Source organism: Lytechinus variegatus, chromosome 1 (genome assembly GCF_018143015.1).
Source record: "Lytechinus variegatus isolate NC3 chromosome 1, Lvar_3.0, whole genome shotgun sequence".
Lineage (NCBI taxonomy): Eukaryota > Metazoa > Echinodermata > Echinoidea > Temnopleuroida > Toxopneustidae > Lytechinus > Lytechinus variegatus.
This window is the reverse complement of record NC_054740.1, coordinates 63,386,500-63,499,586: the sequence shown is the minus strand read 5'-3', so window position 1 is coordinate 63,499,586 and position 113,087 is coordinate 63,386,500. Positions and strand designations below refer to the sequence as shown.

General features: G+C 36.4%; 4 protein-coding genes across 7 annotated transcripts; 1 reads left to right on the top strand and 3 right to left on the bottom strand.

Moving 5' to 3' along the window:
• Positions 1-4,222: 4,222 nt before the first annotated feature.
• On the bottom strand, positions 4,223-22,415 carry LOC121419510 (dolichyl-diphosphooligosaccharide--protein glycosyltransferase subunit STT3A-like). Its single transcript, XM_041613967.1, has 16 exons — positions 22,315-22,415; positions 19,509-19,647; positions 18,698-18,880; positions 17,173-17,318; positions 16,352-16,549; positions 15,215-15,406; positions 14,515-14,671; positions 13,433-13,585; positions 12,967-13,049; positions 12,229-12,399; positions 11,224-11,412; positions 9,944-10,060; positions 9,078-9,180; positions 8,702-8,767; positions 6,720-6,842; positions 4,223-5,599 (listed from the first exon to the last, which is right to left on the bottom strand). Exons 2-16 carry the CDS (start codon positions 19,612-19,614, stop codon positions 5,454-5,456), a joined length of 2,133 nt encoding a protein of 710 aa, XP_041469901.1. The 5' UTR covers positions 19,615-19,647; positions 22,315-22,415; the 3' UTR covers positions 4,223-5,453.
• A 12,676-nt stretch (positions 22,416-35,091) lies between these two features.
• LOC121419476 (solute carrier family 12 member 8-like) lies at positions 35,092-93,671 on the top strand. Of its 3 annotated transcripts, none has more exons than XM_041613937.1 (11): positions 35,092-35,339; positions 37,943-38,229; positions 57,998-58,150; positions 70,071-70,262; positions 72,210-72,441; positions 74,602-74,891; positions 75,640-75,786; positions 77,181-77,655; positions 78,453-78,541; positions 78,968-79,143; positions 81,954-82,688. In XM_041613937.1, the coding sequence occupies exons 2-11, from the start codon at positions 37,993-37,995 to the stop codon at positions 82,282-82,284; spliced, it is 2,322 nt and encodes a 773-aa protein (XP_041469871.1). In that variant the 5' UTR covers positions 35,092-35,339; positions 37,943-37,992; the 3' UTR covers positions 82,285-82,688. The 3 variants fall into 3 exon arrangements, with proteins under 3 accessions (XP_041469871.1, XP_041469877.1, XP_041469882.1); XM_041613943.1 differs by lacking the exon at positions 81,954-82,688 and adding an exon at positions 92,514-93,671 and having other exon boundaries at positions 35,094-35,339; XM_041613948.1 differs by lacking the exons at positions 35,092-35,339; positions 37,943-38,229; positions 57,998-58,150 and adding an exon at positions 61,219-61,301.
• LOC121419504 lies at positions 50,252-55,632 on the bottom strand. Its single transcript, XM_041613957.1, has 8 exons — positions 54,341-55,632; positions 53,299-54,009; positions 52,946-53,080; positions 52,444-52,601; positions 52,147-52,255; positions 51,665-51,908; positions 51,289-51,419; positions 50,252-50,962 (listed from the first exon to the last, which is right to left on the bottom strand). Exons 2-8 carry the CDS (start codon positions 53,357-53,359, stop codon positions 50,634-50,636), a joined length of 1,167 nt encoding a protein of 388 aa, XP_041469891.1. The 5' UTR covers positions 53,360-54,009; positions 54,341-55,632; the 3' UTR covers positions 50,252-50,633.
• A 9,224-nt stretch (positions 93,672-102,895) lies between the features above and the next one.
• LOC121419452 (very-long-chain (3R)-3-hydroxyacyl-CoA dehydratase 2-like) lies at positions 102,896-111,431 on the bottom strand. 2 transcript variants are annotated; one of them, XM_041613936.1, is made up of 6 exons: positions 111,367-111,431; positions 109,592-109,709; positions 108,699-108,806; positions 107,119-107,280; positions 106,090-106,228; positions 102,896-104,562 (listed from the first exon to the last, which is right to left on the bottom strand). In XM_041613936.1, the coding sequence occupies exons 2-6, from the start codon at positions 109,688-109,690 to the stop codon at positions 104,483-104,485; spliced, it is 588 nt and encodes a 195-aa protein (XP_041469870.1). In that variant the 5' UTR covers positions 109,691-109,709; positions 111,367-111,431; the 3' UTR covers positions 102,896-104,482. The 2 variants fall into 2 exon arrangements, with proteins under 2 accessions (XP_041469870.1, XP_041469868.1); XM_041613934.1 differs by having other exon boundaries at positions 111,264-111,412.
• Positions 111,432-113,087: the final 1,656 nt, after the last annotated feature.

The window sequence follows — 113,087 nt, the reverse complement described above, 5'->3', positions numbered from 1 at the left end:
TAATATTTGATACAAAATATAACTGAATGTCAATGTTTCGCTCCCAATTAAAAAAAGTTGTTTCAATTATGTAACTATGTTCATCGTGTTTTTTAAAGAAATATCACCTTTAAAGGTAAATGCCAGTTTTGGTAACGATATCAAAATGAGTTTGTACAGAATCCAATGAAATGACCACAAAGTGTCTGTTTGCATATATAAAGAATATGTGCCAAAGGATTCTGGAAGAAATTGTGTAATTGCTGAGAAATTAGCAAATAAACACAGGATTCGGATTCGGGTCAAACGTTGGGCACGACATTCAAAGCAATAATAATGCACTGTCCCTCGTGCGCTTACCTGTGTTGGTGATCTTCAGTGTGAATATTTTTCAGCGTAGATTTCACAAAGTTCAGTTTATGTGATTGTACCAGATCTAGATCCTCGATATACTGACAATTAAGCCTGGTTTTACAGACTTTCTCATGAAATCAGTGTTTACTGCAACTACTGGCATCTCTCTTTGAGGAGCGGGGGGGGGGGGGAGCGTTAGAATTATGGTGGCTTTATAAGCAAACTTAGCGGGCGCTGATTAAAAGTTTTTCTATTATTACAGTAAACTGCTTTTCCATTTTAAAAGTATTTGGTTTGTTACAATATTAAAAATAACATCTACGTCTGGAAGGATGAATAGTGTCAACCACTCAAGATATGACCAAGCCGTAGCATCCTTCATCTTTATTCATTCCATGTTATTTGATTTTCTGGCATTCTTTTCAATTATTATGAAATTCTTGACACAAAACTTTTCAAATAAATCAATATCTGTGTTATTTTCCATGGTATATTTTGCATTCTTTCATTGCCCTCTCAATACTTTTTCATTTGATCTACTAAACTTTTTCTGTGGGTCATTTTACATATGCAAATATTTTGCATCTACCATTAATGATTATGTTGGATAGTTTTTATTTTGTTAACTATTACAATTGCAGTATTTTCCGAACTCGAATATGGGTCATAATAGTATCAAATCTAAAAAGATGCTTTATATAAGGGCCGTCACCAGCTTTTTTCTAGGGGGGGTGCTTTTTATGAAAAAAAAACACAAAAACCAACGTATTAACTCAATTTCATGCAGTTATATAGCCCGCCGGCCAGATCTTTTTCAAAAGAGCCCTCAAGTATCCCTACCCCCCCCTCCGTTTTTTTTTTTTTTTTAGTTTTTTTTTTTTTGGTTCTGAAGGGGGGTGCATCCGCACCCTCCGCACCCCCCCCCCTGGCGACGGCCCTGTATATTCATAGCTTTCATAGATATTGTTTTTAAATGGCAATGTATTTCAATTCATAATGGTGGGTAATATGCTTGTTTCCCCTTTATCATCTGGATAATGATGATTTCTTATCACTATATCATCAAGATAAAAGCAATATTATCTCAAATCATCATACTCCATTTGATAGAATTTCTACTGATATTCTTATGAATACTTTTGTACAACTGAAAAGCTTTTTTTGATTACCGGTATCCTTGTTATCCAGGATGAGATCTCTGTGGTATATTGTGTACGAGTTTTGTACAGAAGTTGCAGTGTCACATTTTGAACCGACTTATATTTGTCCCAATAATTAGCAGCCCTAGTCCTTACCCAACGCTTTTCTCCTCTTACTTTTTTCTATCCTCACACCGTTAGTATACCACGGGACTTGAGGGCGTACAGCTACCTGTTTTGTAACAACAGGAGCATGTTTCTCTAAAATATTACTAAGTGTGACATCATATAACGATACTTATTCAGTTAGATCACCAGGTGTGTGCTTACAAAGCTCATTATTAGCTGTCTGCCTTGTTACAAATTAGGAAAAACAAAATTGGTGGTGGACTAGCATTATACAATGCTTCCCACAAAAAGACAAAACCAAGATTTGTTGATGATTTATCATAACTAAATCACAAATACAATAGACAAGTGACCTACCATTGTAAAGCTTAGAATCTCATCTTTCATCTGAAATTACATAAATTATTTCTCATTCACGCATGAGTGAGCAAAAACAATTTGAAGAAAGGATACCAAAAACTCATTTGGCGGGGGGTATCTGAATTTCAAAAAGAAAATCACATGCCTAAATATGTCAATATCTGCTCTTTTGATACCTTAATCACAGAAAATGGTCAAGAGGTAAAAAAGTTCTGTCCCCCTCGAAACAATGCTTGTATTTCCATAATTTCATTAAATATATGTGTTTTCGGTGTTTTCAACGGTTTCCTATCGTACGGTTAACAAGACTTAATGCATGGCTAATCGTCAACAAAATGGAGTGTCGAGTGACTCGGAACGCTAGCCTGTAAAACCTCATCATTTTATGAAATTATTGAAATTCAAGCTTTATTTTAAATGACCAGAACTTTATCATTTCTTGACCACTTTCTGTAATTGAGGTATCAAATTAAAGAGCAGATATTGAACTTTCTAAAAACGTATTCTTTTTGAAACCCAGATACGGCCCGCCAAATGACTTTTTGGTATCCCCCTTTTAAATTGTTTTTGCTCACTCATGCGTGAATGAGAAATAATCTAAGTAATTTCAGATGAAAGATGAGATTCTAAGCTTTACAATGGTAGGTCATTTGTCTATTGTATTTGTGATTAAGTCATCTGGGACGCACTGTATATTCTGTCTTCAATCGATTATGCAATTAGAAATGAATTTGAAAATAGAAATGATATCATTGAATCCATGTTTGAAGAAGTAAATATGTAAAAAGATGAGAAATTTCTAATAGGTGTCATCTACAGACATCGGCAAAGTTCTTGTATAGAGAAGTTTTTACTTGCTACAAATGAACTTTTGCAAAACGGTGAATTGACAAATTGTATCATCACTGATGATTTCAACATTTATCATTTGACTAGTAATCATCCTTTAACAAATGACTTCCTTGAATTAATGTTATCCTCTACTTTTTGCCTGTTATTTCAAGACCAACTCGTATTACTGATCATTCTGCTACGCTTATAGATTACATATTCTGTAAATCTCAGCCTCTTCCGAAAGCTGGTATTGTTACGACAGACGTATCTGATCATTTTCTTATTTTTACCCACATCCAAACAATGCAGTCACACATAAAAATGGAAAAGAAATGTAGAATCTGTCGGAACTTTAGTAATGAAAATATTGAACGCCTCCAAGGAAGTTTAAGCTCTACTGATTGGTCTGATGCTTATAACTCAAAAGAAAATGTCAATGACTCATTTGAAACATTTTTGAATTCCATCAATGACTGCTTAGATTCCTGTGTTCCTTTTAGAAATATCAAAATTACGACTATAAAAGTGTTCCAAAACATGGGTTTCAAAATTGATATCAAGGTCTGTCAATCAGAAAAATAATCTGTATGGTTCTTATATATTAAATCCAAATACATGGAAAACTATAAATAGGGCTCTAAACAAAATTAGCATAACTAGTGCTGTTAATAAACTATGTGTAGATGGAACTATGGTTGAAGATACTCATACTACATCCAGTGAATTTAATCATATTTCTCTCATATTGGCTGGAAATATTATGAAATTTTTAAAGGACTTTTTGGATGAACAAAATGAGAATTTAATATTTCTTACTCCAGTTCATAGACAAGAATAACTTGAAATTGTATCTAATTTGAAGGCAGACAAAAATACTGGTTATGATGGCATTACAAATAGAGTTGTGAAAAAGTTTGTACTTTCTCTTCCTGTTCCTCTGCTTCGTATATCTAATATGTTGTTGCAGCTTAGCCAGGTCCCAAAGAAAATGAAAATAGCTAAAATTATACCCATTTAAAACAAGGCATAAGCGATTTTGTGTCTCGCCCACTTATGAAAATAACCAGAAATATTGTGATTTGCGAGGGCACGCAACTTCATTGTATTGAAACATTATTGTGAAATGACTGGGATGGAATAACGCTTGTCATAAACTTTGATGTTGACAAAGTGAACTTTGACCATACCATGTGACCTCTGAACACAATAACATGTAGGTCTCCTAAGTACACCTACAACCAAAGTTTGGTATAAGCTGTCCCGCTACATGAGTAGTATTAAATACAGCATGAATTAAATGTTTTCTTCTTTAAAATAATAACTTTGTAATGTTAACCTATGCCTATAAATGCAGCTTAGCCGATGAAAGAAATTAGCCAATGGAAAGTGACAAATACAAGAAATTGCTCATTGACAAGTCATTCATCTATAGTATTAATGATTTTAATCATGATAAAAGGAGACGAACAAGGAGTACAACAGCATTCAATTTACATGACTGATGTTTTTCTGGAGGGTGATATCATTATATCCCAATAACCATTAAATCCAAATATCCTCACAGATCACATAGAATCAGGTTCAATGCTGGTTCTGAACTTCCAAAGAAAAGAAATATAAAAACTGATTATGCCATTACCATAGTAATGTAGTTTCCAACACATTTAGAAAATGAAATTTGCCTGTCTTTACCACCAGATTAATATTTGTTCCAAATTTCATGAGCACTGGCTAAAAACTGGGGAAGTAGTTTGGTCCATAATGAGTCTCCCTGGATTTTTTGCCATGAATTACTATCATGGCAACACTTAATCCAACACACGGAAAAAAATGTCTGGCATATCTTTACTTACAATACCAATGTGTGTGCCAAATTTCATGAGAACTGGCTAAGAACTAAGTTCGAACCAGAGATTTTTACCTCCTTTTTGTCATACATTTACCGTGGAGACACAATTGCAGACATGTGCGAAAAATGGACCTTGCACATTTGAAATTTGGAACATATATTTGTTTCAGTGTAAACCAGAACTGGTTAGAGAAATAGAGGAAGTAGTTTTGCAACGGACCGACAAATCGCCCGATCACCCAACCTATCATTTGCCGATTCCTACATTCCCCCTTCAAAATTGTTTGGCGGAAGTATAGAAAACAAAACAAATGAAAAACCCAAAATATAGACAAATTGTACAGCTATGGAATGATGCCCAAGGGGCCATTTCATAAAGCTGTTCAGAAGTTAAGAGCGACTTTAAGAACGACTGATGATCCTTTCTTACGCACTAAACCATTGCCAATGAACATTTTGCATGTTCTGGAGTGTATCATTTACCACAAGAAAGGATCACCAGTCGTTCTTAAAGTTGCTCTTAACTTACAAGCAGCTTTATGAAACACCCACCAAGACTGTTTTTGATGACCTCTACTTTATAATGCTATTTCTAAAAAAAAAAATCAGACTTCAGATGTATCATCCTCAACAAATTTCTGCACCTTTTTTCCATCTTTGAATTGATAGAACAGTGACTATTGTTATTTTCTCAAAATATGATTTCTTCATGATATACATGTCCAAATGGGAAGTTGAAATCACTGAAAAATGATTATTTCGGAATTGGTAACTATGATGTACTATTCTACTATTTGACCTATACCAAACTATAACCCCCTATTCTCTAAATCTTTTACTTTGTAGATTCTGACAAGCCAATGCTCAGTGGTATATGCTTCCTCCAGTACATCCAGCTCAAAATCTTTGTTTCCAATCTCTGTGTTGCGCACCCTGTCGTATCCGGTGGGCTTGCCTTGATGGTGGAAGAAAAGAAAGCATCATCATATTGTGGGGTTTTCAATTTGTATTTATTGGCTCCTTGGGCCCGTTTCACAAAGGATTTGCAACTGTTGTAACTTTGCCATAATGGCAATCACCATGGTAACAGGGCTCAACAGAATCAAGGTTTCCATGGTAGTTGCCACAATGGCAAAGTTACAACAGTTGCAAGTCCTTCAGATAGCATGGGAGTGGTTTAGAGTTTACCATATTGTTAGTCATGAAAGGGACTGTTGGTTGAAAAAAAAAGAAAGATGAATGTGAGAAGTACTTTTTGTGGTGTGTTTCACAAAAAGTTAAGTAAGACTTAAGTCATGCTTTAATGCCAACACATAAAGTGAAGACTACAAACCAGGTGTGTGTTTCAGAAATAGTTAAGTGTGACTAATACCCCTTTCATAAACCCAATTAAAATGAATTAGGCGGCTAATAGCAGCATACTTTGGTCGTAAAATTGGAGGAGGACAAGAGTTATCCGCATTACTCTGATGCTGCTATTATCCGCATAATAGCGGCATCGGGATAAGATTTTGAGTTTATGAACGCATTTCCAAATAATGCGGATAATTGCCATGGTGCGGTCACAAGGTCACCCTTTTCCAACACAACCGCATCGGAGGGGGCGTGTCCAGTTGTCATGGCGATTATCCGCCTTTTTCAGGACGGGCGCTCGTAAAAATAATGCGGCTTATTTTCGGAGTTTATGAATGCAATTTTTATTGAATTATCCGCATTACTCTTAGGCGGCTAATTGGAGGATAGGTTTATGAGATGGGTATCAAGTCATGCTTAAACACCAACACATAAAGTACAGGGATGTATCCCAATTATTGTAGTAAATCACATTTTTATTTTATATCATTCACACATACATTTTGGGGGCACTAGCATAATACCATCTAGTAAAGATTTTGAATTTTTGGTGATTTACCAAGCTAGTAAGGCTTGAAATTAACTATTCAATACTAGGATAAAACTTTCCTGATACTAAGAAACACTCCTTAAAATGGCCATTTTCTTTTCCCCAAAGTAGGAATGTTGGAATTAAATGTGAAGACTTGGCAGATGTGAATTCATGGGTTATCAGATCCTACCTGCTTCCGTGTAGACTCTACCAAAGCGATAGTAACACATCTTATACATGAGACAGTTGAGCAGAGTTGGTGAACCATCTCTATCAATACGGAACTCTCCATGTGGTGTATAATAGTCAGATTCTAGTGCATAAAAACAAAGACAAGAGAGTGATGGTGTAACATTATGCCATTTTTCATTATGGAAATATCAACGAGAAACAGATCTACCAGCCTTACATGAGGAACAAACAACAGGATGCCAGTGGCAAATGCCTCTAAGGCTTGAATTTCTGTTTGAAAGTAAATCACTAACAAAAGAACAAAGTTTGTTTGTTTGTATTTATTTCCATATGAAACAAAATATATACATGATCAAATTAAAAAAGAAAAATCGTCAAATAAAATATGGAGGATTGCCCATTTCAGCGGTATAACCAAAGATATTACATGGGGAAGGTCGGACACTTTGGCGATTTTATGAAACGCTCCCAAACGCCCGAATAATGCTCCTGGGGAAGGGAGCCAAACAGCATTGAGTAAGTAAACCATGGCACATCAGCATGCAGAATGTATAATACATATGGGGGAAATGAGAGAGGGGACTTTGGAGAGGGCTCAAGGGTGGTGCGTGGGAATAATTCCACCTTTTATTACCCAGAAACCTCTGAAATATATTCATCTTTAAATTATCTTTAAATTAAGAAAAAAATTGAATGAAAAAAATTCTAAAATGTGAAAATCGTCTACTCCTTCAACCCTTCGCCATTTCTCTCATATGTTTTGTACACAAACATCTCGTAGTATGCAAAGGTTAAAGGTTAAGAAAAGGCTTCATTTACTCAATGCTGTGGGGTGCTCTTCCCGAGCGTTTCATTACGCGGTCTATGTACCGTCCGATCTTCCCCTTGTAGTATCTTTGTATCAACACAATACCACTGTTCTTCCATGGGGTCCTTTGACAGGATCCCCGGAAGCTCTTGGGTTCTAAATGCTCTCTGATGCAATCTTAGAATATCTGTGGAATGAGGGGTCTTTTTTCATATATTTAACAAAGGGAAAATAAGTGAAACTAGGAGAATTCAAATAAACTGAAGTTATATGAATTTTTTAAAATACGCATAAATTAGCATTAAAAAATTCCTAATCGAAATTTCAAAATTCTGTGTAGAAGTTAGGCAACCCTCATGAATCAAAATTCAAATCAGTCAACAAATAAAGGAGAAGCAATTTTCTAAGACCAATATGTGAGTGACAAGTCTCTTAATCATCACCAGAAAAGTGAGTATACTCATGTAGTACGATCAGAAGATATTCAAGGGACCGTTTCAATAAAGGCCCATTGGTCTGTATTCTGCAGTCCATAATAACTTAGACCAAAATCTATATCCATGATCACATCATGAAAAGTAAAAAACTGTTAATAATTTGTTTACATTATACACATAATAATTAGATGTAGGTTTTCTGATTCACAACAAAGTGCACAGTATATCAAGCACATTATCCACTAGAGCCAGAAATACCTTTTATTTAGCGAGATGAAAAAAGGCCTGACCTACTAACACTAGGTTGGCCAGAGTGTTACTCGCATGAAAAAAAAAACTACATTGGAAAAATCATAACCACATAATGCTTCATCTAAAAGAGAAATCATGTGATTTTTGGCAAGAAGGCGTCGTAATCGGGCGGACACGATGCCTATTTTATCCGATACGTCCGGGCGTAATACAAAAGCCATACAACGAGCTTCTCCTCTGGCCAGAAGCAATCGCAATCAAGAGACCGTCTTGAAAGGAAGAATTATGAAGGAACATGCTTGACATAGGCTTAATTGTAGAGGTAACCAAGGCATCAAATATATATGGGGATCTATTATCTCGATTTCACACACAAAAAAAAAAGAGATCGTTACTTCAAGAATGTGGCCCACAAAGCATTTAAACGGTGAATATCAAACTTATTCTCAAAATGGCTATCTGGAAAACACTACATTTTCTCACCTTTTATATGCTTGCCTTCTTCTGTACTGCCACCAATTCGGACCATCCACAAAAATTTGTTGATATCTGAAAATGGAAAGAAGTTGATTACAAAAGAAGGAAAGAATAGAAATTTGCCTTTTATTTTACATAACCTATGCATATTTATGACGTCACAAATCCAAAACTTAAAATTCTAATAACTTTCTTAATCTTTGAGTGCAGATTTTCCTCAGGCCTTTGAACACTAATATTTTGTATCATTTTTCCTTCTGTTTTAACTATACATTTTTCTTCAAGGCGAACTTCCCCTTTAAGATTTCAATGTTGACAATTAATGCTGCCGCTATCCAAAAGTGGCGCCTATAGTCTGGCTCCGTATGTATTCAAATCTTACCATCTGAAGAGTATCCAATAAGACCACCGAAAATCACAAGAACATAGTCTACATCCAGCTCTCTCATAATGCCATAAGCATGGTCTTCAGGTGATGCCATGGCCTACAGATGGAATAAAGCAAGAACATATTCACACGTGAAATAACATACCATAACAAAATTGCATGTTTAGGGGACTAATTGTAGAGACAGGCAGCATTTTGAAAGAACATCACAACATCACAAAGAATGCTAGGAAATGAAAGGAAAGGGAGGAGATAGAACATTGAAGCAGAGAGAGGGGTTATAGAAAGAAGAAAAAATAACAGGAAGAGAAAGAGGGAGACGGCAAGAAAGAGAGAGATCAAGTGCTATCAATCGATCTTACAAATGATGTTTCAGAGCAATTTTTAATTGACATGTACTTGCGGACTCAATAAAATGACGGCGAGAAAGAGAGAGAGAGATCAAGTGCTATTAATTGCTCTCACAAATGATGTTTCAGAGTAATTTTTAATTTGAAATGTACTTGTGGTCTAAAAAAAATGACGAGAAATGAACGGGAGGAGATAGTACATAGAAGCAGAGAGAGAGGGGTTATAGAAAGAAGAAAAAATATACAGAAAGAGAAAGGAGACGAGAAAGAGAGAGAGAGATCAAGTGCTATTTATCGCTCTTACAAATGATGTTTCAAAAAATTGTGCGAGACTTGAAAATAAAGTCAGCTACGGGGCAGAAGAAAAATTTATGTAATAAAACAGTCACAAAAAAATGAGGGGGGGGGGGAATGATGCAACCCCTCCTCCTGTCCATTACAGAGTTTAAATAGAGTGGAGGCATTTTGTATGCAAAATATTCTCCATTGAGAAAATGTCAACACACTCACCTGGCCCACACGTGATATGTGAGTATTATTCCACGTATTATTGTCCACTAATATTGTCCGATTCGCCATCGCTGTTATCTGATACCCATAATCCCACCATGACATTACCTTGGAATTCTAGAAATGATATGAAACAAAAGAAATTAGTGCATTACAACATGATTACAAGGCTGCTTAATCTTTCAGCCACATAATAATTGTCCTTATTTTCTTCCTACTTTTTCCCTACTCATTCTTCCAAAATCAATACTTTTCTACTTGTATGAAGCAATTTTAAAGTGATAACAGGTCACTTTCAACTCATCAGGGTCAATCCATGTCAAATCAACCTATGCTTGTCACCTGACCCCCTCCGATTTACTTTAAACTTGCACCAAATGTGCCCCGAAATGTATGACGGAGAATTCTTAAATATTTTGCCCCAATGTCAAAATTTTAAATAAATTAAGCTATTTTTAATTAACTGCTGTAGCCATTTTTGATGAAGTATTGTACTCATTTTATGTAAATTGGAAGAACCTTATAGTCTTAACATGGGTAGTATATTTTGGTGAGTGGATTGACCCATATTCATCTTGTATTCAACTTGCTTCCAATATACCTTTTCAACCTAAATTCCAATAAATATTTAACCTGCGGGCAATTCCATGAAATATGCACGTCCAACCCCGTGTATGTGGCACCTTGAAGGAATTTTCTGTGTCTGATTTCAGGGTCCTTATGACAGTCAGTGATGCTCCCAAATGACCATTACTTGGTCAGTTTATGAAGTAAAGTAAGAATTGAAATTAAAATTGGGATTTGGGCATACAAAAAGGTTGATTTTTTTAAAAATAGAATCGTCCACATAGTTCCCTGTATTCAACATACCGTTAATTCAATTTCAAACAACCTATTTCTCCCATTTTATCAAACCTATAATTCAACATCATCATTATTTAACATGTTATAAATTATATTGTTGTAGGGGGCGAATGACATCAAAAGGAGAAATCACTTTGACACTAAGCTCGTGATGGTAAATACATGTAGGTCGCATATCTAGAGCTGCCAACTTGAACAAGAGCATTTCAGTATTTTAAAAGTAGAAAATCAGTGTTTTGGTGAGGAAATCAGTATTTCCGAAGAAATACCATAGAACACATAAAACTGAAACTAAGAAATCAGTATTTTGCTTGAAACCATCAGTATTCTTCTCATTTTTTCAGTACTACATACTGAAAATCAGTACTAGTTGGCACCTCTGCATATCCCATACCAATATGACGCATCTCTTTTACCTCATGCGTGTTTTGTCTTAGCCAATAGTAAGCTTCACGGAAGTCGTCAAAGATGATCCTACCACCGTCTCCGGCCCTTGCCGACAAGACAATGGAAGGAGAAGAATAGGCCTCAGACGTGACCCAGGTGCAGTGGAAGGTGTATGTGATGAGGAAGAAAGTCATTAGGAGAATGACTGCTGTTGCAACCTGTCAACATGAAATAACATAACAGTAAGATTCTACTAAGTGCTTACTCCGTATTTTATAAAGGAGATATTACTGAGGAGGGAAAATAGGTTTTTTAAACAGCTTGTTTTTTTAATAATGAGGAACGAACATGAACAGATGATGCTAGGGAAACTATTCCAGATATTTCTGGGAACCAGTGAAACTTATACATTGCTGACCTTCCTTGGAGTTCATTTTAGGAATTTGTAAATGAAAAGGATCTGATCTAGAATATAATGAATAGTGAGATTGATTGTGGTGTCAGGTTGTTCAAGTACATGTACACAGACCAAGCAAGTTTATAAGTTTATATTAGCAATTTTTCTTCAGACCAATAACCAGTGAACGATGAAGGTCTACACATACTAATATTTTCTGGCCAATGAAATGCTGCATAATTCTGAACATGTCTGTTTGTGTCCAAATGTTTTTAATATTAGACAAATGAGAATTAAAGTTGTCTAGACGACTTGACACCAGTGAACAAAGAGTATGTATGAAATAATATAATTTGAAGTAAAACTCTTGAAAAATGTTATTTTAGCCATTTTATTGGATTAAATGGAAGAGCAGTCCTTGCCTTACATCAGCACGACATCATCAAAGCGACCAATTTGAAGTTTCCATGAGCGTAGCTATTACCAGTTTTATAACTTTATAAAATTCATTGCTTTCTTGTTGATATTGTTCCAAAATTGCCTAACTGCTAATCTGAATTTTTTTTTCAATCTAAAAACAAATTTTTATATGGGTTGGATTATCTTTTAACAGCTTAACATGGTAATGTCCACTAACCTCATTCTTAATTGGGTAGGTATTGTCACTGTACTCTTTCTTTGAAGATTTCTTCTCCTGTTTAGTGATGTCAAGGTTTTTCATGTAGGTGGTGAGGACAGATGAGATACCGATTCCAGACAGGATGCACATGACAGGTGCAAGAACCAACATGAGACGTACCATCACACCCTGTAACAACATGAAAGGAGAATCTCACTGATTATTGCCTGAATGATCACCTTAGAGAACCAATATTCAAACATATTGTCTGTCTAACTGATTACCTCAAGTCCTCAGCACAAAATACATCGCAATGACCTAGCAAGGCTTCAGGTGTCTGACTAGGTCCATCATGAAAGTTCCATCGTAAGTAATTGCAGGAGTTTCAAAATTTGCTTAAAAGATAGTATAGGAGAAAGCGGAAGGGAAGGATTTGTGATGTAAATGACATAAGAAAGTTACGTCAATTGAAAACTTAATCTTCGGTTAAGATTTGATGTTTATGCTGTCAGAAAAGCGGTGCATATATAGTCTCGCTCTACTTTGCAGGTGAGACAAAAACACATACTTGGGGGATATTTTTTGGAAGGGTAGATTACGCAAGTACATTTTTTTTGCCTATTGGGATAGTTGTCCTTGGTGAACATTAGCCAGATATATGTAATTCTTTAATTTTGAAATGCAATGGTTAAAGCAGCTTACAATAAGAATAGTTTTCTTTTCTATATTGCTATATCTGTGATAACTCATACTCACCGAGAAATAGAGACTAGTGATACCATAGAGGATAACAAAGATGTTAGCATCGGTGAGCTTCATGAAGCAGTAATACATGCCAACTGTGTAAAAAGATAAACATATTTTGGTCAATGCAACATAAAGGTACTGGTAACAAAACTTGAACAGGAGATTTATCAACAACCTTCCTAAGACTGTTAGGTTGAATAGTGCATTATTTGCGAATGTCCCATTTATCTCTTGTCCGATCTATGGCCCTGCAGATCAAGAGATTCTGCAAGATGACGTCAATGTCCTATGTCCTATATGAGCCTAGGTTAAGTCAAACTGAAGTTATCGCGTTTACAAGGTAAAGTTAACGGACAGACGGACGGACACCAAGCGTGATACCATAATTCGACCCGTCTAGGACGGGCTTACAATCATGATCACCCTCATCATCCATCAAAATAATCTTCATAACCACCATCATCATCATCATTACCTGGGAACATGAATACATGCATCTGCAAGTCAAAGTAGAAAGAGCTCCACGTGGTAGGCTGATGTTCAGAGACGGAGGCAATGATGGGGATGTTATTCTTAGCGTAAGATGGATCCAGGAGGGAGTAGAAACGTCCAGTCCAGGGAGAGATCTCTATATTCATCAGGCTCAGGAAACATACTCAATTCTTATTTGGTAGGCAGTGAACCTGTGTAGTTTCTACGGATAGTTCAAACAAGTATAGAGTACTCAAAGTTTCTTTTTTTTCAGACCTATTTGAAATAATTTTGAAAATATAAGTGGATCAGCTAAAACGATTTTTTATACTTTGGATGGCAAGATTTGTTAATGCTTGCTAATGCTTGGCATCCAAGCCATAATACTGATTAAAAATGTACGGCCGAATGCCAAAATAAAAATGATCGCATATCAAAGGTAATAAAAAATATATTCCGTCAAACTATCAAAATGTGTGATTTTTTACAACCTTTTACATTTCACGCTGAAAATGACACTTTCATTGAAATGTGTGCATGGCACCCAGCCGTACACTATTCCTCAATACTTCAACAAGACTTTTAGCTGCGATACCAAGCATTAAACAAATTTTGCCGTCAAATCCTTATCTAGAGCCCTTTTTTGACGTTTGGCCGGTCTACAATATTCAATTCGTATTTGTTAGACAGTGAACCTGAGGTAAGGAAAGTGATCTTGACAGACATTGCATCTGTAGGGATTCATTACATCAATAAGAGTATGACCAAAGTATTTAATAGTGTGTATCTTTTTAAGGAAACAAAAAGTGAATTGAACGGAAAAGAGCTGCATATTCTAAATCTTTTTATATCAGGTCAGTGCCTTTTCTTTTTGTACAAATGTGACAAACGTATCAGTATTTTTCAGATTTACAAAATTAGAGTGAGGTGGAAACGACAAATTTTTAAAAATTACTACTTAAAATGCATTTTCAAGTCATTTGAAATTTGTCTAGAAACACATTTCAATAATGAATGTCCCAGCAGACTTGATTTGGAAAATCTCAGAAACTTAGAATTAGCTTTGTAGCCAAAATAAAAGGATACTGCCTGTTGCTGAGAGATAAGCTGTTACGGCTGCTAGGGCGGCACCGAATACTAGCACAGCACTTCGGATGAGAACGTTGAAGTACTGTGTGCTCAGACGTGACCTTACATACTCTACAAAGCAGTAGATCTGACACAGTCCAAACACACCCAGAGCCTGTAAAAATCAAAGGCAGTTGGATGATTAATCTGTGGTCACAAGTTTTAAAAAGTATTGAAATCGCACTTCCCATTAGAATCTTTATTAGATTACATTACAATATATCTTGTGGTATAACATTGTTCACTGACTTGTTTCACTCGTAGATGGGAATACCCATTAAGCTCACCAAACCTGAAACCTCTACAGATTTATAAAAGTTCCTCTTCTATCCAGGTACTGTAAGAATTGATATGTGTACTGTAAGAATAAATAAATTAAAATATATTATATCTGTCATAATAATAATCTGAACAGGCAATGGTCTAAACACAATCACATGACCAAAGATAGTTCCCAAATTGAGAAAAATGCCATGAATCCTGACATCTGATGTCACAAGAAGGGAATAATACCCTGAGCTGTGAATAGTTTTTTAAACTATTTATGGCTTAAATTATGACACTGATAGATTTCCATAGAGTTACGATTGATCAGATCGATCGTAACTCTTTGTAAGACGGGCCCCTGGACTACTGACTAACTAGCATTCATACTCACAGCCATGTGTTCGGAGGACTGGACTGGTTGGAATCCAACGAAGGGGATCTGCATGGAGAGGATGGTACCAAGACAGTAGACCGTGCAGTACACCACATAGATCCTGTGGGTGAAGCGTCCAGTGGCCATCAGGGCTAGGGTGTGCATGGGGATCAGGTTGATGAGGAAAACGTAACCTCCCCAAGAGGAAACCTAGCAAATAATAATAATGTATAGCGTATATCACATTATGAAGAATGTCTCCATGCGCTTCCAAAGGATTACCCCAGCTGTAGCTTGGCAGCCGTAATTACTCAGATTACAGCGCACACGCATTTCAAGGAACAAATTCCTGCCAGGTACCCATTCACCTCACCTTAAAAGAATCTTGATATCAGATTGGTCAAAAGTCGGTCAAGAGATGAAGCTTGGTTTCGCCATCAACCACCACTCGTGGTGAAACTTTCGTGTTTTGCTGATCACTTCAGGCCACAGGGTCATGGCTAATTATTTTGGGTATGTGAGAAATAGTAGGTCAATACCACTCAATGTTTTTTGTTCCATCTTTCTCCATCACATGCAGCAACTATCTTACATGGTGTAGATATGTGCACAATGATACCCACTATCAAGTGCACTCCCCTCAGTTGTTTCAATGCGAGCGTAAAATTCCTTTGTGAGCTCACAATCATCTTGCTTGAGCAGATCTAAAAGCTTGCACACAGTTCACATACATTGAAACAAGCATCGACTCAAGATTTTTTTTTTCATGGAAACCTCAATTTTCTTAAAGATCAAGATTCCTTCTGGTAGAGAAATATGTATATTGCTCACTCCTTTTAATGGTGGTATGAGATGTGAAAGAAAAATGCAGATAATTACCTCTTGATTTCAGGAGACTGGGCAAACTATCATTTAATCAGCAAGCTAGATGTATTAGCAATCTCTCCTCAGCTTCACTTTGACAAGATAGCTACATCCAGTTTACTTAAGAAGTGATAATTGCCCATCACCTTCTCCGAAAGTGATTATTTGCTTACCAGATGAAAGGTTCATTCTTTAATCCTGAGGGATCAACCTGAAAACAATGGCATCATGCCCCCCCCCCAAAAAAAAAAAAAGAGGAAAAAATCATCAGAAATAATCAGGAAATATTACCATATAAAAGTAGGCCAGTGAGCAAAGAGCAGCCCAGAAGACAGATCCAGTTTTCACAGACTTGATCCAGAGTGCATATGTGAGCAGCATACAAAAGATTGCAATGCCCTCATTATCATAGGATCCAGCCACAGAACGGGATATGTAACCAGGAACAATGGAGATCATGGCTGCTGCTACTAGACCAGCACCGGTATCCTAGAAATAAACAAACCAAAATTGAAAAATATATTGCTTGGTATTAAAAAGGGCCTAGATGTTTATTTCAAGACATGTTTGGGTAACATAACAATAAAGTAATTACTTTTTAAATGGGGAGCACACTGACAAACACTTAGTGTGGACTCTTATTAACTGTGTGTTATAAATAACTAGTCTAAAAAATAGTATGGTACTTCTTAACCCGTTGTTTCATTGCTGCTTTAAAGCAAATGGCATTCCCAAATTGAATTTAATGGAGATATAAAAAAATTTATCAAATTTGGGGTCTTAAAAAGAAAATTATTTCAAGGAGTGCCTCGCTATGTAACATAAAACTCAGCGATTGATTGTGGGGCTAATTTCCATTTTGATTGCATAGATTATTGCGTATCATCATCGTAAAAATAAGCCTTATGACCAAAGACCACGTTCACAGCCTTGGTGAGTATTTCATCAACTTTTTCGTCCAACGAATTGCCTGGTCAGACAACTTCCCTTGAATTTGATTGGCCGAGAAGCACCGTGACAACGGTAACTGTCAGATAAAACGGGACGATTCAGATAGAAGGTCTAACATTTCCTCTGATAATAGCATTCTGCTGGTTTGATATGATTCTTACCTTGAGCTCTTTGGTGAGATGGTAGGTGGCCAGAGTGGTGAGGGAGGAGAAGAGGGGAGCTAGGAATACACACACATTCCTCACATCAATACTGATGTGCAAGAAGTTGAGTACATGGTAGATGATAGCAGAGGTCAACATCAAACCTGCATCAAAGACACAGAAAAATCTCCTAAGTTCAGGTTGTACAGTATGACAATAATACTAAATATGTGATATACGCCTCTTTCGGTCATGCATGCATGAAGCAATTCAATGTCGCAGCAGTGCTGACTTTGAAAACAACCAAGGTGAAGAACTATTCACAAAAAACATAATTTTTACGAAAATAAAATACTAGGTTCATTGACCCTAAATGACCATTAACTTTAATCATGTGATCTGAAATTCATGAAGGATGATCAATGATACTTCAGTTACCCTAATGTCAAAGTTTCATGGACAAGATACATTTAGCCTGCACTCTACTTTCAAAATCATAAACAAGTGGAGCGCCTCTGGCAGTCTCACCTGCATCACGCGATTCAATATAGCAGCAGTGCTGACTTTGAAAAACAACCTTTAAATAATTATTCACAAGAAACACCATTCATATAATGATACAATACTACATTCATTGACCCTAATCTACAACTGACCATGACCATGTGACCTACATGTAAGACTTGTAAAATTCTCTTAGCATTGTATAGAAAGAGAATTGATATCTCATTTGAGGGGGAATATTGTGATTACGCAACATGCTATTGTTGCTATGTTAGGTGGAAGGGAGATTTCGGGTTAGCTTTCATTCGCGGTCATCACACCATACAGGGCAGTAGCATATTTTCCGCTCTCAACTACATAATGGATACAAATGCGCAACCCGAGTGCAGTAACTCCAAATGAATCGTTGGTGAATCTGGACTTTGTTGCTACAGTCCTAGATTCTAAATTGGAAAAGCTGAAAAGCGAATTATCTGAAGAATCCAGCATGCAGCTCGACGCTGCAGTGAAGGGTGCTAAGACAACCTCTAAAACATTTAAGAAAATGGGCTGCCAGCGCCAATACGATCATAACGAAGACGGGTGTGGAAAAATCAAAGAAGTCACCAAATTTATCGATAACGGAAAGTTCCAGTGTTCTCAGAGAAGCGGACAAAAAAAAAAACAAACTTTGAAATTATTTGATGTAGACACCGCAGCCGTCGTAAAAGCGAAGCCTATAGTCTCACTCTGCAATGCAGGTGAGACAAAAACTCAATCTTAGATTCGATGTTGATTTCCCTTACATGGTCTGAGTTCATTAAAATATATTTTGTTTGTTACAAAGGCAATATGATTCCTGACACACACAAAAAAGGGGTCATGGGCATCTATATTTTAAGACCAATATGTGCCAAATTTCATGAGGATTGGTTAAAAACTTAGGAAGTAGTTCTAACCACATAAGACAAAAACTCTCTTACAGTCCGAGACAAATCTTGTTTTTCAAAGTGTTCTAATTGTAACAATTTAAATCTAAACTGAAACAATTTCAACTAACCTGGGTATATGGTTCCCCCAATGATACGACCAAGAGGATACCAGGCACGATCATCAAACCAATTGTGGAACCGGTAGAAGCCCTCCTCAGCCAAAAATCGGGTGGTACGGTAGTTGAAGTAAGGATCGAACTCGTGAATAACGCTCTCAAACCGCAAAACAGAGAACAGTCGTGTAGAGAAGGCTGAAAAGAATTACAAATAATACACATCATTTTTCTGAAAATTTCTATTTCCCTACTTATCCTAGTTCATAAATTCAATCAAACATTTTGTACTAACTACTAAATCATCAAGTAAAATCCCAAACTGCCAGTTTCAGTTCTGAATACACACTGCCCTACAATTCTTACTGAAAATGCATTGGGTGAAAATAAAATACTATGAAGTTTGTTGGGTCTTGAACATTTATTTCACTTCAGGCTGAAATTTCTGAGCTGTAATATTTATTTCAGTTTGCTTCTTTCTTTTACTAAGTCAAACTGTAGCACTTCTCAGAAGTGCTCTGCAATCGCAACAGCAACAAAAATAAAGATTTCTATGAGCTAAAATTTAAATTTAAAGCCTCAGAGTGGGTACTTTCACAATGCCGTCAAAATTTGGTCATGCCCAGAGCAATTGGTCGCTTTAAGTTTGTGCGCATCATGATAAGCACATATTTTACGCAATGCAAATGAACGTCACAAAGGATGAATGGGACATTTTGATTGGTCACTGAGTACGTTGTGCTTTCACATCAAGCTCGCATCGGTCGCTGAAGTACCTCTGCCATCGTACTCAGCGACCAGTACATTCCATAATATTTGAACTTACAGAGGATCATACAGAAGACGAGGATAGATAGCTTTAAAAGAATCTCCTTCTTCTCATACGACATTCTTCCCAGAAACTGGGGCACGTAAGATGACCCAGTCTTCATGATGACCAGGGTGTGGTGTGTAGACAGGATGACCTGAAAAAGTAAGAAAAGAAAAGAGAAAAAATAGATATGTACAATAACAGGTCAAACAAGTGGAACACCTCTAGCAGTCTCGCCTGCATCACGCCATTATCTTTATGATGCATATCCATGTACATATACCTAAGCTGAGCCACACCCGGACAAGTCGCTTCATCTGAACAAAGACAAGTCTTTGCCTAAAACAAGACTCCTAGCATTCAAATCATTGAGGTGAGGTGTTGATCTGCAATGGAATGACATCATCATCTTGTTATTTAGCTATCATCATAACATGAGCAAGTATTGTCTGTCAGGTCTTTCCGAGTCCAGCTCATGATTGGTACACTGTAGTTTAGTTAAGCAGCTTTTTGAAAACTTAACTACCAAAGGAACACCGAACTAAAATTTTGAAATCGCCCGTTGAGATTAGAGGTGGCGGTCTGAAAAAGTAGAAAGCTACGTCTTACGTCTACCAGTATGTCTCTATTTCTATCATCTACACATTCAACATGATGCGCTGCACCACACGTTTTATGAAGGGAGATATTTATCTGGGGGTTGTTTCATCAGCATTTTGGTCCGACAAATGTCAGCGCTGACTTTTTTAGTCAGTAATGACTAAAATTCCATTTCATGAAGCCCTCCGACAAGCTCTAACAACTGTTAGGAAGGCTTTCATTTTTTAAATCGTGTTGAACGAGGTTCTCTGACTAATTAGGCCATGTCCACTCCCAAAGTTCAGGTTTTCGCTGTTATTCGAAATGTAAAGATGAAATGAGTGAAAGTGAAAGTCCCAGGAGAAATGAAGGAGGTTGTCACTGAAAGTGAAACCCTTAAAGGACAAGTCCACCCCAACAAAAACTTGATTTGAATAAAAGAGAAAAATTCAACAAGCATAACACTGAAAATTTCATCAAAATCGGATGTAAAATAAGAAAGTTATGATATTTAAAAGTTTCGCTCATTTCACAAAACAGTTATATGCACATCTCGGTCGGTATGCAAATGAGGGAACTGATGACATCACTCACTCACTATTCCTTTTGAATTTTATTGTATGAAATATTTTAATTTTCTCGTCATTGTCATGTGAAATGAAGTTTCATCCCACTCTGAGCATGTGGAATTCCATTATTCTTACATTTTGTGCTTTAGACAAGGAGGTCCTAATCGTCAAATTCGTAAAAATTGAAATATTGTATAATTCAAACAATAAAAACTAAAGAAATAGTGACATCATCGACTCTCTCATTTGGATGTAACTGGCTCGTTCATATAACTAGTTTGTTAAAAATAAGCGAAACTTTGAAATGTCATAACTTTTTTTATTTTACATCCGATTTTGATGAAATTTTCAGCATTGTGCTCAGCTGATTTTCTCTACTGATTCAAATCTACATTTTTCTCAGGTGGACTTGACCTTTAAAAATTGTAGGTAAGATGTTTTAATTATATTTGGCATGTAATGGAAATAGAGGATGTGGGAGTTGTGAAGGGTTTTGCGAAACAAGGAGCTTGACTGATATATCACATGATGTACCGTAGTACGATATGATCGATAAACTTGAGAATACATAACTCAGTCTAGTCCCATACCCGTGTTTCTGTGTCTGTAGCCCTATCTCAGCTGCTCTAGACTAGTCCGTCCGAATGCGATGTTTTAATAAATTTTGCAAAGATAATTCCTAAAAGTGCTGTATTCATTCTCTTACTTTCCTCCTTTTTTAAATTTCCTTTTTCATTTTCTTCATTCTTTCTTTCCTTAAATTTTTCTTTGCTTCTTTCTCCCTTCCTCTGCTTTTTCTTTTTGTTCTTTCTCTCTTTTCTTTTTTCATTCTCTCCATTCTTTCATCCTTTTTACAAATTTTCCTTCTAATTATTTTCCATTATTCTATCTTTCTCTTCCTTCCCACCTTCCTTCTTTCTTTCTTTAAAGAATGAAGTAAACATATTTCCTTCATTTCCTCCTTTTTTCTTACTTTCTTTTTACCTTTCTCTCGAGCTCTCCTTTATTTTTCTTTCACACATTTATTCATCTTCTCTTCCTTTCTTTCTATTCATTTCAAAGAATGATAGAGGCCTTTTTTCTCATTTATTCTTTCTTGTTTATCCTTCTTTTAGTTTTATTCTGAACTTCTTTTATTTTTTCCTCTCTTTCCCATTTAGTTTTTTTTTCTTTTCTTTTCTTTCTCTCCTTCACTCTTTTGTTCACCCTTCCTTTTGGGCTCAAAACCTAGTAAAGAAAAAAAGAGTATACTATTTTGAACTTGAACTTGAAGCAACGTTATTGTTATTTGTTGCCAAAATACCCATGTAGAGCAATGCCTGGCATCCCATCCCTTCCCCCGCGCATCCCTCCCATATCCATCGCCAACCCATCCCTTCGCATAGGCCTAACGAGTAACGTTGGGTGATAAGCTTAGGTCCAAGTGCGAGAAGACGGGCTCAGCTGCTAGCTGCCTTAGCTTAGGCCGTCGGCTTGCCTACGTGGCGGAAAACGGGTAAATGTTATGAACTTCTGAAGTTCTGCCTTCTTAGCAACATACGTCAGATATACACCTCAAACTCACACACTCGTTTATATCAACAAAGTCTCAATATATACTTTCGAAAGTGAATGGAAAAAGTGCGGTACCAGATAAGAAAGTAGAATTTTAGTAGTAAAGTGACTCCACGTACCAAAATTTACAGACAAGCTCTAGCTATCTACGGATGGGAAAAGGCAATTTACAACGAACGTAGAGGGCAGCAACATACGATTGACGATTTGCCTTGGCCGAGTGGTTTAAGCATAAAGCGCCTGGCTATACATGGAAGTCCGGGGTTCGATCCCCGGCCGCGGCACCTATGCCCATGAGCAGAGCATTTAATCTACAAAGCTCTTTTATCTTGCTTTCAAATAAATGGAAATGCTATATGCATTATTGGTAACTAGGTGTGCACTTGTTTGTTTGTTTTTTAAAGACGACTTGCCAGTTCATTTTTTTAAACAAGTGCACACTTTAACATCTAAGCTTCGAATCAGTTCAAATCATAATCAGTCATTCCTCAGACATGCCACTTCATAGTTTTCACTCAACTGAATAACTCAGTTCTAGACTTGAAATATAAGGTTCATTACTTTACTTGTGTGTTTGCAAGTAGGCTACCTACGTCACTGTTACACAATCGTGGCTATTATTATGCAGTTCTTTGTGATAGTCTTTGCATTTGCAGAATTTTCATTACTTTCTATAGTCAGGGATATCACACACACCAGACTAGTTACTAGTAATAAATCATTTACATTTTTTTTTGAAAGCAGGATAATAGAGCATTGCAGATTAAATGCCTTGCTCATAGGTGTTGCGGCCGAAGGTCGAACCCCGGACTTTCCATATATAGCCAGTCGCCCGTTAGACCACTCGGCCACGGCACCTCCAGTTAATGCCTTGACGATATTGCAACGTGTTCTGGGCAAGCCCCGTCCACAGATATCTCCCATAGAGATATCATCTATATGGCTATATATGGAAAGTCCGGGGTTCGATCTACGGGGGCCATAGACTCTAGAGATATCCATAGAGATGATATCTCTATGGATATCTTTAGAGTCTATGCATGGCCCCATCTGAGTGACGATTGGTCCAGTCAATCACAACTGTGGATAGCCAACAACGTCAACGTTTAAGATAAAAGTTTCTTCAAAATGTTTTCTAGATATGATGCATATTCATACACTCACTGTTTTGTTGACAATTCTGTATGCTTCTTTTCAAAGGGCATTGTGCAAATTTCCTGAAGAAATAAAATTCATGACAGTGATGGATTTCCATATACTTGAGATTGATTGAATCAACTCTTTGTAAGACGGGGCCCTGCATAGGTATCACAGTATAACATTTCCCATAGACTCGTGTGTTTAAGTGGCACTTTTAAAAAGAAATCATCAAAAATACAGTATCAGTTTTATTTTCTTTTTTTTTCTTTCAGATTTTATAAGTCTGAATCTTAAAATCTTAAAGTCTCGCAATAATTGTTTGACTATATATCCATCGTGTTCATAATGATTGCAAAAAGTGTTTAGAATGTAAAATTTTTAGGTTGTAAGATCAAATGTTTTGAGCTCGCACTTCTGTACCAACATTGATTAGTGTGCCCTTGTTTATTTATTAATCTAATAAGTCTAATGAGATCGCGAAATATGTAAATATCATGGCCTGAAATGGACATTTAAAGCACTTTTGTAATTTTGAATGAGATGCATGAATTAAAGGTCAAGTCCACCTCACAAAAATGTTAATTTGAATCAATAGAGAAAAATCAGACAAGCACAATGATGAAAATTTTATCAAAATCGGATGTAAAATAAAAAAGTTATATGACATTTCAAAGTTTCGCTTATTTTTAACAAAATAGTTATATGAACGAGCCAGTTACATCCAATTGAGAGAGTCGATGATGTCATTCACTCACTATTTCTTTTGTTTTTTAATGGTTTAATTATACAATATTTCAATTTTTACGAATTCGACGATTGAAACCTCGTTGCCTGAAGCACAAAATGATAAGATAATAAAATTCCACGTGTTCGGGGAGGAATTAAACTTCATTTCACATGACAATGACGAGAAAATATTCATATAATAAAATACAAAAGAAATAGTGAGTGAGTGATGTTATCAGTTCCTCATTTCCATACCGACTGAGATATGCATATAACTGTTGTGAAATGAAGCGAAACTTTAAAATGCCATATAACTTTCTTATTCTACATCCGATTTTGATGAAATTTTCAGTGTTATGCTTGTTGATTTTTTCTCTTTTTATTCAAATCAAGTTTTTATTGGGGTGGACTTGTGCTTTAATATATTTTCAACAATCAATGCGAGCGCAAATCACGAGCCGGAATTCTTTATTCTTTTGTTATGAAATGGTGATTTCTAAATTTGAGTTTGTTATTAATATTGAGAGGAGATATTCATATCTCACAAATCAAAATGCAAGCGTGCGGCGCTCGCTGATACGTTTTGACAATCTGACATGGATTTGAGAATTTTACGGAATACAAACAAAATGATAGCCATACCTAACAAATCAAATTTTGCGAGCCCGCAGCGCGAGCAGAAAATGTTAATATTCAGACCACCATTTTTACAGACCACTTTTTAAAAACCAATTTGTAAATCAAACAAAGTAATGAAGGTTCGATTTCCGAGTTGAGTTGACTTCAATATTGAGCAAGATATATAGATCACCCAAAAGGCAATGCGAGAGAAAATTTTATAGTCACAAAGATTTTTTCATTAAGAGAAGGAAGTTCCTTCTCTTATGCCACTCAAATAAAAATTTGAACACTTGAGCACAACCTTTACCCTTTTTGTGTTAGCTGGATCTGAGGACATAACTGAATCTGAAACAAAAGTTTATATATCAGACATCTCTCCAACATCTTTTTCACTAAGTTTTCATCATTTAAAGTGGGTTTAAATTTCATTTTTCATTTAATACTTGTTGCTCCATCGGGTCATCCACACTTTTCCCAAGCTTTACACTTGACAATGATTAACAAAATGAAAATCAAGCCTAAATGCCTGGTCACACCGGCCGAGCGTTGTTGGAGCGGTCGTGGAGCGGAGAGAAAAAAAACCATCACCACTCGCTACCGTTCACCATTTTCGATTTCGATTGTTGGTTTTTTTTCGTTTTTTTTCCCCAATTTTGTGAGCGAAATTCGACCCTCTCTCCCTCCCGGGGGGCCACTTCCATTCACGAGTGGATACCATGCGCGACCATGGGGTCTCGAAAAGCACCCTAAACACGTAATTTCCATTTTCTGAAAATGCACCCCTTAACAAGTATTGGCGTGTGAAACCCTACCCTTAACAAGTATTGGAAACAAAACGATACTCTTGGCAAATATTCCCTGAAATGAACCCCTAAACAAGTACAGGAATGTTTTATTGTTACGGGTCTTACGGGTCCTTCGGTCGTCGGCTTTACCTTATTTGGTTTAGTACGACCACACCTTCTACACCTCGCGCAAATCGGACTCTAAACACGAAGTTTTGGGGCAAAAAGGACATCCTTTATAAAACATTTTAATTTTGTTTTATCATCCCCGCATATTCGACCCTAAACACGTAATTTTCCTAGCGAAATAGATACCCTTTTTTCATTATTTTTGTGTTTTTTACACCCTTATCACGTTACGTACGTAACGTGCCCTATCGTGAAAAAGACATCCTTTTTACGTGTTTTTTGGGTCGCGCATGGTATCCACTCGCCAATATGTAAGTGGCCCCCCGGGCTCTCCCTACCGTTCCACGACCGCTCCAACAACGCTCGGGCGGTGCATGGACCTGTAGGTCCATGGGCGGTGTGACCAGGCCTTAAGCCATTTCATGTAAATCACAGTTCATGCAGTGTAATGCAAATATCGTCACGATGGCCTCGGTGTGTGGGGGAGCCTGGGGAGCATAATGGCCCTCTTTGAAGTAGGGGGGGCAATCAAAAAGTAATGCTGTATACACATGCGTGACCAAATGATTTCCAACTGAAACACCCCCTAAAACTTTTCTTTGCGTGCAACCCCCCCCCCTAAACAATTTTTTGTGGGCTACGAATTTTGGCCCCCGGCCTATAAACAAGTTGTCGCCAGAATATGACAAGTTTTGTCTACCTGCCAACAATAAGCTTAAAGGACAAGTCAACCCCGGCAAAAACTTGATTTTAATAAAAAGAGAAAAATCCAACAAGCATAACACTGAAAATTTCAATCGAATGGAAAATAAGAAGGTTATGAAAATTTTAAGTTTTGCTTAATTTCACAAAACAGTTGTATGAACATCCCCGTCAGTATGCAAATGAGGAAACTGATGACACCACTCACTCACTACTTCTTTTGTATCTTATTATATGAAATATGATATATTTCATTTTTCTCTTCATTGTCCTGTGAGTCTAAGATTTATTTCTCAATGAACATGTGGAATTTCTATTACCATAACATTATTTTTATGGTTCATTTTAGTTGGACCTTGCTGTCAATCTGTAAAAATTGAAGTAGATTTCAAACAATAAAAAGAAATAAATAGGGAGTGAAGGACATCATCGATTTTCTCATTTGCAAGTAAATAAATATGCGCATGCATGTAATGTGAAAAATAAGCGGAACTTTAAAATGTCATAACTTTCTTATCTTACATCCGATTTTGATGAAATTTTTAGCATTATGCTTGCCTGATTTTTCTCTATATTGATTCAAATCAACGTTTTCCTGAGGTGTCTTGATCTTTAATAAAGTATGCAAAACTTTAGTAAACCTAGCTGTTGATCGCATTCAGGGGAGCATTCCATGAAAGGACCTGTCAAATGTTTATATCTGACTTCGACTGATTTATCCCTGCAGAATTATTACAAATTTCAGATCTAATTGCCTTCTCCTGGCATAATTGATTACATACGCATATGCAAGTACGCTGAGTGTTAATTTCAGGTCTGAATGCATACAATATACTGAAGAAAAAAAAAGATCTTGCCCTCGCATTTATTCAAGCGGCCGATCGGGGAAATGTACCCCCCGGCCCGGCCCCCGTTGTTGGCGAAAGCTGGATCTGCCCCGGGAAGTAAACGAATATAGGCCAGGTTCTCTATAGCTCTTTTTTAATTCGGAACCCCCTCATAGGAAATCCTGGTTACTGCCCTTCCTTATAAAGTGTCAGAAAAATGACGCAAAATTATTAAGATGTCATATTTACGGTAAATTCTTGAACTAAGGTGCCAGTGTCATATGACACAAAATCATTGAAAAATTGTGACAGGGGTAGGTGCTCTTCAAAGCCTATAGCCTATACAGTGCGTATCAAAAAGTTTACACTTAGAAAACATTCTGTAAAATATCCCGAAGATTTTTCCACGTCTTTAACATTAATTTTTTAGTTTGGTACAGATCCATTTAAGCAAATGACGATATAACTCTCGAAAAATGTTTCCGCTTGAGTATATCAGGCATCACTTACTTTTGAAAAGTCAGTGATAAATGATTTGCGCAGAACTTTGAAATAGCTATAAAGCAGACCTTATCATGAAGAACAAGTGGAATTTAGCTAGTAAAATTGATTTGAAGATATCTTTTACCCTTTTTTAACTTGCTTCCTTGACCAAAACACTTCGAAGAGTGCATGCGCCCCACCCCCCATGCACACACCGAGGTTATCATATTTTGCTCTACACTGATATGATGTGATTTATACATGAAATGGTTTAGGCTAATTGATTTTCATTTTGTTAATCATTGTCAAGCTTGGGAAAAGTGTGTGGAGGGGGCAAAGAAATGTAAAACCACTTTAAATGATAAAAACTTAGTGAAAAAATGCTTGAGTTGTCTGATATAAACTTTTGTTCAGATTCAGTCCTCAGATCCAGCTGGCACAAAAAGTGTAAAGGTTTTATGCTTACTAAGTGTTGAAATTTCAATTTGGTGGCGAATTTGTTACAAAATACTTGATCCGTTAAATTTCAATTAATTAAAAGTGCAAGGGAAATGTATGAGATGATGTTTCGCAGCCTTAGTTTGATTTCGTCCTTTCTCCTATATTAGACCCGGGCCCCTCCTTTGACCCTTGACACAGCGTGAAAACGAGCATTTCTGCGCAAACAGATTTCTGCGAGCTTTACAAAAATGGACAGTGCTCACTCGAGTGTGGATAGATGAGACCAAAACCCAAGAATATTGTAAAAATTACTCACAGGTTGTTTCCCGGATATATTTTAATTCCCAGGGCTTTTTCAAAGTGTAAACTTTTTTGATGCGCACTGTATATAGTGAGTATCAAATGAGGAAAATAAATTTGACAAAATTACTATTGTCGCCGGCATACAAGAGTAATTGCAGAAAGTAAATAACTTTTGTTTTCATCAAAAAGTTTTCAATATTTATATAGGTGATATACCGGTACCGTATTGTAGCCCATATACTACGTCTGATATCTTATTTCAATTGTATTTTCATGTCATCAACCTGGAACTTAGATCCTAAACTAAAAAGAAACTTACAACAATAATGATCTGGTCTAAGTAACAGTCATTTACTTGATGACGATAAAACGCCTTACAAACGTAACGCATTGGTGAATCTACTAGTACTAATCTCCTGCTGTTGGGCAGATCTAGATATTTATACTCTACTATTTTTATGAAATAGTTTTTATACTTTTTTAGTGCTTTGACTGTTTGATGTTTTTTAAAGAGTAGGAGCCCTACTACATATTTTTAAGGTGTTAAAGTAACTCCATTTGTGTAGAATAGGCTAGAATTAGTTTGTGAAAATAGTGATTTTTTGTGCAGTCTGTGGAGGTCTTGTAAAGTTTGTGCAATATTACAGCAACTCAACTCGACTCAAACCTAACTCAAAATCAAAGTTACCACTGGATAAATATGATTGTTTTTCATTTACTCATTAAAATTGTACTTATCAATGGATAAAATCTGCACTGTTTGCCATAGAGTAGGGACCAAGACAAGGAGATGGATAAATTGTAGTGAATGCCGCAAATGGAATCACACGAGTTGCTTAAAAATCAACACTCGTGAATATAAATTGATACTATCCGAGAAAAATTGGATATGTCCAGAATGTGTATCACCTTGCACTATATGTAACAAGCCTGTTAGATACGGCCAAAAGGCATTAGAATGTGACCGCTGTATTAGATGGACTCACATTGATTGTTGTGATGTCACTGAATCCGACTATGACAAGTATGTAACAATAGATAACTTTGAATGGGTGTGTCCAGAGTGTGAAGTTTTCAACTTCACAGACTCTTTTTTTTGACAATAGCTCAAATTCAACAGCAACATTTGATGATACTGATGATAGTTCAAAAAATAATATGGATGAATCAAAGTCTTATTCTAAAAAGAAGTCATCAACTAATAAACTACATTGCCTCTGTATAAATTTTCAAAGTATCAAGAATAAAAAAGCAGAATGGGAAACACTAATACATATGTACCAGCCAGATGTTGTGTTTGGTACTGAAACATGGCTGAGTCCTTCAGTGTTAGATGCTGAATTCTTGCCTAGTGGTTATACAGTGCATAGAAATTTAGGACAGAGAAAGCGATGCCAATGGTGGCGTTTTCCTCATGCATAAAACTAATTTGCCAATTGTGAGAAGATTTGACTTGGAGAAAGGATCAGAAATTATATGGTGCCAACTTAACCTAATACATAGAAGACCAATTTTATTGGCTACGGTCTATAAACCTAAACATAATGATATGACTACTGTGTACTCTCTTAAAGAATCACTTGACTTGATAAATGCTCATGTTAAGCCTTATGATGTCATTGTCCAAGGAGATTTTAACCAAAGTAACATTGACTGGAAAGAGGCAATTGTATTGCAAACAAGTTCAGCCTCAAAAGAAACTGCTGAAGCATTATTAGACGTCACAATTAGTAACGGCTTAGAACAGTTAGTAAATATCCCAACAAGGGAAAACAATATATTAGATCTCTTCTTTTCAAATAACATTGCTGTCGTCCAAGACGTAAATGTCATTGCAGGGCTTAGTGATCATGATATAGTGGATTCAAGTATCAATGTTAAACTAAGAAGGAATTGTAAACCTAAAAGAGAAATTTTCCAAAGGCAGAAAGCTGATGAGGAAAGAATTAAAGAAAGAATAAACAAGTTTTGTAAGAGGTACAAGGAAAGTTTTATGATCTGCTCAACGCAGGATAAATGGGATAAGTTAGAAAAAGAACTGAAATCCATAATGAAGGACCATGTACCAGTAAAGTTGGCTTCAAATAGACGAAATTTACCATGGTTCACAAGAACACACAGGAGAATGTGTAGAAAAAAACAAAGGTTGTATAATAAAGCAAAGAGATCTGGTCTACCCAAAGATTGGGATATTTTCAAAAGGTTTTGCAATGTAATTAGAAAAGAATTAAATAAATCTAAATCAGAGTATATAACAGACAATTTACTGATGTCATTAAAAGAAAATCCAAAGGTTTTTTGGTCTATATTTGCAAAATTAAAGAAAGTACTGGTATTGATGACTTCCTAGTCAATAATAAGATAATTAGTGCTGATAAAGAGAAAGCTGTGCTTCTTAGCAAGGTATTTGTAAGCAACTTCACAAAAGAAGATGTAAAAAATGTACCACTAATCTCTACTCAAATACCGGAAATACAAAAACTTGTTATTAGTGAATCTGGCGTACTTAAACAACTACAGAACATTAATCCTAACAAGGCATCTGGACCAGATGACCTTCCTCCGTGGCTATTTAAAATGGTAGCAAATGAAATAACCCCAATTTTAACTGATATACATGTATATCAGACCACAATAAATGAGGGTTATGTACCTTTACAGTGGAAAAGGGCCAATATTTGTCCTATCTTTAAAAAGGGGGATAAGTCAGATCCAAATAATTATAGAGGAGTATCATTGACTTGTATTGCTTGTAAGATCCTCGAACACATTGTACACTCTCATATTATGAAGCATTTGGAAATGCATGAAATCTTGGTTGACAACCAACATGGTTTTAGAGCAAAACGTTCTACTACCACCCAGTTAGTACTTACTATCCATGACATAACAAATGCTCTCGAGAAAGGAAAGTCTGTACATGTAGCTTTCCTAGATTTTGCCAAAGCGTTCGATAAGGTACCACACGAACGACTACTGAGAAAACTACAATCATATGGCATTACTGGATCGCTCCTAAAGTGGGAAAGACAATTCCTCACAGGACGCTCCCAAACAGTCTTGGTCAATGGATCTCCCTCCGAGGAGTTGCCAGTGCTCTCAGGACGTGCCCCAGGGCACAGTAACCGGCCCACTAGATTTTCTTATGTACATCAATGATCTACCTGATGGCCTCCTGTCCACGACAAGGCTGTTCGCCGATGATTGTGTCATTCACACTTCTGGCACAAATTCTAATGACTTTCAAATCCTCCAAGACGATCTGTCAAAACTAGAGGAGTGGCAGAATAAATGGGCCATGTCCTTCAATCCAGCCAAATGTGTCATCATGAAAATACCATCCAAGGCAGTACATACTCCTACAGAAAGAGATTACACCTTCTGTGGCCAAAAACTACAAGAAGTGTCTACATGCTCTTACCTTGGTGTTGAAGTGGATAACAGGATGCGCTGGGACGCCCAGATCAACAAAGTCTGCTCCAAAGCTTCCAGAGTACTCGGTTTCCTGAGAAGGAACTTTTGGTCTGCTCCCAAGGAAATAAAACAACTTTCCTACCAAACGTTGGTGAGACCAATCCTGGAATACGCCTCCCCTGCATGGGATCCCCATTACAAGAAGGATACCCAGAAGATAGAAGCCATCCAGAGAAAGGCAGCTCGTTTCTGCACGGGGAACTACAGACGAACCAGTAGTGTCACTACCATGTTACGGGCCTTAGAATGGGACTCATTGGAAGACAGACGGAAATACAGTAGACTGAGCCTAATGTTCCAAATAATCAAAGGTCTTGTTGCCATCAACCCCAAAAACTTCATCCAGCAAATCACCCGGCAGACCAGAGGAAATAGTATCAAGTTCCAGCGTCTGCTAATTATCAAAAGGGATGCTCATAAATACAGCTTCTTTCCCCGAACTACGAAGGATTGGAATGAGTTAAACATCGACACAACATTGATAACCTCATTGGACTCTTTTAAATCCAATCTCTCTCAAAAACCCAGCAAGTGACCTGCTTACTTGGTGGTCTCACACATCAATAAAGTTGGCGGAGTACAGCAAGTCTGCATATGCCGACTTAACCCAAGACAAGACAAGTATATAGGCCTATGTACGGTAGGCCTCCCGGTGGGGTCACTCAGCCGCAGAGGGGGACACGTATGACCGTTACCACAAATGCAAGTGACCCCCTATTGCAGTCAATTTCAAGGACATTTTGTGAAATTTACCCCCCCTATTTTCACGCAAAACAAGGACAAAATTTCGGTAAAATGGTACCTTGAAACACCCCTAATTATAAGATTGTAAGGACACTTTTGCCCATTTCGCAAATTTACCCCTATTTACCGTATTTCAAGGACTAGGGCATTTAACAGGATATGATGGTATCGATATTCATGTTATAAAAAGGATAATCAATTTAATTTCTGCTCCCATTTGCTTTATTTTCAATTCATCTATTTCAAATGGTTTATTTCCAGACAAACTATAAAAAATAGCAAAAGTTATACCAATTTTCAAAAACGGTAATACCAGTGACATGACAAATTATCGACCTATTTCTGTTGTTCCATTATTTTCAAAGATATTAGAAAAATGTTTATGTAAACGGTTATATAAGTTTTTGTCTTCATGTAATATTTTATTTGGTAATCAATATGGATTTCGTTCGGGTCACTCTGCATCGATGGCTCTTCTCGATTTCATTGATAAAGTTTCACATTCTATAGATTCTAAGGATTACATGATTGGTTTATTTTTAGATTTAAGTAAAGCGTTTGATACTTTAGATCATAATATTTTGTTTAAAAAATTAGAAACGTATGGTTTTCATGGAAATTTGTTATCTGTATTTAGAAATTATTTGTCTAATCGCTTTCAGTTTGTTGATTTCGATAACCATAAATCTTCATATAAGTTGATTCGATGCGGAGTGCCCCAGGGTTCCATACTTGGCCCACTACTTTTTTTGATTTATATTAATGATATTATTAGTTCTTCGCAACTGTTGCACTTCATTTTATTTGCAGACGACACCAGTGTGTTCATGTCAAGTCCAAATTTAAATTTATTGATAGATACATTTAATAATGAATTGATCAATGTGAATGACTGGTTGATCAACAATAAACTAGTCGTTAATGTAAAAAAAAACACAATTTATTATATTCACAAAAAAGAAAAATTAACCTTAATAATCAAATTTTACGATTCAATGGTCAAAACATATCCCGTGTTTCTGTGGTTAAATTTCTTGGTGTGTATATTGACGATAAACTGACTTGGCATGAGCACATTGGTGTCGTGTGCAATCGCATTGCAAAATGTGTGGGTGTTCTCTACAGACTTAAACACTTTCCTCGATATATTTTAATTATGCTGTATTTATATTCAATGATTCTATCACACATAAATTACTGTAGTATTGCATGGGCTAGTGGGAATGATTATTTTATTTCTAGATTATTTATACTTCAAAAAAAGGTCATTCGTATAATTTGTAATGCCCCTTACAATGCCCACTCATCACCTCTTTTTATTCAGTTGAACATGTTAAACGTATATGACACAAATGTTTTCAATATTGCCTCATTTATGTTTATGTGTTCCAAAGAATTATTACCACCATATATACTTTCTAAATTTTCTCTCAATAATACTTTTCATGAATATAACACTCGCATTGCCACAAATTTTCATTTACCCAAGATAAGAACAAATGTTGCAAAAAATTCAATTTATTTTAAAGGTCCAAAAGTTTGGAATAATATCCCAATGCATATAAGAAATATCCCTTCTTCAAAGAGTTTTAAAAAACATTTCAAATCCCATCTTTTGAGTTTGCATGACTTTGATTGATTAATTCCTTTTTTTAATAGATACAATTCTTGTTTTTACCCCCCCCCCATCCGTTTGTTGTTTATTTCTTGCTGTTCTTACTCTGTATATATACAACGCATCGCTTTAATTTTGTATAAGAGGTCGGCGTTTATAAGGCTTTTAGCTCTTTTTGTCGTCCTCAATTCCCATAAAACCTTTTGTTATGTAATTGTATTTTCTTTTGTTCTTATTACCTTTAATTGTTTATAATATTTCTCTTTTGTATGTATTCATGTTTTTATGGTGAATGAAATAAATGAACTTGAACTTGAACACGTTTCATCATTAGAGGAAATTGCAACACAGGCGTCAGAATGCTCAGTCCTTAAAGATGACCAAGAGCCAAGTCATACTGATGCAATAATCCAAAAGAACTTTATTTTTCTCGAAAATTAAATAAGAAAAGTAGAATTCTTTGTAAAAATAAATGTAGAGTTGTCCATATAAAGATACAAAGCATGATGAGCGCGCCTTCTGCGGCTGGTGACTCGGCGACGGATTTTGCTTCCCGTAATCGTTCTCCCGGCCCCTTTTTCCTGACCCCTATTTCCATCAGATCGAGGACGGTGAGCACCCCTATTTTCACTACTTCGAGGAGTGTTCTGTCCGCGGACGTTCCATGAAATTGACCCCTTTTTCCGCGATTTTGGTAACGGTCATGCGGTCCCCAAGTCATATTGAGTGACCCCACCGGGGTAGGCCTACTTGACAGAATCTTGAATCCATGATGTGTAGGGCCTTGATCCATGTCGCGATCCATGTATGTTGCCACCCTCTACGTTAGTACTAAGTAGAAGGTAGCTATCCGATCCGTATTTACCGTATGCTCGCTATCGAGCGCCTATACTACTATAGCGCATAGCGCTAGCGGCTATTCTGCTAGCTGTGTTACTACATGTAGCTGCTGGGATAATCTGGGAGCCAAGGCCAAGCAACTGAGCCGAGCAAGGGATTTCTAAATCTAATCTTACTCTTTGTAAGCAGGATCAGGACTGACGTCGTTAGATGCAGTTTCATGAAGCCCGATTGTAATTTACCAAATGATGGAATAAGACTAAGAGCTAGCTGTGGATTTCGGCGCACTGGATTTCTCCGGGGGATTTCTTCAGGTAGGATGGTCATGATGCCATGTAATCCGTTTCGCACATTGTGAGAGCCCAACTACTCTCATCCACATAAGGTATCTCACTCACTGTCGCCTCCACACATTGGGAAAGTCCTCCACTCGTACCTGCCCCCTTTGCGACTCATATGATGAGACAGTTGAACATTTTGTTGGATCTTGCTCCGCTCTTGACCACCTTCGCCAAGACTTCATACCGTACTCAGAGTAAAGGAGTGTCTCACTGACTTCCCACTTTATCTAGACGTGTATACTGCTGATGACCCACACCAATTCACCTGTGCTACCTTATTAACCCATCAACCTGGTCTCCCATCCGAAGTCAATAACTGTCTGCTCCTTAAATCTCTCTTTTTTCTACATAAAATGCATGGCTACCGTTCCAACCTGTTGCTGAACCTGTGATTTACCTGACTGGGAATTGTTCTATTTGTATCTTAGAATCTCCAGAACAGTGGAGGGATCACCTAAGAGAGAGAGAGAGATGGGGGACCTAAGAGAGAGAGAGAGATGGGGGGTCGAGTGTCGTCCGGACACTTTATCTTTTTGAAGCCTTCTTTTTTTTGTCTGTGGATTACACTAAAAATATGAATTCATTTCTTGTAATCATTTTCTATTTTGTTCTTTATAATATTTCTTAACATATTGTACGAAAAATTGATGAAACTTTGCTGGTAAATTTTTCCAAATGACATTCTAAAATTGATCGTCCGGACACACAACCCGTCCGGATACACAACAACTGGGTACATGGGTATTACTAGGGCCTAAAGCCCTAACTAAGTCTAAGGCTAATGCCTATCCATCGCTGCCTGGACACCTTTTTTAATAAAGCTTTAAAAATGACAACTTGAGAAAACACAATGAAGAAAATTTGCATTTGCTATTCCAAATATTATGAAAACTTTGAATGTGATAAAATTATTTAATATTTACCAACCGTTGTCTTTGTATCGCATCGCACTTGCCGCATAATCCTCTACGAAAAACAATGTGTTGATTTAATGTTAAAGTTTTCGTGCATGACAAATTATAATTCACAATTTCGAACGATGTCGACGGGTATAGTCTAAAGATATTATACTTGATGTAAGGAAGAATTGGTGTGATTTACTCGTGTCATGAGTAAATTCTATATTTTTGTTTACCTTTTTTAAATCGAATCTGAGCAGATGTTGGTAGGCCCTATTGAATTTTTGTTTGCTAAATAATTTTATTTTTTTCTTTTTAAACTGCATGTTCCATGGCAATTTAATATGCTTGTTCATATCATGACGCTCATCAAGTTTATTGATGCGCTTTCGATCATTGATGGCTCTCATCATGGTAAACCTTGCGCACAGCACTTGATATGACTATACTTTTCCTGATCACTCAATTTCTATTTCCTTTTTAGGGGGTATCAATGCCAGTTGATCAATGCAAGCACAATTTCAGATCGAAATCGCTCGTTGGTTGTCGGATTCCGTGTATTTTACCCCTGTACTATGGAGTGACATCTTTGAGACAGTCCCTGGTATGTCCTGGCAGTGCCTGGAAAAAAGTTTGTACACGTCCCTGCTAACTTCAATGATTGTCCCAGCGGGTCGGGGACAGTCTTTTGTACATTCCCCGCCATGTCCCGGCTACTCAACCGGCATGCAGGGCAACAATTTTTTTGTACATACCCGGCTATGTCATCGCTATGTCCTGACCCCCGGGGCTGGGAATATAATTGATAAGTGCATTACACTGTTTGTTTCCAACACAGCTATTCATCATATAACTTTGCTCTTATGTAAATTTGATTCTTTAAATTATTTTTTCTTTATAAAAAAAAAATATTCCTGAGTTATGAAAAATAAATTGCAACTGTATGGAAATGAATAATTTTGGTCACAAAAGTGATATTTTAATGATTTTTAAAGTGTGTGCTATGTGCAGCATCGGCATACCATAGTCCTACCTGTAGATTACCCACAGGCAGGATGGTTGCAGTGAACAAGTGGCGCACAGTAACCCATGCTAGTTCTAGAACTAGCCGTCGACGATCACCCACAATATACGGTATTATACCACACCTCAACATTCGATCGATCGAGGAGATTGAAAATCGGCAAATCAGCCCATATTTCCGTCAGAAAATATGATCAAATGTTATTGCAAAACTAGGTTGTATGATATTTTAAGCATTTTCTGTCATTTTAGACTTAAATAAGATATAAGTTTCATTTTTTCTCCTTGTTTTTGCAATCTTGTTCTGTGTATGGCTCTGTGAATTGGAACTGCAGAAGTATCGTGAAGAATCCAAAACTTATTTGGATGAAGTTTAAAATGAATGGGTGTTCGAAACATTGTGTTGTTTTTTTTTAGAATTCTGCTGCTCAAGCTCACCAGATAAAAGTAATCATTTCTCATAAAATGAGTTTACAGTTTCTTGAGAAGTTCAGAAGGGTTTCCCAAAATAGCTAATGCTGCAACATACATGAACATGCAATATGTTCAGGTGTTTGTGTTTTCCTCATTAACTGTATAAAAAGGATTGTTGTAAAGGAGCAAAAGAGTAAAAAACAAAAATACAACTAAAAATTTTGTTTGCTCTGTTTACAGGAAATTGAGAGCTGCAGATTTCCACTTGGACATCTGACAGGCATCCCACCATGGCTGATGATGGCAATACTGGGGAGGGGGCTCAGTTAGTAGGAGACCCTAGAACGGCACCAGGCCAAGGAGATAAAGCGAGCAAGAAAGACGTTGACTGGGGCAGGTTTGGGCTGAGCGATGAAAGCCATGCCAAGTCCTACACAGAAAGCACATTGACAGGATATGGTGGAGATGGTGGTTACCAGCAGGGGGAGGGTGGACAAAAGATTCAAGAGCTCTTTGATGAACAGCAGGTAAGCCTCTCTTTCTGGGGGGGGAGTCAAATGTCTTGCTGTACACATGCATGGCAAAATTATTTCCAAACACCCCCCTATTAAAATGAGTTTTTCTCTGTGTGCAAAATAACCCCCTTAACAAGTTTTTAGCAGGTTTTATTTACTCATTTTGGCCCCTAAACAAGTTGTCGCCAGAATATGACCAGGAATAAAGCTTGGGAAAAAAAATACCCTAAACATGTTTGGCTAGTCTTAAAAAAAATACCCTAAATACGTTTGACCCTGCGATTGATCATTGACCAGTCTTTCAAACTACCCTTTGAAAATAGATGTATTTGATACCCTTAACGAGTGCACGTGCAACCTGCATTCAAAACTAAAAAACACCCCTTTAAACATGTTTTGGGTCATGCGTGAGTACAACAATATATTTGACTGCCCCCCCGGTTTTTTTGTATTATAAAAGTGAATGAAACCCGTTGAATTCAACTGGTTTTACTTCAATAATAAAGAGAAAATCAAAGATCCTCAAATTGGCCATTCGACCAAGATCTGTGATTTTATACATGTATAGCTTGTTTGTCTGGACCAGATAGTAATTTCAGGAACTTTGTGATTGATATTTATTTAGTGAATTACTGAAAGATATGTTCACAAATATTCAAAAATTTGCCATCGAATGCACAGATTTGAAGAAAATCCAGAGCAAAAACTAATGTTATTATCGGCTCAAGTTTCAGGACAATGGACCCCCATCCTACAACTCACCTATTACATTTCACTTCATAACTTTCTCTTCTATCTCTCACAAGATCTTTGATGTCACAGTATGTACAACTTCCCCATTCCACATTCCACATATTACATTCATGCTAACTAGTAAGACTTTCCAATTGCCCTTGGGTACGGATATATGCAAGATTGACTTTCCATGTTTGTTAGAAAATGGGTTGCTTTTGTAATTACATTTGGCAGGAGTATTACTCATCTTTAGTGATAACTTTAGTTTTCAACTTGTCACTAGCAAATGCCAGGTTCCACTTCTTATTTCAGATTTTATAAGGCTTTTTTTTTCAATTTTACTCTCACCAGCACAAAACATGTGCCATGGGCAAGGTCATAAAAACAGCGTTAAGAGAAAGTTAACTGTATGATAGCAATTTTGTAGCTGAAAACAGGTGGTGACCATAGAATTCTCTTGTTGAATGTCTACTTGTAATAGGTCCTTGATCGTGTAGATCATGTCGTGACAACACAGTCTCCAATTCATTTCTGTGGAAGGTGTGCGGATGTATATATAGCGATAACGACACACGGTCACATTGTCTATACAAGAAATGGTCTTGGCTCATGATTGGCTCAATTGATCAAGTATCAATTGAAAATTATTGAGATTTGGCAATTTTATGCATATATTCATGCGACGCTCTGAAACCTGGAAATCAATTGACTTTGTGCACGTTGTGATAGGTTATATAAACGCTATCAAACACAAAGCATCATTGACACTACCGTAAGTAACGGTGTATTAACCGCACCCGTGTATTAACCGCACCCCCAACTTTGGACTAAAAAAAAAAAAAAATACTTCTCACATTTACATGCATATTTGAGGTACGAAGAAACAAAAACTAAGTTTAAGATTTCAAAGTTAAGTATCCAAAGAGATTACCGGTATGCGGAAATCTGCTGTTCTTGATCAATTCATCTACAAATGTTAGAAAGAAAGAACGGTCCCGCCAATATTGGCCACTTACACACTCACTCACAGTCACAGTGTACACACACACAGAACTGCCATTTCATTGCAAACTACATACAGTAGCAGTCATGCCAATACATCTTATCAAATTATGATCTGTGTCTTTCCCAGCGTAGGAGGAAGAAACATTCACATTTCTTGCATCACAACCTCACAATCACTTTCAGAAATTTGATGTCTTAGCATGAATTTTGGATACAGGATTACAGGAAAGTTCAAGAAACAAAGAAATTGACATTTTTTTCCAGTTGTTTTTTACGGCTTCGTGCCGTCTCTCTCGTGCGTGGTTTACATGGTATCTTATGAAGAGCAAACAGGAAGGAAAAAAACAAGCTGGCGCGAAACGGAACTTTGAATAGCGCCAGCTTAAGTCGCACTATAACCATATTACAACGCAATCTCTAAGTTCACTCAACTCCCGCTCAGCGGTGACAAAATTTTACCGAGTATGCTTGGCGTCCCTTTTAACTTAGCCAGGGAACTTCACTACTTTGAATTGAGAATAAAGTCAAAATTAGTGTCATGAAGGTGGGTGCGTTTGTTTTTGACAATATCTAATTAAGATCGTAATAATTGCTTCCCATTACCCGCGGCTCATACCCCTGTAAACGACATTGCCTGGGCGGCTACGCCCGGCCACTCGATGTGTTGTGAACTGGCAGACATCGTACATGTACGGGAGGGGTTACGGGGGCCGGCTCAAACCCGTCACCGTGTATAAACCGCACCCCCGACTTTTGCTTCTATCCCGCCGAGAAAAAGGTGCGGTTAATACACCGTTACTTACGGTACTTTGCAAAGAAGTAATATGCAACAGATGCAGGAATCAGTAAGAAAATCTGAAAACACCTCTCTTAAATCAATATAGGAAAGTAAAAATTTGTTGATTTTGGAGCTTTATTTTGATGAAGTACTGTGTGAAGCTCTGGTAGGTGTGTCCTGCACATACAGGTCATGATTAGTCAGTCAACTTTACTCAAATGACCTTTGTGATATTGCATTTATGGGCACATATGCATTTTTTCAAGTATTTTCAAATGAAGATGTTACGTACATGTAAGCTTCCCGCAAAGCATTCAAATTCTAAGATCAAAAGCTATTGTATAGACCATGGGCCCATTTCATAAAGAGTTTACAACAACTGTTATAACTTTGCCATTATGGCAACTACCATGGTACCCTTGATTAATATCATTGGCTGCTGCACCCTGTAGCCATGGTAGTTGCCATAATGGCGAAGGTACAGCAGTTGTAACTCTTTATGAAATGGGACAAAGGTGACTAGAATAGTAATTGGATCAACTTGGGCTTGATATGGTTGAGATAGTTCTATTCACTGACTGGTAGACTATTTTTGTGGTTTATCCATAATCATGTGATATATGAAGGGGGTAGGACATATACAGCCAGTTGAGAAGTGGGATAGGGACTGCAAATGTACATGTAGCTGAAGGGGAAATAGTCTAGAGATTCTTAACAATTCCAGAGTCCATTCAGTAGTTTTTATTTATTCAGAATAATGGATTTAATCAGAGGCGACAGAACCAACACAAATATGCAGGGCTCTGATGGGTTTACTGTCTACAGCAACTTGATTATCAGCGGTTGTTAAGGATGAACGTTTGCTTCATGGTCGTGATAAGAATAACATGTATACATTGGATGATTTCAAGTCATGCTTTTCAGACCTTCTTAAAAAAAATAAGGAGAACAAAAAATCGCGCTCCTAAAAAAAAATATTTTTTAATGCTAAAATTTCACATTTTACATCATTAAATCCGATTTATTGAGCTTCACAAAATTATAAATGTGAAGACTGGCTTTTGAAATCTGGAGTTGGTTTTTTTAGCAGCACCTACACCAGCCACAACACCCCCTCATAGTCAAAATGAGACAGGTGTTGGAATTGAACTCAGAAACCATTTATCCCAGTTGTGATGATTAAGCGTGAGTCGATTATCAATTATTTTATTAACCGGCATTCGACAGCTTTAATTTGATCGAACATTAATGCGTCAAATTTTGAAGGCGGGAAAATCAATTTATTTTTTTTTGCTCCAACAATACACACAATAGGCACTGCATGAGAGGGGTAAGCGTTGCAAAAGCAGATGATTGACAGAGCAAAGATTTTTTTTTATCTTCCATGATCACAAAAAAATTAAATGGACCAATGCAGAATTTCCTAAAATATCCAAATCAATGATATTTTCAGGTGACATTATATATGCTTTTGAAATAAAATAATATGAAGGATATGAATCATTCATAGTCGATCAGAACGATTCTCGTTCAACTCGCACTCACAGTCCAGACTTGCACACACACAAAAGCCCCGTAACCGTAGTCCCGTACCCAACCCAGTACACTCACTCTCTCTCTAAATGACAGGTGTGCTTGCTGGCAAACAAATGCTATACTACTACTAGTGGAGAGCATGTACCGTACATGTATCTTGCCTGAGATGTAGTGGGATCGAAAATGAGCTCCAAATTGGTGGCAATTAATATACTAAATTTTCTCTGAATGGTCATTTGAATTGGTATTCTTTGCTGATATCGATTGTCAAGAAAATTTGTGGAATATGAGCTATGACAATGATTTGAGAATTAATCCTCGTATGATTTATAATCCATTATTAATTTTAAACACAAGTGCAGAGCAAGTGATCGAAATAAATATGAATGTCTCAAATCAAGCTCTAAATTTATATGAATGATAACTGGATGTAAATTATTGTTAAATTACTACAATTTTATAACATTCACCCCACCGCTTTGGTGTAGATAGTAATACTAAAAATCAGGCCTCTACAAAATTTTTTTTCGTCACTTGCCCTGTTGGGCAAGTGATGAAAAAATTTGCTCGCCCGATAGAAAAAACTGCTTGCCCAGTTTTTTAAATAATTTTTTCATTATGACGGCACTACTCTTATTTTTATTAAGGTATACTAAATAACAATTGAGAATCATGTCCAGTATAAAAGAACACACATTGAAAAGGATATTTTCAGCAACGTAGCCTGAGTCTTTACGTTTATTTTGGAGAAAAAAATCAATATTTTATGACTATTTAAGGTTAAAAAAAAACCTTCAACAAAAGTTGCTAAAATTTCATATTTTGCATCTTAAAATCCATGAAATGGCTACCTGCGTAACATATTTCCTTAGAATTGCTTTCACTTACCGTAGTTGGAAACTATAAAGAAAGCCAGTGAAAAATGTTCAGCTCTTTATTGACTCGGAAAAAATTATTTTATCATCAAAAGTGGAGTGGCTAAAATTTCACATTTTGCATCTTTAAATCCATGAAATGATCATTTATTTTCCATATTTCCTTGATTAAAAAAAAATCATTTGGAAACCATCAAGTCTTTTCTTCATCATTTTATGATGTTCCACTCGGTCAATAATTTTATCTACATGTTTTTACATGCTACTTTTGTTTTCTATTTTGAGGAATACCTGTTCACTTATTAATGAATTATTATTAACATTGTTTAATATTGTATGATTTTAAGTAATTTTTTTCACTATGCTTAGAATCTTGGGTGTGTGTCTGTGTGTGTGCGTGTGTTTGTGTGTGACTGTGAGTTGAACTTTGATAAATGAATTCAATATCTAATTTCTACTTCGCCTATTCCAGTACAATAACCTGTACTCGGCCATGTAATAAAGGCCCACATACCCTAACTTTTCCTGAAGTTCTTTGAAAACGCAGACTTCTACGAAAATTGCATTTCTCTATGGGGGAGTCTAAATTTGGTGAGAATGTATTCATTAATAACTTAAATATACATGACAATGAAGAAATCATCAAACTTTATTGGAAGTTTTGAATAATATACCCGAAATGTAAACTCTGTCTGAAACAGAAAATCACCATCATTGAGGCCTTTACTGAGCGAATTGTCCCCCAGAGCTCTGGCAGAGAAACAGAGCTCAGACTGGCTTGGTAGTATGCGCACGTGTGTGAGCCTCCCGCCGGCCTTGTAAAATAGATGAAGCTTTGTTTGATGATTTATTGTCTGATATTTACCTCATCCCCTCAAAAAGGGAAACAAATGAATTTTAAATTATAATTAACAAATACGGCAAGTTATTTTGGATGTTTAATAGGCCGTTTTGAAAAGCAAAGCCGAATGACATGACAACTCACCAATGCGAGGTTACTAGACTCTGTGATTTATTTCCTGTGTAATTCTAATTATTTCATCACAGAATTGTGATATCGGAAGGGGGAAAATGTGCATTAGAAATTGCACATGGTGGTAGTCATAACGGACCCCTATACTACATTCAACTGTTTCCCGGCCATTGCGTTGATTTTTTTCATACCTGGTACCATGTATGGAAATACGTGGTACAGAAAAAATAACGCAATTTCGGAATTTGAAACTGCGCTACTCGCTATTTTTTAAGGCTGATTCATGATTTTGAGTGTGGATTTTGGATGATTTATGGAAGAACGAGGTACGGTACAGAAAAAAAAGACGCAACAACCACTTGCCCGATCGGGCAATTGACTTTGAGAGGTGCTTGCCGCACGTCATTTTCACTTGCCCCGGGCAAGCGGGCAAGCGGGTTTGTCGCGCCCTGCTAAAGATAATGGTATGGTTGGCACAGTTATGTTCATATGGAAGTATTAAAGGTAAATGCTAGTTTTGGTAACGATTTTAAAATGAGTTTGTACAGAATCCAATGAAATGACCACCAAAGTGTCTGGTTGTATAAATAAAACGCATGTGCCAAAGGATTCTGGAAGAAATTGTGTAGTTGATGAGAAATTAGCAAATAAGCACAGGATTTGGGTAGAGCGTCGGGCCGACGCTCTAAGCAATAATTATACATTGTCCCATGTGCGCTTATCTGTGTTGGGGATCTTTTTCAGCGTAGATTTCAAGATTCACAAAGTTCAGTTAATGTAACTGTACCAGATCTAGATCCTCGATGATATACTGACAATTAAGCCTTGTTTTACAGACTTTCTCATGAAATCAGTGTTTACTGCAACTACTGGAATTTCTCTTTAATACTGTCATTATTCTTATTTTTTAAATTTTGAAATTTATATAAATGATAACTGGATGTAAGTTATTGTTCAATTATTTATGATTTAATAAGATTCTTTGGCCATACTAAAAATCTTGGTAATGTCGGCAAAGCTACATGTTACATGTATGTTCAAATGGAATTAATAGTGTCATTTTTATTGTCTCGCCCACCAGAGGTGAAAGCGAGATTTAGGGATCCAAATGTCATCCGTCCGTCTCAAATATTATGACACATTACTCTGCAACCGTGAGTCACTTATCAACCAAACTTAGATGTTAGATGTACTTAGGGGACCTGCATGTTATGCTGCAGTCGGAGGTCACATGGTATTAAGATCAAAGGTAATTTTCAGGTCAACGTCAAAGTTTACATGCAAGTCTCTCTAATGACACATAACTCTACATCTGTAAGGCAATTTGAAATCAATCTTGGGTTGAAGCTGTACTTAGGAGACCTGCATTGTGTTTGTAGGTCACATGGTAAGGTTAAAGGTCATTTTAAGGTCAACATTAAAGTTTACTTGCAAGACTCTAACGACAAATTTTATTCCATCCCAGTTATTTCACAATGAACTTTTGATACAATTTTGTTGCGTGCCCCTGCAAATCGCCATATTTCTGGTCATTTTCACAAGTGGGCAAGACACCGCTTGTGCCTTGTCTTTTCCAACAAAGCTTGATGAATGCTGAATTTACATGCACACATTGTTAACGAAATTGATGATAAAATGGAGGGATGGTGGTGCTTTATGATAAATTGATGATGATGAAAAGGGCACCTGTGAACTTCATATTGATTATTTGATACCTCTTGTTTGTACTTGTTTATTCTTGAACCAAAATTCGCCTCGTGCAATTGCTGCTCATTGCATTATTTTGTATTAGAAGTTTTCGATGGGATAAATCAGAATGTAAAAAAAGGATCATGGACTGCATCGGAAAAAAAATACCCTCATGAAACAATGTATTACTTCAGATTTGTGTTTCTTTTAATGATGTATAAATCCTAGAAAAAATCTCCTCCTTGTATAATCCCTGTTAATTGTGCAATTAGTAGTGGAGTGCGATCTTCCATTGATTGAGTGAGTGTGTGCCGTGTCAGTGAAGTAGTAGTTGTTGTGCAGTGCTGTGCAATGGTGTGTCAAGACAGCTTGTGTCATGTGCAAATGGTTTCAAATTTATTGTAAAGGGATACTACAGGCTGAAAATAATATGATTGGTCAATGTTTGATATTCAAAGAAAAACATTAAAAAAATATGAAATCCTTTAATAATGTAAGGGACACATTGTTCAAGGAAAGCACATATTTTGCATACATGTAATTAATGAACTGATCATCAACTTTCTTATCAATTGCAAATTAAACCAGACCTGAGAGAGTCCATGTCCATTATTAAAGCAACTACATGTAGGTGAAACATTAATCAAATTAATTTCAGGTAAATATTTTTTTAGATGAAACCTGTCCCATACATAAGGCACTAAATTTTGAAATGCAACGAGAGCATCCACATTTTTGTAAATTTGCATAGTTTACATATTGTAAATTAATTCTTTAACTCTTTGGCTACAATATCATTGCAATGGATTGAAGTCAAATGAATTTTTGACATCTGACGGGCATTACCTTGGACAACATGGGGTCTGACTCCATGATGGTGGACATCAGATCAGGGCCCCGTCTTACAAAGAGTTACAATTGATCTGATCAATCACAACTGTGGACGGCCAGCAACGTCAACATCTATTATGCATGTTTGTTCAAAATACTTTTATATGCATTCATCGTTTTCTTGAAAATTCACTGCGCTTCTCTTTGTATAGAAAGGTCATTGTGCAAATTTTTTTTGTAGAAGAAAATTATGACACTGATGGATTTCCATAGAGTTACGTTTAATCAGATCAATCGTAGCTCTTTGTAAGTCGGGGCCAGGGTGCATGCATTGATGATCATGCAGCTAGCTGGCTGCACTACCGTGCCCGTATCGCGCTAACCCTGCATGCTGGTAGCTTGCAGCCTGCTCATTCTACATGGCAGGGGCAAGGTGATACTTCTTTGTAGATTTGTTCTTGAAGGACATCATAGGAAAAATCGGCCAGCTGGCTACCTTCCACTCCACTTTACACGGCCGTTTAATTTTTGCCCACATTAGAAATTTACACTTTCACGCCACTTACACAGCCTTTTACATGTATACACGCCCAATAGTTGTACTAATATTAGTGCACATGTAAAAAATGTAGGATCTTCAACAACAAAATTTGTACAAGAACTGAAATGTCAAAGGTTTCATGATGCCAGATTTTCTCCTTTTCAAATACCGGTACTCATTTTAAATACAGTTTGAATATTTATTGAGCTCTGATAGCATTGTGTAAACATACACTGTACATATTTGACAGAAATGCATACTGATTCTATGAGTTCATTAAAGGTCACACTTTTCACTGCATACATTGTATTGGATAATCTGAACAAACTAGGATTCATGAATTCTTAATTTGTGATTATACATGTACATGTATATGTGCTGTACTATGGATACATTTTTTTTTATCTTCACATTTACAATTAAAGAATATATGTGAGAATAACACTTTTATTGCAATACTCTGTAGAAAGTCCATGTAAATATTTTTTTCTTGATCTTCACAAAATTATTTATATGTCAGAATAACACATGAATTGAATTGGATATATACTCTGTAGAAAGTCCATGTACATATATTTTTTTGATCTTCACAGTTACAATGAAAGAAATTATTTTTTATGTCAGAATAACACTTAAATTGCAATGGATATACTCTGTAGAAAGTCCATATTTTTTCTTGATCATCAATTACAATTAAAGAAATTATTCATGTCAGAATAACACTTTAATTGCAATGGATATACTCTGTAGAAAGTCCATGTACATATTTCTTTTCTTGATCTTCACATTTACAATGTAAGAAATTATTTTTATGTCAGAATAACACTTTAATTGCAATTGATATACTCTAGAAAGTTCATGTACATGTACATATTTTTTTTTCTTGATCTTCACATTTACAATTAAAGAAATGTATTTCAGAACAACACTTTAAATGCAATGGATACATACTCTGTAGAAAGTACATTTACATATTTTGTTTTCTTGATCTTCACATTTACAATTTAAGAAATTATTTATTATATACATGCATGTCAGAATAACATTTTAAAATGCAATGGATATGTATACTCTGTAGAATGTCCATTTACATATTTTTTTTCTTGATCTTCACAATTACAATTTAGGAAATCATCTATGTACATGTCAAAATAACACTTTAATTGCAATGGACATGTACTCTTTACATGTACAGAACATAGTCCATGTACATACATGTACATAGGCTACATGTACATACATGTATACATAGACAAGAGAAAATATTGCACTGTGCACAGTCAGTCTATATCTACTCAAGACTGGAGTAGTGTGTAAGCCTAGTACATACATGTATGTAGCATGAGTGTGCTGCTAGCGAGCTTATTACATTTTAGCATCCTACCTATATTATACCCACAGTGACCTCACGATGCTCTCGGTATGACGTCAATCTGCAAATCAGTGAATACAGCATACTGTAGTAAATACTAGTAAATTGCATTTACAGTATGCTCTCAAGGAATTGAAAAAAAATGTACATGTAGATCTACCATTCATACTTAACTTGGGCTAAAACATGAATATCTGAAAGAGTATGTTTGTGTTTACAAATCTCGGAAGGGATAATGATGCATAATGATTATGATGATGATGATACATTGTAAATGATTATGATGACAATGATGATAATAGTATGGGATTGATCATATTGATGATGGCAGCTCTAATGATAATGATATTGATGATGATGATGATGATGATGATGTGTTCTTTCCTTTTGCATGTATACATTTTACATACTGTCTTTGATCACAGGATTCCACAAATTCACATATAAATCACAAAAGTACAATGTATATAGTCTACCTGTCAGTGATGCTTTTCCAACCATATTGCACAAATATTCATCATGTTTTTTCAGACACATTGCAGTGAATCACATCAAACAATATTGTATTTCAAGTATTTGGTCTACTCATGTTGACACATGTAAACGCCTACAGTCAATGTGTAATTCTATGAAATCTTTATGATTATTTGGTTTAGCTTAACATTGAATTTTATTTCCTTTGTCATTTTATTAAAGAATTAGCTGTCAATGATTACATAAATTTAATGAAACATCAATGTGAGTTGAAAGAAAACATGGTTTTCCTATTAATCGTATGTAGTTTTTAAAAATCTGTTACATAGTCGCGTAATACTATCATATTAGGTATTATGATAGCAGATAGTGCAATTTGCAGTTTGTATCCAAAGTATCCTTTTTAACAATGTTGTAAGGTACTACATACTGTACACACTCTTCAATATCATACATGCACTGATTGTCAGGATCTACATGTACATGTACTGTGTGATGAATGAATGCCCCGTATACAGTACACAACGTGAGTTGGGTTCAATCAATATATTTCACACAACTCACTGTGTTGTGCCATTCATTATAAAATACTCTGAGCAAAGCATATGTCACCCAGGCTGCCCAGGCAGGGGTTTAGCCTATTAAACCGTATGCTGTTATTATCCGAGATATCCATTTGTGTTGGAGTAAAATTCATTAAACCAGCCACTGTTCATTGATTATCATTGATCTACAGAGATTACATAAAGCGTGCACAAAATTCATGTCATCTAGCATTGTGTATGTTGTCCATAACAATTTACCATCATAAACTATTCAATATACTGTTATACATTGTATGTTTCAAATTTCAAATGAAAAAAAAACATATACTGTACATTGTATAAACATAACCCTCATTATTATATGCATAATGCCATGTACATGTATGGCATTATGGCATTATGCATTTTATAATGAAGGCTATATCCTTGTACATTCTATATATATATGTCAGGGCTGCCAACCTTTGAGAAGAGTTTGGAGTGAGACATTGCGAGGGAGCGAAGCGACCAAGCCCGAGGGCTCCGCGCGCCCGAGGGGGGGATGGTGTGGAAGGGGGGTGTCCACCCTTCCACGGTAGGGAGCTTTTACAATTTTGCAATTTAAATGGTGCAATCTGGCACATACTTTAAACTCTGATTCCATAAATACATAAGGCGGGATTCAAATAAGTTAATTGATTATTTTTAATGAAGTTCACTTACCTTGAAAAAAATCCACATTTTTAAGTGCATTATTCCATATCAACTCTCTTTATAATAGCAGTGAAACCTCAACCTGTGATTATCTGCTGCTCCCAAAGACAATACTAGAACAAGTGGTCATTATGATGGCTGTCCATACTGGGTGTCAATTAGCAAAGCCATTTCCCTACCTCTCATATCCACTTAAATTAATCTAATGGGCTTTGTTGTAACTGGAGGTTGCTCTCTGCGACGCCATCAGCCTGTGATTATCTGCTACTCCCCAAGACGATACTAGAACAAGTGGTCATTATGATGGCTGTCCATACTGGGTGTCAATTAGCAAAGCCTTTTCCCTACCTCTCATCCAGTTAAATTAATCTAATGGGCTTTGTTGTAACTGGAGGTTGCTCTCCGCGACGCCATCAGTACCTCTGCTGGTGGCTCAAACTTGAAACAGGGCTCCGATGCTGCCATCTTGATCGTCATGATGGAGCTGAGCGTTCCATGGAGGGAATTCCTGGTGTCTGTCTTGTTTAGACCGATGGAAGAAAAAACCCGCTCAGCATCAGCATTGCTGTGGGGAAGACAGAGCACCAGTTGAGTCACCTTAATGAGCCTCAAAAACTTTGGCCGTCCAGTTACCTCGTTCTTCAGCGAAGACAGGTGGACCCACAGCTTGTCAGTTTGAAGAAATTCACCTTCTGCATCTTTGATCTGCTACTCCCCAAGACAATACTAGAACAAGTGGTCATTATGATGGCTGTCCATACTGGGTGTCAATTAGCAAAGCCATTTCCCTACCTCTCATCCAGTTAAATTAATCTAATGGGCTTTGTTGTAACTGGAGGTTGCTCTCCGTGACGCCATCAGTACCTCTGCTGGTGGCTCAAACTTGAAACAGGGCTCCGATGCTGCCATCTTGATCGTCATGATGGAGCTGAGCGTTCCATCTAAGTGGAGGGAATTCCTGGTGTCTGTCTTGTTTAGACCGAAGACAGGTGGACCCACAGCTTGTCAGTTTGAAGAAATTCACCTTCTGCATCTTTGATCTCCTTCCACTGTCTGGAAGACACCTCATGATCATCCATCATCTGATAGTCTGTAAACTCTTCCTGCATCTTGTCCTGATCTTGTGGACTATCAAAGGGCAGTAGGTGCTTGTACCTAAAATAAAAAAGAAATTAAAAAAAAAACTCTGAAACCAAAATACACCTCTTTATTATTCCCTATTAGCATTATAATAAGAGATAAATGTGCACATTCTGAAAATTTATTTGATTTATTTTGCAACGACATCTCAGATCTGAACTAGCAATATCATCTCAAGATTCAAATCAAAGACTGATCTGATTCAAAATTAAAGGTTAAGACAGGCATCTCTGCATTTTGATATGACAATATTGACATACCTGTCTACAAAGAAGAGCACATCATCAATTGATGCTTCCATCTTCTGGTGCCAGTCAACGAAGGTAGCATGTTGCAGGACCGGCTCATCAAGGGGGAGACGTGAGAGGGCGTACGAAACTGCCTCACAGAAGAAGCCCCTAACACCAGCAAAGAACTTTTTTACCTGTGTTTGACTGATGTCTCCACCTTCCAGCAGCCGGTTCAATGTTACGCGAGTGGTGAAGCCAATAGTTAGCTTGCTATCTGCATTGACAATAAGTAAGCAATGAACTTATATTTAGCCCTATTTCCAATTGAATAATTCCATGCATATTATCCAAAAAATTTTGTGTTAAAATAATCATCTAATTTCAAGATATCTCATTTAGAAATGCAACGGTCCTTCATTGTGATGAAATAACAGTCATGTTGAGTATAGAAGGTAAGCCATATATGTGTATGTTTGTAACTGTACATCATGACAGAAAACAAGGGTACATACCAGGTAGCTGGATCTCCTGTGATTGGTACTGGATGTCTGACACCCTGACGTCCTTGATTTTCTCAGGTTTAATGAACTTGCTCATAAGCTTCCGGATGTACAGATGCATCTGTGGATTATAATAGAAAATTGATCTCAATATATATAATAAAAACAATAATAATCATAATAATAAAGTACTTCTGGAGACCATTATATTAATGATCTCCATTTTTTTAATGTATTCATTGGAAGAAATATAAACAAACTGAGGTTTAAATTTATTGTTTATTTTCAGATAAACTGCAGCCTACACACCTGTTTGTGCAAAAGATGTACGGTGGAGCTTTGCCGTTGGAGCAGAAGGTTGAAATTTGTAAACGCTGGCAAGGTTGCCTGGTAGAACATCAGGTGAAGCTCCGTCATTGGGTCAGAGAACAGTTGTTGTAGCCGCTTGAAGCGAGCCTGGCTATCATCTGCCAAAAGAGATAGCAAATAGGGTTATGGTTGTATGAAATCACTTTATAGAAGAAAAATAAACAATACATGTAGCATTAAAATTATGTGGATTGTTATTATTTACATTTTACCATAAAAATATGCACATACAAAGTAAAAGATATAAAATAGAGGAAGATAGGTCAGAGTGGTATGTGGGTCACGATGAACAAAAAGGGAAGTTCTTCCCTGTTGCGCGCAGGCATGTGAACCCTCAATTGAAAGAAAGTGTTAAATGTTAATACATGTACATGTACATATTTCATCTGTACCAATATATAGAAGAAAACTGTTTGATGGTCGATAAATTTAATGTACTCACTGTTCGATTTAAAGTAGCTTGCCAGTGAAGTGTAGAGTTTCAAGGTCCGATCAACTGCCTTTTCAAGACTCAGCCATCTTGTTTGAACATAGTTTATGACCTCCAAGTACTGGGTGTCACAAAACTGGCAAAATTCTGATGAAGAAAATAGGAGATTCAAAATTACTGGGATTTAGGATTCATGATGTTTTGATATTTACCTTGCTCTTATATTAACAAATTGTTTCAAGAATGTGTATTATATTGACATTGTTTTTTTGTTGTTTGTATCTTTGAATTTATTTTAATTAATTGTGAAAAATAAAATGAACTGAACTAAAATATAGTTCTGGAGAATTTTAGCACTGGCATACCCTCAAGTCCAGCCTTCCTCTTCATGCTTCCCTTGAACCAATAGACTAGATCTACTGCCATATCTTCCACTTCAAAGTTTGTCACCTGCAAAATAGCAATAAGTAGAAATCAATTCATATAATGACTCGTGTGTGTTTAATCTTAATCATTTTAACATGATACATTCATGTCATTGTAATTAAATCTAAAGTTGTTTAATTTTTTGGCAAATGTTTATTACTGTAACTTATATTCTGTTTGCTCTTTTAAAAAGAGCAAACAGAATTGAATTGAAATATTGTGTTGTGGATATAATTCAGATGATACGTTTACACATGTCACACTCATTGTATTTTCATATCAAGTAAAAAAAATTAAAGAAAAGAAAAGAATAATAATTACCTTTGCATAGGCATTTCCAGCCGCTTGTGCGTTGTTATGGACCATGTGTGCTGGACAGCCATGGACGTAAACATCGGGGTTAACGTGCAGCACTCTGGATTTAATGGAATTCCTTACTCCCATGTTGACACTCGCATTGTCAAGAGACAGGGCAATACAATTATGCCAAGGAATCTCCTCCGATGAGAACACCTCGTCCATCTTACTGAAGATAGTTTGTGCTGTCGCCGCAGCTGAGCCACTTGTTGTGCACATGTCCAGAAATCGGTACACTACTCCTTGATTAATGTCAAAAAGTTTGACAGTCATAGGGTTCATCTTTTCCAAGCCTGAGATAAGACAAAAGAAAAGTTTTTTTTTAGTTGTATGAGTTTTAGGATTGAATAATAATCTACTATACTCGTAAATTTTCTTTTGAGTAGGGATGTCAGGGGATTTTCTTTCAGGAGATATATCTAATTGAATCGTATTTTAAAAACAATCACATATTTGGTCCTTGAAAGTACATCAAAAGATGTGTTTTTAATGTGAGAATGATAATTGTCAACGTTTGTTGTTTTGTTGTTTCTTGTTTTTTTTTATTAAATGAAGGCTTTCATTTTGATTTTATGGTGTTTTATATCACTTCAAATCTTAAATTTATATATTGTGTAAGGTTACCAGTGTCATTTGAACCATCTGTCGACAGGGAGAACGGCTGCTCTCGTAGCTGCTTTACCAGCTGATGATGGAAGTATGGAGCAAGTGCGCCGTTAACAATGCATGTAGTCTTAGTCCGTGCCGACCGGTACCCTGCGGCCGTGGGGGAGTCTGGAAAACACTCTTTCATAAGTGGGCTCAGGTGATCCGAGAAGGCCAGCGGTATGTTGTGCTCCACTATTGACATGGCCATTTTGACTTCTGCTCTGCGGATCTGGAAAGAGATATATAAATAACTAAATAAATACATATATTTGTAATTGTTACACACTATCAGTGCAATTAAACAAAAATTCTTCTTTGCATATCATTTTGGGAAATTGCAATCAACAACTTATCACCTATCACAATAAACCATTTTTATTTCATTTATATTTCTGCATATTTATTTTGTAAGGCATCAAACCATTTAAAACCAATTGAGTGTGGAAAAATTTGTGCTCTCTATTCCATTTTGATTGTGTCATTGCGCTATAATGTTCCCCCTCCCCAAACTGACAAGACTCAAAATTCTTCAGGATTATTAGGATTAATTTATTGCCACGAGTAATAATTGATGCCAGAATGAAATGGTGAATAAAAATACCATCAATCATATATTACTTGATACTTGCCTTGGTCTCCGCACTTGACATTTCCCTGCTACACATATGCGTGAAAAGACTTTGGTTAGTTTTTCGTAGGGTCTCCCTCTCTTTGTGACCCTTACTTTTTATGTGGCGCTTTACATCACTGATCCCTTGATGCCGACAGGAACACTCCTGCATACAGACACTGCATCTAAAGTAACCTACTGTGGCCCCCATCGTTATAAATGGCCACAATTTTGACCACTCCTGTTTGAACGATGAGTGGTACATGGCTGCACCTTTCTGTTTCTGTTTCGACCCGGTCACCTTTGCCTTCTTGACCGCCTGGGCATTGGTATCATCATCACCAGAACTGCTGTCTATGTCCATCTGCATCTTCTCACGTACTCGTGACATAAAATGACCTAAAGTGAAACAAAGTATTCCAGGTATCAGGTATTGTTTTGCCTTTCTTTAATGTGTTACTTGCTCGCCCCCACCCTAACTAAAATCTCCCCTCCAGCCCCCACGTAGGCCTACTATGTTAAAGTCTAAGCCAACCTTGATTTAATAAATCAACAAGTTTTTAATGCTGAAGCACCAAGGGAAGGCTATGCTGACCCCTGTTTCTAACTCATATAAAAAAAGAAAACTAAAATTAAGGGTCCAGTTTGAGGGCACTTCAAACAAATAAGACCAGTGATGTAATGCCCCCCCCCACCAAAAAAAAGGGAGACATAATATTTGGCCCCCTCAAAATCGTTGGCTCATTACGCCACTGGGACTAAGATGTACTAAAGCGGGGGGGGGGGGGGGGCGTGTTCCCCCCTAAATTTGTGGGGGCACGCTTCCGCCCCCTAGAATTAGGCAAAATAGGCAACAATCAGGAGTGATAACCTTTTTTTGGCTTGTTTATTTTTTCTCTGTGCCCCCCCAAAAAAAAATCAGGTGGACTACCCCCCCCTAAATTTCAGATGGACCACCCCCTAAAATTTTGTTTGATAACCTTTTTTGCTGCATCCCTCCCTAAATTTCAAGACCCTCTAAACATTTTGTTAGATGACACATATATGGAACAATCGGTACAATGACCTTTTAATTGTTTCCTGCACCCCCCCCCCTAAATTTTGTTACTTCCGCTGCCACTACTATTCATCATCTGGTCATTATTATTTTGTCAATTATTCACTAGAATTGAGTTTAAGATACCAATTTACGAAAATATAGGTTCTTGAATTATACAGAATACACCCAACATGCACTAGTCACACAGACTAAATAAAAATTAAAATACTTTAACATCTAACGCAGATCGTCAGCCACACCGTCGATCTAAGTTAGGTCGACGCTCGTGTAGTGGTACAGAGACAGTCAGTGTCACCCTCAATCACACTCGTTTTAGAGAAAAATTTAATCAAAATTTCGTTCTCAATAGAATACACACAACATAGTTCATAGCACTATATCAATTTATACAAGCATCCTTCCAAAGTCATTCTTACTATCATAATAATGCCATATAAAGCCTGATAAAAACATATTTTCAAGACAAGACACAACTTACCTACCGGCTGAAATCTGAAGTAGAAGTACGTACCGGTATACTAAGTTGCGCCGGCGCGGCATCCCAGCGCCGTGCCGGTGCCGGCCGGGCCGGCGGGCTATCGCATGGCATGGCTGCTGGCATTGCATTGACACTCGATCGCTCGTTGTGGCTCGTGCGCAGAAACCCCCGCTTCGTAAAATTTCGACGCCACCCGCACTCACACGCGGAATACAGTAAGCCAATCGCAACTCAATATCTTGTCTTTGCGCGGCAAACCGAAACCAATTTGCATTGATGGTATATTAGCTTTGCGCTTGTGTGGTTAAAAACTTTGAAACTTTCGCCTGGCCGGGTTATAATGTTATTGAATATCCGATATAGGCTAATAAACTTTTTTTCTCTCTATTTTCGGGGTTCAGCGTGAGAATTTCTATGATCAGCGTGAGAGTGTGAGAATCGGGTGAAATGCGTGAGACTCACGCAGATTGCGTGAGAGTTGGCAGCCCTGATATGTACATGTATATGTTATTTTTTTCTTCATTTGAAACAACAGTATATTGTACAGTTTATGATTGTAAATTGTATTAGGCCCTATTTATGGTAGACATCATACCCATCATATGTTTTAACCCTAATAAGATGGGGGGGGGGGGGGGAGGGAGTCCTGATTCGGCCCCCATTGACACTTTTTGCGATAATTCTGCCGCACAAATTTTTCGTCCGCGTCACTCGCTAACTTTTTATTTCTAAGTCTTGCGCAACTTTTGAAACCAAAATTGCGATCCCCGTTACACGGTTCTGAAATTACGCAATACTTCGTAAGTGCATGCAAACACAAAATTGCTCAAAAACATGAATTTGTGTATAAATCAGTGCAAATAGTGTTTTCAGCTAAAATTAATAATGTGTCATTATTTTTCCTTTTACTGATCGAAATCAATTAATTTCATCGTATTTATCGTTTAAATAAAGTCCCAGACAATACCCATTGAAAAAAAATAGTAAAAAAACCCCAAAATACATAAGAAATTTAGAAAACGATAAATACATATGAAAATAAATGTGATGGTGAATTTTTTAAAAACTACATGTACATTTGATCAGATTCTAATTTTCATTGCGATCGACGATTGCGATTGACATCATGTCAAATCCTTACGATTAGTCTGTGACCGATATGTGATTCTCAAGCTGACAAGGGCTGTGACGTGACATTTCCCTTCACTCAGTCATAGACCAGTCAGGTGGTAAGGTGTGCAGTAGGTGGCCTTTAGAATGCAGTGTTTGCTGAAATTGATATCAAGTGGGTTTTCAGTTAAAGTTTTTTTTTTTTAGCCATTGTAGGCCAATTGTAATGTATTGAACTTGTTTTTGTAGAAATTCTTGGCATTCACAAGTGCCATGATAAAAAAATAAATCATTTTTTATGAAGTGTTTACTTGACAACTCATTTTTTTAAAATTGGTATTGTATTAATGAAATGATATTGATCCACTATTGCAGGCTGGGCAGAGCAGTCATAGCCAAACACCATGGTGGAAGGCAAACTTCTTCGTGAGGGAACCTGTCCTCTTTGGAACATGGGATGGCGTCTTCACATCCTGTATGATCAACATCTTTGGTGTGGTTATCTTCCTTCGGACAGGCTGGATGGTGGTAAGACGTTTTTTAGATCATGAGTTAGCTAGGGGGTACCTCAGGTGATGGTTCATGTTGATTATACTACATGTACACAAACCATCAGAATGAGTCCATAGAAATTGGACCGTCTGATCACGACTTATAACATTTTTTTATAAGAATGATATAATAGATTATACTCAAGTGATAAACTTCATGTTCTATCAGTCTGAAAATCTATGATTTTAAAGCCTTTACTTACTAGTAGATACTTACTAGTATACTAGTACATGTAGTTGCTTATCACTCCAATATATTCTAAAGATGCCTGCTAAGTTCATTTTTTGTCTTGATTATACTTTATATTGAATTAAAATATGTTACTAGTAGTGAATCGACTGTCCAATTTTTATGGATTCGCACTGATGGCTCGTGTAGTGTAAGTACATATCATCACCTAGGGGGATGGAATATGCGCCTATTCCTGCATCTCCCGAGATAAAGAAAAAAGGAAATGAAAATTGACAAACTAATGAATCCCACACTACCAACAATTCAAATGGCATGTTGGTCTTTGCAAACATGTGTGGCGTACATATTAGTACATGTATGTAGGTCATCAAAATCACTACCGGTAATATTTGTGTAAACTCGATCATTCAAGGTAAGTTTACAGTACATGTAATTGGTTATATACTAGCTTTATAGCATTTACCAGCCCAAAAGCTGTTCTGCCGAGTTCCTACGGGGGTTACCATAAACTAAAAAACAAAAAACCCAGAAAACAGTAGTCTGTACATATCCATTGAAACTCCTCATTACAAAATACTGTTAAGGGAAATGAATGTAGGCCTACAGAAAGTTTGTTTGGTATTCAGCCATATATCTTGACAGGTTATAGATGTATGATGATGGCAATGATGATCATTGATGATGATGGTGGTTATCATGGTGATAGTGACGATTATGTTGATTATAGTGGTTATAATGAAGACAAAATATTGATGTTGGTAATACTGTATTTTTCTAAATTCAAAGTGATGGTTTTTGTCTCACCCACTCTAGTCGCCACTTTTCCGATGCCGGTGGCGGCTACGGCAACATCGTAAAAAATGAAATCTTAATCAAGGTTAAGTTTTTGAAATGCTATTATAACTTTTAAAGCATGTGCACCTAGTTCATGAAACTCAGACATACCATGTAAGGGTAATCAAGTATTAATGATCATCCTGCCTGAGTGTTAGGTCACATGATCAAGGTTAAAGGTCATTTAGGGTCAATGGGCTTAAACATGTTGGGGGAATCAACATTTTTGAAATGTCGTCGTCATATCTTTGAAGGTTTATATAGTTCGTGAAACTTGAATATTAGGGTAATGGTGTACCACTGAACATCCTACCTGAGTTTCAGGTCACCAGAGGAAGGTCAAAGATCATGTTGGGAGTATTTGTTGTATTGCTATCATAATCTTGAAAGTTTACGGATCTAGTTAATGAAACTTAGACATATAAGAGTAATCAGTTATCAGTAAACATCTTGAGTGAGTTTCTGGTCACATGACAAAGGTTAAAAGTCATATAGGGTTAACAAACTTTGGCCATGTTTGGAGTGCGGAAGAAGTTGATCATCGTGGTAATAGAAAATCGTTGGAAGAGGTGATCTGGTGTCTCACGATAAAGCAAACTGTTATTGCTACTTTTCGGCTGCACCTGCTAGTCTTCGTCAGGCAATGTGGATAATCGTGTAATGTGCGTAATAGTTTAATGTGCCGGGACCGCTACACTGCGCCGACCAATCATACATGTAAGCCGTGGACAGTGTGATCGCCGGGCAGGCTGTGGACGTCGGGGGGAAATCCCAGCAGCGTGGAAAGCGGTGAATTGCGTACGTTTGAGGTTGGTCGACCGGTGAGCAATGGGTGGTCGTAGGGGCGTATGCTGGCGGATGGTCAGAAGCCATTCCTCGGGGATGTCAATGTCATCCCTATAAATATTATTTGGATGTATTAAAGTGAATTTACACACCGTGTATACCAGTACTTATCCCGCACTACGCAGCTTACCTCGTCCTATTTGGGAGATTGATCTGCATTTTAAGCATGCTCTGCGACTGCCGAGCTATCTATGTGCCGATACTTGACATCTCTGCGATGTTGTAGCATTCCTTCTCTAATGGGCCTACCTGTTTCCCGATGTACACTATGTCACATTTCCCGCATGGTATCTTGTAGACGAGGATGCCATCGATTCTGTCAGGTAGCACAGGGTTTACGAATAGTAGTATCGGACCTGAAAACGGTGAGCATGCTATGCTACTCTAAGTGTCGGCAGAGCTAGCGAGAAATAGAATCAACGAACAGTAGAACAACGGGAGATTTAGATTGCACAACCTCTTTTTCGGTAGCGTTCTTCCCTCGGCACGCAGCTAATGCTATAAAAGGCACGTGCAGCGGGAATAGTCTACATTGCCTGACGAAGACTAGCAGGTGCAGTCGAAACATCACAATAACAGTTTGCTTTATTGTAAGACAGCAGATCAACTTTTGGGGAGTATTTTTAATGAATTGCTATCATCTTAAAAGATTATGGATCTTGTTCATGAAAGTTAGACATAAGAGTAGTCAAGTATCATTGAACATACCACATGAATTTCAGGTCACATGATCTATGTCAAAGGTCATTTAAGGTCAATGAATTTTTGCCATTGAATTTGAATTTTTATTCATACATCAAACAACTTTGCTCTTCTTGAATGATGGTTGAAGGTGAAAAATCAATTTAAAATAAAATGAAATTCAATATTTATTGAAAGCAATATAGCATATCAAATTGCGGTTTGGAGAAATATGTACCTGTATAAATGCATTGAGAAACTACCAGCAATGTCACACTAAAAAATCTTATTATCCTTCATACTGGTATGAAAATGTCAACCTTTGATATGTAATCTATTTTTATTTCCAGATATAATCATCATACAATACAAATTTGGTGGTTATAACTAAATTGTATCTGGTTTGGTGATTTGGAAAACAAAAAATCTTATTATCCTTCATACTGGTACATGTATGAAAATGTCAACCTTTGAAATGTAATCTATTTTTATTTCCAGATATAATCATCATACAATACAAATTTGGTGGTTATAACTAAATTGTATCTGGTTTGGTGATTTGGAAAACATAATGGTATGTACCCATTACTTGGTTAACTCCATTTGGACATTGCATGCGTTTGATGCATTTCCATCCCAGAAGGACAGCTATATTATATTAACCACTAACACCACATCTAGCAAGTAACACAAGAGCAAGCACGGTGCTTATGCGCAGGTCGACATGCATGGCTGTGTGTGGATGACTTCTCATGTCAGGTATAATGGGAAAAAGGCATGTTACTAGAGTAGAAGGTGAATAGAAAGCCAAAATAAAACATGGGAAACTAATGACACTAACATACATACGCTTAATGGGAAATCTACTAACAAAAAAATGCAAGTTTGTTGCTTGGTTCATCAAACATATGTAGAGATGCTGTTTTCCCTGTTACATGTAGTTAGGCCCAACTCATCCCATTTTTTTTTAATTGGTGGCTGCCAAGGATTTTTTTTGCGAAGACTGGTAGATCGATGAAATAGAGAATATTCCAGTGCCACCAAAGACTGAAGATTGTTAACCACTTTTTATATAATTTGCTCATATAGATCTACAGTGTGTATAAGAAAGGGACAGTTTTTTAAAGTTTGTAAAATTTTGTTTCAAATCGTGTCTATATTTTGATGTTCATATACATGCTCTTAAGTCTTCAAATGCCACAAAAAAAAAGTTTTGTCCATGCTTGAGCAAACATGAAATGTCCCTGTTGTGGGTTCAAAAAAGACTTGCACTAAAATTCCAGAAAATCAGAAATATGATCATTAGACTTGGTAATCAGAAGACTCTTCTCATTTTTTTTTGCCATTAATTTTTAATGCTTTTTTCATCTGAATTTTTTTTTTTTGCAATTTTTGTCTTGCCCGAACAAAGTGCGGGAGATACCTTGACTGTTGGTCTGTTACAAAAATGTTCAAGATTTTGTTCAACTTGCTTGAATTCCTTTCTCTTCTTTATCAATTTATTTGTGAATCAATTTTTTTAATTATCACCCTTGGCTACCCCTCCCCCCAACAAATATGTCAACATAACATGATATCAGCAGATCTATCCATGAGTGCAAACTCTTGCTGCAGTTTCTAGGAGTACATGTATTTAGAATTCAATGTCATACAATTGAATAGAGGAAAACACATTTTCATGATGAGAGTGCAATCTCCGAGAGAGAAAAAAAGGGGAGCAAATAAAACCTATCAAAGCTACAAAAATTTTGTTCTCATATAATTATTCACACAAGATTGGTCAGAATTTAATGTTGTACAGTACTTGTAAGTAAGTTCAAGCATAAATTGGATGGAAAATTTAATTAGCAAAAAGCAAGGAAATACTATATTTTTTACTGTTGCATACAGGATGATGCATCTCCCAGACAAAGTCACTCAAATCTGCAAATGAAATGTAGTTGAAGTCGCTTGCCCCATCATCAGAACATGTTGTTCTAGAAGTGTTTTGAGGAGCTAGCAATTTAGAAACAATGTGTTATATAGGAATAGACTTCATATCTTGAGAAAAAGGAATACATGAAGCTTCTCCTGATAAAGTCGCAATGGCAAGTGAAATGTGGTTGAAGTCTTAGACATGCGCGATCATTCATTCTATTCTATTCTATTTTGGTAGGCCATAAGACCTGTAAGAGTTACAACTGCCTTTGCAATCACCACAATGTTTTAGAAAAGGTGAATATCATCGCAAACAACTTCAGATAGTACTGCATATTATATTTTGGTATTAAAGTAATATGACCTCAAAAGAGTTCAAGATGGCCCCCCCCCCCCGCAGTCACCATGATGTTGTAGAGAAGAGGACTATCATCTTGAACAACACAGATAGTATTGCGGCTATTTTTGGAAGTAATGCTGTTACGATATCAGTATGGATATCTAAGCACTCCATACACCTCCCGCAACATGGATACCATGCCTGTTGATTGACCTGCCTAGCTGGCCTGTATAATAAACCTGTATATACGTTCATACCAAAGTCTCCACCAGAGTCCTTTGTATTGGATCATGGTGGCAGCTGAAACCAGTGATCGCCTTTGAAATGACAGGGATCAAGTAACCAGTTACTGTATTGTTGGGAAGTAAACTGCATGTCTTTTTACCGAAATTCGCATGCTTCATAACCTACCTACTAACCCAACGGGTGCCCGCTCGCCCCGGCTATCGCATCGCTACTGTACCGTACCGTACTGTGCATACCCAATGCACTGTCACAGCAAACGAAACAGTGTTGTAGCGAGATGCTAACGGTAACTGTAAACAATCAAATTTAGCCTGAATAAGTTATAACTGTGTTCAATCACTGGCACAGAGGTCTGCATCATAAGATCAACATACACTAAAAGTTGATAAAACCTAAATTACTTAATTTTCTGGACTAGAGTGTGAACAATGAATTAATATTTTCCTAATATTAATTGTAAATCTGGAGTGTGAGAAGTGAGTGGGAGTGACCAGCATTTTCACTGCATGAAACACCTAATGACATTCACACAGGGCTGTGAGTGCGTTACAGGTATCATCACCAGTCGACCTGTGACTGTAAGGAGCGTTCACACGTGGATATAATCAGACATTAATATCTACACTCATTCATTTAAATACCTAATACGTACAGCGAACATACACAATGAGTAGTGGAAAATATCCAGAAATGAACTGGGAGGCAACAGACCTACCAGAAGAGTTCCAGCTTTTCAGACAAAGAATGGAGCTGATTCTAGCAGACCAAGACATAACTGATCAGAGAAAAGTGGCTATAAAAATCAAGATTGCTGTAGGCAATGAAGGCTTGCGTCGAATCAATGCATCGGGGCTATCAGAGACCGATAAAGAAAAACCGCAAGAGCTATGGAGACTATTAGAGGCACAGTTAAAGGTCAATATCAATTTTCGCATACACCGCTTAGAGCTAATGCGGTACAGGCAGAAACCAGATGAAACGATCGATGAATTCGTAACCAGGTGTAGGGACAAAGCCAAAAATTGCGATTTCGAGGAAGCTGAGTTAAATGAGCGAATCATGGAGCTAGTGATTGCGTCAACTCCAAGTCTCGAATTCCAAAAGTCATTGCTAGATCAACCGAAAGGTTACAAGGTCGAACAAATTTTGGTAGAAGGTCGTAAATACGAGGCAGTTGCTGCGAGCCGACAATGTCTTGAGACACTAGACCCTAAACAGAATATCGATTCGTTCAAGCGTAACCAGGGACGAAAAGCATGTGGTAACTGCGGACGTTTCCACAAACCTCGTCAGTGCCCTGCGTATGACGATGAGTGCCGTGCCTGTGGCACCAAGGGCCATTGGGCCAAATTCTGTCGTAAATCGAAAAATGATCGTAGTCGTAAACAGAATCGTAGATCAGATGACCGAAGATCAGACACGGTATCTGATGATCGGAAACCAAGACAAAACAAATCACGATCAAAGTCGAAAAGTCAAAAGAGTAAACCAATAAGCGAAATGGACATAACACATGATACTACCACAGATCATGATCATTATCAATCTACAGATAGTCCATTCAACGTAGCACAATTCGACACCATACACACTAATGGACCACACACAGTTGTAAATCCAGAAGGTACTGTAGCATTTGCTAACATTGACATAATATGCCCACAGAGAGTAGGTCAACATAAGCTTTACCTAAAAGTGGACTCGGGGGCAAGTGCTAACACTATCACAGTACGTACCGCCAAAGCAATATACGGTCCAAGGTGGGAATCAGTAGTGAAACAAACAACAATAAAACTTGTAGCTTATGGAGAGACACAAATTCCATGTAAGGGTACACTAGACATAAAGTGTAGATACAAGAGTACAAAATGGTCAACACATACATTCTATGTAGCAGATGTCAATGGTCCAGCGATCCTAGGGTTGTTAGGTTGCACTGACCTTGGAATTATCACAATTCACTCAATGGACAACAAAACACCTACAACCAATCCTAAACCTAAGCAAACACCTATCACAAGTGTAAGGGATCTCAAACAAGCATATCCAAATCAGTTTGACGCTATTGGTAGTTTCCGAGGGAAGGCAATGCTTCATGTCAAGGATGATGCTAAACCTACCATAGAGGCACCCCGCAAGTGCAGCGTACACTTGAAAGACAAAATCAAGGCAGAACTGGACAAAATGGAGCAGCAAGGAGTCATCAGAAAAATTGAGTACCACACCGATTGGTGCAGCTCCATGACCACTGTTGTGAAGAAAGATGGATCCATCAGGATTTGTCTTGACCCCAGGAGGTTAAATGATGCCTTGAAGAGATGCCCGCACAAGGTACCAACCTTGGAAGAGGTCCAACCTGTCTTCGCAGGAGCCCAGTACTTCTCTAAGTTAGACGCAAAGGCTGGTTACTGGTCGGTTCACCTATCAGAGAAGTGCCAGGATCTCACCACATTTCGTACACCATTTGGAAGGTACTGCTTCCAAAGACTACCATTTGGGTTATGTACTAGTCAGGATATCTTCCAGCAGCATATGGATAGGATTGTCCAAAATGTGCCAGGCTGCATATGCATCGCAGATGACATAGCGATCGTAGGAAGAACGGAGGAGGAACACGATAGGAATCTCTACCTACTCATGGAGACGGCAAAGCAAGAAGGCTTAGTGTTCAACAGCTCCAAATGTACTATCAAGAAGGAAGCCATCAACTTCTTTGGTTCCAAGTACACTAGATCAGGTATCTACCCAGATCCGAGCAAGGTAGAAGCTATCACCTCAATGCCATCACCCAAGGACAAAGAAGATGTTCAGAGATGCCTAGGATTATTCACATACCTAGCAGCATACATTCCTAACTTCTCAGAGAAGTCAGCGCCACTTCGAGAACTTCTACACAAGGAAGTACCATTCATCTGGGACGATGATCATGAACATTCCTTGAACAGCCTGAAAAGTGCAGTATCATCAGGTGCATGTCTACAATTCTATGACCCAAAGAAAGAGACAACTCTTGAGGTAGATGCATCGATGAAAGGGCTAGGAGCATGCCTGCTCCAGCAAGGCAAACCAGTTGCATTTGCATCCAAAAGTCTTTCCACTGCACAGTCCAACTATTCCAACATAGAGAGGGAAACCTTAGCCCTAGTGTTTGGTATCAACCGCTTCCATACATATCTGTTCGGGAAGGAATTCACCGTCATAACAGATCACAGACCATTGGAGATGATATGGAAGAAACCTCTTAGAAGTGCACCACCACGTCTACAGAGATTGCTTATCAAAGTCCAAGGGTACCGATTTCAAGTCAAGTATCGACCAGGAAAAGACATGATTCTTTCCGATACCTTGAGCCGACTTCCTAATCCCAAGGAAGCACGCGATGTTCCGCTAGATGTCAGAGTGGAATCCATCTGCACTGAAGCCGAAGATTCGCACCAGATTGACTTGATATACTTCGGACAACACAAGAGAACAGAGCTTCAGAGAGAAACGGCTAATGATCCTGTTCTCAGATCACTATGGCAAATAGTCACTCAGGGATGGCCTGAGACCATCCAAGAATTGCCGACATCCCTTCGTCAATTTTGGTCTTACAGAGATGAAATTGGAGTATCACACGGAGTACTCTTCAAGGGAAGTCAAGTCATCATACCGAAGACACTAAGGAATGACATCCTTAGACAGCTTCATCTAGGACACATGGGAATCGAAAGCACGAGGCGACTTGCTCGTGAGACAGTGTTCTGGCCAAACATCAACAAGGACATTGATCAGTTGATAAAGCAGTGTGAAACATGCCAGAAACACCAAGCAAGACAGCAGAAAGAGCCACTGCATCCCCATGATGTACCACCAGCACCATGGACCAGACTGGGAAGTGACTTGTTCATGCTCAATAGACAAGAGTATCTACTCGTTACTGATTACTATTCCAAGTATCCGATCATTGCTAAGCTAACCGATACATCCAGTGCAGCTATAGCAAGACAGATGACGGGAATCTTCAGTCTGTTCGGTCCACCAGAAGAGATTGTGTCCGACAACGGTCCACAATTTGTCGGGAAACCATTCCAAGACATGTGCAAGAAGTGGAATATCAAGCACATCACTTCTTCACCACACTATCCAAGATCCAACGGATTAGCTGAGAGAATGGTTCGTACAATCAAGAATCTGTTGACGAAGTGTTCTCAAACTAGCCAAGACAGTCAACTAGCCATGATGCACCTGAGAGCAACACCAGTTGACAATAACTTGAGATCACCAGCAGAGATGTTGTTTGGAAGACCCATCCGAACCACATTGCCAAGTCACTATCTTTCGAGAGATTCTACTGCCACCGAGTTTCTCTTGAATAGGCAAGACAAAATGAAGGAAGTGCATGATCGACATGCAAGTTCTGATCTGCCACCACTGCATGTAGGACAGCCAGTGAGAGTTCTGCATCCAAGAGACAACACTTGGATACCAGCCAAAGTATCCAAAATCTGTGAAGAACCTCGATCCTACGAAGTTTCAACGCCGAACGGAGGAATCTTGAGGAGAAATAGATCTCACTTGAGGGAAATTCCATCCACCAACCCAACTCCAAAGCGTGTGAGGTTCGAAGAAGACCACTCCACAGAAACTCAACCAGAGGAAGACAACGTCCAACGAACACCAATGTCTAACTCTAATCAATCTCAACAGACATACTCACAAACCACGAGGTCTGGACGCACTATTCGCAAACCAGAGAGATTCATGTTCGACGATTGAACATTATGAACACTCTAAACTCTCAAACAAAGAAGAGAAAGAGAAGAAAGAAGACAACACTGAAGACATTAGTGTAGTTTTAAGCTTATTATGTGCATGCATAATCATTGTACATTATTTTTGGTATCCCACCGCTGCCACCATGATCCAATACAGAGGACTCTGGTGGAGACTTTGGTATGAACGTATATACAGGTTTATTATACAGGCCAGCTAGGCAGGTCAATCAACAGGCATGGTATCCATGTTGCGGGAGGTGTATGGAGTGCTTAGATATCCATACTGATATCGTAACAAATGCCACCACTATAAAGAGTTCACTATGGCCTCTGCAATCATCACAATGTTGTAGAAGAGGGAACAATCGTGAACAAAGTCAAGATTTTGTAATGCAACCTCTATTCAAGTAATGCAACCTATATTCATGACGGGCCTCCGTAATCACCACGAGGTTGTAGAAATTATGACAATCTTGGTTGACAATGTTTATAGAAGTGAGTCAGTTTGCCTGATTAATGTGACCTCAAAGTTTTAGCTAGCACCTCAAAATAATCTTTAAACATGTTCCAAAGATCATGTAAAAATTGATGTCATTTTGCACATTTTGACTAGCCTGACAACCACAGATTTTGATGGTATTGTTAGAATAGTAAATTTGCCATATCTGAAAAAGTTACTAGTCTGACAACAAGAGTTTTTTTACTAGTCATGTCGGGCCAGTAAATCTGGTTTAGTTGCTGGCGAACAGCGATTTTTACCTGAGACCGTCGGACTTGCACTAATGTCGTGCGCTGGTGTAATAAAATGTCATGCTACTAACCTCAAGTTAATAAACATCATTCAGTACTCATTCAATGGCTAGCCCTTAATATTAGACTTTCTAGACTATTAATTTCTGCATTGTTTGATTTGTGTATGCAAGTGTACATTTGAAATGTTAAGAAAAGGAAAGCATTGATATCAACTAGAACATTTTTCCATCCATGTACCTGTAGATTTATTTTAAAATTAAATCTTATATCTTGTACGGTGCATCAGAAATAATAAATAATTTTTCAGATTATCAGATTTAAAACATATGTCATGCAAAAAAGCTATTTACATATTAGGAGTTTATGACATTTGGCCAATATCTGGTTTCATATTTCGTCATTTTGAAGATAATTGATTTTACATAACTTAAAACGTACATGGACCTAGTTCATAAAACTTGCACATAAGGATAACGTATATTGAACATCCTGCCCGAGTTTGAGGTTATATGACCAAGGTCAAATTTCATTGAGGGTCAATGAACTTTGCCTATGTTTGTTCTTTTTATTGTTGATTTCCATCGTAACTTTGATAGTTTATGGATCTGGTTCATGAAACTTTGACCGCTTACTTGGACATATTAAAGGTCAATTAACTTTGGCCATGTTGGAGGTATTTGATGAATTGCCATCATAACTTTGAACAATTATGAATCTAATTCGGGTGAACTGTGGACATAAGGGTAATCAAGTATCACTGATCGTCTTGCACAAGTCTTTGGTCACACAATCAAGGTCAGATGTCATTTAGGGTCAATGAACGTGGTATTTTATTATCATATGAATAATTATTCTGTAGTCAGCACTGCTGTGTTGAATCACGTAATGCAGGCAAGACTGCCAGAATATACTTATTTTTTACTTCTCTTTTTTCAATTAATTTTTCATGTTTATTCTTTAAAATTGAAAAATGTGCCTATAATTTCATTGCTCTGAATTGTGTGGTAGGCGTTTAATTTGTTTGTACATCAGAATGAATATATAGGCTATATATTATTGGTTCAATTGTTTTATTCATTTTGTGGTATTGGAAATAATACTGGTACTTTCTGTGTAGCTATTTATAGATCAAATGCCTATTAAAAGCATTTTTATTAGATCACAATTTAAAATCTTTAAATAAAGCAAGATTTAATACCATTAAAATGTTAGATCACTTCATTCATCATCAAGTTAATTGTTTATTGTACATGTATATCATGTTGGAAATTTGTAAAATTCAGGTTGTTATTGGTTCTGAACTTATTATTTTCATTCTTCTCTGAACCAGGGTAACGCTGGAGTAGGACTGTCGATTCTAATCATCCTCATGACTGTGGCAGTAGCTCTTGTCTCGTCGTTGGCAGCCATCGGGGTCTGTGAGAGATGTAAGATGGAGAGCGGGGGCATCTATTTTCTCTTGTCCCACGTCCTGGGGGCTAGGATGGGGGCAACGCTTGGAATCCTTTATTCCTTTGGGCAGGTAATTCACACGAGGGTCATCGTATGATTATCATTCATGTCATGTACGTTTGGGGGGGGGGTGATATTCACTTGTTCTAACATCAATTAAAGTGACCATATGACCAAAGTAAGTATAGCACTGATTTTCATAGTGACTTTCTTTACGTTCTCAAGAATATTTGTTATTTGATCAATGTTATTGGTGTCACTTTTCTTCATTATTACCATCATTATTGATTATCATCAATATTTTAAATCTGTTTATTTGATTTAAATATTGGCAGATGAATTTTTATCATTCATTTTTTATACGCCCGTCCCAGAGGGGAAAAATTATGGTATCACGCTCGATGTCCTTCCGTCTATCTCTTTGTTCGTCCATTAACTTTTCCTTGTAATGCAATAACTTCAGTTTTTCCTAGGCTCATCAATCTCTTTCCTCCAATCTACCTGCTCCAGAATGTCAGAAGGTAATTTGGCTTGTGTTAGCCCTGTCTTATCAAGGCATCCTTGAAGTGAAGGAGGGGATGTGTCATATACCCTGTACACATTTCAGGAACATGGCCAAGATCAAAGGTCATTTAAAGGTCAATGAACTCTGGCTGTTCTGGGAGTACATGTGTGTGTTGAATTGGCATTATTAGTTAGAAAGTTTATGGATCTACATGTAACTCATGAAACATTGACATAAGGGTAATCAAGTATTAGTGGTGATTTGCACAAGTCTTAAAGTACACGATCATGGTCAAAGGTCATTTTGGGTCAGTGGACATAGTATTTTATTATCATATTAGTGTTATCTGTGAATAATTCATTAGCTGTTTTCAAAGGCAGCACTGCAGTGCTACTATATCGAATTGCGTAATGCAGGCGAGACTGCCAGCGGCGTTCCACTTGTTCCTAGCCATTCCATAACGATCTGAGACTCTACAAAACAGTTTGCAGAAAAAAGGGGACATGAAAAGAAAATTTGAAGCTGACCTGCCTGGTTCCGCCTTTCCCGTCATCAGAGGGTATAAGAACCCAAAGTCGACATCAGTGATGTCTCGGGCTTTCCCAAGGGGCAGGTGCCTTTACACTATCAGACCCAGCTGAGCAACACAAACCTATCAGACAGGGAAGATAAGGTTGAAGGGTAGAAGAAAGCTCGGGAGGGGGTCACTCTCCACATGGACTGCTACCCACCCGTGTCTGACTACCTCAGAAATGCACCCAAATGGCGTAACTACATTAATTAACTAACCCTACCCCCCCCCTCCCGGGAAGAAAGCACATAGAATGTTAGGTACATCTGGCTGTAGTGGCCATCTTTCATCTGGTTTCAATTATTGATATGTGTGTGTGTGTGCCTTTTAACTTGTTTGTCTCATGTTTCATTCCAACAAGCAGGAGACTGCAGCAATCGCTCCCACTCTCTCTTTCTCTTATTCTCTCCATTTGAAGTCCTGCTCTATTATCTTTATCTCTTTCCCTTTTATTTTTATATCCCTTGTGTGTGTTTCCATTTTTTTTTTGTTATGTTCTCTGTTTTGTCACCTCTGTATCCGTCTTCATAGGCAATTCTACAATAATTATTTTACTTCTTAGTGGACCCCTCCATTTTCTCAGGATTTTATTTTATAATGATATTTTGTTGATTTATAATACTTTTTATTACTTATGGAAAAAATACATATTTTACATGCCTCAATTTATATTGTCTGTATAAGTTCATAGCAATTATTTCAACCACTTTATTTGTTCTGTTGAAAATGAAATAAATTGAAATTGAAAAAAAAAATGAATCGCTCTCTAGCTTCAGCTTCCTCTTTCTCAAGTCGACAGTCCATTTTCTTCACTGCTGAATACTTTACAGGCCAGTGGTGAAGACCTTGATGGTGCAGGAAATACCTGCTACCTGTGTAGAAGTTTTATCTTCAAATTACAACTGTTGAACACTATCCTCTGATATTCTTTTTAATTTCAGACTGTAGCCTGCTCACTATACTGTACAGGTTTTGGGGAGTCTGTTGCCAAGACCTTTGGCTGGGACAACGCCTGGGCCGTCAGGGGTGTTGGGATAGCGGTCATCTTGCTTCTACTGGCCATTAATATTGCAGGGGTCAAATGGGTCATCAAGATGCAGCTCCTCCTTCTGGCCGTCTTGGGCGTTGCTACTCTGGACTTCCTAGTTGGGACAGTAGCCCATACTGACAAAGGTACACAAGTTGTCCTTGAGTGCAAGGATGAATCAAGCATTTTGTAAATGATAAGGCACAGAAAGAGGATGGATATCGATAAAGACATGCGATTGCATGAAAGAAAATGTCATAAGCAAAAAAAGAAATGAAATGTAAGATTTGGCTCTTCAAAAGGGGAAGACACAAAGCCAATATTTGGAGCAAATAGGGCAGGTAATGTCCATCTACACCCCTTTCTTACCTTGTTACATGCATGGCTGACTGAGTGATAGGTAATAGGTCAAAAAGTGTAGCTCTTCAAAATTTGTCATATTTTGACGAAGTGATCTTGAAGGGATTTTTCCACTCAGTAACAGGATGCTCTCCATTTTATAGTGAAAAGATGTACTGCTTTGCTGTTGGCAATGTTTTTTTTTTATTTATCATTGTACAATTAAATCCATATAATGATTGAAATATGTTTTTTTAGGTGAAGTCAAAGATTTTATAAACCCCTCCAAAAAAGTTCCGCAACTCAAGTTTGAGTGCTAATAAATTTCTTAGTGTGCCATCATCATATATAAAAGTGGTATCATTGGAAAGTATGATTATTCCTCTTTACGATCATGTGTCATTTGTAATGCTAGTGTGATCATGAAATACACAGACATGATAAATATGCAGCAATGTAAGAAATAAAATGTTGCAAAAATTCGTTGCCATGTCATGTTTGAGTTCTGCAACTCAAACGAGTGCTAATAAATTTCTTAATGTGCCATCATCATGTGTAAAAGTGATATCTTTAGAAAGTATGATTATTCTCCTTTACAATCATGTGTCATTTGTAATGCTAGTGTTATCATGAAATACACAGACATGATAATACGCAGCAATGTTAGACATGAAATGTTGCAAAATGCGTCGTTTGCAATAGCGAATTTCCAATTGTTTCGAGGATGGACCGAGTGCATTCACTGTCACCTGCATGGTAGAAATTCTATAGAAATGGAGACTCTTGTTGGAAATCAATGCATTTTGCAACATTTCACTTCTGACTTTTCTTGATGTTCAGGGTGATAGCATATTCCATGATTAAATAATCACAGCAAATGGCATGTCATTGTAAAGACGAATAATTCAGCTTTCCAATGATACCAGTTTCATCTTTTATACTTCATTAACCAAAAAGATATCATCCCCCAAAATCGAGTTGCAAAACTTTTTTGAGGGGTTTATATTTATCTTTAAAAAATTATTCAATCATAGAGAGTGGATTTACTATGAGGTCACCGCTTGCAATGGTGATCGTTACCAACATGCTCAGTAACTGGTTATTGTTTAGCCAATAAAGCAACATCAAAAGGGAGACCACGTGGCTCATTCAGTTAGAGCACCTGTTTCAGGTTCGAATCCTGCTCATGACAAATCATGTCTAACTAAAAAAAAAGATTGCTGTATTCCGTGAAGGTGTGAATACAGTAGGAAAACACTCCATCCACCACAAAGGACTCAAATGTTGGTCCCATTTATATAGGAGAGTCATAACCTATGCACTTTAAAACCAATATACTATTTCAAAAGAGAAGGGTGTTCATCCAGTGTATTGCACCTACCAGTCCCAGACAAACCTCTGTAGTATGATGATACACCAGAAGATGGTCTGTACTCTTAAGGCCACCGCACACCTTACGACTGTTCGCGATCCGATTTAGGAACAAATTGCACTTCGCTCATTTTCTGAAAATGTGAATGGAATATATCATTTTATTTGAGGTTAAAATTAATTGAAAGAATACTAATTTAACCATTTTGGAAGATTGCAAGCCTTTATTTTCGAGTTCAGGCCAAATTAGTTTCAAATCGTAGCCAATTGTACAACTGCTATGACATCATTATGACTAGATATTAAATTCGCTTTTATTCTAAGAAGGATGATAGCATAGTCACAGATTTGAGCATAGGTATTCGTACGATGATTTAGAACATTACACAGTAAGATGTTCCAAGTCTCAATATTAGCATCAAATTCTACTACATTTTATTCTGAAATCGGATCGCGAACAGTCGTAAGGTGTGAGGTGACCTTTAGAGGATGGAAAAAGAATACCAATGACCAACATTTTAATTGTTATAAGCATGATCAGGACCCATCTATACCACTCAAGTGCTACTTCATATTTTCCATTCCTTGTTATACAGCAAATGGTTTTGTAGGCTACAACCGCGCCGCCTTCCATAACAACACTGGCGCTGACTACCTACCAGGTGAAAATTTCTTCACGGTGTTTGGTGTATTCTTCCCAACTGCCACTGGAGTGATGGCAGGCATCAATATGAGCGGAGATTTACGTGAACCGCACAAGAGTATCCCCAAGGGAACCCTATCAGCTCTTGGTGTGACAGCCGTCCTGTATCTTCTCTTCGCCATGCTTCTAGGGGCAACATGTATGAGGGATTTCCTGCAGACAGATTACATGATAGCAGAGACAGTAAGCATTCCATTCCTTTAATATTCACTGGATCTTCAAGCAGTTGGTCTACTATTCAGATGATTGGGTACTTGGAATTTTAATAGGGGGTCAATTTACTCCACAGTGGCGCTGAAATAGGCCCAAGCACTTGTACATTATATCACTGGCAAAGGTAAAGAGATGGGTGTACATAGGGACAAGATATGACTTGGACAGGATCTAACTTTTGAAATTTGCGCACATTTAATCAAAGGAAGTCATTACCTTCTTAATTTATAATTTATCTGAGCTCCTGATCATCATTTATCTGTCATATTTATAATCCTTAATCAAGTAAATCATCATGAAAACGATCAGATTGACAAGTTTGAACGCATCATTTACACTGTGTTTACAAGCGTTTGTGTCTCACCTGGCGGCTGCATCAACATTAAAAAGTTCGCAGATATTGAAATAAATTTGATAAATTTTATAGCGCTTTCAATTCTTAATTCAGTGTGAAAATACAAGCGTGATGATAATCTAAACCAGTAACCACCCTAATTGCTATCTCATTCAATAATATAGTAGGCCTAATAGATGCGCGAAGTTTGTTGATATTAAGGCATGAAAGCTGGACATTATAAGTCATTTTGTAAGTATGAATAGGATGCATGGATTAATTTATTTTTTTTAACACAATCAGGCAATATTCACATATATATACCGCTATTCAGATAAGGCTAAGAATTTTATTAACAAATACATATTTGACTTTGTGTTGTAGGTGTCACTAGTGGGATTCCTATGGCTTCTTGGGCTGTACATCTCGTCTTTGTCATCATGTTTAGGAGGGCTTTATGGAGCACCCAGAATACTCCAGTGTATAGCTAACGAGAACGTAATACCCATCATTAAATTCCTGGGCCATGGGGTAAGTCAGCTTTAAAGGGAAAAAAATTAATCTAAATTCTTCTCTGTTGAGTTTCTAAGTGAAGGTGGATTATAATCTAAAGAGTGTTGCAAGAAACTTGGGATGAACTCCATATGAAGCTTAAATTGAGTGCAAATGCAGTGATTAACCCTATCTTGGCCGGGGTATTTTTGGAGTTCATATGGCCAGGGAGGGGCTTCTCCTTGGCCCCCCTTGAAATCTTGGCCGTTGATCTCGCGATCGCACTGAAAATTGGCACGTAGGTTGTCTGGGACATAATCTACAAAATAGTATAGTAATTTGCTTCATGCAAATCACTATTTAGCAATTTTCCTCTAACTCCCTAAATAACACTCTAAGTGATCTAATTTTTATATGCCCGTCCTAGATGGACAAAATCATCTTTTTAAAAATATTTCTTTTCGCAGATTTCTATTTCGAACAATAAAATATGGATTTTTTTTTCAATGTTAACGATACATGTATTCCCCCGAGGACGTCCCATGAAATACTCCCTCAATTCTTATTTGATGGGAGCATCATGGTCTTGTGGTTCAGACTCTTGCATTTCAATTAAAGGGTCATTAATTCAAATCCCAGTCATGGAATCATTTCCTTCAGTAAGAAATTTTATCCACATTGTGCTGCACTTTACCCGGATGAGGTACATGTAAATGGGTGCCTGGCAGGATTGTATTCCTGTAAAGGGATGGTCCGGGCTGAAAATATTTATATCTGAATACATAGAGTAGATTTCACTGAGCAAAATGCAAAAAAATTTATCAAAATTGGATAACAAATAATAAAGTTATTGAAGTTTAAAGTTTAGCAATTTTTTGTGATCATTTGGTGGGCTGATGATGTCACATCCTCACTTTCAGTTTTCTTATGTTATTACAAAAAAATCATATTTTTTTCATTATTTCATACTTGTGTAAATAATATGTCTCCCTTACAATGGAATAAGTTGCAGCAATAAATATCTAATGCACTAAATCAGTTGTCAATCCACTTCATCTAGTTCTTGGAGGAAAAAATTTGAATAAACCTATAAATTTCATATAATAAAATACAAAAGAACAAGTGGGGATGTGACATCATCCGCCCACCTAATGAATATTCATGACCACTGTTTTCACAAAATATTGCTAAACTTTAAAATTCAATAACTTTGTTATTTGTTATCCGATTTTGATGAAATTTTTGGCATTTTGCTCATTGAATTCTAATCTATTTATTAAGCTATAAATACTTTCAGCCCAGACCATCCCTTTAAGCACAGAATGGATGCACTTCTCAAGCCAGGGAAATCATACTAAACTACTGTCTACTGTGAAAGTAAGTGATCAGTGGTTTATAAGTACTAATTATTTCTTTTCTTCAATCATACACAGAAAGGGCCAAATAAAGAGCCTATCATAGCCCAGCTCCTTGTGTGTTTCATAGCTATCCTCTTCATCTTCATCGGTCAAGTCAACTATCTAGGTCCTATTGTAACCATGCCTTTCCTCCTCTCCTATGCCGGTATCGACTACGCCTACTTCTCCCTGGCCATGAGCTTCGACCGCGTCGGCGGCGAGCCCGGGAAGGAGAAGGACAGCCTCCTCTCCCACGTCATCGACAAGAATCGACAGGATGGCACCTCGTACGGCGCCCTCGTCAACGAACCCGATGACGATTCGAACCGTAGGGACTCGCTCTCAGAGTTCAAGCAAGACATCGAGAAGGCAGAAAAGGCATTTGGAGTTTCGAATGAAAGAAAAGAGGACGGTCAAGAGAAGAATTCAGTTGAGAATGGAGGAAATCAGTATGGAGGTGTGGTTGGGATCAGTGATAAGGAGTCCCTTATTGATTCACAAAATAGAGGGGGTAAGTGACATTTTTTAAGTGAGACATGGACATTTTAGGTTTATCAAACAACAAGCATGCCTGAGATTAAAAATTAAAAAAGACATAGACTATAATACATTAAGTTATCAATAAAATCACCTATATAGAGTGCAATGTTTATTTAAAGGAAAATTTTAGATGTACTTTTACTATGCCAATTTAAAGGCACTATTGAACGTAATCTCAAAAGTAGATGTTTGACTTTGAAGCATTTTAGTCACTTGATCAAATGGCAGCTGTCTGATTATGATGGTGATTTTAATTTTTGTTAGAACATGAAGCCAAAAATTCATTAACCATAATGGAATTGAGCATAAAAGTGTTGTAGAAATTCACACAATAAAGCATTGGACATTGAATGTCAGCAATTGTATCCGCACAATGTACTCGTACTCAATGTAAGTAGCTGGAAATATGAAATCAATGGAATTGTATCTTGACAAAATCGTATATGAACTGATAATGAAGATTAAGAGGGAAAAGCATTCTTGCAGCATTATTACTACTATTACTACAGTTTTATCAAACAACTAAATTTTTTCCTCAAATCACATTTGATGTAATTAATGGTAATGGTAATTTTGCTGCCTTGAATGAATTTTTAGCAAAAAAATGAAAAGTATAAAATAGTAATGTTTTAACTACTTGAGATTGAAATCTATAGGCCAATGCATTTATATTGTGATATTGTTAACATACGAGTTACAATCTTGTATTATTTGTGTGTCAATCAAATATTGTTGGTGTAGCATGAAGATTATTACTTTTCTTTTTAGATTCCAAAGGTCCATTCAGTACAGAGATAACTCGCATGCCCCCATCATGGTATTCAAGATTCTGTAACAGATGGGTCTCCCTTATAGGTGTAAGTATTATTAAAGCTTGTTTTATATTCACAATCATGACTTTAAAATTCAAGGTAGAGGCACACCCCATGAAGACGAAGATAGTATTATCACAAGGTTAAAGAAATATTCTGAAATCATGGTACTGTGCTCATTATATTATGGTTTAACTTTGTCAAAAGTAGATATTTGTATTTCTGGTGGAATGAGGAATGTATCATATCTGTTTGATTTATTAATTAATTATTTATTCATTTTGTTATATTTGCATGTTGTAGCCCCATCAGTAATCATTTGTATTTTTTCTAAGGAGCCCTATATACATTTCAACAATATATCTCTTTTTGTACGTTGAACAAACTCCCAAAGGAACTGGTCTTGCATAAGTATATATCCTGGTGTTTTTCATCAATCTTTCTATTCACTTTGTTTTTTTCCCAATAAAGGCTTTAATATCTGTTGCAATCATGTTTGCCATCCAATGGGGCTATGCTCTTGCCAACGTGTGCGTATACTTAATCGTCTACATCTATATTGGGCAGGCTAACCCGGGAGTAAAACCAGGGGTGGCCGACTTCCAGTTTTTCAGGTGGATAAAATCCCTGTTCCAGAGGCTTCTCAGGTATGAATGATATCCCTTATTTACCTTCTTTCTCATCTTTTGCACCCCCCCCCCCATTAAAAAAAAAAGCTTTTTCTTTTTGTAGTTCTCAGTTGTTGTTTTTTCTATTTGCCATTTTTAGTCCCTGCCTTACTTTCCCGCCTTTATCAACCTTTTCTTCTGACATTCCTCACACTTCAGATGTATTCTTTCTCAATGATCAGGACCACTAAATACAAAGCTTTAGCCTTGATAATGAGCCTCATTCGCATGCTTCATAACATTGATCAGTATGCGCAAATGATTACGCAAATCAACTGAATGATCGATCGCTGATGTCACAAAGCTGTAGTAATATGGCATTCCATCTAGGTTAGATCTCTCTATCTTTTCTAGATTAACTTTTTTGTTTTTCTGTGCATGGTTTTAGAGAACTGAGGAATGCAATGTAGCTTTCATGTACATGCTATTCTTTGTGCACTTCTCCAATCCTAGCTCGCATTCAAATTTTTGGAGTTAAAGTTACATTTTTTAAATATTGCATGTATTTTTGTAGTGGAGATTGTAGTAAACATGTAGATTATTTTAGTTGTGGACGTGTGCATTGGAGGTTCATTGTGTGAAGGTTCTGTTTGGTGAGCCAGTTATGAATGACAAGTTGCTGTTTAATACATTTTGTGTTGTTTGAGTGGGCGAGAGCAAACTTGTCATCGCAATATAACATCTGTTGTTGGTAACAGGTTTTATAAAACAAGCCTTTAATACTAGACACCTGTAGAAACAATAGTCCCATGGGTGTGTGTTGAAAATTTGTGATGCAGCAAAAGGAAGAGTGAAATTTGTAAACATTTTGTAAAATAATTGTTAAGCATCTTGATAAAAAAAAACAAATACTCTTCTCACCCCTCATCTGATTCATGTGACCCTCTCTGCTGTTTGTTTTTTATATGTCCGCCTGGCAACGGGTCGGGACATATTGTGGTATCATGCCCGATGTCAAAAGGTCAAAGGTGAAGGTCACACTTACATGTTTTCGTCTTACTTTTGCAGTCCTTGTAAACGCGATAACTTCGGATCAACTTAACCTAGGCTCATATGATTTGTTGTGTATGATACTAGGGTGGATCCCAGGAAGCCTATTGATTTTGAGGTCCAAAGGTCAAGATCACAGTGACATGTGTTCAATTTACCCTTCTGAAGTCCTTGTTAATGTGATAACTTTGGTTTAACTTAATCTAGGCTCATATAATTTGGTGCGTATGATACTTATTATAGCCTAGATCCCAGGAATTCTATGGATTTTGAGGTCAGAAGGTCATAGGTGAAGTCACCACCTTACACTTTTCTTGTTTGACCAATAACTCCATTTTCCGTGTTACAGGCAGGTGTATTAATTGCTCGCCTTAGCATACCAAATAACAGCTCAAAATACTGTAAGAAATCAAAAGTGCAAGAAATACAAGTCATTCATACAGTACCGGGTATGTTTTTTGTAGAGTGTGATGCAATGTGTGTGACTCAATCACTATGCTAGGAGCTCTTTATGGCCTGTTTCATGTTACAAATATTTTAACTTGCTATCTTAGCAAATACCATGGTAAACTTGTCCCTAGTTTGTCTTAAAAAAAAAACTTGCAGCTGAGGAACAATGCATTGACAAAAAAATGTAGCTATCAGTGAGTGCACTACTCTGAATAATGAATGAGACTTCAATAACAATTAAACATATTGGAATGTATGCATAAAAAAAAGCCTCAAGCATGTGGACAAGATGGTATGCATCACTGCTACAACTCAATCTACAGTACACACAGCTTCGTCCTATACGGCGTCAACGCAGCATTTGCTACTGGTGGTGGGCTAAAGTATACTATTTCTTCTGTTTATTTTAGGTTGGTGGATTTGATATTACCCTTTAAAACTTAAAACCCTCTCTTAACGCTTTCTGCATTCATCAAATTTTTAGATCTATAGAAATTTACAATTTGATTAGTTTCAGAATTTTTTGTTCTATTCTCATTGGTGATGGGAGGAGGTTAGAAGTGTAGAAGCTGTAGTATTCATCAAATGTAGTTTTGATAACGATACACATATCGGTCACTTGTACATAGACACATGTGTGTAGCCTCACATTGCAAATTTCAAAACAAAATAATGATGAATAATCAAATTTTTTTAAACCAGTAGAAGAAATAGTTTTAAGGAGCATGTTATTCTGATAGTACTAATTTTCTTGTTACATTTCAAGGCTTAAAATGAAAAGCAACGCTAACAAAATAGTCAAATCTGCCATCCCCCAATCAGCTACATCAGGAGGGGGGACCTGCGGGTCACAGTGATTTAGTTTGTTTTTCACCTCCCAGGCACAGGTGATGCCAAAACAAATGATTATAATGAATTTATGTCAATGTTGTTTTTAGCTATAAAATAAACCAAGATTGAAAATAATGTGAAAAGTATACTCCAATCTCTAGATGATTTCAAATACATGTACAATAAACCGATGTATAATTTATCACATCTAATGTAGAAACATAAACTATAAATATTAAGAAGAATGGGGAAAAACGTATATTACGTAAACTGAATATATTCAACAATAAGGTCTCAATATAGTGGGGAAATGCAGGTAGTTTGCTGAAATTTAATTGGAAAGATACATTCTTCCTGATAAAAAGAAGCTAATTTTTATGGCAAATACGTGTATATAAACTTTTCTCATGGAATTACTTTATTGCCCATGGGCTCAGTATGATACTGCACTTTTGGAGGAGCGGGCATTTCCATAATATAGTCACATGACTACTTCCCTCGTCAATATTAATCCTTAGGAAACCATCTCCGGTTCCCGAGCAAATGATTCTCAGCCCGTTCCCAGACAACATGGGCATCGAGGAGTCTAGTGTCAATCGGGATAATGAAGATTTTGCCGACCGCCATCGTTTCCACCACTCATCCGTCGTCGAGGGCAACAACTTAGTCGATGACCAGCCCTTGTCTGCCGTTCAGGCCATCGGCGGTGAATCAGAGGAGGAGTTCTCTCCTCAAGATAGTCTTCCACATTTACCATATACAAAGAGGCATTTAGAAATATTGAAAAAGAGTGGCGAGGGTCAACCTTTACTCATAGAGACAGATAAAGTATATAAACCCAGCATGTGATCTAGTTATTCTTATTTTTGTTTCATTTTTTGTTTTGTTTTATGCTTATTTAATGTTTACTCGATTACTAGTACATTTATTGTTCCTCATGAATATAGATTTATTTATATGCTTATCTGCTATTGAAAAATTGAACAGCATCAACAAGAATTTTCCGAAAAAAGGGCACCCTAAACTAGGATTCAAGAGTAAGCCACTGAGACAACCTAATCACAGATCTTGTGCAAGTGTCCTTCATTTACATGTTACATGGACATACCCTAAACAAGGATATGACTGTATAATATAGCAATGGGGTTCAAGTTTGAGATGTGAGGTTGGGATTGCAGTCAACTTTTCATCAGGGTTTTATTGAGGTGGCATAAAGGATTTCCATCCTCAAATTAAATACTGTTTTTTTTTTAGTTTATCGTGATTTAGAGGCTTTTTTCTCATTTTTGTAAAATGAAATAAATGAATACATAAGAAATAAATTTATCAATAAAAAAAATTAAAATTAAAATGACCCATTTTTTTTCTTTCTTTTGTTTAATGTTGTCCACTCTTCATTGGCAGTGACCCCTCAGGCCATGTGCTAAATCCTGTCATTTGATGCTATGGGCTAACATTTGCCCATGGGGTAAAGTGAATCAAATCATGTGATACATTATTTTAAACCGACCATCTTGAATCTGGGCCATCAAGCTCTGAGTCATTCGTATAAGGTCTATTTATAAAAAGGGTGAAGTTCTGTCTGTCTATTCATTCCATAAAATTATTGACTTGAACATGTACATTGTAAAAAGATAAGATTTAAAGTTTCCATTGATATCAAAATCTTAAATGAAAAATGGAAAGTTTACTGCTAAACCTGAAGTGAATTTGTCAATGTGTGATGCTTTAAAGTTATTTAGTATTTGATATGGAAAAAAATGAAAAGCAATGTTTTATTGTTCAAAATGAAATCTGAAATAGAAAAAATCACTCAGAACATTCTTTTTGCCCAATCTATCTTGGGCCAGGTAACCACTGTGTATGACCAGATTGATGTAGCTCTATCCCTTGAATTGCTGAACTCCAAACAGGGTAGCAGCAACTCCCATCTTTTAACGTCTTGGTCTGACGATGCCGCGCTTCAATTCCTGACCTCCCAGTTGTGAGACGGACACTTTACCAACTGATCTAAATTATCGGTTGGTTCAGACATGTCAACGTTATTGGTGAAAATTTGTTTGTCAATAGGGCACGACTAGAACCCTGTTTCGTGAAATTCGTTCTCAATTTCATATTATGAAATTCCTTGACATACTAGGTTTTATTGAATCAGGTTTTTATAGTTATTTATAGTTACCTCATTTATGAAAGGTAGTATTAAACAAGGAAGGAACATATACCGTAATAGTATATTTTTTTTACCTAGATGTTAAATGTGTGAGTTGGTTTTAATTCAGTCTGAGAATTGATGAAAAATGTATTCTGCTTTTTCCTAGCCTATTTCCATTATTCAGGTGGCTAGATATTTCTGAAATGAGGCAGTATTCATTTTTAAACTTGGATTTAGCAAAAAAATGTTAGTAATTTACACTGCGTGTTTGTTTTGTTTCTAATTGACTTTTTACTTTAGTCAGCCAAATAATGCCCAACTAATGTGTTGCACCAATTTAAGCGCTACTCTGTACAACTCAAGATTTATACTGCACAAAAACTTTCTATTTTTTTTTCTTTGTGAGTGGTGTCTCAATAATAGGATAGAAAATTAGGTTTAAAAAATGCCATTTTTCATTATTAAATGGTATCAAATTCAGCCAAGTATTTTGTATGAGCCAAATTCTAACTAAATATTAATTCATTTTTCTGACTGGACTATTTAATTGAATGCTGATCCTGTATCAGTCTTATAATCATTTTTTAAGGGTACCATTTTAGGAAATATTACTAGATTCCAGGGTTCATGGGGACAGTATTTATTGGAATTCTGTATTTTACAGCCTTTCTTTTTCTCTTTGGTCAGTATAGTGCCATGAAATAAACTATTTTAAGGCCTAGGAATGGTATTCAGATATTAATAATGATATACAGTATGCATTTTTTAGGTGCCATATCCATCTCGTAAGAGATGCTTAAGGCGCACAAGTGAAGGGGGGGGGGGCAAACAAACTTGCAAGCAACAGAAAGTCATTGATAAAATGAGTTAAAGAGTAAGGTTTTTCTATTCAAATCAATCTAGAAGCCCATCACTGATCTGGAATAGACTATCATTTCATTCACTGTTTGGACATTTGTCCCATTTTGAATAGTGACTTTTTTATATATAAAGAAGTATCTTAAGAGAAATTCAGTCATCCAGTTATTTTTTCTTCTAAGGAAGTTCATTGCATAATAAAACAATTCAGAATGTACATGTAGGCATTAGGCAGAGTAATGATTGGTATTTGTATAATTTACAATGATTCTTGGTAGAAAATAGGGCCTGCTGGCGGCAGTGGAAAAGGATGATAGGATTTGATAGCTATTTTGTTTACATTGTTAATTTCACTGAGGTCATTCAAGAGTCTTCTAGAATTGAACTGCTCCAGAAAGAAGAATGTTCTTTTTAAAGACAATACTTCAGTATGCTTTCAGAATAGTGGAAATTTAAGCGGGCAGTTTCTACATCACCATATCAGATCAGAACTCAAGAGTTTTACACCAGACTTTTTGTCAGAGCATAGTTTATTTCCAATTGGAATACAATTTTTATCTTCTGTGGAATTATTTGCACACTATCAATGAACTGTTTGCAGTTTTTTTGAGAGAGGAATTCTCAGTTCTCATTGAGGTCATCAACCTGTTCTAATGAATGCTTTGGTAAGAGTTCCATATGCACCCCCACTAAAATTGAAAATAAAAACATGGAGAAGGTTCAGAATGATTTATCTAGCCCTAATATAGAACATGTATGATGGGGAAGTGGAAATATGGCTTTATTCTGTCAAATTTCGTGCAGGATCGAGTGCGTGTAATTGTCCATATACATCGGTTTATTTAGTCAGTAAAGGCTCTGTGAGTCAAGACTAGTCGAACTATTGGCTGATAATCATTAAAATACCCCTTCCGGTATCAGCGCTTCTCGCTAGCATAGCGGGAAAGGTCTTGACTGCAGATAAAACAAGGTGAGTTCGGATCCCAACTAAGGTAAGCTACAGTAAAAACATGATAGAAAAGTCTGAAGTGAACGAACCGGAAGTCTCAACAATCTTTTGTTATTTTTGGTGGGGGGTTTATATGGAACTCTTTCCAACGCTTTTCATCCCATGGATTGCTGAAATCGACTGTTTATCATCACCAAATTTGTCTTCACAGACATTTCAACCCCGTACAGTGACTCTTATTATTTATCAGGTTTCAACATCAATTTCAACATTGCCAGCATTTTGGACATTAATTTAGGAACCTTTGCCAGCTAACATGGATATATATATCATTAGGAATATTACATTTGTGGACTAATCAGAACTGACACTTCAAGGGATGTAAGATGTATTATTTTGTTTTGTTTATTCTGTGTAAATAATTAAAAAGTAAAATTAATCAAAATTTTCTTTATTTGTTTGGTATTCAATATCTAAACAATTTTTATTGTTTTAGGGGTCTTATAGCAAAATTCTAATTCAAAACAGAACTTAAGATAGCAAAGAAAACATGTGAAAATAAAAATGATCTAATTATTAACGACAGGGATGGATCCAGGATTTATCAGGGGGGGGGGCACTTCCCCCTAAAATAAAAAAAATTATAAAGCACACTTTTTTGACAAGTGAAAAGTAATCTGATATTCATTCTCATATTTATTGTTCATAATGGGATGTAATCTACTTAGGGTTGTATGTGATTTTTTGCAATATAGGTTGCAAGTATTCATTCCTTCGTTGTTAATCCTAAATTATGATACTAACTTATTTTTGTGAAATCACATGTAAATTGTAATTTAAATACATGTATTTATCTGATTTCTTATGTATTTAATTGAAAATTTGTTTATTCATAAACCAGAATAAACTTGGGAACAAGATATCAATTTATTTCAAGTTTTTCTTCCCATTACAGTCAAGTTTAAATCATTTTTTTATCACTCTATGTTAAATCACCTTCTTCATTTCTGATGTACATCAAGTTAAAATTGCAATGTGATTACTTTCCCATTATGTTTCTATTAATCCCCTAATAGAGAAGCTTTTCCGAGGTTTGAAATTAACCTCAAATTGGCAACAACTATATCATAAAATAACAAAATAAGTATACCCAGTTACATGGATATAACACAAGTCAAAATTAAAGCTTGTGTATAGTTTTGGTAAATCCACCAAAATGCACCTATCACTATTCCAATTCATTGCTAGCTAATATGAATGGATATGCCCTATAACAGTTATGATGTGGAGGATATGAAATGAAAATGTGTTTTACAGGATAAACTTTGCGATTTTACGTGGAAATTTAACTTGATCGGGTCACCCGATCAAATTAAAATATCTGTGTGTTTTTGTCTTTCAATTAAATCCTATTCCAAATCATGGAATGGGCTGAAACTTTCAAGATATGTTCTTTGTCTGTAACTTTTGGATATCTAATCACTAAATTTATAAGATAAGTGCTTGAATGCCCATTTTTTAATTTAGAACAAGCATCACCGAGAGAGGGCGTTATATATCCAAGATTTGAATATTTGAAATTTTCTCAAAGAAGTGCAGTTGGAAAAATATCTAACGGTCTCTACGCTTCAGTAAGACTGTCATATTAGATGATATTCGATTATCAATCACATTATTGACCCTTTACCAAAGCTATACACAGGCTTTAACAATATCTTCATAGCCCAAAGATTCTAAAAAAGGCCACAAATCTTGCATTTTCGATTTTTAAATAATGATTTTGTTGTGTTGCCAAATTATAAAGTGTAATGATTGGCATCATTTGAAGAGGTATTCCAATAGTGGTAACGATCTCAAAATGAATTTGAACAGTTAAATGACTACCCTAGGATTGAATATATGAAATAAAAATATGTGCCAAGTGCTCTGAAAGAAAATGTGTAATTGCTGAGAAATAAGCAAAATAAACATTGAATTCCATCAAATATCAGGTATTTTACCAAGTAATATTAATCAACGTTCCCACATATTGTTAGTGATCCTAAGTGTTGTCAGTTTTGAGCTAAGATTTCATGATTTCACAAAGATAAGTTCATGTTACTGTACCAGATCTAGATGTGTGATAATAAAGTGACAAATAGCCTTGATTTTAAAGACTTTCTCATGAAATAATGGTTTGCTGCAACTACATTTCTTTTACCTCTAAAAAGGTTCTTTCACTCGAAATGTTATTCCTTTGTTTTAAAAGTACATTTTTGTCTTTCTATCACATTCCATGTACATGCGTGCCTTGCTAGTATTGAGAATAAAAAGAAGCTGCAGAAGTGTTTCATTGAGAATTTTCACCTCTATCTATGAATGTTAAACATTATTTGAGGTATATTGGGAATGATGTGCAGTACATACTTTGAAACTGAAATTACAGATTTGATTTGTACAGGACTAAGAAGATGTATTATTTATTTATTACATTGTCATCTTATTGTGTAAAACCAAAACTACATATTTGTTTATCAAGTATTCCAAATAGTGTATATATATATTTGAAGATTGTATGTTTCAGTGAATTAAATATATAGTAATTTATTCATGTTTACATGTTAAAACTGACTTGTATAGATATACATGTATTGGACTAATTGAAAATCTGATATCATAAAAAATTAAAGCAATTTTTTCTTGTAGATCTAAAAAAAAAAAACCAATGTCATACCATTATTTATTGTAAAGTATGTTGTTGTTCTTGTGCAAATTAAACACACCGATATTCATAAACATTTAAATTTGGCATAGATGAAGATGATCTTTCATTATGAATGATAGTCTGATTGTGCACTAATTGCAGGGTTGGCCGGACTGGGAAATACTGTACATTGCCTACTAAGCTTGTTGTACCATCCAAAATGTACCGTTGCACGGTTTTAGGAAGTGACGTCACAGTACTATTTAATTCATTGCGCTCAGTAAAAATGAAGGTGCAATACGCGTATAAGTCTGCTGGCTAAATGCGCAACAAAATAGCACCATGTCACTTGTTCCTATTCGCTATTTGTATACTGGGATATACTTCCAATATTTTTTTTCAGGAAAATAGGAATATGTCTTTTTCTTCTATTTTCCAATGTTCCTTGAGTATATTAGCATTCTCTTTCCAGCATTTACAAGTTTCTCCCAGTATTTTCTACCTGGAGAGGAGGCACATGTACCTCATTCAATTTCCAAGAAAATGCCAGTCTTGACTGGATTATTTCCATAACTTAAAGATATATTCCATAACTTAAAGATAAATTCCAGTTTTGGTAACGATCTCAAAATGACTTTTTACAGAATCTAATATAGTAACCACCCAAGTGTCTTTTTGTATGAATAAAAAATATGTGCCAAAGGATTCTGGGAGAAACTGTGTAATTGCTGAGAAATAAGCAAAATAAGCGCGGATTCGGTCACTTCCGTCGGGTCTTTATTCCAGCAATAATAATACACTGTCCCACGTGTGCCTATCTGTGTTGGTGATCTTCAGTGTGAACGTTTTTTCAGCGTAGATTTCAAGATTTCACAAAGTTCAGTTTATGTAACTGTACCAGATCTTCATCCTCGATGATATACTGACAATTAAGCCTGGTTTTACAGACATTCTCATGAAATCAGTGTTTACTGCAACTACTGGTATTTCTCTTTAAGTTGTAGGGACACCAAGCATGTTTGTGTCATATTATTGTACAGGTAACTCTGCCCAATTCAAATCTTTTGGGACCTCATAAATCTGATTGACTTCGATGACATTTGATTTGAAAGAGGCCAAAAACACATTTTTTTGGATGATATGGTAAAAAGTTGCTTTGACTATAGGCAAATACTCGACTAAGGCAGAGTTACTTGTATTTACTTTACAAGTTCTGACCATGAATTTCACTGTCATGTTCAATTTAATTAAATTTCAATTTATTAGATATAAAACATACATGCATACAAACGATACAATGCTGTTGTCTGAAGACTAATTGTGCAATGTTTACATTAGAATATTATTTGCATTCGAAGATTGTATATACCGGTACACTTAAAATTATTCACATTTGATAGAAAAACAGTTGGTTGATTGAGACATTCATGAGTGAGATTTTATTAGATGATACCAGCCTGGGATTCTGGTAGTTGTGTATAGAAAAAAAACCTGCTTAAAACATGTAACAAAAAAGTTAGAAATATAATTCAGGTTTGATCTGCATTACGAAGTTATGAAATACAGATTTGGAATCAAGTTATTGCAACAGAATTGATCATAGTTATAGAGCATTTATATAAAAACAAACCTTTGAGATATAAAATCCATTCAAAATAGAACAAAAATTGCTTTGAGATATGAGGTCTAGGCTGGTAAAATAATTCATAATAAATCTTAAGAAAAAGCAAGATTTAAAGGGATGGTCCAGGCTGGACAAATTTATGTCTCATTAAGTAGAGTAAAATTCATGGAGCAAAATGCTTAAAATTTGATCAAAATGTGATAAAAAATAACGAATTTATTGAATTTTATTAAAAGATTTTCATCTTTCTGGTGAAACAGTTCTAGGCATGTTTTTAAGAATATTCATTAAGTGGGCTGATGATGCCATATCTCCACTTGTTCTTTTGTACTTTTTTATATGAAATTAAGTTTATTAAAAAAATTTCTACCAAAAATTAAAACAATTGGATTGACAACTGATTAGGTGCATTAGTTATTCATTGCTGCAACTTGTGTCATTATAATGGAGACACATCAATTACACATACATGAAAAAATGAAACATTTACGATTTCATGTAATAACATAATAAAAAGAATAGTTGGGGATGTGACATCATAAGCCCACCTTATGAATACTCATGACAATGTGCATATTACAGTTTTCTCAAAATATTGATAAACTTTAGAATTCATTAACTTCATTATTTGTTATCTGATTTTGATGAAATTTTCAGCATTTTGCTCTTTGAATTTTACTCTATTTATCTTGATATAAATATTTTCAGCTCGGACCATCCCTTTAAAGAAAGATAAAAGCCGAAGAAAGAAAGATTAAAGCTGAGGAAGGAAAGAAGAAAGAAAGAATAAGAAACAAAAATAAAAGTAAATTTAAATAAGGAAAAGTAAGAGGAAACGCAGAAACATAAATGGAGTTAGGGAGAGAGAGGATCCATGATATTTCCAAGCGCTATCAACCCTGTATCACCGATAATCCCTCTTATCAGGCAAGCCCAGCTGCCTGTAGAAGGCCTTTCGGAATGAAATTATTGTATTTGATATTCTATCAAGTTTTCAAAGGAATATTGTATTTTGAAATTCAATGTTATTCTGTTTTCAGTTTCAAACGAAGAAAAATTGGCCCTGAAATAAGGAAACTGCATGTATTAAAGAGAAATAAAAACGACTGCATGCAATGGCAAGCGAGTTTGCTCAAATCGGCGTGCTGCATATGTAATTGCGGTTTATTTAAAAATTTTTTTTTTCTTTTAAGCAAACTCCCTTCATTTGTTGTTTTAGAGATAATCATACCATGAAAAGTGTGTAAAATTGTGCCGTGTAATGTCCTCAGTTACCGTGAAAATGCCCATTTAGATAAATTACCCTTAAAATCTCTCCAAATTGGTATTCTGAGAACAATTTTATCTTTATTTTATCTCAGTATTTAGACACACCTATTTCTGAATTGATATCCAATAAGAAACGCGCTTTTATAGCTCTCTCATCTCACTCAACCAATAGAACTCCATTCTGACAGGAGGTGTGGCAAAGGAGTGACTTTGCGTTAATTTATTGACTTCAAATACACTTGCACTATACGCTTGCGCGTCTTTACAGAGATTTCTTTTAAAAAAATGACAATACTCTCATCTTTTTTTCAAAGTCTACATCTCATCTTTCCAAGCATCATTTCAAAGACAATATTAGTCAAGAAAAGTCTTATGAAATACTTCCTGATTGTACAGGAATAACATTAAGGTGTAATTCTCAAATATATCATATTTCTTAATTTTCATGTCAACATTTGGAGTTAAATCACCAAGAAATAATGATTAAATCAATGTCGCGGAGATAAAATAGCCCCTACCCTCTTAAGTTTTTTTTTTTCAAAGTAAATGGGTGCAAGCACATAATCCACATTGCAATGGTAAAATAAGCTATTGGCAAGTCTACGCAGGCACTGATTTGTTGATGAAATTTTAAATTTTATCCAAGGGATAAAATGTTGTCTCAGAATACCAATTTCGTTTGAAGAATTTTAAAGATAAAATGACCTCAGAATACCACCCCTGGTGCATTACAAACAAGCAAATTCTTGTGATGGAACAGCCTCAGTGATGGCTTTTTTCGACGCTGGCGTTTTTGTTCTTGCTTTTCCACATGTCTTGACTTGTTGGCACCAGCCGTAACCATGGTTTACCAGGCTGAATGGTCTTCCATTGATCATTCCCTGGTGCCTAGGTTGATGCCACAGCACTTCAGTGAAGATTTCAGAGGGTGGTGCTGCATCAGCCCAAGTTTGCTCAATCTCGAGATTTTAGCCTGATCAGCCCTCTTCGTGATTAATCTCGAGATTCAAGAAACCCTGTCTCCACCATCGCAAGAAGAGCTATTCCTGCTCAAGCAAGGCATCAATGCATTATGGTCTGATGCCGTGAATAAATAATCCTGAGTGCATCTGCACCTGCGAATTAGCGGGATAATTCGTACAATAGCTTGCTAATTTGCAAATAATCCCAAGTTGACTTGGGATTTCAACCTCGAGATTAATCCTACGAACTAGCGCGATAATTGTGTCTCTATTACAAATCTCGAGATTGTTCAGAAATATCGTGCTAATTTGAAAACTCGGGCTGGTGCAGACAGCCCTACCATGTTTTTAAAGGGCTTCCTCTGACCGTCATGAGAGCACTTGCCTTCAACGTCCCTCGCAGAGGGCATTAATGCCATGAGTCCTCTGGTTATTAACTAGTAACCTTTGCAGACGGATTATATTACATCCACTTTTAGGCAAATTAGTGGGGGAAAATGACTGACTTTTTACATTGCCTTTTTGCATTTTCACTGAATAAAATTTTCACACTTCACATTTTTCCCCGTCTATTTCATCAGACGGTCGTCACCCACCACTGAGCACATGGTCATCCCGTCACAGAATTTCGCTCCCAAGATGACCACGGAACAACTGACGGAGGATAATGAAGACTTTGCCTCTAGAGGGCGCTATCACCAGTCCATGATGAACCAGACGAACTTGGAGGATTACGAGTATGTCAATAAATAAGCACGAGGGGCTCTGAAGGGAGAATTATCAATGCGGACGACATACAGAGAAATGTTATATATGTAGCACAGGAGTGATGATGCATTTGTGTAGCTCTTTATTTCCCGTTGTACATGCCAACCATTCTAAGAAATGGTGTATTATGGTAGAACATGACCTTTGACCTGGTGAACAAGGATATAATAGAGATCGGTATTCCTTATTTAAAACAAGACTTGAACCCTGTGACAAAGGTTCCCACAATGCAAATTCACTCTGTATTTTAGCTGACACCAAATGTTAAACTTGTCATAGACAGTGATAATATAATGTATTTTTAGCAAAGAAATGTATTCTTTTTCTTGTGTGAATGTATTGTTGTTGACATATTGTACTCTTGCCATGTACTATTGTAATCATTAATTTATTTATTTCGAGAACAAGTACTGGGTAGGTACTTTATGTTAGTTTAGATTGTTTTAATGTGTTTCAAAAAATTATTGTATTCAGAGATGGTCACATAGGGCAGTTTCAAAAGGAAAACATTATCAGTGATAGTTTATTTTTTATTAAAGAATAAACATGATATCAATAAGATCTTGATAAGATATTTCAGAGATCAGCTTAGCTGAGAACTGTTTAAGAACAAGACTGTGTAATATATGCCATTTATTTTGCATACAACAATTATACCTTTATATTTTGTGTGTTATACCTGAATAATCAAATCAATCAAGAATCAGTGATATGCATAAGAAATTCAGAACATGAAAATGTATGGGGATACTAGGAAGTGAAGCAGTTGTTGTACTATAGCCAACGCTTGAAATATAAAGAATTGGAAACACATTGTTGCTCAAGTCCTTTACGCTTGTATATTTTATTTCATTCACTATGATATATATGAATGGTAGTTTGCTGTGTTTATTTGTTTCGGTTTTTTAGCCAGCTGTGACATTTAATTCAACCCTTAAAGTCCAAATAATCCCAAGATTAAAATTGTCAGAGTTGGTTTACAAAAAGCAGTGCTGCACCAGCCCGAGTTTGCTCAATCTGGAAATTTTAGCCCGATGGGCCCTCTTTGCAATTAATCTAGAGATACAAGAAACCCCGTCTCCATCGCAAGAGGAGCGACTCATGCTTGAAGCACCCATGCATTATGGTCTGATGCCGCGAATAAATAATTCCGAGTGCGTCTGCACCTGCGAATTAGCAGGATAATTAGTAAAATAGCGTGTTATTTTGCAAATAATCCCAAGTTGAGTTTGGATTGCAATCTTGAGATTAGTCCTACAAGCTAGCGTGATAATTGAGTCTCCATTACAAATAATCTCGATGGAGATAATTTGCCGGATCAAAAATAGAGCGCTAATTTGAAAACTCGGGCTGGTGCAGACGGCCCTAAATGGCTGTGGGTTTTGATTTCTAGCCATGGCCGATTGTCCTTGAAGAAACTTACCCACATGGTGCAGCACCCAACCCAGATTTATGAGAGAAAATGTCTTGTCTGGTTTATATGTAAGCTTCACAGGTTGTAGAGAAGGTTTATTCTGTATAATAAATTTTGTTTATGCTCTGTATGAGATTTCTATGTAAAATAAATGGATGCTGAAATGAATACCTTATAATTTGCACCTGCATTGAATTAGTAAATTACCATCCTTTTTTTTACATTGTACTACTTTTCACGAATATGTCTAAATCTATGCTGAGTCATTATTCCCTTCATATTTAACTATATATCGTGAAATACATTTGTCCTAATATGTGTAGATATTATGTACTTATTCCTTATCTTCTAATATTGGCTATTAAATGTAATAGAAATATCAAACATTCCTTTTATTTTGCTTTAAAAACCTGTATGTAAAGAGCAAAGAGAGCATTGACAAGAATGAAATACTTTCAATGAGTGATTTATCAGTCGTATTCATTGCAATCAGATAAATTCTATTTTCTTTACAAGAGAGATACTGCCATTTCAGACTATAATTTCTGTTCAAATTTCACGGACAATTCCTTCATATATGTGTCTGAGGATAGTAATTGCATTTGGAAATATAATTAAAGGATGAAATTGTATGATTTTAAACTAGTTTTACAATTATTGGACAGCTAATTTGTTTGTGGTTTTACTTGTGCAATGTTATTGTATGAATTTGTTTTTCCCAAGTTGATTTTTGCTGTGCATACATGTAGTAACTTTAGAAACAAGTGTTGGGAGTTCAATAAATCAGTATATGAACAATTTCTTAAAAAAAATTATTATAATATACAATAGAAATTAAATTTGTGTTGGCAGTTCAATAAATCAATATATTAACAATTTCTTTTAAAAAAATGATTATAATATACAATAGAAATTAAATTTGATGAAATAACTATTAATTGATAATTTTATTCATCAAAAGAACAAATTGTTTGACAACATTGATTTAAAAGTTTTATTCATGACAGACTGTATTTTATTTTTTCTTTAAAGAAATTAACTGGAATTAGTTTCATTGATGAAGGGACACTATATTTAGATCTTATAAAATGAATATCCAGGGTTCGTCTTTTTTTATTGTATTACAAGATGGTGCAATATTATGATGTTTTAAATCTTGTTTACATTTCATGTTATTATTCAGCCTTAGATTCTCTGGAATAGAATTATAATTGGTACATATGATACTTGGGTAATACCACTTGTGATCCGTTGAGAATGATGGCAGTCAAAGGTCATCTTGGGGTCAAAAGGTCAAATGATATGAAGTCATGTCCATCCTTTATGTCTCGCCCACCAGAGGTGAAGGCGAGACTAAGGGATCCAAATGTCAGCCGTCACTTTGTCACTTTTCAACCAAACTTGGATGGTAAATGTACTTAAGGGACCTGCATGTAATGCTGCAGTTGGAGGTCACACAATAAGGTCAATTTCAGGTCAACGTGCAAGACTTTCTTATGACTTCTAACTCCGCAACCGCTAGTCACTTTTCATGCAAAATTGGATGTTAGATGGATTTGGGGGACCTGCATGTCATGCTGCAGTTGGAGGTCCCATGGTAAGGTCAAAGGTAATTTTCAGTAAAAGTTAACATGCAAGACTCTTATGACACACAACTCTGCAACCGTAAGTCTCTTTTCAACCAAACTTGGGTTGTTGATATACTTAGGAGACCTGGATGTTATTGTGTTCGGAGGTCACGTGGTATGGTCAAAGTTCATTTTGAGGTCAACATTAAAGTTTATGTTAAAGACTCTTATGAGAAGTGTTTTTCCATCCCAGTCATTTCACAATGAAATTTCGCTATACTTCTGTTACGTGCCCTCGCAAATCCTGATATTTCTGGTTATTTTCATAAGTGGGCGAGACACAAAATCGCTTATGCCTTGTTTAAAAATTGGATTACATTATGAGCAGCAGTGCATGTACATGTATGTTTTGTGGCCATGCAATACCGGTAGATTGTATGCTACATGTACAACACTTTGACAGTCGAGTCAGAACACTTTTATTTGCCACTTAAAGGGGTGGTCCAGGCTGAAAATATATCTTAATACACAGAGTAGACTTCACTGAGCAAAACGCCAAAAATTTCATCAAAATCGGATAACAAATGATAAAGTTATTGAAGTTTAAAGTTTAGCAATATTTTGTGAAAACAATCGTCATGAATATTCATTAGGCGAGCTGATGTCACATCTCTACTTTCCGTTTTCTTATGTTATTACATAAAATCACAATTTTTTCATTATTTCATACTTGTGTGAATAATATGTCTCCCTTATAATGAAATAAGTTGCAGCAATAAATATCTATTGCACTAAATCAGTTGTCAATCCAATTTTTTTAGTTCTTGGAGGAAAAATTTGAATAAACCTAATTTCATATAATAAAATACAAAAGAACAAGTGGAGACGTGACATCATCAGCCCACCTCATGAATATTCATGACTACTGTTTTTACAAAATATTACTAAACTTTAAAATTCAATAACTTTGCTATTTGTTGTCCGATTTTGACAAAATTTTTGGCATTTTGCTCAGTGAGTTCTACTCTATTAAGCTATAATTACTTTCAGCCTGGACCACCCCTTTAAAAAACTTCTAAAAAATTTATGATTTGTGACATTGAGAATGTATAGCTGATAGGGTATCGCTGTCATGACATGAATTTTAAGTACCGGTATCAAATGTTTGGGAGGTCTGCATAAAGTTGCATGATAAAATAACTCTCCATGGATCGTGTATGTTACAAGTACAATTATTGTACATAAAAGTTCATATAAGTATTCGTTAAATATTAGTACTATCAATTCATTCTGTTGGTATGAATCCAGCCATGGTACATTTCAGGCTTATTGAAGTTATATCCCATACAATTTATACAAGACCACTTTGATTAAAACATTCCTGCTAAATATATTGTTCTTATTTTGTGAACTAAACTACCATATATGTGATATATTTGTAAATATGAATACCTTTAATGTGTAGACAGTGTTTGTTGTCAAAACATGGATACAGATTTATATGTATATAGATGTATTTTAGTTATATTGTTAAATATATTTAGAAAATTGCCATATTATTATGTGGTTGACCCTGGTTAAACTATCATAAAAAGCAGTGGTTTTGTGCTGAAAATAAATTGTAGAAATCAAGATTAGCTTTGGATGTCTTTTGTTGATTTCATGATATGTTTTCATAAGCAATCCTACATTGTTAGTGTAGACAGTGCCCTATACCTTTCAGCATTTTTTCATGAACCATCCAAAGTAAGTTTCAGTGGATAAATAGGTTTCAAATTTGACTTTTGTTTCATGGCTATTGTGGAGGGCTAAAAGCACTTGCCTGAATAATAGTTTTAGTCCATTAAACTATGAAATAAGTCAAAACAAATTGCAACAGAAACGATTTCTCAAGTTCAGCATTGATCAATTATAGTTTAGAAAATAATATACTGTATATGCTGTTATTTTTGTGAATTGCTGATCGGCTGCGAATTTGTGTGAAAACATTAACACATTTAGTAACATGTGCCAATGTCCCCAACAGCAAAGCGTTGCTATTGCAAACATCCAGTGTGTGGTGAAAGAGCCGAGTTTATGATGACTTGGAATATTACCTAATTCAGAAAACACATAATTAAAAACAAATTGTAACCTCCATCAAAATCAATTAAAAACAAGTACTTTTATTTTGCAACCACACTTTCATTTCAATCCATGATTGATGTTGGTGAAATAATTACATTTTGTTTTAAATTACATAGAAAATACAGAGTATTTCATTTCCTATCTAGCTGCAAAGGTACAATCTCCCTTATAATTTAGAGTAAAACTCCACATAGAATGGATTACCCTGGGAGGGCATACTGTATTTAGCATTGTAGACCAAGCACAAGTGCTTACGTGAAATACTGAAGAGGTGTCCAGTAGAATTAAAGGTTAAATAATATGAAATCATATTTTTCATTACTCTCCACAATGTTTAATAAATGTATGTTCGATAATGTAAATTAACTCTTGTCACAGGTAGCCATATACATGTATCAGTTCAAACTTAAATTTGTCCCTTTCAATCATTCTTGAAATGAAATCCTATACAAGGAAACTATAGGTAATGAAGCAAAACGTCACCCAATATTACCTAGTTACATTAAAGTTAAAGAGGACCACAATGCTTGCACAAAGATACCAAGTTCTGGTTTATGATGTGCATATCAGCATGTTTTACCTAAATAATATTTAAAAATTCGTCCTCAAAAAGCAATCCAAGAGTCAATTGATGGTATTTCTATGTCAACAATGTTCGACACATTCACTCTTCAAGCAAAACCTGAATGAAAGTCCGTGTCACATATGACATGGAAAACACCTATTTGAGGTACAATATGGCTACATCTAGATGTTGCAAAATTTTTTTTGGATTTCATGTTAGATTAGAATTACACATCAACAAGGCTTGAACATACACATGTCAGATTAGACAACTTTTTTGCTTCAAAAACCATGATTGAATATCAAATATTCATGTATATGACTGACTATACTCACTTCAATATTCCAATAAGTAAATGACACGATTTTCTCTGAGATATAACCTATCACTCCAGAATCAAACCAAATCAAATTATCCATACCATACTATAAGATTAAAATGTACAGGTAAAACAGACATTGTAATATTTGTTAGAGCTGGATCCTTGGATCATTAAAAAAAAATGCGGTTTAATATCCGGAAACGGGACATCCCCCTCCCCTCCCGAAACAACAAAAACACAGACAATGCACAACACAGTACTACATAATGTGATGAACATTTTCAAATTACAAATCACATTAAGACTATTTTACACACAATTTGACATATTGTACAACGCCTACTTAGCTAGTTGTACGCGATCAAATGGGAGGCTGAATGTCACACATTCGTACCGTTGCACACAAGACGTACCATCCAAAATGTACCATTGCACGGCTTTAGGAGGTGACGTCACAATGCGATTTCATTGAATAAGGTGACAATGCGCGTACAGCCCGCTGGCTAAATGCGCAATGCTGTCCAAGATCATGTGCGCTTGTGGGCCCGGCTTGTGGGATTTTGCTTTTCGCTTTCAATATTTTTGCTCCCTTTTCATAGATTACTGGAGGGAAAAACTCTTGTTTTTTCATATTTTCGCTAGATTCCGAGGCGTTGTACAACACAAATAGCGAATATTCTTATTCGTGCAATGGTGCGAGATTTCGCATTCAGTGAAAGAACGAAACGCTCTATTCAACTCGGCTAACGCCTCGTCGAATAGAGCATCTTTCTTTCACCTCATGCGAAATCTCGCACCATCGCACTCATGCCTATTCGCTATTTGTATAATGTTGCACAGATCAAGATATATGAATAATTAACTGTCTGAAGCAAAGAGGAATCATTAGGCTGTACTTTTGTAGAAGTACCAAACATGCATGAGTAAGGTCATTGGCCCCATAATTGCCATTATTTTGTGATTATTTGTGTAAACAACAATATCTTGATCTGAAACATTCTACATGATTTTTTGGGGAAAAAACCCATCCTTATGTTTCTTCATAGAATCTTACATGCACCGCATCAAAGGCCAAATTCGCAATACATGGCATACTGCAACTCACTGATAACCCTGCTATAGATGATGTAATAAAATATAGACCCTGTGACATATGAGAGTTAAAAATTCTTGCCAAGCAATGGAACTTTTTCTCCACATATAACACCCATATTTAGAAACTAGATTCTTATTGATATAAAGTGTAGCATATATTTGGAAGTTTCAATAAACTCCTTTGACCCCTCCCCCCCCCCATCACTCATAAGTACCCCTGAAACTGCCAACTGCATTGCATTAAGAAAAATCAAGGATAATATATTTGTAGTACAACGGCAAACTTGATAATATATGTAATAATAAAATTAACTCCTGGCAAGCAACTTTCCTCTTTAACTATAAAATGACTTTTCATTAAAATATCAAAGCCATTACTCAAAGTTTGTTTTAGTTAAAAGCAACAATGATTCTGCTGACAATGTGAGTTTTCATAATTCATTCAATTTACATCATGCAGAATCATTGTCTTAAATAACGTTTTGATAACCACCATAACATCTCACACAATAGTTAAATTGGCAACTAAACGGGCATAATCCCAACAAGTCTGAACATTAGGTATATCAAGTTGCAAATTTCTGTCCGTTCTTGCATGAATAACATACAACAGAGTAAAAAATCTAGGCCTTCCAATTAGTCAGTCATCCAGGTTGTTAATCTGTGCCGTCTTACAAAGAGTTATGATCAATCCAATCAATCGTAACTCCATCAGTGTCACAATTTTTTCTACAGGATATTTTCACAATGTCCTTTGTAAACATAGAGAAGCACAATGAATTTTCAAGATAACAATGCATGAATATGCATCATATCATAGAAAATATTTTGAAAAACATGATGGATCTTGACGTTGCTGGCCTTCCATAGTTGCGATTGATCGGATCAATTGCAAATCTTCGTAAGACGGGGCCAAGGTTTAGTTCCTGACTACGAAGTTGGCCAGATTCATCCTCACCCTCCCTCCACTTTCACTCTTTCTTTACTCCTATTTGATTGGATTTTGTGCATTATAAGACATTATCAACATTGGTGATATTTTTCCCAGAGACACAGTCACGACGCATTCAAGTAAAAAATATACAGTGCATCCTATTAAAAAACACAAATCTAGAAATTATCGATTATTTCTCATACATGTAACTTAATCACACTACAATAGACAAATGACCTATCATTGTAAAGCTTAGAATCTCCTCTTTCATCTGATTATTCCTCATACATGCATGAGTGATCAAAACAATTTGAAGAAAGGATACCAAAAAGTCACTTGGCGGGTAATATCTGGGTTTTTAAAAAAATCACATTTTTAAAAACTTCAATATCTGCTCTTGAATTTGCTACCTCAATTACAGAAAATGATCAAGAAATAAGAAAGTTCTATTTATTTGAAAAAAGTGCCTGAATTTCAATTTTGCTGACGATCAGTCATGCATATTTGTTAACTGTGTGATAGCTTTGGTTGTAAACCGGTGGAAACATGTTTGTTTCATGAAATTATGGAAATACAAGCATTGTTTTGAAGGAACACCATTTCATTTCTTGACCATTTTATCTAAGTGATGAACCCAATTAAAGAGCAGACATCGAACATTTTAGGCGGCTAACAGACATGGATTTAAACTTCTTGAAATTCAGATTCCCCCGACAAATGACTTTTTGGTATCCTTTTTTAAAATTGTTTTATCTCACTCATGCGTGAATGAGATATATTATGTTACACCAAGTGGAAAAGAAGAAGCTTTACGATGATACGTCATTTGTCTTATTCTATTTGTGGTTAAGTTATGATAATTCATCTCTAAATCTGGATTTTGTTTTTTGTGGGACGCACTGTATGTGCCCATACATATGGGCACAACCCTCTCCAATAAAGTGCTTAAACATATAACATTAATTCCAATAAAGACATCTTTGAACACAAAACAGGATGCCTTCATGGACAAGTATTCAACGATCAATTATTTACTACTTATTCTGCTTTGCTAAGGAATTAACATCAGTTGTATTAAAGTTACAGAATTAAGTGAGGCTTAGACTCTAAAATTTTGTGAGATCAAAGCGCTTTTAACAGTGTAGTTCAATATATAAAAAATTAACTTCTGGATTTCTTCATGATTTTGGCCAGTTGTGCCTCTTCATGAAAACAGTGGTGCATTAATAGATTTACCATTCATGAACAAACAAAAAAGAGTGATATTCCAAAATTATTGAGTTGCAGGATCTTGTTACCACACAGACAAAAAGTATTTTGTTATACTTGCCATTCCATTGAATACATTGACAAGGAAAGTGAATACAAAAAAAAAGATTATGTGTGTGTGTGCGTGCAGTCTTCAGGATCATGTGCCTATTGTAGTAATATTAATGGTATAATGGTTCTTTAAAGGGGAAGTTCACCCTGACAGAAAGTTTATTGTAAAAATAGCAGAAAAATAATTGAAAATATTGCCGAAGGTTTGAGAAAAATTCATCAAATAATTAAAAAGTTATTAGAATTTCAATTATTTGATTTGTGACATCATATGCGAGTAGCATTCCTACATAGCGAATGGTAAAAAATCAATGAAATGTCATTTTCTCAGAAAATTGGAAATGGTTTCCACTGTAACTTTTGTATATCACTAGACAGATCATTTCACACCCGATCATGAAAAGAAAACAAAATTAAGTCATCAGGAACCATACAAAATTTGAAATTCATACATTTTATATTGATAACACATGGGGCAGCTGCTCGTTTATGACGTCACAAATCCAAAATTTTGAACTCTAATAACTTTCTTACTCTTTAACGGATTTTCCTCAAACCTTCACCAATATTTTTTACAATTTTTTCTGCTATTTTTGCAACAAAGTTTTCTTCAGGGTGAACTTCCCCTGTAAGTTCTAAATACACATCTGGTAGTCTATAGGTGGTTTCAGACCGCTTTGAATTTCGCCAGTTCCAGGTATTCTCTGATCAGGAAATTTACCCCGATCAGAAAATACCAGGTATTTTGGTAATGTGAAAGCAAACTACGCGTAATTTCCCCGAAAAAAAAACCCTGCTAAATAGTAGGTACTTGGCGAAATTACGAGAACTTTCGCGGGATTTTTCCAAGGTCGCAGGTATTTGGGCGATGTGAAAGCAATTTACGGGAACTTTTAACCCAGCGTTTCGTTGGGCATGGGTGCCGTGGGTGGCTGCTGGGCTAGTGATTTTGAATCTCGCGCCTTGCCTGCTTATACAGACCATACTGCGCATGCTCGTAACTTCAGGAACTTATCCCGAAAGGTATGTTTCGTGGCGGTGTGAATGCAGGAATAATTAATGGGTATTTTTTAGCCTAAAAAAGTTCCCGTAATTTAACAGGGATTCTTGTGATCGAGGCGGTTTGAAACCACCTTATGATATGACTGCCATGAGTCTATCAAGCAATTATTGTTTGAGATGGTCAAGGGCAACTCTCAATGGTAGACAACTTTACTTGATGACCCCCATCGGCACCCTGACAAATCCAATAATCCTTGGTTGAGCTCCCCTCCTCCCAGAACAGTGATGCAAGGAAAAAATAACACAGGGGCACGGGGCGATTTAGCCCCCGATAGTCTCAAGAGCCCTGGAAACTTCATTCATTACACTCTATCCAATATTGCAGATTTAGGCAGAAAGTTCTTCATATTAGCATTTCAGATTCATTATCTGAGCATTATAGATCAATGAGCCAAATGCATGAAAAAAAATAGCTGCCAACATTGACTTTGCTATATATTTTTCCATTTAAAGCCATTAATTTGCATAGTGTACACAGCAAAAGGCCACATAACATCAATGTTATGTTGACAGAAACAAAAAATCTCATATCTATCAGATTTCCTTCTAAATATTAAATAACTGGCAATGCCGGAATCTGTAATAATGAGCAAATTTGGCAATTAAGTAATCTGTAAAAGTCGAATACAGCACTTTCATGAAAATATCCAGCAGATCTAATTTAAAAAAAAATTGTATTCATTATATTCAATATATAGTGAAAAGGATTCTAATATACCCCTCTCTTTCTCTCATTCTAATTCTCTCTACCTTTTCAATCCACTATCAATAAAGACATGGCAAGTTGAGCTCATTCAATGTGAGTTGCCTAAAATTATAAACCTTTGTATGTGAGAAATAATTTCATGTGGTACTCTACTATTATAAATCCTTACTACAAGTAATACTGACTATTAAATGAGCATGGGACCAATATCATTTTTACCATTTGATTATTTCTCTTTTTTATAAATTGCCTCGGTAACATCATTTCCAAACCTGTATCAGATATTTTAGAATTAATTGTTATCATTGTTATCTTGTCATTTTTTACTACTTGCGAGTATTCGAGTTATCCAAAATGTCTAATTGGGTCCTGCCGAACATTTGATAAGTGAAAACTTAGCTCATCGAATAGCGATTGGCGGCAAGCCATTCGATTAATCGATTTTTACTCCCAGGCCTACTGACTAATGATATAAATGAGAAAAACAATATCCCGATATTTTCATTTTACAATTGCCCCCATTACCCAAAATAGCAGGGTATATCTGCATTGTAGCTATATCTATTTATTGATATCAATGGTCTATTCATAGAATTCATTCTAGCTCAAACTGCATCAGAATCAACAGAAATTACAAATGTAGAAAACAAATAAAGTGTGAGGGTGGGGTTAATCTCTCTTGGTGCCCGGGACGCCGCCAAGCATTTTCTTCCTCTGTCTCAGCATGTGTGAATACAGCCTTGGGAAAACTGCGGGGGAAAAAAATGGAAATGCAAGCAATAATCAAAATCCATATATACATGTATACTTTCAATTGTATCTTGATTCACTGGAGCCTGTATGAGAATCTAGAATTCCTTAAGAAAATTTCTCTTGCTAATCAGATGGCTCAATTTCATCAGTTACTAAATGTTGATTGATAACAAAAAGAGAGCCTGTGAAGAGATAAATGTAGGCATTTCAAGATGCATACAAAGAAGTTAAAACTAAAGTGTCTTGACATGGAAACGTCATAGACATGACAAAAAAAATCTTTTTTGCACACCAAGAGGTTACATGATGCTCCAATACGAAAATTCACTGAAAATCGTAAGTGAAATAATCGGCGGCCATCTGGTCGCCATTTCACCTCCTAGTTTGTGCCCCTCCATCCAATTCAATTTCACATATCATATCTAAATATATATGTATAGTATAACACACTATGACCAAAATATTATTGATTATGAAAAGTTGATTGCTATTTATTGACCAAAATGCTGTTCTGTATTGCTTTAAACCAAATAAGAAGGTGGTACCCAAATGCCTGCTTTTCATGGACAAACACTGATGAAAACCCAATTCCACCTTCCCCGCTCTCAGCTAAAATAGAACTTAATGTATAATGAATTTTCAGACTCAGTGATATTTTGCTGGCAATAATCAATTAAAATTGAAATCAAATATGGCCAGTGCTATATGCCATACTAGGGCTCAGTCATTACATTTATTTCAAACAATGTTTAAACATAACAAATAAAGAGGCAGTTACATAAAACCTTTGTTCAAAAAAGGAAAAATAAATCACTGAAAAACAACCTTAAAATTTGCCAAATATTCCCAAATTCATATCTTACTATTTTGAAATGAATATAAAATGTATATTTAAGCAATAAATAATTCCATTTGCATGGAAAATGAAGTGAAACTATGTAATAATTCTGTTCAATAAAGACTTCAATTATCAAGACTAGTCTACTAGATTGGAAAAAAATCTCAGCACGTGTGCGTCCGGATAATAGAGAGATTAAGGGGAGGCCAGATAAGAGAGGTCGTATCTATTAAAATCATTTCCAGCAATCATGTTTTTGTAATTTTGGATGGATGGAACAATACATATTAAATCTTATATTTTCTAAAAATTAAAGTTTGCTGTGAAAGAGGCCTATATGGCTCTTTCTCTAAGTAAATTCTATTTACAAATGTAATGTTTTTTTTATTGTATTTTATCCCATCCAAAATTACCTCCACAATAGAGGTAAAACATTTTTTAAATATCATAAAGAGAGAAAAAAAATAATTGTTCCATTTTTAAAGTAAATATTTATCAGTGAAATACATGTTCTTAATTCATTACAAAGCAGTATATTTAGAATTTAAGGAATATTTTGGTCAGTTTTCAGGAAGTCTAAGTCACGTTTTCTCAAATAGTTTAAAAGTTTACCAAAATTTGACAAGGTATTTTGTGTTAACAGTCATTTGAATGTCTGTAAAACATTGACATTCATTCAACTTACTTGGAATATAGAGAATCATGAGGAAGATAAGGACGCTGTAGTAATCAAAGGAAATGTTGTAGTCGTTTGGTAACTCTAGAGAATAGAGTCCTGTGCTCTTCACGTATGGTAATGCAAGGTAGATAGTCCACAGCTCACCCTAAACAAGATTCAATTCAATTCAATTATTTCACTAGTCATGTTATTGTTTACAAAAAGCATGAATTCATCTTGAATCGTCTGTGCCGTGAAAACTTCATCCCGCATCATCTTCGCAATGTAAACAATAAAATGTTTGTCTATCCTAATGTTAATAACTTACATTGTAGGCTTTGCCTTCCTATCTTGTGTGGATATATGAAATATGTGTTGTTTTTTAATGTAATTTTTAATAAATAAATTAACTGAACAGACTTATTGTAAAAATTGAGGACTCTTATGACAAATTTACCATTAGCTAATCAGCGTATAACATTAGATTCTGCCTTGCCATAATTAAGAAGTTTTGAGGCTATAGATCTAATTTTAAAAAATTGTTCAATGGAAAGAACATATACATTACAATTTTTAACTTGAAAGATATTTTAAATTTTTTTTCTTTCCTTTAGTAGTACCTTTCTTTAAGAAACTATATATTGGCACATAAGTAGTTTTGGATTTGATTAGCTTGTGTTTACAAACATGCCAAAGGCAGTTTATTGAAGTAACATATTTCAAATCTAAACATACTTTTCAATCAAAACTAGATTCTGTTTCTTATGCGTACAAACTATCGTTGCAACAATGAACACACATTTTCTCCACTTCATGTACTGTTTGACTGCATTTACGGTAGGTAATTATCATTAGTACATTCACAGTTGTTTCATATAAGTCCAAGTAGATACAAATAAATGAAGGTATAGCGTGTATTGTGTGTACATTCATTTCTAATACAATTGACTTCAGACAGTATTCAGAACTTGCATAATACATTTACACATGTCTACATGTCTAAATTAGTGAGGCATTAAAAAAGCATATGATTACACTACATTATTATATACTCACTGTTACACCAATGGGGTAAAGGACAATGAAGAGGGTATATCGTAGCCACATTAGCACGTATGGTAGACGGTTGAGCAGGGCAAAGACATAGAATGCATAGCGTATCACTTCAGTAATGGTCCAAGCCATTACATACAGAATAATACTCTTCTCATTCTGAACCTGCAGATTTTTTTTTTTAGAAGAAATAAAAACAGGTAATAACAGGAGGTCCATCACCTTTTGAGATTTACAACATTTAAAGTTTATGACAAGCAATGGTGGCTAGGGGATACTTTGCTTAAAATTGATCTAAATTGGTCTAGTAATATCTAATATCAGGGATGCCTGTCAGTTCTTATTCACTAGATAGTCAAGAAAAAAGCCTGATAATTAAAGTTTTCAGGGGCTCAAAACTAAATGTGTGGGACTTTGCTCCACACATGTGCGGTACAATGTATAGCCTGAAAAGCCTCAAATAGGAAGTTGTTAGAGCTTGGCATCAAGCAAAATCCTTAAGATTGGTAAACATCCATACAATGATGCACCACATCATATCATATGATATTGCTATCATGGTACTATACTTTTTTTTCAAATCATTAAAAATCAACAGTGAGCCTTCACAATGTTTGGGTCATATCTGTAGGTAGGGGAAGGCGGGGTAAGTTGTGACAGTTTTTGCTTTTTGCATGTTAGAATTGATATGATTAATAATCTTGTCGAAATAAGTACCTTGCCTTGAAATTTAATTCTTCTGAAATATTTTCCACCTATATATAACTTTCTATCCCCACACTGAAAGTCACCGTGACCTTTGAAAAAACCGATGTCAAATGGCTCAACTTGCCCCATATATGGGGTAAGTTTGAGCCACCTTCTGGGGTAAGTTGAGCCACAAAAACTATGTACAAAATGTATGAGGGGAGAACCAGCATGTCAATTTTTTAGTTTAAAGTCTTTTCACTTGCTAATTCTCTATAAATACTAACATCCTTTAAAAGGAAAAGAGCAGTCATGTAAATTTGCTCCTTTCAGCCAGCATTTCAATCGATTTTTATGGTTTGTTTTTTAAGATACATTACCATAGGAATTACCATGGCTCAACTTGCCCCATGCTGTTTGGCTCAACTTACCCCAGTCTGAACTTAGTGTGATAATTTTGTATCCACACATTTATTATGCATCCATCATATAAAAGACTATGACAAGAATAAAGATCCATACCTGGACTAATAATGTTGTTATCATGTCTTTATTATATATAAAGACGTGTGTGTTTATAAAGCACTTATCTATTTCACACTCTTTTTTACTTTTTTGGCTGAAATTCATATTATTCCCTCTAAAAAACTACTTTTTGTTTCAAAGTTGAAAACAATATGGTGGGATTAGGGGTTATGCTATGGGTCATCAATACATGACACCACCACAATGTCTGACTCATTCATTATTGGCCTGGGGCTGGTGGCTCAACTTGCCCCTATGCTCAACTTACCCCGCCTTCCCCTACATAGAATGTACACATCGATCAAATACCAGTACTTAAATTCTCATGAAAAGAAATCTCATAAGAGGTGTGAGCACTACAATCATCTTACCTCTATTACACTATGGGTGACAGGCCACAGAATGACCAGACGGGACGTCACCTGAAATGCAGTTAGAACCGCCGAGGATGGCACGATTCCAATTAGGCAATGGACAACCTGCATTCAGAAGACAATCAAACACATGTACTTAACAAGAGTGTTACTAAGGCGAGCACATGATATGCCCGCCTGTAACACAGAAAATGTAGTTATTGGTCAAGCAAGAAAAGTGGAAGGTGGCGGCTTCACTTTGACCTCAAAATCAAAAGAATTCCTGGGATCTATGCTAGTATCATACACACTAAATTATGTGTGCCTATTATTATTACTTATTATTTGTACTGCGCTTTTCTCATTAGGCCCAAAGCGCTTACAATGAATTGATAAGATGTAATATATAAAAAAAAATTACAAAGTATGAAAGAGATGAGTTTTTAATGACTTTTTGAAGATTGCTAATGATGGGGACTGTCTAATTATTAGTGGCAGGTCATTCCAGCATTTTGAAGCCGACACCGTAAAAGTTCTGTCACCAGAACTAGGCTAACAAATTTTCGGCATTTGTTTGAGATCAGTATGCTCGATCTGTAATGAAAATCATAAGATCAGTATGCTCGATCTGTATGAAAATCATAAATCATAAGTCAGAAAAAAATCCCGCTGGTTCCAATTTTTTCTGACTTATGATCTATGATTTTCATACAGATTAGAAGTTTGTTTTATTCATTATCAATGTTTTCCTTTATTTTTTCGGGCCACTTAACTTGAATATCGGCCACCACAAAATTTTATATGAAGGTTTTGCTGGCTGGCACAGGCCACCACCACCAAAAAAAGTTAAATGCGGAGCCTTGCATAACTTGCAATTGGGTATTGAGGGAGCTTGATATGAGTAGACTTACCTCAAGAATGGCAGCTGTCTGAAAGGCCTTGAGGGGTAGTTCAATGGCATCATAGAGACCCACATTGGTACCTTCTTGGAGATAGTAACGTACCCCCATTGCACCTACAGACAGCCATCTAATACATACAGAGTAACATAGCAAAGAATTAGTCAAGCAGGTATCAAGATATTTTGTTTAAAGCAGTCTTGAGTACGGATGGGGGGGGGGAGAAAAACAAACAGTTCACTTTTCCCTAAGAAAACAAGTGGAAAGCCTCTGGCAATCTACATGTAGCCTGCATTATGGAATTCAATAAAGCAGCAGTGCTGAATTGGTAAGTTGTTAAAACACAAACCATTCATATGATAATGCAATATGTTCATTGGCCCAAAATGACCAGTGATGATGATTACGTGACCCAAGACTCATGCAAGACAATATTAAAGTGATACATGTGCTTGATTAACCATCCATGTTTCATGAACCAGATCAATAAACTTTCAAACTTAAGTTATGATGGCATTTTAACGAATACCCCCACATAAAGACCCTTAATCATTTGCCCTGAAATTCGAACTGAAAGTACTATGTGTTTAGAGACCGATTTGCGCGAGGTGTGGGAGGAAAAGATTAAAACCGACGACCATCGATGTCTGTGACATAATCAAAACATCAATGCAATTGTTTAGGGGTTCAATTCAGAGAATACTTGCCAAGGGTATCGTTTTGTTTCCAATACTTGCTAATAAGGGTTGTTAAGGGGTGCATTTTCAGAATATGGAAAATACTTGTTTAGGGTACGTGCTTTTCGAGACTCCATGGTCACGCATGGTATCCACTTGTCAATGGAAGTGCCCATTCCCTCCCTCCCCCCCCCCCCCGATCTTATTATGAATAATTTCACAATAAGGCCCGCTCGAAGTCCCCCAGTTTTTTTATTCGCCCACGGCGCATACCTACCACTTTAGTGGTCGATACCTCCCCTTTTTTTGAGGGTCCAGTGTGTGCATCGATGTCAGGATTCTGTGTCATGATGATAGACCTTCATCCATATAATCAAGGTAAGAGCCTAATTTATTTTCCCCCCTTTTATTTGGGGTGCTATTGCGACCCCATTCTACCCCATTTTAGAGAACGCCCATGTCTGCCTAAAGTACATGGACTAGTCCTGGGCCGATTGCACGAAAGGGTCAAGAACCGTCTTTTGTGTCGCCCATTTATTATGATGCGCCATGTGAAACGCATTTTAAATAAATAAATTAGGCCTACCTGCAAACATATTTCATTCATCCGTTAAAATAAAGAACAGTATTCACTTCAGTAAACAAAATTTTTGGTTATAAAATGTGATCATGAATGATGAAATTGTATACAAATTGATTTTAAATGCTACTATTGCTAGCTAACAAATTTTATTTCTTCATCATATATTTCAGAAATATCCCGAATACAGCGCATCATAAAAGATGGGAGACACGAAAGACGGTCATTGGAAAGACCCTTTCGTGCGATGAATAGGCCCAGGTCTCCGACCCTCTTCGCGGGCCGGGGCTCCCTGGGTTACAGCACACGATATTCATAATTTGATTTTGATGACAACCTAATCCGAGTTGAGACATGTTTTCCTAAAATTACATATTCATTTAGCTGCTTAGAAAATAAATTTCATACATTTGATTTGGTACATTACCCTGCACAGAGGACTACATTGTACAAGACAAGATACGCTGTTGCTAGGCCAGAAACCTTGTTTTTCCCGGCTGATTTTAGGGTTGAGTTCTCGGCCGACATACCTCTAACAGCTATTCACTCTGCGCTGGTCTGCTGGAAAATAAGGTAACCTCAGCTCGGCGGCGGCCTCTTATCGACCTCAGCTCCAGCGCCTGGCCTGCTGAATTTTTGATTAACATCTAACGCCAGCTACGGGCAAATACCGTACGTAGGTCAATGTTGGCCCAATTTGAAGGCCAAGCCAATTAAGGCTTGAAAACCTGCAAGGCCAGCATTTAAATTTTACACTGTACATAGGGGATCACAATAAAAGAAAAGCACGTACAAAATGTGGATGAATGAATTCACCGAAATCTATCTTTAGAAAGCTGCCAGTGAAAGTGATCGAATTTAGCCATATTTTTAAAAAAATAAAGTTCATCCGTTCACCCCTTTCGTTTTCTTGATTTTCTTGCTTTTTCTTGATCATAAAACTTTACGGGTCCATGGTCATCTACATGCCAGTGTCAATGACACTGGCATGCCATATTTCTTTTTCTTTGGAGATGGGGGTGTATACTGTGTTAAATTACAAAACTTCACAATCAGTAAGGACGAATCCATCGCGGCATCAAGCATGTCAAGTGCATATATACCGCATACGGGATATACGTATATGGGATGATACAGCCCCGTTCCCCCGCCCCCCCCCCCCCCTCGGAAATGGAATATATTCCCCCAGGATCGACACCTATATGGTTATTCACGTGATTATGAAATCACAAAGAAGAATAATTTGAAAACACAGCATAAAGTCTCCCTTTCTCCAAATCCTGGCTGGTCTTCCTTTAATTGAACCATATATTGTAATCAAAACTTCACTGTCATATTTACAAGTAAACATTGGGGGTTTTTTCTTCTCAATCTGAGACACTACACTAAAACACAAATACAAAATAAGAAGAGATGCTGCCTAACAACCTATCAATTATTAATTGATTTTTATTACATTCCCAGGACCAAAATCCAATTGAAACCAGTTGGATTTCCAACTGGTTTCAATTGGTTTCAATTGGTTTCAACTGGTTTCAATTGGTTTTAACTGGAATTTAGCAATTTCCAGTTGAAACCAATTGAAACCAGTTAAGCAACTGGAACCAGTTGGGCAACTGGAAATCCTAACTGGAACCAGTTGGGTAACTGGAAATGACTTCCAACTGGAAATGATTTCTAACTGGAACCAGTTGGGTAACTGGAAATCCTAACTGGAACCAGTTGGGCAACTGGAAATCCTAACTGGAACCAGTTGGGTAACTGGAAATGATTTCTAACATGGAACCAGTTGGGCAACTGGAAATGATTTCTAACTGGAACCAGTTGGGCAACTGGAGATGAACTGGAAATGAACTCTAATTGGAACCAGTTGGTAACTGGAAATCCTAACTGGATCCAGTTGGGTAACTGGAAATCCTAACTGGATCCAGTTGGGTAACTGGAAATGATTTCCAATTGGTTTCCAATTGGAAATTTTCCAGTAACCCAACTGGATCCAATTGAAACCAGTTAATTTGCATATTTTTTGCCAGTGTGCACTTATTAATGTTTTATCAGATTTATCCTAATTTACATTGTATCTATTGAATTTTTTTCAATTTGAAGTACCACACTTTTTTCAGATAAGTTTTTAGAATACTTAGCAGTGAAAACCATGTTCATAAATGTTAAAGATTATAATTAGAACAGATTAAAAGATAATTAGTACACCACTAACTGTTACCGAATTACATCAAATAAAAATACATAT

Bases quoted from the DNA above. Each gene is read 5' to 3' on its own strand.
- LOC121419510 (XM_041613967.1), bottom strand. From the start codon at position 19,614: ATGAAGACTGGGTCATCTTACGTGCCCCAGTTTCTGGGAAGAATGTCG. The intron at 15,407-16,351 runs GTAATATTTCCT...ATTATTTGCTAG, and splicing joins CACTGGCCTACTTTTATATG to GTTTCCTCTTGGGGAGGTTA. The intron at 14,672-15,214 runs GTGAGTATGAAT...TGATTTTTACAG, and splicing joins AGTCCTCCGAACACATGGCT to GCTCTGGGTGTGTTTGGACT.
- LOC121419476 (XM_041613937.1), top strand. From the start codon at position 37,993: ATGGCTGATGATGGCAATACTGGGGAGGGGGCTCAGTTAGTAGGAGAC. The intron at 72,442-74,601 runs GTACACAAGTTG...CTTGTTATACAG, and splicing joins AGTAGCCCATACTGACAAAG to CAAATGGTTTTGTAGGCTAC. The intron at 79,144-81,953 runs GTATGAATGATA...ATTAATCCTTAG, and splicing joins CTGTTCCAGAGGCTTCTCAG to GAAACCATCTCCGGTTCCCG.
- LOC121419504 (XM_041613957.1), bottom strand. From the start codon at position 53,359: ATGGCAGTAGATCTAGTCTATTGGTTCAAGGGAAGCATGAAGAGGAAG. The intron at 51,909-52,146 runs GTATGTACCCTT...TTGTCAATGCAG, and splicing joins ACAGGAGATCCAGCTACCTG to ATAGCAAGCTAACTATTGGC. The intron at 51,420-51,664 runs GTATGTCAATAT...TTTTTATTTTAG, and splicing joins GTGCTCTTCTTTGTAGACAG to GTACAAGCACCTACTGCCCT.
- LOC121419452 (XM_041613934.1), bottom strand. From the start codon at position 111,364: ATGTCGGCCGAGAACTCAACCCTAAAATCAGCCGGGAAAAACAAGGTT. The intron at 108,807-109,591 runs GTAAGTCTACTC...TTCTGAATGCAG, and splicing joins AGACAGCTGCCATTCTTGAG to GTTGTCCATTGCCTAATTGG. The intron at 107,281-108,698 runs GTAAGATGATTG...AAAAATCTGCAG, and splicing joins TCACCCATAGTGTAATAGAG to GTTCAGAATGAGAAGAGTAT.